The sequence below is a fragment of the Balaenoptera ricei genome, chromosome 11 (assembly GCF_028023285.1).
Source record: "Balaenoptera ricei isolate mBalRic1 chromosome 11, mBalRic1.hap2, whole genome shotgun sequence".
Classification (NCBI taxonomy): Eukaryota; Metazoa; Chordata; class Mammalia; order Artiodactyla; family Balaenopteridae; genus Balaenoptera; species Balaenoptera ricei.
The window spans coordinates 95668450-95791401 of NC_082649.1; the positions used below are offsets into that span (position 1 = coordinate 95668450).

The following is a 122952-nucleotide window of genomic DNA, read 5'->3' on the forward strand; positions in this document are numbered from 1 at the left end:
CTCAGCATCCGTGTAGGCCTGCGGTTTTTTTTTTTAAATTGAATATTTATTTATTTATTTATTTTTTGGCTGCGTTGGGTCTTCGTTGCTGTGTGCCGGCTTTCTCTAGTTGCGGCGAGCGGGGGCTACTCTTCGTTGCATTGCGCGGGCTTCTCTGGTTGCGGAGCACGGGCTCTAGGCGCACAGGCTTCAGTAGTTGCAGCACGTGGGCTCAGTAGCTGTGGCTTGAGGGCTCTAGAAAGCAGGCTCAGTAGCTGTAGCACACAGGCTTAGTTGCCCTGCGGCATGTGGGATCTTCCCGGACCAGGGCTCGAACTCGTGTCCCCTGCATTGGCAGGTGGATTCTTAAACAGTGGACCACTGGGGAAGTCCAGGCCTGCGTTTTGAGCTCCCCTTCACCTCAGATGATGCAGAAGTTGAGGCAGTGGGTAACAGAGTTTGGATACAAATGGAACAGGGTTCTTCCAACACAAATGCTGAGAGCAGGACTCATGTTCTGAGGCTGGTGAAAAAGAACACAGGACAGGGAGACAAGGGACCTGAATTTGAGGCCCAGCTCTGTCTCTGCTACTGATTAGCTGGAGCCCGAAGAGTCTTTTATTCCTTTTTCTCCCCCTTAACAATTTAGAAGTCTTTCCAATTCAAATGGTTCATTTAATTATTTATTTTGGCCACGCCGCATGGCTTGTGGGATCTTTGTTCCCCAACCAGGAATCGAACCCGTGCCCCCTGCAGTGGAAGCCCAGGGTCCTAAACAGTGGACCGCCAGAGAACTCCCCAGAAGAGTCTTTTAAAAATGTAGATCTGACCGTGTCAATCTGCTGTTCCCTATTCTCTGGAGAACACCCAAATCTCTCACTGAGATCAACAAGCTCTGGCGTGTCTGCCTTCCCCCCTGATGCTGCTCTGGGCCTCTGGCCCCTCATGACTCTGATAGTTTCTTACAGGTTTCAGGTTTTTTTGCAAATGCATCCCCTGAACTTGTAATACCTGTTCCCTGCCCCGATTTTGAACCAGCGCCTTCTTTTTCCTTCCGGTTGCAGCTTTTACCCATCACCTCTTGGATGGAGGTCTCCCTGATTGCCAATAGGTCAGAGTCCTCTGATAAACATCCTCACTTACAGCTTACACTTACTTCTTTTTTTAAAAAATTAAAAAATTTTTTTATTAAAGTATAGTTGATTTACAATGTTGTGTTTATTTACTGCTGTACAGCAAAGTGATTCAGTTATTCATATATACATCCTTTTTTTAAAATGTTCTTTTCCATCATGGTTTATCATAGGATATTGAATACGGTTCTCTGTGCCATACAGTAGGATCTTGCTGCTTATCCATTCCATATACAAAAGCCTACATCTGCTAACCCCAAGCTCACACTCCATCCCTCCCCCAAGCTCCTCCCCTTTGGCAACCACCAGTCTGTTCTCTATGTCTGTGATTCTGTTTCTGTTTCATAGATAAGTTCATTTGTGTCATATTTTAGATTCCACATGTAAGTGATATCATATGGTATTTGTCTTTTCCTTTCTGACTTACTTCACTTAGTATGAGAATCTCTAGTTGCATGTTTACCTTAACTTCTAAACACTTACACTTATTTCTCCGTCAGGGCACCTCTCTCAATGACAATGAACGATATTCCTCTGGCTGGCCCCCCGGGTTGTAAGCTCCATGAAGGGGCGGGCCACCATCGCTGCCTCGTTCATCTGTATCCACAAACCTGGCGCCATGCTTGGTACACAGTGATAGCCCACTCAGGATTTATTGAAAGGCTCAGTGAAAGTTGGAGCACCCACTCCAGGCCTCCTCTTCCCAGTTGTAAATGTCAGATTGTGGAGGTGTCAAATTCCAAGACTTCAAGAACACCTGGGTAAAGAGGGGGCTCATGTCAGTGGGTGGAAATCGGTTGAATCTCAGAGGGTGTTGCATTCTATTTGAAGCCTGTGAAAGAAAAGGCTAGCTGGGGCCATCTGGCCTGGTAACAGGTGGACTCAGAAATGAAGAGGAGAAGTTCGCTGAGAAAGCAGCCCTGCCTGTAAAAAACTCACACTCCTTCCCGGAAGAAAGGCTGTCACTTGGTTCCTCTCTCTGCCTCTGACATATGCTTCAAGCCCTCGCTCCTAAATGTGGTTGATATTCAGAGTTTGCTGCCATGTGAGGAGAGCTGCTGTGAGAACTGAAAACGGCTTCTAGGAGAGCAATTAGCAGAAGGAAGGATTCGGTGTTGCCTTCAGACCTGAAGCCTTTGCACGTGTGGCAGTGGTTCAACTCTGGACACTGGGGGCTCAGAGCAAGACAGTGGTGCCAGTTGTATGCAGAGGAATGGGGTCTCCCGAGGTTTTGACCTTAACAAAGAGCCTGGGTCTGCTGGACCGGAGTGGTTGTCTTGGCTTGCCAGGCACACAGACTCTGGAGCTGAGCTGCGTTCGAACCCCGCCTCTGCTCCTCACCAGCTATGCAATCTTGGGCAAGTTTCTCAACCTCTTTGGGCCTCAGTTTCCTCATCTGTGAAATGGGGATAGTGATGGCATCTGCTTCTTAGCATTGCAGTGAGGATTAAACGAGTTAATTTGTGCAAAGTTCTCATGGCTCCTGGCCCATAAATGTTTCCAGTATTATGTTTTGAAAAAATCTCCTCAATGCTTAGTCTGGTATCAGGCAACTGGAGTAGTGTTTGTCGCAGAGTGGTCCATGGGCCGCCTGCATCAGAATCACTTGCGCCAGAGACAATGTTCAAAATATTTAACCCCAGAAAAGGTGAGGAACTCCCCAAGTCAGAACTGACAGCAGTTACAATTGGAGAGGCCCATCCTATGCCAGGCATCAACCCAGCGACCCTGTGGTTTCTGAACCATGCAGATCTGGGAAAGATCGGGGTAACTGAGGTGGCAGGGGACACTCAGATGTGGTCAGTGACCATCCTGCTTTTCCCAGGATGTGGAATTTTCATTGTTGAAACCGAGACATTCCTAGGCAAACCTAGGACAGTTGGTCACCTACACTCAGGTCCTTTGGGGGCAATGTCTGCTTACCAAGTGGTTTAGAAATATGTCAGTGTTTTAACAACCAGTGGGGCCACACCAGTGCCTACTGGCGGAATGTCAGCCCTGCCTGGGGCCTTATGAAAATGCAGATTCTGGGCCCAACTCCAGACAAGTTGAATAGAATCTCCAGAGCCAGGAAATCTGCATTTTTCAGTGTGCCCTCCAGGTGAGTCTGGTGGTTGTGTGTGTGTTGCTTTATGTCCAGGGCTAGCACAAGTAAGTGCTCAGTAAATATTTCTTTGAAAAAGGGATACATGTCCTAGGGTCGTGAGAAGACTCCAGTGTGATAGGGCTTGGGCTTTGTACCTGGACTAAACTCAAATCCTAGTTCTTTTCTTTATCAGTTGGCCGATCTTGGGTGAGTTAATTGACCTCTCGGAGATCCAGTTTCCTTACCCAGAAAAGGACATAATAATAGTACTACCTTATACAGATGTGTGTTAACCAAAATAATATACATAAGGTAATTAGCCACAGTGCCTGGAATAGAGTAGACGCTGAGCAGAAAGTAGCTATCACTCTTGCTGTTGTTACTATTAATAATTCTCTTTTCTTTAATTCAGCAAACAATTGCTGAGCTAGGTCTCAGGCACAGTGCCGGACACTGGGGTTTCCAAGATGAATAAGAAATGGGAATTCCCTGGCAGTCCAGTGGTTAGGACTCTATGCTCTCACTGCCGAGGGCCTGGGTTCGATCCCTGGTCAGGGAACCAAAATCCCATACGCTGCATGGCGCGGCCAAAAAGGAAAAGAAAAGAGAAGAAATGCCTTGCACCTTAGAAACACATATAAGCAAATGTGCCAGACACAGCAGTGATGTGGCATCTTGCCATACATACTGTTGGTGCCCCAAGTGGCTAGTCACCGAGCCAGGAATCAGGAAAAGGGACAGGTGACATTTAAGGTTTGGGAATGCCTGGAATTTGAAAAATGTAAGCACTTTCAGTGAAGATGTAGCCATGGGAAAGGGCATGCCTTATCAGGAAAGGGCTTGCAGTTCAGGGTGCCTAGAAGCTACAACTCATGGTGGAGGGACAGGCGGGTGGCATGATGTTCATGGAAACGGCCAAGCCAATCCCGGACTGTGGGCACCATGCTTGTGGGAAAATGAGAACCAGACTAAATGTCTACATGAGCATTTGGTTGAGTGACTTGGAGTCGACCCATGTCTTAGGATGCACTGCAGTTCTTAAAAATGAAGTGATAGGTTTAAGACGGGGAAAGATCTTCAAGATATATTTCTGAGCAAACAAAGCAAGATACAAAAGAGTATGATCCTGTTTTTTTGGAATTAAAATAATAAAAATGACTACCTTCATTCAGTTCCAGCCCCATCATTTATTAGCTGCGTAATCTTGAGCAAGATTCTTAACTTTGATGTGTCTCAGTTTCCCAAACTATAAAATCAGGATAATGAAAGTCACTTCTCCATTGAGTTATTGTGAAGATAAAAGAAATAATGACCCACATAAAGCATTGAGCCTAATTCTTAGCACGGATGATGCTCTCAATAAATAATAGCTACTATTATTATATGTGCAGAGAAAAAAGTCTGGGTCCGTATACATCAGAATAGTAATAATAACTCTCTCTAGGTGATTGAATTATAAATGATTTAGTTTACTTCCTGCCTGCCTATATATTCTAAATTGCCATAGTGAACATAAATTACTTGCGTAAAAAGAAGAAAGAAAATGGGCTTTGGTGGTTGCCCTGTGCGTAAGATAAGCGCATAGTAAATATCTTTACAATAATTGAGTGGACATTCATATGCCCAGGTCATACAGTTTAGGAGACTTTATTCATATCAGAATATAGTTCTTTACTTTTCAAATACTTCAACGAGGTGGGAAAAAATGTAGGACATAAAAACAACAAGTTTGGCCAAATGCTGATACTTTCTGAAGCTGAGTATTGGGTACATGAGGGTTCATTATACCATTCTGTTTTTGTGTGTATTTGAAATTTTTTCATACTTAAAAATTAGAGAGAAACTATATAGTTCTTTAATTTACCAAGGATTACCACACTTCAAGTTTTAAAAATAAATGGTTCCCTAAATTCTTTTGGTATTGTTTCATAAATCACTTACTAAGAACTGAAACTTTCAAATTTATAAGCCATTTTCTATTAAAGATTCAAAGATAAAGATCAGGTTTTACATCAATACCAGTTGTATTGGTGAGGACTCTTAGATACAAGTTGCAGATATTCAAATGAAACTGGTTTAAGAAAAAAAAGATATATTTTAGCTCTTATAAATAAGAGTCTTTTGGCATTTTGAGGGGCCCAGATGATTTAATCATTGCTTCTCTCTTACAATAAATGAGATGGCTGCCAATGGCCGCAAGGTTGCAATCTGAAAGAAAGAGATCTTTTCCAATGGTTCTGGCAAGAATCCCAGGGAAGCTTCTGATTGATCAAGCCTGGGCCATGGCGCCACCCTTGGGAGGAGGTTGCAGGCAATGGACTGAGTATGTTTACCATGTAATAGAATGAAGAGTGGAACCCAAAGGAAAAATGGCCAATCAGACCAAAAAACAAATGGTCATTATTCATGAACAGTCAGGTCCCTTATTCATAGAGGAAGGTTCTGTGTAAGATTCTTTGACTTCACTGGGAGAAGAGTGCTACATAAATGCAAGAAATTATGATTTTGCTGACAGATCTGGACCGCCATCCAGGTTCCCATCTTCCTGGATTATGAAGAGAAAAGAAGCAGAAGCTAACTACTGAAATATTGCCTAGTGATGAGACATTAAGTTTGTGTGTCATACAGTAAATCTAGCTGTTAGTTCTTGTTCTACCACTTATAATCTTCAGGCCCCAGTTAACTTTTTGGTAAAATTAGAGAGTTGGCTTTGACGATTTATAGCATCTCTTTCTCCTCAAAGATGCAATGATCCTGGACACCTCTACACCTAAACAAATTCCGCCAGAATTTTAAAGTAACTCTCATTTGCAGAGACCCATAGTTTTGCAAATAATATTGACCTTCAATGAGGAGTTTCATAGAATGAGTTCTTAGGAAGCAAAGAACATTGTTTGTTTGTTTTTAATACTTTATTTTTCTATTTTAGGTTTTTTTTTTCTGAGTATACAGGTGTATGTTAAGTGGACCAAGATTTTTTGTTTTTGGCCACACCGTGCAGCACTCGGGATCTTAGTTCTCCGACCAGAGATCAAACCCGTGCCCCCTGCAGTGGAAGCGTGAAGTCTTAACCACTTGACCGCCAGGGAAGTCCCGAACATTGTTTATTGATTACCCACTGTGCCAAACCCTTTACATAGATTATTTCATTTGGCTTTCACAATAATTCTGAGAGGTAGGGAAAATAATGTGCTCCCAGTGATGTCCATGTCCTACTCCCTGGAACCTGTGTATATGTTAGGTTACATGAAAAAGAGGTATTAAGGTTGCAGATGGAATTAAGGTTGCTAATCAGCTGATCTTGAGATGGGAGTTTATCCTGAATTATTCCACGGTAATCACAAAGGTCTTTATATGTCAAAGAGTGAGATGGAAGAGTCAGAATCAGAGAAGATGTGATAACAGAAGCAGAGGTCAGAGTGATGCAATCGCCAGGTTGAAAGACAGAAAAGGGTCATAAACCAAGGAATGCAGGTGGCCTCTAGAAGTAAGAAATGGATTTTCCCCCAAAGCCCCTAGTAGGAGCACAGCCATGCAGACATGCTGATTTTAGCCCAGTGAGACTGATTTTGGACTTCCGGCCTCTACCACTGTAAGAAAATAACACGTGTTGTTTTAAGCCACTCACGTGTGGTAATTTGTTGCAGCAGTCCAGGGAAACAATGACAAGTAGGCACAATAAACCTAATATACTGAGGAGGACACAGTCATAGAACATCTCAGTGATTTGCCCAAGGTTACCCAGCCACTAAAGGGCAGAGCCAGAATTTGAGCTTGAGCATATTTGTCTTTAAAGCCCACACTCTTAAACGCTGCGATGTAATCTTTGAGTACCATGTTTATGATGCAAGGTTGGGCTGTGCAAGCCACGAAGAAGCGTAAGAACATAGGGCTTTAATCATTCCTCGGGGAATTTATGAACCTGCAAAGGGTAAAGCAACCCGACAGAATTAATAATTACCTTTTATTGGAATGACTGAGTGCCAGGCACTTCACCTCTGTACTCTTTGCACTGTTACCTTTATTGTGAAAAGGAAGGATGTTACCATCTCTTATGGGCTAAACTCTGTCGCCCCTTCCCCGCCCCCCAAATTCATATGATGAAGTCCCAAGCCCCGGTACCTGAGAATGTATCTGCATTTTGGACAAGGGCCTTGAAAGAGGTGATTAAGGTAAAATGAGGTCATATGGGTGGGCCCTAAAGCAAAGTGACTGATGTCTTTAGAAGAAGAGGAGATGAGGGTACAGACACACACACAGAGGGAAGACCATATCCCCACAGGGAGAAGGTGGCCACTTACAAACCAAGGAGAGAGGCCTCAGAAGAAACCAACCCTGCTGGCACGTTGATCTTGGACTTCCAGCCTCCAGGACTCTGAGAAAAGAAAAGTTTGTTGTTTAAGTCACCAGCCCCAGCAAACCAACACACCATTCATAAGTAAATGGACTTACTGTACATATCATACTAGAAGGCTTGTTTATTTGGGGTTTGAGGGGCTAGTTCTAACCCAGGACAGTGGAATCCAGGAGTGACTTCTCCACTCTAGCCAATCAATTTCCAGCTACTTGAGCAGGTGCAAAGTCTGAGTCTCAACACTCCAGGAGGGTACTGTGACCTCCCTTTCTGTCACCTGAACTTCTCTTTACCCCTCTCCATCTTCCAGACTCCCTGGTCCATTCAGTCTCTTTACTCCCTTCCTTCCACCAAAAGTCTGGCCTTTTCTTTCAGTGAATCTCTATCATGGCTTCTCTGTTTAGTTCTAATGATGGATGGGGTGTGAATCTTGAAGACAGTGTGGGGAGGGGATAAGAATTCTGTACAGTAGTCTCGCCTTAGAGTGAATTATCTAGAAAGAAATCAGACTTTTCACATCACAAGGATTAAACTTCCATTAGTATATCTCTTATACCTCCCCTTGCCTTCTCTGTCAGAGCCTCTATTCTATTATTTGAATGCATCAGTTAGATGTGTATCAGTAAGGAAAGACCAGATTGTGCTGCAGTAACAAACATCACCCCCCAATGTCATTGATTTAACACAACCAAATTTATTTCTTATACTACGTGTATAATGTTGGCTGTAGCAACCTTTCTTTATCATAATCACTGGGGAATTCAAGTTGATGGTGGCCTTGTCTATTTCCTTGATGGCTCAGACAGGTAAAGAGGATGTGGAAGATCATACTGGCACATACAAGCCTTTGCCTGGAAATGACACACAGCACTTCTGCTCACATCTCATCCAAAGCAAGCCAAATATTTACATCTTATGTCAAAGGAGGTAAAGAAGTGTGATCTTATCATGGGCACAGAAAGAGACAATACAAATAATTGCAAACAACCCTGATAAGGTTATCAGGGGGTCTGCGTGGGGGTACTTTTGACTGCAAATAACAAAACATCTGCCAGAAGGGGCTAAAACAAGGAGGAGATTTATTATCTTATATAGCAAGGGGCCCAAATACCCCGGAGTTGCTGGCTTGGTTCATTCACTGGCCCAACACCATCACCCAGCACCCAGGTTCCTTCTGGTTTCTGCCCTGCCATTCTCAGCTTATTGCCCTAACCTCATAGGCTGGCTCTCTTCATGGTCCAAAGATGGCTGCCTTCTCTCAGCTACTGCACACAGATGACAACACTCAGAGATAGAAAAGGAAATATATCTGTCTCGTATCCTTTTTCTCAAAACAGTGCAAACCTCCCCAGAGGCTCCCCAGCAGATTTTCCCCATCTCATCACCCGGAATTGTATCACGTGCTCTTGTCTAAACTACCCACTTGGCAGGAGGCCTGAGAAAGCCAGGGCTGGCTTAAATGAAACAAGATTTATTTCCTAGGACTGCCTAGCGGGGCCAGTACTCTTTTTTTTTCGGCCACACCATGTGGCACGCAGGATCTTAGCTTCCCGACCAGGGATCGAACTCGTCCCCCCTGCAATGGAAGCGCAGGGTCTTAACCACTGGACTGCCAGGGAAATCCAGGGGTTCAGTACTCCCATCCCCTAAAATAAAGGGCATGGCCACTCAAAGGAGAATGAATCCAGCTGGGATCCTGTTTTTAAGACAGAAGGGGTGTGGAATCATAGTTGGGTAGAAAACTAAGAGTGTCTGCTGCCCAAGGCTCCAGGAAGGGAGAAGTGAGTGCGATAAGGTGAGAGGGAAAACCATTCTGCCTTAAGTGTCTGATCTCACTGAATATTCGCATCAAATTTATAACCTAGATTTTCTTGTCCTATCTCACAGATAAGAAATGCGGCATTAGAGAGTCATAGGTTTCTCTGATTCCAAAGTCCTACTTACTCCACTTGGCCTGGCTGTGTATCCAACAAGTACAATTACAGAGTGGAAGGTCAGAATTAATTTTTTTTTAAAGTCCTTTGGGGAAAGCAGAGGAGGATGCACTGAATCCCCACTTTCAGTTAATCAAAGATGAGCCCTGTACAAATAAGCTATCCGTAAACAAACTGGCTAATGGCTGAACTCGCTTACTGACGTCAATCCAAGATCCCTTTTTAACTAGGGACAAACTTTTTATTAGGGCCCTTAAAGAAGTAAAAATTGACATCAGTTTAAAATTCAGCCCTGCCCTCAGCCTTTGCTGATAGACCTACTGATGAATGTCCTAAGAGCCCAAACTTAAGAATCCAGTTGGCCAGGTAGAGAAACAGGGCAGGCAGCTCTTAGGAGGCTTCGGGGAAGAACAGGGCAGGACCCACCAGTGTGCTGGCCTTGCTTCCGTATTGGACCCCCTAGTCTGCCCTGAGTTTGCTTGCTCCCTGACTTAAGCCTGGACACTTGACTTCAAACCTCCGGCCAGATCATAAAGAAACCCAGGCTCTGGTCCTGCCCATACCTAATAGATAACACTACTCTTTATGGAGGCCCTCCTAAGTGCCAGGCACTGAGTTAAGCACACTGCTTGTACCACTGCATGTAATTCTTACTCCAAACCCTCTGAGGTGGGTGGTTTTTCCAGGGATGCATAAATGGCAGCTCAGGGAAATTAAAAGTGATCTGTCCAAGGTTGCAAAGAAGTGGCCAAGCTGGGCTTTTATCTCAGGTCTGGTTGCAAACTAAATGCTCTGAACTGCTGTATCCTACTTCCTCTGCTTACCTGACGAGCTTGATTTTATTTTAAAATCCTCTTGAAAAGTTTACCAGGTGGATGTGGATATGACTATCCCATATCAGTTTGGAGAAGTTACACAAAACTTGTCCCAAGTTGCACGGCTAGCTAAATGGTGGAGCCAGGATTTGAACCCAGGGCCGAATGCGTCCCCACACCCAGGGGTCCCTCCATCTGTGAATCGCTTGCCCCCCGTACATGAGCTGGTGATCCCAGCATCACCCACTCCTGAGTGACCTTCCACCCGCTTCTTCATAAGAGAGCAATTGCCATATTTTAAAAATCATGAGAAAAAGGATTATGCTTGACATCACAAGCTGCTTTTGAGATATATACATGTATAAATTTCCCCCTCTTTGAAACAACTGCAAGTTTTCTAAAGGAGTCTTCTGCTGTTAAAAATGCCGCATCCATTTTCCCAAGGCCTCTTCAGGTCGGCATATTTAAAGAAGACTTGAACTTGTCACTCAGCCCTCACTTTGCATGAATCATAACAGGACCCTATGTGGGGAAACAGCTTTGTTCTAGGAACCGGTAATAGAAGCCGGGGTTTGTCACCTTCATGGGTGCATCTCAAATCCCACTTGGGTGCTTGTCTGGGGCCCATGTGATGGTGCACCCTTGACCCAGGGGGATCTGAGCAATTGGGCAACGGCCACCTCAGCTGACAGATGCCCGAGTCACACACACACAGCTGCCTCTGTGGCCAGACCCCGGGCAGAGGCCAAAGAGTAAGGAATCTTCAGAGGGATGGCCTCTCCTCTGCTTCAAGACAGTATTTCTAAATCAGGGATCATAACATAATGACAGTAATAAAAATACCTGAACACTTATCTGTGATTATTCTCATTGGTGTTGGTGCTGGTGTTGCTACATTAACTAGCTGATTGAACAATCAAAGTACCTTGTAAGTTGCAAGTATTCTTTTTTTTTTTTTTTTAAACATCTTTATTGGAGTATAATTGCTTTACAATGGTGTGTTAGTTCCTGCTTTATAACAAAGTGAATCAGTTATACATATACATATGTCCCCACATCTCTTCCCTCTTGCATCTCCCTCCCTCCCACACTCCCTATCCCACCCCTCTAGGTGGTCACAAAGCACCGAGCTGATCTCCCTGTGCTATGTGGCTGCTTCCCACTATCTGTTTTACGTTTGATAGTGTATATATGTCCATGCCACTCTCTCACTTCGTCCCAGCTTACCCTTCCCCCTCCCCGAGTTGCAAGTATTCTTGCAATAAAGTGCAGCGCTTAAGAGCTCAGGCTGTGAGGGCAAAGAGACCTGGATCTGACTCCACTGTCACCTCTTGCTGGTCCTGTGAGTCCGGGAGGTTACTTCAACTTTCTAGGCCTCAGTTTTCCTCATCTGGAAAATGGAGAGGGTAATATCAATAGCATGTGTCCCATAGAGGGGCTGGAAGGATTAAATAGGATCATTTATGTAAAGCAGTTAAGAGCATACCTGTTGGTTCAGAATGAGGGTTCGGCAATTGGAGGTGATAATTAACTATTAGAAGTGAGATGCTGGGAAATTGCCATTTCTCTGCCTTCAGAAAAAGCTGGCCTTCTAGGGCCAACTGTTCTCTGCCTGTACTCTGTAAGCCCCTAAAAGGATCTGAGCTTCCCATTAGTGATGATACAGAAAGAAAAACAAAGAATGAAGAATGAAGTGATCTCTGGAAATGAACTACAGTTTCTCGCCCACGGGCCAGAAAAGGTGCTCAGGTGTCTCGTTCAGCAGATTTTAGCTGGCGGAGATCTGCACGGTGGTGGCGGGATGGTAGAGGACACAAGGAAAGAATCTGTTTTCTCACCTTCTCTTTTTCAATGTATTTTTTATTGAAGTATATTTGAATTACAATGTCATGTTAATTACTGCTGTACAACAAAGTGACTCTGTTATACATACATATATATATACATTCTTTTTCATATTCTTTTCCATATGGTTTATCACAGGATATTGAATATAGTTCCAGCTTTCATTTCTGCCTGGGACTTAGTCCTGAACGTATTTTCTCACCAGCAAGATCAAAGGGATGGTACACCTGACATCACTCAGGGTGTCCTGCTGGACAGCAGGGAGAAGGGGACACAAATCCAAGTATTTTCTGCCATAGCCACTTGTGTTTGAGAGGAGAGGATGGCACTCATCTTTGCTGTGTGCTAGGCCTCGAAATAGGGTGACAAATTGCTGCCAAATGAATATTCAACCGGAAATGTCAGTGGCCTGGCTTTCTTAAGAGTTGAGTTTCTCTATGGATCTGATTATGTTTCAGGACAAACCCAGTAACCCTGCTCTGAGTTTCAGGGTCTCTTCTCTTTTCTCCTGACATCTACTGAGTACTAACTGTGCACGAGGGCTAGGCTGCGTACCCCAGGATATGGGGTAATGGACTTGACGTGGTGTCTGCTCTCAGGAGTGTCCAGTCCAGTGGGAGAGGTGAACACCGAGCAGATTCTTACACGCACAATAATTGTCCTTGCAATAGATACCAAGAAGGAAAAGGCTGGAAGGGGCAAGGATAATAAGGAAGAGGGGCACTGTACCTGGTCTGGGGGTTCAGGGAAAGCCTCTCCCAGGAAGTGATGTTTGAACCAAGACTTGAAGGGTGAGAAGAACTCAGCCAGGCAAAGAGTGACTGGTGGGGCTGTGGGTGGGGAAGTTTAGCATTTTCGAGAAACAAGGAAATGACCAGTGTGGCTGGAGCCCAGAACGCAGAGGGGAGAGTGACGTGACCTGGAGCCGGTGCGGGGGAAGGAGCCAGGGCTGGCCTACTTTCCTCTCACTTTGCACGGCTCCGTTTAGTTCTGATGTATGTGTACAGTTCCCAGGCGGGAGGACCTGTCGTGGGGTCGCAGGTCTGCAGGCCAGCGTGCTCTTCCAGGTCTGGCTCAGGCCTCCTTCCCGTGCTTCGCAGCGCCCCGTGGCTGTCTGGCCCCAATGCCCTCCCTCCCCCACGGTGGGGCTGCAGGACTTTCTCCTGGGAGCTCGGCAGCCCCTGAGTGCTGAGACCAGGGCTGTCCTTACTCAGAGATTTCGGGAGCCCTGCTTCAGTCCCCCAGGTGATCTGGTTTCCTCTTCTTGTACTGCCTGTGATCTGGTGTCCCAGTAGAGAACCAAGTCCGCACTTCCTACCCCAGCCCCAGTACCTGGTCCCTTCATAACAGTGAGAATGGCTGCCTTTCACACGGCCTTCCGAGCCGGGTCACTCGACCAGGGCTGAAGTGTGGCTCCTGCGTGTCAAGTTCTCTGGGTATAAAGGGGAGTAGAACTAGACAGAGTCCTACTCTGGAGCAGCTTGCAGGCCACCAGGCACCATGCTCAGTGTCTTCCCTCTGATCCCATCTGATCCCCACTGCCGTTTGTGCCCATTTTACAGATGAGGAGACAGAGTCAAAGAGAAGTTAAGCAGCTGGTCCAAAGTCACACTTGTCAGCGGTGGCAATGCTGGGATTTGAACTCGTCTGATCCCAAAACCCAAGTTCCTAACCAGTGCCCTCTATTCCCTCCACTTATTCCTCTTTGTCTCTGAAATTCTGGAAGTGTCCTTAGGCTGTGATTCTTCTACAACTGGGAGTTTGTCTGTGGGTGCCTTGTGGCTGCTCCGTGCCCCATGCTTTCCCGTGGCTGCAGCTCAGCCTCCTGTTCTCACATGCAGGGCCGCTCTCTGTCCCTATCACCTGCTGGCCGAGTTCCCTCCTGTGGCCAGTACTGTGTGCTCTTCGGAGCCAGAGTGTCACCTGCTGCCTGGGGTTCAGCCTGTCACTCCCGGGAGCAGGTCTGTTCTTTCCAGAGCCATCATCACTGTCATCAGTTCTTCTCAGGCCCCACCACTTGCCTGCTGCTGACCCTTTGATGCCCAGCTAGGTGACAGGGGACAGAGTAAGTGCTGTAGTAACCCAGAGAGTGACCAAAAGACCTGGAGTTCTCCTAAGAGTTGTGACTTCAAGGAAGTGTTTCTCAAAGGGGATGGCACATCCTTAGAGGATGTTTCCTGGTGACGGTGCTTTTGGTTTTCACACGGATTGCAGGGGTTGCGGGGATGGAAATGAGGAAGTCTCACATCCTCCTGGCTTTGGGGGCCAGTATGAAACAGGCCTGCGGAGCAAAGAGTTGTCTTGTGTCCCCTCAAGATTTGAAAAGCCCCACCACTGACACAGGTGAGAACTTATTTTTCATTATCTGAGAATAGGTCCTAACTCTTTTTTTCACATAAACACAAACACCAGCATGGTTTTAATAGTCACCACGCTTCCCAGGAATGCTACTACTGTGTAAATGGAAGGAAGGCTCTAGCAGTTTACCCAGAGCTGTTCGCCATCTTGGAAAATGATGTCATTAATGGCTGTATCACACTTGGGATCTGAGTCACCAGGGCCACATAGTTGCATCAGTTTTCATTTATAGCTATTTCATTCATGGAGATTCTGTGTATGCGTATCTAGCCCTTATTTGGAAATAGCAAATATAAAGCAAAACAGTTAACAACATTCAGTCGAATATGGTCTAGTTCCTCTGAAATCCAGATGTCATCATTAAAAATAGGTGCAAACATTTGACTACTCACTGATTCTTGAATCATCTGAGCACTTTCGTATTATAAAATACTTATTATACTGTAAACTGTATTTTTTACTTCTCCCTTATATGACAAAACAATATATTGATTTTTAGAAATTTTTTGTAGGTAGATTATACCCGGTGTGAATTACAATTCAGGAGAGTAAGGACAATGTTACAAAAATATTTGTGTTAAGAAAAAGAGGTTATGGTGGAACTATGAACTATAGTTTTAAGAAAATGTGAATGACTTTTTACTTTTGGTGCCAGAATTTATACAGCAAATAAATGATCGTCCCATCCAAGCTTCCTCAGCAACCAAGGACTTACTTTAGTGGCTATTTTTGCTCCAAAGACTTTCCTAGTCTTCTCCTGGAACTGTCTCAGAGACAAGGCAGGATTTTATTTGCACTCCCCCCCCCCCCCCCCCCCGCCACCAGCCCCCTTGAGAATTTTCTAGGGTTTTGCTCACTGAGGAAGCTTTTGATATTTGAAAAGAGCCAACAGTTTTTCAGATCAAACTGTCACGACCAAGCTGGGTGATGATACTCTTGGTCACGGGCTCTGAGATTTGGGGGCAGGCATTGTGTTTCATCTGTCCTTGCCTCTTCACCCCACCACTGGTACACGGCAATAGTAGATGCTCAGTATTGAGATGAACCGAATTTTGTCAAATATGTGATGTGAACTAAATCGATGCACACGTATCATACTGAATTTAAATAATACAGCAGTGTGTACTGGGGCAGAAAACAGAACCTGGGTTGCTTTCTGGGTGTCAGTGAAAACATTTAAAAGTTGGTATGTCATGGCACAGTCCAGTAAGAGGGGACGGGGGCTGTGACCAGCGGGTCAGCCCGAGTTGGTGCATTCCAGCTGAAAATCAGCCCTGGTGCTCCCTATCGGCTTCCTTGGGAAAATCCCAGTTTCAGAGGAGTAATGGCGCGTTTTGAAAGTTCTCCTCTCCTTACAGTAAACACTGTTAACAATTCAGCGAGTCTCCTTTCAGACTTAAAATACAGTCGGCGCTCCGTATCCGCGAATCTGCGGGGTCCGCATCCACGCATTCAACCAACCACAGAGCGAGTTGAACCGAGCATGCGGACGCGCGGGTACGGAGAGCCGACTGCGCTTGCGCCATTTTATAGCCAGGAAGTGAGCGTCCGCGAACTTTTGTGTCTGCCCGGGTTCCTGGATCCAATATCCCGCGGATACCGAGGGACCACTGTGTTTCCACGGAAGGAGTGCGTGTGTGAGGGAGGTATGTTCAGGGAAGGTGAGAGAGAGTGTCATGTATTTCTTCCACTTGAAAAATGAGATTGTATCACAGTACTGTTCTAAAACGCGCTCTTTGCCGCTTTCTGTATCGCAGCCCATTTAGAACCACGTTGTGATCAAATGCTTGGCTCTGGAGGAAATTCCAAAGCAAGAATGCCAGAGGTGTTTTGAAGTAAGAAAGACAAGAGGACGATTTTAATTAAAAATATGCCTTCAGGTATGAGTTCTTCTGAATGCCATTGTTCCCTCCTCTTTTGAAACGTACTAGAACTTTGGAGCTGGTAGCTTTGAGTCCAACCTCATTTATAATTGGGGTCAATGTTCTGAAGGATGAAATAGTGTGATGGTCAATACACTAGAAGAAGAGGCCTCTTTAGACAGAGTAATCAGGGAAGGCGTCTCAGAGAAGGTGACCCCTGAAAGGAGACCAGAGACCATGCAAAGGCCCTGAGGGGAGAGAGAGCTTGGTGTGCTTGAGGAACCACAGGAGGTGTAAGAGATTAGTGACCAACCATAAAAGCCCTGGGAGGCAGGAGCCTGACCTTGTAGGGTCTTGTAGGCCTGCATGAACTTCCTGATAAGAGCTTGGATTTTATTCTCAAGGGAGTGACGTACTCTGATTTGGTTTTTTGGGGTTTTTAAAAAAATAGATTTATTTGTTTATTTATGGGTGTGTTGGCTCTTCGTTGCTGTGCGTGGGCTTTCTCTAGTTGCTTTGAGCGGAGGCTACTCTTCGTTGCGGTGCGCGGGCTTCTCATGGCGGTGGCTTCTCTTTGTTGCGGAGCACGGGCTGGCTCTAGGCACACAGGCTTAAGTTGTTGTGGCATACAGGCTCAGTAGTTGTGGCTTGCGGGCTCTAGAGCGCAGGCTCAGTAGTTGGTGGCGCACGGCCTTAGTTGCTCCGCGGTATGTGGGATCTTCCCGGAGCAGGGCTCAAACCCAAGTCCCCTGCGTTGGCAGGAGGATTCTTAACTACTGCACCACCAGGGAAGTCCCTCTGATTTGGTTTTAAACGATATCTTTGGAGAATGTGTTGGAGAATAGCAAGGGTCAGAGCATGGGGACCTGTTAGGAACCACTGTAGTTGTCCAGGCAAGAGAGGATGACAGCTTGGATGAGTGAGATGTTGTGGACACAGAAGTAAATGGATTCAAGATCTCCTGAGGTGGAACCACCAGGATTTTCTGATGAAGTGATGTAATGTGTGTGTGTGTGTGTGCGTGCACGCAGGCTAGGATTTGGACCTGAGTAACTTTGTGTATGGTGGTACTATTTCTAGAAATAGGGAAGATGGGGGAAGAACAAGTTTGGGAGGCAGAGGGGTCAGGGAAGTGAGAGTTCCTTTTTGGTCAAATTCATATCGAAATGCCTTTTTGACACCCATGTGAGATACCAAGTAGGCAGTTGGATAAATACATTAAGAGTTTTACGGATGGGTCTGTCTGAGGAGGCAAATTTCAGAGTAATCCACATTTAGATATTATTTAAAGCCAAGGGAGTTGACATTGGAAGGTGGCTGTACTTTCCAGTTTTTTAAACGTCTTTATTGCAAAGTTTCTGAGTGATAAGAAAAAGAACTTAAAGAGAGGGAAGAGAGAGAACAATTCCAATTTTGTCTATAGCCTTTGTCTTGCAACAGAACAAGTGTTTGGATTTTGCAGGCTCCTTTTTTAGCAGGGCCTGGGGATGGCACACTTTTATGAGACATGGGACACACACACCACCTGCTGGTCATTTCTTGGCATTTTCCAACACGCCTTTCAGGGCAGAAAGAAGTTTTCAGTTCAAGTGTAAGGTGCCATCGGAATACTAAAGAAATCAGGGTCAAGGTTGCTGCCCTCCGTAGCTAAGAGGCTCCCACTGGGAGACCACACATGCCATGGGCGTGGTGGAATAGTGAGTTTGGAGCAGAGAGAGCTGGGTTTGAATCTCACCTTTACTTAAGCCAATGGCAAGGTTCTTGCCTCTAGACTGTAGAGCAGCATGTCCAGCAAAACTTTCTGTGTTGTTAGAAACGTTCTACATCTGTTCCGTTCAATCTGGTGGCCACTAGCCACCCCTGGCTGTTGAGCCCTTGAAATGTGGCTGGTGTCACTGAGGAGCTGACTTTTAAAATTCTAATTCCTTTACATTTAATTTTAAATAGCCACCTGTAGCTAGTGACTACCGTATTGAATAACACAGTTTTAAAGAGTCAGTTTCCTCACCTGTACGGTGGGGATGACAGCACCTATCTATGGGATCTTGTGCAAGTTAAATGAGATGATTTGAGAGTACATCTACCAAGATGCATGGCTTATAACAGCCAGTTATAATGTGTGTTCAGATATACACCCAGAGGAATCAGTAGAGCATTCCACCTGCACACCCATCACTAAATTTTTCATTAATCTCCTGCCTTGAATTCGAAAAGGAAAACAGGGAAGATTCATTAGTACCACAGGTCTGTCTCTCTTAAAAAAAAAAAACATTCTGTTTGGAATGAATCAGTCAATGTGGTGTTTTGTATTTTTTTTGCTCTCTCTCTCTGAGATGGGAGACTATATCAGCTTATGGTAAGACAGTCGTGCCAGTCAATGAATAATCAAAGGCAAAGCCAAGCAGATGATAAATCTTGGCCTCCGTCCTGTGAAGCCACCCACTAAGCAACATGGAATAAATCTGTTCAGGCTTAGCATATTTTTCAGGGTAATTGGTTGCAGTTTCTTCAGACTCGTCAATTGGTTAACCTTATCTTGGGCTTATTCCAAGCTAATGAAACAGAGAATGAAGTAAGTTCTGATTTTGGTTTTAAGTTTCAGGGAGGGGAGCGTAGCATTAGACTTAGTGCTGGGAGCAAAAAGAAATGTTTGTTCAGGCTTCTGTACCCTGAATGCAGGGCAACATCTGGGTTTCTGTTATTTTCCTGGATGGTTCCCTTCTCCGTGGAGAGGGCTACAGGTGACTTAGCGAGGACATCACAAAATACCATGTAATTAAACTAATTATGGCTCTGTGGAGGCAGGGTGTTAGCATTTTAAATCCTGGGGTGGGAAAGCTGTGAAGATAAACAAGAGGCACTCTCTAGAAATAGTTAACTGTGGGAGCTTAGAGTCAGGAGATCTGCGTTCAAGTTCTAGCTGCTCCCCTTGGCCACTGTGTGACCTTGAGTAAGTAAGATCTCAGAGCCTCTGTCTTCTTGTCAGTAAAATGGGCATATTGCTCCCTACCTCAACAGATGGTTGTGAGGAGAAATAAGTTAATGCCTGTAAAGCACCAGCACGGTGCCTGGTGTGTTGTAAAGACTAAAAAAAATGCTGGCTGGTGTTATATCATCTCTTCTTCTGTGTGAGACAGCAATGTTTCTGAGAGAAAAACCCCACGACACAGCCTTTTTATGTCCCCCCAATGTTTTCGGTTGCATTGTTTCTCCCCAAATTTGTATGTTGAAGTCCTAACCCCCAGTGCTTCAGAATGTGACTCCATTTGGAGATAGGGTCTTTAAAGAGGTAACTAAGGTAAAATGAGGCCATTAGGGTGGGCCCTAATCCAATGTGACTGGTGTCCTTCTAAGATGAAGAAATTTGGATCCACACATGTACTGAGGACAGACCATGCGAAGACAGAGGGAGAAGACAGCCATCTGCAAACCAAGGAGAGAGACCTCAAAAGAAACCAGCCCTGCCGACACTCAGACTTGTAGACTCCAGAACTGTGAGAAAATACACTTCTGTAGTTTAAGCCACCCAGTCTGTGGTAATTAGTTATGGCAGCCCTAGCAAACCAGTACACCCACTCTGCCTGGTCCTCAGTCATTCTTTTTTTTTAAAATACATTTATTTATTTATTTTTTATTTTTGGCTGCATTGGGTCTTTGTTGCTGCACGTGAGCTTTCTCTAGTTGTGGCGAGCAGTGGCTACTCTTTGTTGCGGTGTGTGGGCTTCTCATTGCGGTGGCTTCTCTTGTTGTGGAGCATGGGCTCCAAGCGTGTGGGCTCAGTAGTTGTGGCACGTGGGCTCTAGAGCTCAGGCTCAGTAGTTGTGGCACACGGGTTTGGTTGCTCCGTGGCATGTGGTATCTTCCTGGACCAGGGCTCAAACCCTTGTCCCCTGCATTGGCAGGCAGATTCTCAACCACTGCACCACCAAGGAAGTCCAGTCATTCATTTTTTTCCAGCAAATATTTTTATGCCTACTGTGTTCTAGGTTCTGAAGACACAAAGGTGAAGAACACCGGTTTCTATGCCCATGGAACATATCTTCTAGTTGAGCACGCAAATGAGATAATTCTTATCGACAGTACAAAGGCCCCAAGGAAGAAATGAGCTTGGAGGGTTGATGGAGTGGATGGATGAGGGAGAATGGTTATGGGACAAGGTGGGGAGACAGGCAGGGTGCACCCAGCTCACCAACTCTAAGTTTTTATGTGTGTTTGATTCATGAAAAGCCAGCACTGGAGCTCAATCCCGCCGAGTCCCTGGCCACCGCTGTCCTCATAAACGCCACTGTGATTCTTGTTGAGTGTTGAGCGTGATGGGCGCTGTGATGCACCACTCAGATCCTCCTTCTGGAAAGAAGGATGGTGCCCCTAGGACTTGGGAATGATGCTGGGAGAGAGCCATCTGTTGTCATTCCACTTTGGGGCTTGCGTTAACTGAAGAAAACTGCCTTGCCTGGTCATGCTGCCTTCCAAGGTCATGCTTCCTTCCAGAGCAACGCATATCCAGTGACCGGGAGATGCTAGGGTGTAAAGCTGACCCTCCTGCTGCAAATCGAGACAATTCAGGTGGGCCAGCTCAGCTTCAGAGCTGCCCGTGAGATTAGCTGAGACCTTTGTTGAGAGTGCCTTGCGGGTCAGCTTCTCCCTCTGTCCAATCCTGCTTCTGTCCCTTCCCTTTCACAAGTCTTGTCTCCAAGACCTAATAGTCATCCTGCTGCTAATCTCATCTCCGAATCTGCCTCTCGGGAGCCCCACCTGTGACAATGTCCCTATTGAAAATCAAGCATGGGTGACCAGCAAATGCAGAAGATCTTCAAGGCTTCCAAATCAGAGGATGGCTGTGCGTCGGGCAACTGTGAAGCCGGGAGAGATGGAATATGATTTTTAGAGGGGGTCATGAGTCTTCTGGGAGTGCTTGCTGTACTCCCACAATCCCTTCCAGTGGTCCCTGATGCCTGGGCCACCACATGACCCTGCATCTTGGCTCCAGCTGCCTCGACCAGGGGCAGGTGCCAGACTCAAAGGCACTCCTCTGTAGGCAGGCCAGCAGCCAATGAGATGGCGTTTTGCAAGCACCGTGTCTAACAGATGGCTCCTATCTACCTCTCCAGATTCTCCTGCAATGTGGTCCCTACCTTCGCTTTCCAGGGATGCTGGCTTCTTGCAGCTTCTCCTTCGCTAAGATGTATCACATGGAAATGGAACTGCCTTGGCCTGGAGCGAGAAGCCTTCGCTCCTCCCCATGCCTCTCCTCTACCGTCCTAGAATGACTGCTTATCCTTGTATCTTTTACAAGTCGCTTCTTTGAGGAACCAGTCCCTTACCACTCCCTGACGTTCTGTAGTTTCCTTCACATAACTTACCCCGGTTTGTAAATCTCTGTTAGGATTGATGTCTGGGAGTCACGCTCGGCTACCGGCAACTTGAGGGGAGGGTCTCATTCCGCTGTGCTCTTCTCTGTACTCCCAGCTCCCACCACGGTGCCTGGGACGTGGGGAGCACCCAGCACCATTAGCTGAAAAAATTACACAGATTTTCTTCTCGAAGGGTGACTGAATGAGCCCAATCAGTTCCCTTTTCTTCAGATTAGAAGTTTAAATTAGGGATTTCCCTGGCGGTCCAGTGGGTAGGACTCGGTACTCTCACTGCCTGGGCCCAGGTTCAATCCCTGGTTAGGGAACTAAGATCCCGCAAACCACACGGCATGGCCAGAAAAAAAAAAAAAAAAGGAAAAAAAAGAAGTTTAAGTTAGAAAAATACACACAGAGAGAGTCAGAGTTGATGAGGCTTAGGGTGGAGCCGTAGTTCTCAAAGTGTGGTCCAGGGACCCCTGGAGGTGCCTAAAAACCTTTCAGGGGATCCACAAGATCAAAACGATTTTCCTGTTAATTCTAAGATATTATTTTGCCTTTTATCACCCTCATCCTTCCATGAGTATATAGAATATGAAAAGCTCCTTTTATAGTTTCAGATTCCACATTGTAACAAACTTTTAAGAGACTACCACTTGTCAAGTTTTGGGAAAATACCAAAAAAGAATATCCACAACTCTCTGAAAAGTCTTTTAAAATCTGTCTTTTTTAACAATACATATCTCTGTGAGGCCAGGTTTTCTTCACATACTTTAACCAAAGAACATATGGCAATGTCATTCTGCAGAAACATATATGAGAATTCAGCTATGTTGTATTAAGCCAGACATTGCAAGACAATTGAAAAAATGTGAAACAAGGGCATGCTTCTCGCTGAATGTATTCTATTGGAAAATGTAGTTATTTTTCATAAAAATATGTTATTTATACTAACACATAATGAGTTCGTTGTGAGTTTTATTGACAGTTATAAAATTTCTCAATTTTAATTTCTAATATGATAAATATCAATAAAAATAATTCACACAAACAAAAGCTCTTTGGGGTCATCAATAAACTTTTAAATTGCAAAGAGATTCTGAGACCAAAACGTTTCAGAACCACTGGGGTCAAGAATTCTGAGTAGGGCTTCCCTGGTGGCGCAATGGTTAAGAATCCACCTGCTAATGCAGGGCACACGGGTTCAAGCCCTGGTCCGGGAAGATCCCACATGCCGCGGAGCAACTAAGCCCGTGCGCCACAACTACTGAGCCTGCACTCTAGAGCCCGCGAGCCACAACTGCTAAGCCCGCGTGCTACAACTACTGAAGCCCGTGCGCCTAGAGCCCGTGCTCCACAACAAGAGAAGCCACCGCAATGAGAAGCCTGCACACCGCAACAAAGAGTAGCTCCCGCTCGCCTCAACTAGAGAAAGCCCGTGCACAGCAACAAAGACCCAATGCAGCCCAAAAATAAATAAATAAATAATTAAAAAAAAAAAAAAAAAAGAATTCTGAGTAATTTTGGATGCAAGAGACAAGCTCAACTCGAACAGCCATAAGCCAGAGTCTGTCTCTCTTCACCTCTTGGTCCCTCACCACTTAGTGTTAGCTTCATGCTCTGCAGGCTTTCCTCAAGAGCAGGTGATGACGACTGTCTGCAGCTCCAGGTTTAAATCCTATTAGCTTAGCAACCTCAGCACATCCTTTCCAACAGTTCCAGCAAAATCCACAGTGTAGACTCTCATTGGGCTGCCTCCCATCCCATTTTTGTCCCCAAGCCAATCACCATGACTCTCCTCGGTCAGGTCTTGGTCTTCCATTCATCCCTGCAATGGTGAGTTGTGGGCAGTCTGTCAAATGAACCACGTGGACCAAGGAGGGTGCCTCATCAGAGGAAACTCAGAAAGCTTTTAGCAGGAGAAAGGAAAAGGGTGTCACATGGGCAAACAATATTTGTCAACTTGGGAAGATAGGAGTAGAAGGCTGAGAAAATCAGAATAGTAAGTTACCTCTGAGGAGAATTCAGAGTAGGCAGACTTTAAGGGGTTTAAATTCTTGAATAAATAGCCCATGCCCTCCCCCTTCTCTTCTCTCAAATCTTTCCTCTTATCTCCACCAGCATCTTGAAGGATCATTTTACAAAAGAAGACAGTAGACAGAGGGGAGGGGATTAGGGAAACCTGGGCTGGTGAGACATGTTGGGACCGGATTGGTAGAGGGAGGTGTTTCTGACTTCCTGTTCTTGTCTCACCCATGGGGCCTTGGTGATGATGAAAAATGAGTAGCTGTGGCCTGTGCTGACTGGATATAAGCATCTCCAGTATTTTGGGGTCTCTCTGCTCCCCAGTACAAACTGGATCACATCTCATGCTCTGACCTCCAAACGTATCTATCCTGGTCGTGTTCCCTGCAGCCTCTGTGCCATATTAGGGGACACCGAGGAAGAAGAGGTAACAGTAAAAGAGTTAGGTCAAGACTGGAATTTGGGGGACTTCCCTGGTGGCGCAGTGGTTAAGAATCCGCCTGCCAATGCAGGGGACATGGGTTCGAGCCCTGGTCCGGGAAGATCCCACATGTCGTGGAGCAACTAAGCCCATGCGCCACAACTACTGAGCAATGAGAAGCCCATGCACCGCAATGAAGAGTAACCCCTGCTCGCCGCAACTAGAGAAAGACTGTGTGCAGCAACAAAGACTCGACACAGCCATAAATAAATAAATAAATAAATCTATTAAAAAAAAAAAAAAAAGACTGGAATTTGGAAGGAAGACTTGGGGTTCAGAGTCCTTTAGCATCCCTCAAAAAAAAAACCGTGAAAGACTTTGCCTGTTATTGCTGCAAAGGAGAAGTCTCCCCATGGAGAGCTAGTCCTCAAGAAGACTACCCTCTCTTTCTGTTCTCATATGGAAAGGGCTTCACTGTGGACTTTTACATGCGAAAGAAAATTTAGACTTGTTCCCTCTGGACCCAAGACAGGAGAGAGGACCAGGGATGAGAAATAGAGGCAGAAATATTTTGTCTTAGCATAAAGGAAAGTATTCAATCCCATCATCCAAAGCTGGAATGGGCTGCTTCAGATGTGTGTTTTGGGGGGACAGGTCACTTATGCACTGTTGCATGACCTCATTTTCTTCTAGGTCATCAGTGTTGGGAGTGCTGAAAACCAGACACAAGGTAAGCACAAGATAAATTATTATTTACTCTGAAGGGCTCCTTCTCTTTCCTTCTCTCCCTCCCTCCTTTCTTGCTTGCCTTCATGAATATCAATACTTTATTTTGGTATAAAGACAGGAATCTGGAAAATGCATTGTATTTGAAATTTCCTTGGTTCTCCCTCCTGTGGTGGAAAGCCTTCCCTCATCTGTTCAAATCCAAATACTTGAAAACTGCAGCAGCAATACAAACGCATGACCGAAAGACAACCAGAGGGAGAAGGTAGCCTGAGCCAGTGGTGTCACTCGGTGCAGATGCCCGGGGTGCCGCACGGGAGCTTCTGCTTCTGCTTTTCCTTTTCTGTCCTTCTTGCTCTTCAGAGAGGGCTTTTGAAGCAGTTGGTGGGTCCAGTGTCGTGAAGCCTCTTCCGTGGCTTGGCTGGAGGGCTCTTGGAAGTGGGCACAGGGCAGGGTCTGAGTTATCACTCTCCTGACCGCTGTCCAGAGGGGCTGCAGGAAGCAGGCTGTTCTCATCTTTCTTTGCAGTGGTTTTGAGACAAACATCTGCCTTTGTTTTCCAACCCTTAGCATCTGGGCAAAGGAAGGGAAGGGTGAGTCTTGTTTCAGACTCCTGTTGCCAGAGGAGGACTGCCCTGGGGCAGCGGGTGACAGAGGGGTCAGCAGGAAGTCTACAAGGGGCTCTGCACTTCTGCTAAGAGGACAAAGGGAGAGGGTGCCCTGGCCCAAAGCGGAGCCGGCGGAGCAGGTACAGGAATCAGAGGCAGGAAACTGCTGATTCTCTTGCGGAGCACAGGCTTCTGGCCACCTGCCCTGTCCCTTGTTCTCCTCCATCTCCCTCATGCGCTCCCAGCAGCGTTCCTCCCAAGGCTTCTTCTGGTGCGGGGGCTCCCCCTTCTTCATGGCACCTGAGAGCATCTCTGGGGTTTCCTTAGCGACCATGGGGGAGGGCTCCATTTCCTGGGGCCCAGTCAGAGATAGACCTACACTGGGTCTATCCACTCGCGTCTCCCACGTGACCTCACCTGTACATCCTGAAAACAACAGCTCCCATCTCCTCTTTGCTGAAGGACACTGAGTGTTGGTAAGATGTGTCAGTGCCCAGAGAGTTTGTTGCTTATTCCTTCTGGGTTCCTGGTACCCGAGTCTCCTAGGACCTATGTTTCTATTGAACCACCTCACCCAATTTTCTAAGGTCCTGGTATCTAAGTAGGGAAGCTGCTAGTATGCCTAATTTCCTCTGGCCCTCTGGAAAGTGACAGTACAACAAAAAGCTGCCCGTTGATCTCTTTAATAGTATCACCAGTGTGTGTTGCATGATCACCTGTAGGATAATGCCAGTAAGAACAAAAGCCTTCATTTCTTAAATACTTAGTGCCTTATGTGGATGAGCTCCTTTACTTCTCTCAACAATATTATGACATAAGTACTATTATTATGTGCATTTTACAGATGAGGAAACCAAGGCTCTTGAGAAGTTAACTGGCTTGGTCAAGAACACATAGCTAGTTTAGTATAGAAAATGGAATTAAAAGCCTAGTCTGCCTGATCCCAGTGTGCATAATCTCGGCCATCGTACAAAGTGCTTCTGGGTATTCCTAGTAATATCTCTATGAGGAGTTGTAAAGAGAATTAAAACACTGGATAGAGAGAGGAAGAGGGAAGTTGGACTCTGTATTAATTAGGGACATGCTAGCTACAAGAATGATTAAGCCCCCGATTTCAGAGTCTTAACACAGTAAAAATGTATTTGTTACTCACATCACAATCTGATGAAGATCGTCCTGGTGGTGATTCAGGGACCCATATGGTGATTCAGGGACCCAAGCATGTCTCATCTCATGGCTCTGCCATCCCTTGGAGGCTTAGAGACCTCTGTGTCCAGGAGGAAGGGGAGAGAGAAGAAGTGACACACCCTCTTCTTAACTGCTTTGGCCTGAAGTGGCACACATCACTTCTGCTCACTTTCTATTGGCCAATAGCGGTCACACGCCCTTGCGCAAATGAAAGGCATTGAGAAATGTACTGCCTCCCTGGGCAACCATGTTTCAGCCACAGCTCTTCTGCATGGGAGGGGGAGCATGAAATATTTGATAAAAAGTTAGTTACTTCTGCCCTGGTCTCAATGAGTATAAGTTCATTCTACCCCATAGGTTCTATGGTTACATGATTTAATTTGTCTGGAATACATGGGAATTTGATGAGAGTTGAGGTCCTCTCAATAGGACAGTGTTCGTGTGAGAAATGATCAAGACAGAAACTGTCTGCGGTCAGTGTACTCTGTGGCCTGATGTTTTCAGCATCTGAAAAATGAGCGTCTGGATCCTTTTTCCGTACTCTTAATCAGTGTGGTCCATTGCCGGATTCTAACAGGAGGGCAGCATGGACTCCAGAGGCGGCAGCCTTGCTTAGACTGCATGACTCACTGCAGAGAGAGGCACCCAAAGACGTGGTTTGTACATACTGTTTAGAAATAAGCATCTGAGAAGTGTGGAAACATGCCGTCCTGATTTACCCAGCTCTATCGTTAAGCGCTGGCATTATCACCATCTGCCGAATGTGGAAGTTGTTTAAAAATGAGTCACCTGGCACCAAAAATCATTTCTGCACAGAACCTCCCCCATCGTCTCTTGGTATCAACAAAAAGTCTCTGCTGCTTGTAAGTTCTAAGAAGCCTGGGAGAGTGTGAATCCCACCAGGTGGCATTTGGTTATTTATCCTCCAGTGCAAAGGCATCAATTTCCTTGAACCTTGTTGGCACACTTTAACTTTTCAAGGATGCTGAATTACGTTGCATGGACAAATGCAGTATTATTTCTAAGTTCCTGTGAGTACTGGCTGAATTCCACTCCTTCGCATCTCTTTCCCATCTCATACCCAGTATTTCTTTGATAGGTGGCAGTTTAACCAATTAGAGGCATAATACAATTTGTCTCATACATCCAGAAATATGCTGGACTTCTCCAAAGTCCATTTTTGGTGATTTCTTTTCTAGATAAGTCAATGTCCCTTTGATATCCTGTAACTTAAATAATGAAATATGAGGTTAACTACTATTAACACATCTTATTCTAGAGGCTAGAGCAATGAAAGGGGGAAAACTGGTTTGTATATAAGCAAATATATTCATGTCAAATAAGGAAGAATGCTCACAACCATCACCGTCCTGGTTTCTGTGACTGATCGTGTGGTCATAGCTGATATTTATGACCACTGTCTTCCTCTACCCACCCCATATTCCCTTTGCCCTTAGCAAGCACGTTGTTCAGGGCTTCATGCCAGAGCCCACACTTTCTTTTTTTTTTCTTTTCTTTTTTTTTTTTTTTGGCTGCGCTAGGTCTTCGTTGCTGTGCATGGGCTTTCTCTAGTTGTGGCGAGCAGGGGCTGCTCTTCATTGCAGTGCATGGGCTTCTCATTGCGGAGGCTTCTCTCTTGTTGCGGAGCCTGGGCTCTAGGCACGCAGGCTTCAGTAATTGCAGCACTCGGGCTCAGTAGTTGTGGCTCGTGGGCCCTAGAGTGCATCGGCTTCAGTAGTTGCGGCACTCAGGCTGTAGAGCACAGGCTCAGGAGTTGTGGCGCATGGGCTTAGTTGCTCCGCAGCCTGTGGGATCTTCCCAGACCAGAGATCGAACCCATGTACCCTACATTGGCAGGTGGATTCTTAACCACTGTGCCACCAGGGAAGCCCCAGAGCCCACACTTTTATTCCTAACCCGCTTATTGTGTAACCCAAAAAACCATCAGTTTTCTGCAGGGCCTAGAACACAAGAAGACTGTGCCGTGGGTTCAGGCTGCTGACCGGATGGTGCTGGCAGCACCTCCGCAGAGGGAAACTGTTCCGAGCCACTGGTATGCCCCCTACAGGTGCCTCCCAGCGGAGAACCTGAGGATTTGGAGGCAAAGCTGAGTCATCCTCAGCCAATAACTATTCTCCTTTTAAGAGGCCCTGGGCCACCAAGTTACCAGGCGATGTGAGGTGACCATAGGGACTAGGAGTTGTGCTGGCTTGCTCTCCATCAGTTGTGAAATATCAGAATATGTGTCCATCTTTAAGAGCCCAGACAGTGTTATCATAGGAATTTCTGTAAAAGTTATTAGGAGACCTGAGCTAGGATCCTAATCGGTGTTGCCAGCCAGATGGGTGACTTGAAAATCTACCTTCCTTGTCTGTAAAGTAAGGGTCCCATACTCACTGAGAAAGGACCAAGCAAACCTGGTACAGGGCGGGGTTCCATCCGGTGGATCTGTAGAGCAGTGGATTTGCTCCATAGAGGTTTTTACAAAAGGATTTTATGATCAAATCCGTTTGCTAATAAGCCTAATCATGTCCGTTGCTCTCTTACATGACTTTTTAAAAAAAATAAATTTATTTATTTTTGGCTGCATTGGGTCTTTGTGGCTGTGTGCGGGCTTTCTCTAGTTGCAGTGAGTGGGGGCTAGTCTTTTTTTTTTTTAACATCTTTACTGGAGTATAATTGCTTTACAATGGTGTGTTAGTTTCTGCTGTATAACAAAGTGAATCAGTCATGCATATACATATGTTCCCATATCTCTTCCCTCTTGCATCTCCCTCCCTCCCACCCTCCCTATCCCACCCCTCTAGGTGGTCACAAAGCACCAAGCTGATCTCCCTGTGCTATGCGGCTGCTTCCCACTAGCTATCTATTTTACGTTTGATAGTGTATATATGTCCATGCCACTCTCTCTCTTTGTCACATCTTACCCTTCCCCCTCCCCATATCCTCAAGTCCATTCTCTGGTAGGTCTGTGTCTTTATTCCCGTCTTGCCCCTAGGTTCTTCATGACTTTTTTTTTTCCCTTAGATTCCATATATATGTGTTAGCATACTGTATTTGTTTTTCTCTTTCTGACTTAGTTCACTCTGTATGACAGACTCTAACTCCATCCATCTCACTACAAATAACTCAATTTCGTTTCTTTTTATGGCTGGGTAATATTCCATTTTATATATGTGCCACATCTTCTTTATCCATCCATTCATCTGATGATGGACACTTAGGTTGCTTCCATGTCCTGGCTGTTGTAAATAGAGCTGCAACTTTGTTGCGGTGCGCGGGCTTCTTATTGCGGTGGCTTCTCTTGTTGCAGAGCCTGGGCTATAGGCTCACGGGCTTCAATGGTTGTGGCTCATGGGCTCTAGAGCGCAGGCTCAGTAGTTGTGGCACATGGGCTTAGCTTCTCTGTGGCATGTGAGATCTTCCCGGACCAGGGCTTGAACCCGTGTCCCCTGCATTGGCACGTGGATTCTTAACCACTGTGCCACCAGGGAAGTCCTTACATGACTTTTTATCATCTTTAATTTTCTAATGTGCATGTGATGTGCAGGAGAGCATGTGTATCATTTCCCAAACTTGTCAAAAAATACATATTTTTTTGATATAAATATATAAACTGGTAAAAACCCCTTCTTATTGCAGACACCTATTAATATCATCAGGAACCAGGCTTCCATGGAATACGGGGCAGGAAGTTCTGTTATGGAGTATTCTATAAAAATGATAAACAGCTGTTTAAATTGGTGAGTCCAATGTCTGGATTTATACATGAGAATTTTTATAGAAAATAGATTTAGGTTAAAAGAAGCCAAAGATTAAATTACATGTGCATATTGATGACAGGGAAAATTATATCTAAGTACTTTGAAGAGGAGGGAAAATAAGAGTTAGGGTGTATTTGAGAAATATGGGACTGTTTTTCCATATATTGGGGTTGATGATAGTCAGTTTAACCGATTAAGTTATCAAGTGTTAGACTCGGATGGGTATTTTTTAAACAGTGTCCCAGGTGGTCAAGGGTAAGGTCAGGGTTAGGGGGAGAATGAGGCAAGCTCTGAAAACCTACACTCTGCTTTAACTAAATCACCTCTGCCTTTATGTGGAAGCAGAGACACGGGCTGTGGAGTCAGGAACCCTGACGTCGAATCCCACCTGCTACAGCCACTGGCAATGTGCCCTTGCTCGTCTCTGACCCTTGGCATCTTTCTCTGTCGATGTACAAAAGGAAGAACCTCCCTCTTAAGGCTGTAGACAGGATGAAATGAGATAATCCTGGCCAAGTGCAAAGCACAGTACCAGGCCCTGTGAAGTAAAATTCTTCCACTTAATGGGTTTCCATGTAAGTGCCTGAGCAAGGGGCCTCACAACTAAAAAGGCTTGAAAAACACAGAACTAGATGATTTTTAAGGTCTTTTTCAGTGTTAAGAGTCTGGGGGGGCTTCCCTGGTGGCGCAGCGATTAAGAATCCGCCTGCCAATGCAGGGGACACAGGTTCGAGCCCTGGTCCGGGAAGATCCCACATGCTGCGGAGCAGCTAAGCCCGTGAGCCACAACTACTGCACCTGCGCTCTAGAGCCCGCAAGCCACAACTACTGAGCCCGTGCTCCACAACAAGAGAAGCCACTGCAATGAGAAGCTTGCGCACCACAACGAAGAGTAGCCCCTGCTCGCTGCAACTAGAGAAAGCCCGCACACAGCCACGAAGACCCAACGCAGCCAAAAATAAATAAATAAATAAATTTATTAAAAAAAAAAGGAGTCTGTGATCCAACAATATAACAGGTATGTCCAGTGGCAGAAAATTTCCCCTGTTCCTGCTCCTCAGTTGTCACTTCTGGTCAAAAAGGAGAAAAAAAAAAAGCATTTGTCATATAGTTCCTCAATCCTTGCTTTTTGCTAACTTCATTTGGTTCTTCTTCTAAATATGAGAACTGGCAGAAATGTCCAAAGGGCTGAAGTTTGTCTTCATACAAAGGCACACTGAACTCTTGATTAACTGAGGAGATGAACAGGTTCACTGGCTTCTGTTTTCAATGTAAAAATTGTCCACTTAAAAAAAATACAATTTACTATAGAAAGTCTACATACTAGAGAGTATCCAAAAATGGACACAGTTTCTTTATAGGAATATGCTTCCTCCTTTGCCAGTGGTACTCACAAAGTGAATTAAATTTTTACTGGGGAACAGACTGTTTAAGACTTGACTGATAGTGTAGTCAAGAGAATTACCCATTGGGTGGGTAATTCTCCATTTGCCCCCAAGCCTTTTCTCCACCCTTCTAGACCCTGCTCTGCACCCTGGGAAGCAAAGCCCTATGGACTGTGTTTGTCACCTAAGTCATCTTGCCCACTGGCTTCTGATTGGCCCATGGGAGGCACCAGCTAGAGGCTTGAGGGTGGAGGACAGAGAAAGGTCTGGATATTTATTCCTCCTGACTTGGCTCGGTTTGGGCCATAGCTATATCCCTCTGTGACTTCATCCTCCCTTGGACAGCCCCTCTCGGTGGTTCTAACTCTCAACCAGGCTCTGGTAACATCTTCAGGCCCGCAGGTAGTAATGACTTCTCAAGGCACTAGTCCCTGGGCGCCTCGGTTTCCCCATTACTTCCTTGAACCCTCGCCACCTCCAAAAATAGCTAAGTCTCTTTAAAAATCCCACCCAGACTTTCCTGGTGGTGCAGTGGTTAAGAATCCGCCTGCCAATGCAGGGGACACGGGTTCGAGCCCTGGTCCGGGAAGATCCCACATGCCATGGAGCAACTAAGCCCGTGTGCCACAACTACTGAAGCCCGCGCACCTAGAGCCCATGCTCTGCAACAAGAGAAACCACTGCAATGAGAAGTCTGTGTACTGCAATGAAGAGTAGCCCCCGCTCGCCGCAACTAGAGAAAGCCCATGGGCAGCAACGAAGACCCAACACAGCCAAAAATAAATAAATAAATAAATAAATTTATATATTAAAAAAAAAAAAATCCCAGCCAATGATTCCAACTATCCGACATGCTGGAAAGGGCAAAACTATGGAGACAGTACAAAGATCAGTGATGGTCAGGGGTTGGGGGACAGGGGGATGGATGAAAAAGCAGAGCACAGAGGATGTTTAGGGCAGTGACAATACCGTGTATGATATTATAATAGTGGATACGTGTCATTATACATTTGTTCAAACCTGTAGAATGTACAACACGAACAGTGAACCCTGACGTAAACTGTGGATTTGGGTGATCATGATGTGTTAATGTAGGTTCATCAAATGTAACGCATGGACCACTCTGGGGGCGATGTTGTTCATGGGGCGGGTTGTGAGTGTGGGTGCAAAGGGGTATTTGGGAGATCTGTACCTTCCCCTCAGTTTTGCTGTCCTCTAAAGAAGAAATCTATTAATTAAATTCCCAACTGGATGTACTCTTTCCGTGACTGCTGTACAGCTGGTTCGTGTACACTGAGTAACAATGGCATCATAAGAATGATGGCTGTAGGGACTTCCCTGGTGTCCAGTGGTGAAGAATCTGCCTGCCAATGCAGGGGACATGGGTTCGATCCCTGGTCAGGGAACTAAGATCACACATGCCGCGGAGCAAATGAGCCTGCGTGCCACAACCAGAGAGAAGCCCGTGTGCCGCGACTAAGACCCAATGCAACCAAAAACAAATAAATAAAATATATATACAAAAAAAAAAAAAAGAACGATGGCTGTAGAGCAGGAGATAGGCCTGGGTAGCAAAACCAAGACAGCCAATGACCATACCAGACTGTATTAGATATGAGGGTGCAGTGCAGAGACCCAAAACAATGCTGGCTTCAACAAGAGCCGTGTATCTCTCACACGTAAAACTCCACGCGCTCATCTTGTGGGACTTCCCTGGTGGTCCAGTGGTTAAAACTTCGCCTTCCAATGCAGGGGGTGTGGGTTCGATCCCTGGTCGGGGAACTAAGATCCCACATGCCTCATGGCCAAAAAACCAAAACATAAAAAACAGCAGCAATATTGTAACAAATTCAATAAAGAATTTTTTTTAAAAAGTGCATTATTAAAAAAAAAAACAACACTATGTGCTCATCTTTCAAGTGGAGATGATTGTGGGGCTTCCTCACTGGGTTGCTGTGAGGATTCACTGAGCTAATACATGAGAACTTCATGACCAAGGGGGGAAATCCTGCTTTGAACTAAGTAGCACAAGGCTGATTGCTGGTAAGAGAAGTACAATATTTCCTTCCCCATCTGCGGTTGTTTCCCATTAAAGAAAAAAAATTATGTGAGACAATACCAAAAGTTAAAAAATTTCCCATTATTAAAAAAAAAAGCCTCAGTACCGCAGCTAGCATGTAATAAATGTAACTTTTATAAATAACTTTTATTGCTATTGTCCTTGTTTCCTTACCTCCCTGCACCTGCCGTGCTCCACTCATTCTTTTGATTCTGTTATGTGGAAAATGAAGTCCTTTAATGATATGCAAATCCAGCTTTTGATTTTATTTTGTTCCAACTCTCTTGTTAGTTGGTTTTGGAGGACGGAATCCTTGGGCAACCAGAGAGAGATTAGTGGCCAAAGGAAGGTGGTCAAATAGCAATTGACAACTGAGATCTGGGAAGTGTCCCACATTGGTGAGCACTTGGTTAGAGGCTTTGCAGGACCTAGCATTTCCCTAAAATTATTTAAAAATATCTATTGTCTATTTTAAATGATGCGAGCATTTAGTTCCTGCCATGCTAAAACATGCCTGCCTCTTTCAACGTGGTGGTAATGTATGCAGTGGAGGCTGGAGCCTGGGGTTGGGGGGTGAGTGCCAGTGTGAGGGGTGACATTGCCAGGCCCCTCAGGACAGGATTCTGATGGAACAAGGTAGATCCCCTGGATGCTGGCATGGACCGGCCACTTCCTCAGTGCACAACCTAACCCACCTCCCGATCTGGGAAGCAGAAACCACAAAAGGACTGAGCTCGACTCTGAAATAACAGAAAACCAGGAACTGAGATTTTATTTTCTGCCATGTGGCAGAACAAGGGTTCAACAGAGGTCTAGTTGAAAAGGGGATCCATAGAGAAAGGTCCACTTGCTGCATGTGGGCTGCTGTGGCTGTGAGAACTTATACTCTCCGTGTTGTGAGAGTTTTTAGGAATGATTGTATGTAACAATAATACAAGCTGAGACTCGCTGAATTCAAATGAGTGCCAGGCCCTATGGTAAGAGACTTACATAAGGGATTTCGTCTGATCCTCCCTACAATCCCGGCAGGGAAATACCATGATTCCCATTTTATAGAGCAGGGAAGCTCTAATGCAGGGGTCCCCAAGCCCCGGGACACACAGCAGGCGGTGAGCGGCAGGTAAGTGAGCGAAGCTTTGTCCGCTGCTCCCCATCGCTGGCGTTACGTCCTGAACCACCGCCCACCTGGGCCCTGTCGGTGGAAGACTTGTCTTCCACGAAACCAGGCCCCTCAGGACAGGAGGTGCCAAAAAGGTTGGGGACCGCTGCTCTAATGGGTTCCCAGGAGTGAACTCACAGCAGTGAAGTGACTGGCCCAAGTTCACGAAGCTGGTTTCAAATCCAAGACCACTTGGTGTGGAGGCCTAGGCCCCAACCCCTGAGTCACACTGTCCCCTAGATCCATCCCTTTTAACATACCTTGCCTTCTGCTGTAGTTAGTTTCAACCTACCTTATTTTTGGCGACTAGCTTGCAATGTCCTTTAAGGCAGGAGCTTGCCTGATTTGTCTTTTTAAACTTCTTATTGAGGTATAACTTCCTACCACAAACACAAATAAGTGTATGCAATCACCTAAGTCAAGATTTTTTAGAACATTTCAGCATGAAACGATTTTCCCCTGAGCTCCATCCCAGTCAAAATAGTGCCAAAGATGACTACTATTATTATTTCTATATCGTAGGTTTTTGCTGTTCTTGAATGTCATATAAATGGAATCATATAAATATATGAATATTTTATTTCCTTACATGACTTAGCACATACTTATTCAGGCTTAGTTAATGTGCTCAGGAAATGTTGAATAAATGTTCAAGGCAGGCATGAAGGGCCCTTACCCTTAGTGGCACACAAAAATCTTCATAAATATAAATCTGTATTCAAATCTGTGAATATATAATAATATATATTATATATTAGTAATGTATTATATGTTAGTACTTATTACATATTGCATTATTGTTATATATTACTAATATATGTTACATATGTATATACGTGTAGATGTGTACATAGGTGTTTGTGTATGTATACGTACGTGAGAAGCTATTATCTGTGTAATAACACTCATTACACTGTATTTGATGAATCTGTTTAGTCGCCCCCCCCACCAGCAGTGAGACCCTCAGGAGCACAGTTGTTCTATTCATGGAGCACATGTTCAATATTCAGTGAACGTTTGTAGAATCAGTGAATAAACCATTCACTGTTTCCCTGTTCCTATCGTCTAATATCTTCTTTTATGAAGTGTCACTTTTGTCTTTTTAAAATTGGGTTAGTTGTCTTCTTTTATTGCATTGTAGGAATGCTTTGCATACCCTAGATAGAAGTCCTTTGTCAGGTAGATGTTTTGCAAATATTTTCTCCCAATCTGTAGCTTGCTTATGTATTTTCTTTTTTTTTTTAATTTTTAAAAAAGTTACTTATTTTTACTTTTGGCTGTGTTGGGTCTTCGTTGCCGCGCGCGGGCTTTCTCTATCTCTAGTTGCCGCGAGCGGGGACTACTCTTCATTGTGGTGCGCGGGCTTCTCATGGCGGTGGCTTCTCTTGTTAAGGAGCACGGGCTCTTGGCACGTGGGCTTCAGTAGCTGTGGCACGTGGACTCAGTAGTTGTGGCTTGCGGGCTTAGTTGCTCCACAGCATGTGAGATCTTCCCGGACCAGGGATCGAACCCGTGTCCTCTGCATTGACAGGCAGATTCTTAGCCACTCTGCCACCAGGGAAGTCCCTGTATTTTCTTAATTGTGTCTTTGATGAGCAGAAGTTTGAAATTTTAAGGAAATCCAACTTACCTAATTTTCTTTTGTGATTTTGCTTTCTGTGACCTAAGAAACTTTTGCCTACCCTCAGGTCCTGAAAATATCGTTCTATATTTTCCTCTAAAAGCTTTATGGTTTTTTCTTTCATTTACCAAAGGTAATATTAGAGGTACATGGACAGATATTTTTTTAATTTAGTTGTAATGCTTTAAAAATTTTTTTTATGGTTTTCTTTTTTTTTTAACATCTTTATTGGAGTATAATTGCTTTACAATGGTGTGTTAGTTTCTGCTTTACAACAAAGTGAATCAGTTATACATATACATATGTCTCCATATCTCTTCCCTCTTGCGTCTCCCTCCTTCCTATCCTCCCTATTATAGTTTTCATTTTATGACAACTTATACTAGTCTTCCACTTATGGAGTCAACATACAAGTTTCTTTGACCACGCCCTGCAGCTTGTGGGATCTTAGTTCCCCCACCAGGGATTGAACCCGGCAGTGAAAGCATAATGTCCTAACCACTGGACTGCCAGGGAATTCCCACAAGTTTCTTTTTCAAATAAACTTATTAAAGTCAAAAAAGTGAGAATGAAAGTCTTAATAGAATGGATGGTAGTTGACACAAATCATGGAGATGATACCTGAATGAATGGAATTTGGAAAATGTTGAAATACTGTGTAAAGCAGTATTTCTCGGGCTCTAGAGCGCAGGCTCAGTAGTTGTGGCGCACGGACTCAGTTGCTCCGCAGCATGTGGGATCTTCCCGGAACAGGGCTCGAACCCGTGTCCCCTGCATTGGCAGGCGGATTCTTAACCACTGCACCTCAAGGGTAGCCCTGGGAAGGCTTTATTAATTCCCTCTTCCTTGCTCCCTCCCTCCCTCCTTCCCTCCCTTTTCTTTTCTTTCTTAAAAAGGAAATATAAGTAGAAGCTATAATGACTCAGTGTGTTACCTCAGTGAAAATTCTTCCATCCCATACCCTGTGAGTGAGCTCACATGTTGAAGATCAGAGGATACAGACAACCAAGAAAAAGATACTAGAGGAAGTAAATTGTTACTGTTTAAAAAAATATCCAAGCAGTATAATCCAAAGCCAAAAAGCATTTAGATTTTCTAGCTCTTTTTAATTTTAAAAAATGTCCAAGCTTTGGAATGATTTATGTCCTTGAGTAGATGATAGGGTATTGGCAGTATAGAATTTGAACATTTATCATATATACAAGATAATAGCAGCTATTCAAAAATGTTTATAAATGATGAAACAGTCTATCCCTGGTAAGTTTGGGCATCGAGCCAGACCATTGGAGGGCAGTTTTCTTGGATTGTCTTGGTCTCTGAAGGAGACCTTTTATTAAATTTTGCTTTGGCATCATGCTCATGGCTTGTGTTGAAGAAAACCATATGAAACAGCTGAAAGTAATTCACTGATATATTTGCTTTAGAGATGATGTGGAGGGATAACCACTATATCAGCCAACAAGCCCTTCATGAAAACTACTGTAGACAGTTCCCTCAGGCATCAGTGCTAGCAGTTCTGATTTTGTCTTGAACAGCTGACACACTGACTGGTGTATGTGTGTGTGTGTGTGTATGTAAAATCAATTAAAATATATTTACATCTTATATTCGGGGGCAGAATCAGTATTGAAACTGTGTTTTCCTTTCTGCTTTGGCCACCTGAAAGTTTAGTACTTAATTTGCTGCCTACCTTTTAAAACTGTACAAGACTGTAGAGCATGCTTTATCTTGTTATTGGACCTTGATTTTCCATACTGTGTATCTTTAAGCAAGAAAGAAAATCTTTCTTACAATGCAGTTGTATGCATTTTTTAAAAAAGCAGCCTCGAGTCTATTTCAGCATTAGGCTAGGTGCAGTCTTAATAATGAAAACACCATTTCAATGTCCTTTAATCCGTATGAATGACAAATTATTCTAAATGATGGGCATTTTAAAATTTAAGATCACTGAAAAATCTAAAGACTATTGGCATTTATATCCTGCACTTTTTCTCTTAAGTCTCTCAAATTTTTCAAAAAATATTGGATCAATAAATAGCATTCCTTGATTCCCTTCCCAGTTCAAAACAATTGGGAAATAATACAGAGCAGAGAGACAAATGGACATAAAAATGTCATCTCTATTACTGACAAAGGTGACTGCAGACAGTGGCTTCAGAACTGTGTCCCAAAGGGCTTGCTAACATTCCACTAGAATTAACAGGTTTTCCCACCCAGGCTCTGGTGTGGATGAATTCCAGGTCTTTCCAAGAAAATAGATCCCAGCAGGGCCTGAGCTACCCTCCTCATTCCTTCTCCCAAAGCCACCAATTAGAGAAGTCATTCCTTCCCTGGGGTGGGGGAGGAAGGGGAACAGAGAGTTAAAGAGTGTCACTCTATTGGGATGTTGCTGAATGGTTGCCATTGCTATATTAGGCAGGACAGTTTCTGGTTGAAGTGTCCTACACATTGTAAGATCTTTAGCATCCTTGACATGTGGCCCAGTTCTTTAACAACCAAAATAATGCCCACATATTTCCAGATGCACCTCTTTACCCCCCAGGGTTGAGAACTTTGCTTAAGAGGAAGTTCCTCCATGGAAACAGGAGGCCTGTGTGTGTGTGTGTGTGTGTGTGTGTGTAGGGGAAAGGGTGGAAGGGGGCAGAGATGGAAGTCCCTTGTTAATGTTAATGCCTTTGTTATTGTTAAACTTTCTATTAGCCATAAATTTTTAAGCTAATTCCTTAGAATGATAGTGAGGCAAGTTGGTGTCATTCTGGCCTTACCTGGTATCCCCAACAAGGAATGTAAGAAGTAGCAAAGTAAGGCAGTCAGCCAGCCTTCACGTTTGCTTCACTGGCTTCTAACCCCTCCAGTTGGTAGTTCTCATATGAGATCTCAGGGATTGTCATAATGGAACCTTGGGTGGCTTGAATCCTGACAAAAATTCCTGCAAAGCTAAAGCAAAAGAACAGCACAGGCACGGAAGGTACCAAGGGAAAGCTTGTGGAGGAAGTGGGGGAGGCTTTTGCCTCTCCCATCAGCCACCCTAAACAAACAAAACAATAAAGTTAGTAATCTACTCCATCATGGTCCCAATTTTAGCCATCCGAAGGAACTAACAGTTAACATTTTCAACTTCCATTTTCATCCTGAATCCATCACTCACTCTCAGAGATGGCCATTTTTTTTTTTTAAAGATTTTTTTTTGATGTGGACCATTTTAACAGTCTTTTTATTGAATTTGTTACAGTATTGCTTCTGTTTTGTTTTTTTTTTGGCCACGAGGCATGTGGGATCTTAGCTCCCTGCCCAGGGATCGAACCCTCACTCCCTGCATTGGAAGGCGAAGTCTTAACCACTGGACCACCAGGGAAGTCCCAAGATGGCCATTTTTAATGATTTTTAAGTTTTGCAAGTAGTTAACATTTATTTTCAACAGTATACATATTCATGTCCTGTTTTATCGACTGGAGATGGTATCTATTGCCTTCAGGCCATGAGTTATGAAGAACTCAGTGCAGTTTCTTTACTACCTTTATACCCACCACTCTCCCTTCCCTCTTTAGGTATTATTTTTAATTCTTATAATGGTGATCTTCATGACCTAAAATAGTATAATCAAACCTCAGTTTATTTTTGAAATTCAGACAGTTATCTTTTGACACTCCCGGGTGAAGGAAATGGAAATTAGCATATGAACATGTCTGTCCAGCTCTCATCTCCACTATGCTTTCCAGTTTTTATTATTTTTATTTTTTACTGGCAAGATTATAATTCTTTTCTTACCCATCTCAAGACTGAGTCTAAATTTCTCATTTAATACAACTATTACAATATTTTCATTATGCAGTCACTATTTACCACAGAGCTCATTAGTCTGATTGAGCCCATAGAGATGAAGATGTGATCTTGTGCTCTTAAACTGCAGCCACTTGGCAGGAGATGTCTTGAGCATCAGTGTTCAAGGGTACCTTCCTTCCTTGATTTTTAGCTTTCTTCTCTTCTTCTGGGTCGTACATAACCACACTGCTTCTTTTTGTCTTACCCTATGTTCTTTCTTGAATTTTTTTCTCAATTTGCTTGAATGTCTCCTTTTAAATTATTTTGTCGTTCTGTACTTTGGTTTATTTTACTGCACGGTAAAACCATAAAGGTGCCCTGTAAGCATCTGAATGCTTTAATCTCTCCAGGAGGTCACTGTGGCATAGGTAAACTGTAGATGATGCACATTCCTGTTTTGCTGGCTGAACTTCACCGTTTGATTTCCCATCAGAAACTGTACATTGGAATGTGAGTTTGTTAGAATGCCCTTATTAAAGCAGTAACCTCAAATCTGCACTTGCTGAGTTAAAAATATTAAAACAAACCATTTGCAACTTTGGTAGCTATTGATGGTGAGGAATGACTTACAACAAAGCCCGCCCTGCCGTCCTGTGCTATTGGCTGAGAACTCCACCTCTCACAGTCTTGCTCATGACCTGTTATTCTCGGGCTCAGCTGATAGCACTGAAGATTCCTGAGAATCATCACTGAATGTAAAACTCAGCTCTCCCTTCTCTCCCTCTTTTTACACCCAATCGTTAAAACTGATGAATTTTATCTCCTGATTTATTTTTTTTCCTTTTAACGTATCTTTATGAAGGCGTACTTTATGTAGAGGAAAATGCACAAATCATAAGTGTACAAATCTTAAGACAAACAACATTCCTATCACTCTGGAAAGTTCCCTCATCCTTCTCTCTAGTCAGTTATCCCCACTCCCCTCAAGTAACCCCTATTCTGACTTCTATCACCATAGTTTATTTTGATCTGTTCTAGAACTTATTTAAATGGAACCAGACCTATGTAGTCCTCTGTGTCTAGTTTCTTTTGCTCAACATGATGTTCCTGAGATTAACCCAGGATGTTGTTATCAGGAGTTTGTTCTTTTCTACAGATGAGTTTCATTTCAGGAATATACCAAAATTTGTTTTTCCATTCTTCTGTTGATGGGTATTTGGAGTTTTTCCTTGATTTCGCCTATTATGAAAAAAGCTACTATGAGCAGTTGTGTACAAGTCTTTATGTGCACACATGCTTTTATTTCTCTTGTGTATATTCCTAGGAGTGCCATTTGCTAGGTTACAGAGTAAATGCATGTCAAACTTTATAGAAAGCTGCCATACAGTTTTTCCATAGTGGTGGCAGCATTTTATACTCCCACCAACAATGTACAAGAGTTCCAGTTCCTCCACATCTCCCCCCACACACTTGACGGTTTTAGTCTTTTTAAATTATAGCCATTCTGGTGTGTATATAGTAGTATCTCATTGTAGTTGAGTATTTCTTTTAGAATTGTATTTCTATTTAACTATTTTTTTAGAATTTTATTTTAAAATTGAGAGTACATGCATACTAGCATGTGTGAGTATTTCTTAATGTTGCCTGATTCGTCTTGGCTGGGTATAGAAATCTAGGATTGAAAAAAATTCATTCATAATTAGAAAACATGACGTCACTGACTTCTCGAATCCATGTTTGCTGAAGAGAAGTCCAGTGACAGTGTGGTTCTTTGCTTTGTAGGTAACCAGTTTTCTCTTTCTGGCACAAAGAATATGGATATTTCTTGAAGGATTTTTTCCTTTTTATTTTATCTTAGAGATCCAAAAGTTCAACAGTATGTTTCTGTTCATGAGCTCCTTTTTATTCACCCCATTTAGCCCTTGGGGACCTTTTAGACTCCCAAAGGGTCGCACTTTTCTTTACCTTGAGGATATTTTCCTCTATTTGAGGAGATTATTTCCTCGTCTCTGTTGTGGCTGCATCTGTTTCTGATAGTCGTAGTACATAAAAGTTGTGACCCCGTAGACTTACCTTCTATGTTCTTTAACTTTTTTATTTTTTACATAACCTCCCCCATTATCAACATCACTCACCAGTACGGTACTTTTTTAAAAAATCAGGGTGACCCTACACTGACACATCATAATCACCCACAGTCCATAGTTTACATTATGGTTCAATCCTGGTGTTGTATATTCTATGGGTTTGGGCAAACGTATAAGGATAAGAATCCATCATTACCATATCATACAGAGTTATTTTCACTGCTCTAAAAATCCTCTGCGCTCTGCCTGTTCATCCCTCCTTCCTCTCAAGCCCTGGTGATCACTGATCTTTTTTACTGTCTCAGTTTTGCCTTTTGCAGAATGTCATATAGTTGGAATCACACGGTATGTAACCTTTTCAGATGGGCTTCATTCACTTAGTAATGTGCATTTAAGGTACCTCCTTGTCTTTTCGTGGCTTAATAGCTCATTTCTTTTTAGTGCTGAATAATAACCCATTGTCTGGGTGTACCACAGTCTATTTACCCATTCACTTACTGAAGGACATCTTGGTTGCTTCCAAGTTTTGGCAGTTGTGAATAAAGCTGCTATAAACATCTATATGCAAGTTACTGGGTAGACGTAAGTTTTCAATTCCTTTGGTTAAAGACCAGCTTTTAAAAAATAGATTTTTCACTCTTTGCTTTTTGCTCTACATCATAGGGGATTTTTTCAAGATTATCTTCTAGGTTGCTGTCTTGGTCCTCACCATACCTTTTCCATTTTCCAGCCACTCCATCCAATAATTAACTTTGGTCAGATTCTTTTATTTGGCTTATGTCTTTCTCATATCAGCCTATATAATTTTATGGATGTAAAATATTCTCAAGTAATTCTGATGGTCCTAATCAGTTTTTATTAAAAAATTAAATCTGTGTTCCCTGAATTTTTTTCCTTCCTTCATGGGTCAGTTGTGTTTGTTCGTCTTGATCCTTCTCTTCCCTGTTTTGCTTTTCCGTAATTATCTGGTGCAGCTGCTCTAAACGTAATTTGTGGCAGTTTGTATTTTCCAAAGATGGGCACACGAAACTATCCCATCTCATATACTCTTCTTCTTTTTTTTTTAAATTAATAGCTACTTTATTTATTTATTTATTTATTTATTTTATTTTTGGCTGTGTTGGGTCTTCGTTTCGTGCGAGGACTTTCTCTAGTTGCGGCAAGCGGGGGCCACTCTTCCTCGCGGTGCGCGGGCCTTTCACTATCGCGGCCCCTCCCGTTGCAGGGCACAGGCTCCAGACGCGCAGGCTCAGTAGTTGTGGCTCACGGGCCCAGTTGCTCCATGGCATGTGGGATCTTCCCAGACCAGGACTCGAACCCTTGTCCCCTGCATTAGCAGGCAGATTTTCAACCACTGCGCCACCAGGGAAGCCCTCGTATACTCTTCTTAAAGCTGATGCTGACACTGTTCCATCAAGAAGTGGGTCTATGTTCTTTGCCCTTGAATTGTCTGCAGTGGAAGTGATGCTATACAACTTCCAAAGCTAAGTCATAAAGACAATTCAGTATCTGCCTGGCTCCTTCTCAGGATATGTCCCTTTGGAGCCCTGAGCTGCCATGTAAGAAGCCAAACTGCCCAGAAGCCACCACACTGGAGAGACCATCTGTAGAAACCACACGGAGATACCGAGCCGCCCCTGGTGGTCCGGCCACCGTGTTTGAACTGCTCCAGTGCTGAGAGGAGCAGACGCAGCTGTCCCCAGTGAATTCTGCCTCAACTGTAGATTTGTAAGCACAATAAATATTGTCATTGTTTTAAGTTTTTGGTCGTTTGCAGCCCAGCAGTAGATGGCCAGAACACTGCTGTTAATCCCGTGATGGCCTCCCAGCTGCCCTTCCCTGTGGACTCCCGCCCTCAAGCTTCTCTCATCCTGGGAAGGATTGCTCTTTATTTGAGTGATTCCTCTCTATTCTTTTCTCTCTTCACCAAATTCCATTTTGCTTCTACCTTTTAGAATTCCCCCCCCGCCCCCCCCCAGTTTTAGCTGTGCTCCTGGCTCCTTTATTTTGTTTTCCTTTATAGTTGTGGTTTCAGTGGTATAAAAAAATCTCTTATCTTCTCAACAGACCTTGGGAGGCTAAATTCTGTGCACCATTGACCAGAAGCCTTGAAAAAGTAACACACACACACACACACACACAACACATATGTATGTTTTCAAAATGGAACAAAAACTCTGAGTAGAAGTAACAAAGAAAAATTTTTGGTCATTCACACACAATGAATTTTTAAGTTCTGGGCTGAGAATTGAAGGAGGAAGTGGACGTTCAGCATGATGGAAAGCAAGGTTCCGGTATAAAAAGACTCCCTTATTTTGGTAAGAACACTTAACATGAGATCTATCCTCTTGGCAAGTTTTCAGTGTATAGTATATTATTGTTGACTGTTGGTACAATGTTATAGTGCACATCTCTTCTTACTTAACTAATTCTTCTTAACTGAAACTTTATGCCTGTTGACGAATAACTCCCCATATCCCCCTCCTCCTGGCCCCTGGTAACTGCTATTCCAGTCACTGCTTTTACGAATTTGACTGTTTTAGAAACCTCATAGAAGTGGAGTCATGCAACACATGTCTTTCTGTGACTGGCTATTGCACTTGGTATAATATCCTCCAGGTCCACCCATGTTGTCACATATGGTGTAATCTCCTTCTTTTCAAAGACTGAATAGTATTCTGATGTATGTATATACCACATGTCCCCAGTCAATGGAAGAACACACGGAGAAGCCAAGAGTTTTCCATGAACCTTCAAGAGCCTGCTTGCCCTTATCTCCTTCTGGGGAAGATATTCCTACAAGGGGCTTTCTTCCAAGAGTTGTCGTATAATTTGAAAAATGAACTCACGTCTCAGGTCATGTGTCATTGGATCAGAAATGGCACCAAAGCTGTCTGAACATGAGAAACTCCACCCTCTGAGGCTGTGTGGGGTGTGAAACTGTTCAGAAGAGAATTCCACTCTGCTCGGTGAAGAGCTGACCAATCATAAGCCCTTTTGGGGGAAATATATATTCTAAATGAACAAACATAAAGATTGGTACTTGACTCGGGCTATCTCCTGAGCCTCAAGTCTCCGCGAACATTGATCAAAGAAGCATTGGGAAGTAGATAGATTGCATGGTTGGGGAAAGGTACCATGCTACCCCAGATTCCCTTGTATCCTTGCAATAAGCTCCAGTCTCAAAAGGAATCTCTGGGTATGTCTGCCAGGGACAACTTAAAGGAAACAGACTGATAGGGTGAGTGTAACAACCAAATTTAGAGTTTATGATTTACTTCTCTGTTCAGCATTAGGGCTTTGGAGAGGGCAACACACCTGTCATTGTTTGCAAAGCACAAAGTGATTTGTAAATGGAGCTGAAGTCCTTGTTGAGGAACAGTGGGTGTTCGTTTCCCTCTGACCATCTGCCTCAGAGCCAACTGTTGAGAGGTGTCTTGTTTAAAATACAAAAATCTGTGTCGCGCTGGATACCTGATTAACTAGACTCTTGAGGGAGGGAGTCCTGGAAATTTGCATTTTATGTTTCCTGAAGTTTGAGAACCCATAAAATACAGGTAGCTTTCTTCAAAGGGTTTGTGGGTGTGTGTCTGGCATATGCACACCTGTGTGTCAAGGGTTTGTGGTAGCCATTCTTAGAAGAGATGGGGCCAATGCCATTGCCTAGAAAAGAAGGTGAAGTCAGCATTTTATATCCAAAAGCTCAAATGACTCTTTGAGAAGTTCCCTTTGGGAATAAGAAGGAGGCAAGTGATGTCAGTTCCACTAGACTGCAGAGCCCACACAGAGGCAGCCCCTTTGAGGAGGGATGACCTCATGGGAGGATGTCTGTGAGAACTGGGTTCAAATATTTTGGAGTGCAGTGAAGGGCTCCGTGGGTCAAGGAAAGGAACAGACATGATCTACCTTTCTTCAGGGATGCACTGTCTAGGGCATGGAATTGGGCAAGCAAGAATCCACTCCCACCATCAGTAGCCCCACTTGACAGACCATAAGCTGGGCTATTTACCTGCACACACAGGTGTGGCTGTATGGGTGGTCGACATATTGGAATACGTTTGTAATGGCGGCTCATTAGCCACTGCCTCAATCCTCCGCCCACTCAAGTGTCCCCTCTACCATGATGACTCTGACCTGGCTTCCCCACCCTCCCCTCCAGTATCCATGATCTAATGAACAAACGTTAAGTTCAGGAATGATGGGGGTCCCAGCACCCTGCACTGGCACTGCAGCTTGCTTGTCTTCTGATTGGTTGATGCCCATGGTATACAGATGGTTCAATATTTTGGGTCACCCCATGTAGTGGGTGGCTCATTTCTGACAATGACATCAAGTAGTAGCTTGGAACATTAGCAGCTCTGGTCAGCTCTGGACTCAGAAGTCAGGATGCTTCCTGTTGGAAGTCGAGCAGACCCCCTTCTTGGATCGTAAGGTCCCCTCTAGAATCCTGCATGCCAAGGTAGAGGGAGCACCCCAACAGACAGATACCAGACTCCCTTCTAATCGTGATATATAGGGCTGTGAACGGGTCCTAATTCAATTTCAAAAATAAAGACATACAGTTGCTGCTAACCCAGGGATCAGGAAGCAATTCAAACTGGTTAAATAAGCATAAGGAATTATTATTCTTATTAAATTACCACGTATGTCACAGAAAGGTTACTGAAAACAGGTCATCAGGGACTGTGGTTTTCCTGGCCCATTTGAAGTTCAGACCAGTAGAACAAACACTTCAAGAGGGTTTTCTTTTTTTCTGTTTTGTTCACTGAGATCCCAATGCCTAGGACCTAGGACAGTGCCTGACACATAAGTGAGTCCTTGATACATTTTTGCTACCATGACTACCATTAGTAAAGAAAACTCACCAAACTGTCTAATAATGATTACCTCTCTGGAGAGGGAGTGAAGCTGGGGTGCCAGGGAGGGGATAGCGATTCATATTTTCTATTTTATACACATCTGGGTTGTTCAGAGTATTTACACCAATCAGAGGCTACTTCTATTATATATATATTATGTAAATTATTTTATAAAAAATGCCTCTCATGTCAAAATTTATTTCCCCAAGTGCCTTTATCTTCTCTTACAAGCAACCAGTATAATAATAATGAACGCTTTTTAAAAAAATCTGAAAGGTCGATTCAAGTGTTTCTGTTCCACAGCATATTTTTGGCCCCAGAGCAGTATGTGGAACCCCAGGTTATTAACAGAGTTTTCTTTGGATGCCCTGAATCAGTCTTCCCTCAGCACATCCTCAGGGCAGACCACCTGCCTGGGTCTGGTCAACACCGGGGGCGTTTTGGACGGACGTGTCTATCTTGAAAGCTTCCAGGCCGCCTTTGAACTTGGCTTGGCAGCCAATCAAAATCTCCCGGAGCATCCCAGACGATCCCGCTGCGCGTGGGAGCAGTGGTCCCGCCTCCCGCAGCCAGGAGGAGACCTGCAGTAAGCCCGGCAGCCGCCAGCTGGAGCTCAAAGGCAGCGGCGCCGCCCCGACCGCGGGGAGCCTCGCAGCGGGGGGCGCGTCTGCTCCGCCCGCCCCTCTGCCTGCGCGCATCCCGCCTGCCCCAACCAGAGGCATCCTTTCCGAAGCTGGACGAAGTTCACCGCCATCTCCCTTTCTACGCTTGTCTCTTTATTCCATTACCAAAGGTTGCTTCAGGGCTTTAATAAAACCAAACTGAAACGTTGTCAGAGGAGAGGGATCCGAACGTGGAGAGGACTGGAAACTGGCGTTACTTCATTCACTGGGAAACATTTACAGATCCCCCTACCAGGGGTCAGACCCGCAGCCGGAGGCTTGGGACGCCAAGTTGAGTAAGACAATCCCTGCCTTCAGAGGGCCTCAGCCTGGTAAATAATAGTAGGGTAAAAGACCGTTTCAGGGAAACCATTTGGTTCTGCTTTTGGCTGAAGCACCAAAATAATAGATGTCACATGTCAAGGAGTTGTGTCAGGTCGCTGTGCAGGACGTGCAAAAAGGGATGGCTTGGAGGTGCTGAACTCCTCCCACTGAGGGTAGGAAAGGGGCCCAGAGGGGGAAATTAAAGGAAAAAGTGTTTGGAGAGAGAACCGGTTGATGAGTTGAGTCCTTTAGTTCTCATTAACTTAAACCTAGGGAAAGGGGCTTTAAAGGGACCCCTTGGAGAGGCCGCTTGGGAAATCTAAAACGTGTGGCCCTGGGTTGACTAGCTGTTCTGACTGAAGAGAAAACGGTGTTACCACACTGGGGGCAATCTTATCCCCACAGTTTGTGAAGGCAAATTTCAGTGAGTGTTCTCAGGGGACCAGATGTGGATCCCCTGTGGAGAGAACCGCAGTGGAGTGAGGAGCTCTCAGCAGAAAAAAGGCCCCTGGGTGCTCTGATTCTAAAGGAAGGAAACCTTAAGCCACCTGCTGAAATAGAGATGCATTTGCCTGAATCCAGTGAACTGCAGGTGAGATATTTCCAGCGCTCCATGGGGGAAGCCATCAGCCTGAAATATCTGCCATGCCCAGAGAGTGCCAGCACCTACTATGGCCTTGTCGGTCAAGTCAACACTTTCCAGCCCCCCACACCTGGCTCCCTGCGTCCACTGGGTCTGTGCTTCGTGGGTAGGGTGACCATATGCCCCAGTTTGACTGGGATGGTTCCGGTTTACATCTGAAGTTCTGGCATAATTATTGACGGCACCCACTTTCAGTCTCAAAGGGGTCCTATTTGGATGATAAATTACATGTTCATGCTACTGATGGGAGAATCGAGGTAGCCACTTAGGCAGGTGTTATGAATTGTGCCCCCCAAAGTGATACGTTGAAGTTCTAACCTCCAGTGCCTCAGAATGTAAACTTATTTGGAAATGAGGTAATCAAGGTGAGGTCATCAGGGTGGGCCCTCATCCAGTATGACTGTTGTCCTTACAAAAAGAGGGAATTTGGACACAGAAACAGGCATGCACCCTGGGAAAATGCCATATGAAGATGAAGGCGGAGATGGGGTGATACCTTTACAAGCCAAGACATGCCAAAGGTTGCCAGCAATCTACAGGAAGCTGGGGGGAGAGGCCTGGAACAGACACTCCCTCACATCCCTCAGAAAGAACCAACCCTGCTGACACGTTGATCTCAGACTTCCAGCCTCCAGATTTAAAACAAAACATTTCTGTTGTTTAAGCCACCCAGTCTGTGATCCTTTTTCACAGCAGCCCTGGGAAGTGAATACACCAGGAAACAGAAGCAGGTAATCTTGTCCTATATCCCTTCCCAAAGGTCCAGTCTGTAGCTGGCTCAAACTAGGCAGCAGGAGAAATTTTACCTGAAATAATTTTTTTTTCAGTTTCTTAAAACTGAATATATTTGTTACTGAACCTGAAGTGTGCACAGCCATTTAAAGTGACAGCAGGTTGTTTTTATGGTGTAAGAATAATGGGTGCAGGGGAAGAACCACTGCCCAGAGCAATGGCCTAGCAAGGGGGCGGGATGCTGGGTGCTGCAATAAAGGGGTGCATTTCCTGGAGAGAAGATAAACCCAGTAACAAACCAACAGTAATTTATCTGCTTTTTAGTACTGCTGTGCTGCAGTATTGAGCAAGGTCAGTGATAAAATACTCCTCCTACCCGGGGGGCCACTCCTGCCACTCCCACCATTGCCCCAGATTGGATTTGAAGGACAGGACAGTGGGAGATAGGAAAAAACAAAATAACTAATGTCGAATCTGGTGGTTTTTCAGCTGGGGGCAGTCTTGTCCCAGAGGAATATCTGGCCATGTCTGGAGCCGTTTTTGACTGTCGTAACGGGGCGAGGGTGTGCTGCCAGTGCCTAGTATGGAGTCCAGGGATGCTTTTACAGATCCTACAGCACACAGAACAGCTGCCCGTGCACAGAATTATCAGGCCCCAAATGCCGGTAGTGCTGAGGTTGAGAAACCCTGGCTTCAACACTGAAACCACTGGATGTATCCTAAGTGCTCCTAAAGTGGCTGTGAGGAGGGCCGAGAGAGGGGACCCCCAGGGCGTGTGGTTGTGGAATGGGAATGCTTAGGAGGGGACTGGGTCAGTCATTTACTGGGTGGCGTGCCTGTCACAGGAACACGCAAGAGGGAATTTCCACGTAAGGCTTTGGGATCTCAGATGTGAGAAGTAACGACAGTGGGATTAAAGGAGCACTTTCTGTGGGCAGAGCCCTGTGCTGAGGCGTCGTTGTGTTGTTTCATTTGACTCTCGTGACAGCCCTGAGAAGCAGGTATTATTTCCATTTAGGCTCAGAGAGGTGAAGTAATTTGCCAAAAGTCAGAAGGGAGACAATTGGGATGCAAACCTGCTCCTGCTTGACTCCAAAGGGCATGCTTTTGTTACCCCCAAACTGGATTCACCCCTTTTTTAAAATAAATAAATAAATAAATAAATTTATTTATTTATTTTTGGCTGTGTTGGGTCTTCGTTTCTGTGCGAGGGCTTTCTCTAGTTGCGGCAAGTGGGGGCCGCTCTTCATCACGGTGCGCAGACCTTTCACTGTGGCGGCCTCTATTGTTGCAGGGCACAGGCTCCAGACGCACTGGCTCAGTAGTTGTGGCTCACGGGCCTAGTTGCTCCGCGGCATGTGGGATCTTCCCAGACCAGGGCTCGAACCCATGTCCCCTGCATTGGCAGGGGGATTCTTAACCACTGCACCACCAGGGAAGCCCTGGATTCACCTCTTGGTGAGTGTTGAGCCCAAAAGCACAACTAAGCCAAAGATGGGGAGAAGGAAGGATTTATCACGTGCAACAAGTAAGGAGAACACTGGGGATCTTTTCCCAAAGCAGTGTCTCCCTAAACAGCAAATGGGGACATTTTAAGTTGAGTACATGCATATTCATGAAGGGGCTTGAGCAGAAGAGAATGCAGGATAGAATTGGGGCAGAGGTTGCCAGAATCCAGTCTTTGGTTGATTAAAGTCAGGAGGGTTGGAAAAGGTCAACATCATCATTCCTTAGGTTCTGACAAGTCTGGGATCTCAGCATGTTGTTCCCATCCTCCACCGGGGTGGGGCCTTAGTTTCTGCAAAACTTCGAAATCTGTGTCAGGTTGTTAGGTGTATCCCTTGAGGAGGAACTAGGACTCTATTTTGTTGCTGAACTATTGTTTTCTTGACTGCTTTTCCTTTGTTCCTCTCTTCCCTTGTTTTCTTCAGCTCATTAGTTACTGAGACCTGCTCAAAGATAAACATTGTGGCCAGGCTTAGATCACAAAATGGCTTAGGCCAAAAATGGCTTCTCTTATGTCAAGAAAGCCAGGCCTAGTTCTCTTTCTCCAGGACCGCCACCCCCTTCCCTATCTGCTTACACTTTTACCCCCGAAACCGTAACACTGACCAGTAATCAAATCCACCAAAAAGCGGTGATGACCTGGATGAAGGAGAGATCTATTTGAAAAAAGTTAATGCTTCTCTCCAGTACCTGTATTCTTTTCTTTTTCTACTGTTTCTTCTACTTTGTTGCATTTTATTTCATTTCCTTACCTCCCTTGGTTCCTTTCATTGACAGTTGAAACTAAAGCCCAGAGGAGGGAAATGACTTGCCCAAGGTCACTGTTTAGGTTTTAAAGCAAGAATAAGAACTTTTTATTCAAGGTAAGGCTTTCCTTGCCAGCAGACTGCTCTTTGCATCACCCCGAGCATCTGTTGAGTATCTGTTTTCTACCCTTGGAATTCTCAAATTATTGACTTTTCTTACAATGGGGTTGACGAGTTCAGTTTTAGAATAATGAGTGTTCCTTCTAAAGAGAATTCCCTAAGTGGTTCTTGCTTCCCTTTCCCCGAGGTTGACGCTCTCTTTTTAAAAGACAAAGCTGGCATTCTGCCCCTTGTCAATTTTGAAGGGCTCTCTCTATGACCTGGGCTGACATCCATGGCTAAGGAAAGATTCTGGCTCCTTGACTGACTTGGCCAAGATGCGGCCATGTCCTGTGGAGAAGGCTCAGGTGCTGTCATTTTAAAATGCTGCGAAACTGATAATTAGGCCAGTGGGAACATATGGAATGTGTCACACCCATCTTATTCCTTGTCCAAAACTATTATCTCATTAGACAAATGTGAGGCTGACAAAACAGACAGCTAAGAGATGAGACCCTAACCACTCATTTTCTCTGAATGACTTTACTGGTTTAAGTAGAAATGGTCCCTGTTCTTAAGATTACAACTGAAAATCATGTCCCTAGCTGTGATATTTTCTCCTCCTTGCCTCAGTTTTCTTCTCTCTCTCTCTCTTTTTGTTTTGTTTTTTTTTTTTTTTGAGATCGACACAGCACAAGCTTTACTCAGTGGCCAAAGAATGGAGAATCTGGAACTAAGTTCACAGATCAACTTCTCACTCACCTGGTGAGAGTTATTTATTTTATTGTATTTATTTATTTTTAAATTTTTTTAACTTTTTATTTTATATTAGAGTATAGTTGATTAACAATGTCATGTTAGTTGCAAGTGTACAGCAAAGTGATTCAGCTGTACATATACATGTATCTATTCTTTTTCAAATTCTTTTTCTGATAGCCAAAACTAGAATGGTCTTCAAGGATGCATCCAGCTCTGATGCTATAGAGTTTTCCATTTCTTATACAACAGCCCTATAGCAAACACATGGGTTATTGTGATCACTTGCATTGTTCTCTTCATCCACATTCCCAGGACAGTGGGATTCCTCACCTTTATGCATGACTTGGGAATGTGTCTGAGCACATGATCCTGCATTCCCATTTTTATTTATTTATTTATTTTTATTTTTTTAACATCTTTATTAGAGTATAATTGCTTTACATTGTTGTTTTAGTTTCTGCTGTATAACAAAGGGAATCAGCTCTACGTATACATATATCCCCATATCTCCTCCCTCTTGTGTCTCCCTCCCACCCTCCCTATCCCACCCCTCTAGGTGGTCACAAAGCACCGAGCTGATCTCCCTGTGCCATGCACCTGCTTCCCACTAGCTATCTATTTTACATTTGGTAGTGTATGTATGTCCATGCCACTCTCTCACTTCGTCCCAGCTTACCCTTCCCCCTCCCCGTGTCCTCAAGTCCATTCTCTAGATCTGCGTCTTTATTCCTGTCCTGCCCCTAGGTTCTTCAGAACCTTTTTTTTTTTTCTTTTTAGATTCCATATATATGTGTTAGCATACGGTATTTGTTTGTCTCTTTCTGACTTACTTCACTCTGTATGACAGATTCTGGGTCCATCCACCTCACTACAAATAACTCAATTTCATTTCTTTTTATGGCTGAGTAATATTCCATTGTATATACGTGCCACATCTTCTTCATTCATCTGTCGATGGACACTTAGGTTGCTTCCATGTCCTGGGTATTGTGAATAGAGCTGCAGTGAACATTGTGGTATGTGACTCTTTTTGAATTATGGTTTTCTCAGGGTATATGCCCAGTGGTGGGGTTGCTGGGTCATATGGTAGTTCTATTTTTAGTTTTTTAAGGAACGTCCATACTGTTCTCCATAGTAGCTGTATCAATTTACATTCCCACCAACAGTGTAGAAGGGTTCTCTTTTCTCCACACCCTCTCCAGCATTTATTGTTTGTAGATTTTTTGATGATGGCCATTCTGACTGGTGTGAGGTGATACCTCATTGTAGTTTTGATTTGCATTTCTCTAGTGATTAGCGATGTTGAGCATCCTTTGATGTGTTTGTTGGCAATCTGTATATCTTCTTTGGAGAAATGTCTATTTAGGTCTTCTGCCCATTTTTGGATTTGGTTGTTTGTCTTTTGATATTGAGCTGCATGAGCTGCTTGTATATTTTGGAGATTAATCCTTTGTCAGTTGCTTCATTTGCAAATATTTTCTCCCATTCTGAGGGCTGTCTTTTCGTCTTGTTTATGGTTTCCTTTGCTGTGCAAAAGCTTTTAAGTTTCATTAGGTCCCATTTGCTTATTTTTGTTTTTATTTCCATTTCTCTAGGAGGTGGGTCAAAAAGGATCTTGCTGTGATTTATGTCATAGAGTGTTCTGCCTATGTTTTCCTCTAAGAGTTTTATAGTGTCTGGCGTTACATTTAGGTCTTTAATGCATTTGGAGTTTATTTTTGTGTATGGTGTTAGGGAGTGTTCTAATTTCATTCTTTTACATGTAGCTGTCCAGTTTTCCCAGCACCACTTATTGAAGAGGCTGTCTTTTCTCCATTGTATATTCTTGCCTCCTTTATCAAAGATAAGGTGACCATATGTGGGTGGGTTTATCTCTGGGCTTTCTATCCTGTTCCATTGATCTATATTTCTGTTTTTGTGCCAGTACCACACTGTCTTGATTACTGTAGCTTTGTAGTATAGTCTGAAGTCAGGGAGCCTGATTCCTCCACCTCCGTTTTTCTTTCTCAAGATTGCTTTTGTTATTCGGGGTCCTTTGTGTTTCCATACAAATTGTGAAATTTTTTGTTCTAGTTCTGTGAAAAATGCCATTGGTAGTTTGATAGGGATTGCATTGAATTTGTAGACTGCTTTGTGTAGTATAGTCATTTTCACAATGTTGATTCTTCCAATCCAAGAACATGGTATATCTCTCCATCTGTTTGTATCATCTTTAATTTCTTTCATCAGTGTCTTATAGTTTTCTGCATACAGGTCTTTTTTCTCCTTAGGTAGGTTTATTCCTAGATATTTTATTCTTTTTGTTGCAGTGGTAAATGGGAGTGTTTCCTTAATTTCTCTTTCAGATTTTTCATCTTTAGTGTATAGGATGAATTCCCATTTTTAAAACTTAACTATAAATAAAGTTCAAAGGGAAGAGTACACCCATAGGACGTTGTACATGATGGACTGACTCCAGAAGAAAATGCCTCTTCAGTTAAAATATCAAATAAGGGTAGTATCCTTACCCCTATTTTGCAAATGAGAAACTGAGCGCCTGAATTGCTAACCAAATGTCCTGAGTCGCTATGTTCCAGAAATAATAACTGGCATTTAGTGAATGTGAATGCTGCACCAGGCGCTATAATAAGAGTTTCATGTGAACTCATTTACTCTTCACAATAATCTTTTGAGGCTGATAACAGTATTACCTCCCTTTACAGTAATTAGAGGCACAGAGCGGTTAGACAGCTTGCACAGTTCACACAGCTGATAGGTAGAGGAGCTGTGATCAGAAGGTTCATTCTATACTATGAACACTATACACAATAAGTATATCATCTTGCCTTTCATTACCTTACTTAATCTAATTTACTATTATTTTATTTAATTCTCACTTTAGTGCTTTGAATTAGGTACTATCAGTAGTGTGCCAGTAAATGTCTAACAACTGGCTCTCCAGGGAAGGGAGAAGCCTAAATTGTAGTGTTTGCCAATTTCCATGGTGCAAATACTCCCAGAGTGGTTAATTTCAAGCTACCAATGAGACATCGATGATCCCGGAGTTGGCAAGAAATGATCTCCATTATATGGTATTTCCGTCCTATGGATACACTACTTGTAAATAGCTTCAAGAATATAGCTAATAGTAAACTGTATTAAAATGATTAGGAAATGATAAGTTTTGAATATCTATTTGAATATTTATGCCTTTCTTTTTAATGAAATGTATTTAACTGTAAGTGAACTAAGGAAGCTCTAGAATAATGCCTACAACATGTTCCCATTTTTGTGTATAAGAGAAAATTCTCTACCCCGTATATGTGTATAAATGTTTATTTGATCAAAAAAGAGTAAACTCTTAAAATGGGTTACTTCAGAGATGGGGAATTGAGGATGCCAATAGACAGATTCCCTTTTTCTTATCATACCTCTCTACTAGTTGATGGTTTTACAACCATCATATTGTGCTTTTATGATAAAAAATAATTTATAAGGTTTTCTTTTCTTTTTGGCCCTGCCTCGTGGCTAGCGGGATCTCAGTTCCCTGACCAGGGACTGAACTCGATTTGAACTTGGGCAGTGGAAGCGCTGAGTCCTCACCACTGGGAACACCTGATAAAAGGGTTTTTGTGTTTTTTTACTGTGTAACTAGAATCAGGAGTTAAGAAGTGACTTTTCTATTAAATGGTTTTAGAGGTGAAGGAAATTATGATAATTGTAAAGGTTGAGGAATGTTCAACTTCTCATTTTGAAATTAGTTTGTTGACTTGTTCATTGTCTTTCCCTCTAGAACGGAAGGTCCATGGCAGCCGACACCTAAGTGTGTCCAAAGTCTTGGGCCCAGCCACCATCATCACTGCCTTACACTAGTATAAGAGCTTCTGAACCCATCTCACTGCTTCTGCTCTTTCCCTGTGTATTAATTTGCTAGGGCTGCCATATCAAAGGACCACAAACTGGGTGGCTCAAAACCACAGAAATGTATTGCCTCACAGTTCTGGAGGCCAGAAGTCCAAGATCAAGGTATTGGCAGGGTTGGGTCCTTCTGAGGCTGTGAGAGAGAATCTGTTCCAGTTCCTGGTGCCTCTCCTTCAGTTCCTGGTGGTTTGCTGGCAATTCCTTGGTGTTCCCTGGCTTGCAGCTGCAACACTTCAGTCTCTGTTTTTGTTGTCCCATGGGTCTCTCCCCTCCTGTGTCTGTGTATCTTCTCCTCTTCTTGAGGAGAAGAAGTCATTTTGGATTAAGGGTCCACCGTACTCCACTAAGACCATCTTAACTGATTACATTGGCAATGGCCCTGTTTCCAAAGAAGGCCACTCTCTGAGGTACTGGGGGTTAGGACTCCAACGTATCTTTCGTGAGGGACACAATTCAACCCATAATGCCTTCCTACAGTCAGTTCTTCATGGAGCTGCCAGAGCAAACTTTTAAAAATATAAATTGGTTCACTCTCCGAGTTCCCCATCACATCAAGACCTGAACTAGGGCCACCATACCCTACTTCCTCTGGTCCCTGAATCTTTCTCCATCCATATGTCTTAGTATTAGTATTCTGAGCTAACCACACTGACTGTCTTTCTATTCCTAGAGCATTCCATGTGGCTTTCCCCTTCAGAGACTTTGCTGTTCCTTCTGTCTGAAACGTGCTTCCACCAGATGTGTGCCTGGCTCTCCTTCTCATGTCCTCCAGGTCTTCCCATCCAGGGCCACCTCCTTTGCGAGGTCTACTCTGACCCTAACCCCTAGAACAGGGGCCACTCCTGTATCCTCTTGTTCAGTTTTCTTTATAATGCTCAGTACTATATGGCATTATATCTTATATTTATTTGTTTATTATGTTACATGTCTCCCCGCTGGAATGTAAGCTCTTCAGGGGAAGGGATTTTTTAAAATTTGAAAACCTTGCAGATATTTTAATGTACTTTTTAGTTAAATTAAAGTTTTGAACAGGTGACTCATTTACATGGTTGAAAGTGAAAATGATATAAAAAGATATCCAGAGAAGGCTCGTTCCCATTTCTGCCTCTGACTATCCAGTTTCCCTGACCCCCGTAGAAAACCATTTTCACTAGTCTCCCAGTATCTCTTTATGCAACTACAATACATATTTGTATATATGTACATATATATTCTTGTTTTCCCATCTTATACTGAAGATGTCATTTAATACAGAGTTGGCCCCTTGCATTTATGTTCCTTCAAAATATTTCCTGGACATCATCCCATATCAGTTTATATAGAACTTTCTCATTCTTTTTTAAACAGCTGTACAGTATTCCCTTTTGGGAACATACTAGGGTTTTCACTTCCCTACTGATAAATACTTGTGGCTTCCATCTTTTGTTATGTACGACAGGGATTTCCATGCTGTATCCCCAGAGTATTGAAGTCTTTCTGCACAGAGCGGACTGTCAATAAACAATTGTAGAGAGGATGAAAGATGAATGAACCAATATGAATGAGCCAAGGAGTGTAGTAGGAAAGGAGCCCAAGGGCGGCTCGCAGGTACGCGGTGCTGCACGGAGGCCCCACCAGGTGGCGCTGTGGGCGGCGGGCGCGCCTGGCCGTGGGGTTGGGGGTGGGGGCCCGCCGCTCTTGCCGTGGGCGCAGACGGCAGCGCGGGGACGAGCGTGGGGGGTAGGGCGAGTCATATGACCCGTTCGGCTTCCTGGCTTCGGCCGCCGCCGCTGCCAGCCCGTGCCCGCCAGCGTCGCGCCGGGGTCCCGAGGAGCCGTTTGGGGGGTCCGAGCCGAGGCCCACTTGTGTGGAGGTTGTCGCCGCCGCTGCCTGCCCGCTCGCCTATCCGTCCTCCCTCCCGGCCGCCATCATGCTGGCTCTCATCTCCCGCCTGCTGGACTGGTTCCGCTCGCTCTTCTGGAAGGAGGAGATGGAGCTGACGCTCGTAGGGCTGCAGTACTCGGGCAAGACCACCTTCGTCAATGTCATCGCGGTGAGTGCCCTCCCGCTCACCCGCCCGGGGCGCCGCAGCCCGCGAGTCCGGCGCGGGGTCCGCCCGCAGGCCCGGCTTGAGAGTCCTCTCAGCGCGGCGGGGCTCTTGGGAGTGTGCGTGTATTGGGGGAGGGAGTAGCGGTGCTTGTCACCTCCCCTAGGGTCAGGACTTGGAGCTTCGCGTGTGTTGGTGGCTGAAGTGTAGCGCTGAGATCGGCAGCTGAAGGGTTAATTCCATTTAGTTGTCTTCTTCCAAGCGCCGTGTTCTTATCGCGGCCGGGGTTTGGAAAGGGTGGAATTGGGCTTGTCACATGTTTAAGGCGCTTGGGGGATTGGGGTTTCCTTCGGGTTTGGTCTGTGAGGGCAGCGGAAGGGTTAACTCCAGCTTGTCACTTTCCTGAAGGGTGGGATTTGGCGAGTCCGTGTGTCCCGTGAGAAAGCATAAAAATTGAGATCCTCTCAACTAGCCACTCGGGACGAAGAGCTCCGATGTAGGAAAGCAGGGGACCGGTGGGGACTCATTTCCTGAATTCTGTGGGCAGCTTCTCCGCTGTAATGCAGTTACTGGTTTTCACCCGTTTCCCGAGGGGCCAAGATCAAGTTGATTGTGCTGCGCTCACCGGTAAAGCTGGGGAGAGACATTTCCAGCTAGTCCAAAGTAGTGCACAGCTTTTATTTTATATTACTTTATTCTATACTTTATTTATCTAATTGAAGTATAATTGATTTATAAATGCACAGCTTTTATTAAGCCGAGCAGTGAGGGGGTCTCTGCATTTCTAGAGCTAAATGTCCTCATCTAGGGGGTAAGATCTGCAGCCAGCGTAAAGTTAAGTTAACTACGTTGAAAAAGCGGGGGTGGTCTTTTGTGTTGGTGCTTCTTAAATGAAGGGAGGGGAAGGGTCTGGGCAGGAACATAGTTTATTCCACGCCCAGGAAATGGGTGTCTGGGAGGGAAATTGCCCTGGGAACCCATACACAATGTGGTGTTTATTCAGCAGTGATTGAGGGGAAGGAGGATGATTCAATTTTGCTTGTTTGGTTGGCTGGGGAAGGAATAAGAGCGAAAGATTCTCATCAATCTTTATTTACAGACCAGGAGTTGTTGTGACTCAAGTCTTAGCTGATACGGGCTTGTGCTTGTCCAGCTACTCCAAAGAGAGATGGCAGCAGTTCCTCCACCGTTTAGATGATGGGTGAAAAAATAGGCGACTAGCTGTCCAACTGGTTGGGTTACTGGAATTATTCAAACACGCCTTCCTTGTTGGAGAACACAACTTGTGTAACTTGTGACTCTTAGTCCTTGCAGTTATAGAGCAACAGGAATGAGTAAGACTTGGAGAAATAGAGATCAGCAGAAATCCAGACTTCCTTTGAGGAATGTTGCATATAAACCTAAAGAAAATTTGCCTACTTTTTTGGCTCTTTTTGTATAATATGATTGGGGGGGTGCTTGAGATAACAATTTTTTCAACAGTCATAGAAAAGTGGAATGTGTATCTAATACCACTAAAATTAGTAAGGAAAAACGTCGGGCTAAGTATCCATATTCGAACTTTTATATGATGTGGAAAAGATCAGCCTGAGTGCAGCTGAGCTCATTTAACTGTAAATTTTCTGGTATTCCTTTGAGATAAGAATTGGTGTCTCCTCCTAAATTCTATCTTTTTGACAAAACTGAATTAATTTATTGTGTATATAGGTGTATTATTACAGTCAGTCTTGTGTGTTGCAGAGAAGTAGTTATTCTTGGGAAACCTAAAAAAAGTTTAGTAAATCTTTGAGGAACTTCTAAAAATACAAGCTTGATTTTCATGCTTATGTTTTCAGTAGGCAGTGTAGCTTAATATAATGAGCATGAACTTTGAAGTCAAGCATCCCTGGGTTTGCAGTCTGGCTCTGCCACTTAGCAGCCTTGTATCCTCTTTCAGTCCTTGATTTCTCATCTATCAAGAGGAGATAATAATAGGTTTCTTACAGAGTTGCTGTGAGTACATGAAATGACAGATGTTAAGTGACTCACATCATGCCTGCCTATAGAAGGGGTTAGATAAATGGTAACTGCTGTTATTATTTGTAGTGGGTACACTCGTTTAATGCAGAAACGATATTTTGAAAAATATTCAGAAAGGAATTAGCTGGGGTCATTTCTGTCTTTGAATTTGTGTATGTATCCAAATGTGGAGTGCGGTAGTGGATTCCTAGATTGTGGCAAGTAATCACATCATGTCCTTCCTCTTCCCCCCTTTTTTGCATTAGATTATTTTAACATCTGGAAAGCTGTTGAACTCAAAGTGAACTATTATTTTAACGTTAGACTCTTCGTTGCGTTTTGTTTTGGCCACGCGATGCGACTTGGGGAATCTTAGTTCCCCGACCAGGGATTGAACCTGGATCTTTGGCAGTGAGAGCTCTGAGTCCTAACCCCTGGACCGCCAGGGAATTCCCTATACCATTCTTTTTGAATGATATGATGTGGGTAGGTTCTGTTAAGAAAAAATCGTGACAGTAATTGCCCGTGGCCTTTAAGATGCTGGAAAAAAGAGACGTCAGTAAATTTCATGCCTTTTTTTAAACCTCAGACTCTAACCTAATCTGTGGTTCTTATAGAATATATTGAGGTTGAGGAAAAAGTTAGTAATTAAAAGTGAATTTACAGAGTTTTAGATAGAAACAGTGTGTCCAAAATAGTAAATTTCGCTTTATCTTAAAAAAAAATCAACTGCATTATTCTTTGTATAAAGTGTTTGATTTATAGACTCAGAAATTCAGCCCATTGAATACTATGTGTTACTTTAGAAAGTTGGCCGTTTATTTCTCAAATTCAACAAGTAACTTTCCAGGTGGGAAAAGCTTCAGGTGAAGCCAATTTTCTTAGGTAAAAATCAACTTTTTGTAAACATCTAATTAAAATGTGTCTGTATTTCCTGCCTTAAAAGTTAAGAAAACTTTGAGTGATGTCATTTAACTTACTCAAAAGGTTTGTGAAGCTGAGTTACTTATATGCAGGGTTTGGTCCATTCTGAAATTAGGCAGTTTGCTTACGGAGAGTTTCAGTCCTCAAATTCATATTCTTATGGTTTCAAACCCCAAATGATACTTCATGTTATCTAATGTTTTATGTAGAGACACCTAATATACATAGTGTTCTCTTTGTTTGGAACATTAAGAAACACCTCTAGTCTTTAATTTTTTTGATTAGTGTTAGGAAATGAAATACAGCCCATTGCTAAGTATTATGGCAGTTATTACATAATAAAGCACGTGTCTTGTATGTGTAATATATGTTGAGTAATCTTTATTTTTAACTGAGACCCTTAGATGGATTATAGGATACTTATGAAGAAATGTTTAATAGGATTTACCAAAATGTTATGGGATAAGTTTTATAGACATTGTGTATATTTGAAATTAGTAGTATTATAAAAATTTGTCTACATTTTTGTGAAGTGTCGATAGCTGAAAGGTTAATCCAAGGAAAAGTTTATTACTGCTGAGAATTAGGAAAAGGAGATATTTGGAAAGATTGTAGAAATCTGGGCCTAGAATAATTTTTTTAAGAGTTTGTAAAAACCTTAATTAAGTGGTCTAATTTTACCCTCATTTTATAGATGTAGCTAGGAAATCCAGAAAGGTTAAGCGAAATTCCTAAGGCTAATTAGTAGCAGAGATAAAATTAGAACCCAGGGCCAGTGCACTTTCTACTTATCTGCCTCTGTAGATCTACCTGAGGTTAGAACCATAGAGCTGTGAATTGGGAGCTCTTAATCCTTTAAACATCTTTTTTGAATGTAAATATACTCCTCTTACAAATCTGGATAGCATTTTAGATCCAACCTTCTTAAGCATATTGACTAACGTTTGAGGAATATACACACACACACAGTGTTTGTGTGTGTGTGTATTTGAGGACATGAATTAGAGGAAAGAATGATAATCTATGGAAAGTAGCAGTAGTGGAATATTATAATACTGTGTTTGGACATTTAAATAACTGGCTAACAGGCATTGTTGGGTTATTGAACTACATTTAATATCTTTTAAGAGCAGAAATAGTTCTGTGATCAGAGTGCTTCTTATTGAATTACTTTGGGGTAAGAAGAGCAAAAATAGTTTTTAAAGAAAACATGGTCACCTGTAAAGTTTAGCAAATCTGAAACTTGACTGTAGGAGCTGGCCTTCCAGTGAGGTCATCTTCAGATACAGATTCAGAGTTGTGGAACAGGAGGCACCCTGCCAAGGAGCATTTCTTCAAAGTTCTTTACCCCCTTCCTCTTTCCCATTGTGTTTTCCATGCAGGCTTAGAATCTCAAAGCAAAATGTTCTCCTTAAGAAGCTGTTAATAGTGCATTAGGCACTTTAAATTACTAACTTAGAGGATATTTCACAGCTTAAAGCACTACGTTTCTCAGAGGTAAAGTGGAATGTCAGTGAACATGGATATGAAATGCATTGCACCTATTAAAGAATAGTTATTTACATATTATTTTTAGAAGATCTTTTTTTTCCTAGTTATCAAAATAGCACAGGGTCATTAGTAGAAATTTGAAAAGAATACTATAAAATAGAAGAAACCACTTGTTATCTCCACCATCCAAGGTTAACTACTGTCAGCATACCAGAGTATTTCCTTTTCATTTTTTTAAAAAAACAGTATATATCTAAATGGCTAAAAAAGTCTTGAGATACTGTTTATAATGTTTGTATCCTGGTTTGTTTTCTTTTAATTACAGTGTACACATTTTTCTGTGTCTAAAACCATCTTTAATTTCTTCATAATTTATCCTGTTATAGCATATCTTGTGGATATATCATAATATATTTGATCATTTCCTCATTATTGGACAGTTGAGTGGTTTCCAGGGTTTTGCTGTTGTACATCAGTTTGATCTGCATTTCCTGAGGATGGGTTCCAGAGTTGGCATCACTGGGTCAAGGGTATGAACATATTTCATGTCGAATGGCCAAATTGCTTTCCAGAAAGTATGCATTCCTACTGAGAAGGTCTTCTGAACAAAACTTGGACTTCATTTAAGCACTTTGTCCTGTGGTATTTTTAGGGCATACTTAGTTTTGTCGGTAAGGTAAAGTTAACCAGCAGTATTTTTAAACTATCCTATCAGATAATTGCTCTGTTTCTTTGTTTAATGTTTTAAGAAGTACCTATTTATGCTTCAGCAACTGCTAAGACTGCGACTATAGAGAACATAATTCCTTTTTCAATTTTCTTTTTACTGAACTTTGCAGGCAAGCCTTATAAATACAGCTCATCCCCTTTAGCTATCACAGCCTAATTTGTTTTAAACTTCCTGGTGGGTTGCATTAGGGGTTTGTGTTCCAGAATTACGGCATGTTTCCGTGCAGTCCTTACCTAATCTTGCCCTGTTATAGTGGGATGCTGCTCAGTTTTTTTTTGCGGGGGGGGGGGGTGTATTAAAAGCAATTTTTCCTAAACCAGAGTCTAAGAAAGTTTGCCAGGTAGACCACTTTTTGAAGCTATAGCGTATGAAATTTTTAAGTTTATAACTTGAGTATCACTTACACTTGTAAAAGTTGATTCATGTCTTTTGAGCTCTTGTATGAAAAAAACAAAGGAAAAAAATATTAACCTGTCTGCTGCATAGGTCAAAATCAAACAATAATTTAAGGCATTTAGTTTTTCTGAGACAGGACAAACCAAAATTGAAATCTGTAATGGAGTGATTTGAGTTAATTTCTTTCTTCAAAGTAAAAACCACAAGTCTTACATTCTATTGTGCTATTTTTTTAAAGGTTACATTGGTTTTTTGTTTTTAATAAATTTATTTATTTTATTTATTTATTTTTGGTCGTGTTGGGTCTTCGTTGCTGCGCCCGGGCTTTCTCTAGTTGCAGTGAGCAGGGGCTACTCTTCATTGCAGTGCGTGGGCTTCTCATTGTGGTGCTTCTCTTGTTGTGGAGCACGGGCTCTAGGCATGTGGGCTTCAGTAGTTGTGGCTCGCAGGCTCTAGAGTGCAGGCTCAGTAGTTGTGGCGCACGGACTCAGTTGCTCCGTGGCATGTGGGATCTTGCCAGACCAGGGCTCGAACCTGTGTCCCCTGCATTGGCAGGCGGATTCTTAACCACTTTGCCACCAGGGAAGTCCCGTTATATTGTTTCCTAAATTAGATATTGGATCTTGTTTTTGGATCTGATTTCATAGTTTGCCCAATTTTATATAATAGAATAAGATTCTTATTTCATATCCTGACAGAAACTTTTTTAAAAAATTAAAATATTAGTAAAGCTTTAGGGTTCATTTAGAAATTGTCTTTAAGAATACTGTATTTTTAAAAAATTATAATACTGGCAAAATAATTTTAGGATTCAGGTATCTAAGTAGTGACACTTCTCTTGAAAATTGAGGCCTTTCCTCCTAAGCTGGGCTAGAAAAGTAATCATTTGTTAAAAAAAAATTGAATGATGATTGGCAAAATGATTCTAAAAATGTCTTTTGTATCAATTTACTTGATGACAGTTACTTAGGCATCTACCAAAATAGTGTTACTGTAAGAATGTATTTTGAGCCTGAATTAGTTGGTATGTGAATGTGGTATGGTTGAGTTTATTTGGAATACATACAAGTGGCTACATGAATTAGAATGCATGGAGGTTGGGAGTTGAAAGCCAGACTGTTTAGGTCCAGATCCTGACTCTTAACACCTGTGCTATTTTTGGCAAGTTATTTAACCACTCAGTATCTGCTTCCTTACTTGTAAAATGGGAATAATAGTAGTTTGTATGTCATGGAGTTATTATGGGTTTATACTTGTAAAACACTGAGCGGTGATCAGAATAAGGCATGTGTTAGCTGCTGGGTTACCATAATGTGATCTCCTTGAGAGCAGGGAGTTCTCTCTTTTTTGTTCACTGATGTGTTCCAAGTGTCTTAAACAGTTTCTGGCATATACTAGGTGCTAACATGTATTTTCCAATGGACAAATATTACATTTAAAATATAAAATTAAGAACAAATGTCTTTATGAATCCATATTCATATTTCAGTATGCAAAGTGTAGCATAATGTTAGGAATGAGAGTTTTGGAGTCTGACAGATTTGGATTTGAGTATTGACTTGGCTATATATCACTTGTATTAGCATCTGTGTGTTTCATTTTTTCCTCCTCTGTAAAATCTAGATGGTCAAAGAACTGCCTCCTGGAGTGGTTTTCAGAATGACATGAATGCATGTAAAGTGCTTAGCACTGTGCCTGGCACAGAGGCATAGAGAGCGCGCTAAATGGTAACTGTTATGTGTCAGGAGTAACGTTTGATGTAATCATCAGCCTTTATGCTCAATTATCGTTTAGATTTCTCTTAATTATATTTAAATATTTGTAGCTTTTGTTTAGGAAGTAAGGTTTAGTTTTGTTTAATTCTTGGAAAAGTTTTGAGCACGTTATATTTTATCATGTTGAATTTTTTTGATAGCTGAGATGGGCTGGTAGAAAAAATGTTGTAGCCTCCTGGATAGGCTAGTTGTTTTTGATGGACCTACTCATATAATTCTTCCTTTTAGAAAATGAGGTTAGTAGACTTACGTACTTCTCCTTGGACAGTGTGTGTGTGTGTGTGTGTGTGTATAATTGTATTATTTGTTATGGAAAGAATTTACAGGGAATTGGAAATATGAGTTGTTCTTTTGTTTGTCCCACCACTGACTAATGGCAGGACTGTGGGCAAGTCATTTAACTTCTCTTTTTGGTTTTGATGCTTGTGAAGAGTGAATAAGCACTGACAACCTTATTGTTTGAGAATTTAGTGGTGCTTTCCTATACCTGGAATTGGAACTCTTACTCATAGATCAGAGAATAAAATGAAAGTATAAAGGCTCCAGTAAAAAATGCCAGTTATAAGATTCCAGCCTCTTGCCAGAAGAAAAACTGAGGTGGTTTGCTGCTTTATTTAAGAGGTGGAAAGGTAGACTGATCCCAACAGGAAGAAAAGAGTGATCCTTTTGAGTAGTACCTGCCCTCTAGAATTCAGGTGTCCTGTACAAATGTATGCTCAGATGAAATTTTAAAATTTGTATTAGACCATAGTAGTGCTTTTTGTGTGTGTTTGTTGTAATCTTTAAACCAGGATTTAAGATCCAGGTGGATTTTAGTCACTGTTGACAGCTGTAAATTTGCAAGCCCCAGCAGGCACTGTGCTGTGTCTGTGTTGGCCTGTTCCCCTAGATGAGAAGTGGGCTCTGCAGACTGCATGCAGGCTGGGCCGGAAAGGGCTTTTGGCAGTTTCCTCTCTTAAGGTGGCTTAAGGTCTGGTTTAGACACTCATCACTAGGCTACTTTTTCTTTACTTTTTTCTTGAAAGCTCATTTTGTCTGGAGAATGGTTTAACACAAATATATAGATTTGATCATTTCTGAATAGTTTCTATCAGAGGAAAAACTGGGAAGTGGAGGAAATTGACTTTTTTCTCCCTCTAAAATCTACCTGTTTCACTCCAGTAGCTGTTGGTTTCCTTATTTTGATCTTATTATTTCTTCATTCAGTGGCTGAATTAAAAAACTTAAAACGTTTAAAAAAATACACAAAATCCATATTGTTTAAAAAAATAGTGTGGATATACAGATTGGAAAAAATAATCTTTAATACCATTAAGATTTAATCACTATTAATATTAAGCTGTATATCCTTCAAATTTTTTCCTCTCCCTTTATATATACAAATATCGGCTTTTTTTTTTTTTTCATTTTATTTATTTATTTTTGGCTGTGTTGGGTCTTCGTTTCTGTGCGAGGGCTTTCTCTAGTGGTGGCAAGCGGGGGCCACTCTTCATCGCGGTGTGCGGGCCTCTCACTATCGCGGCCTCTCTTGTTGCGGAGCACAGGCTCCAGACGCACAGGCTCAGCAGTTGTGGCTCACGGGCCTAGTTGCTCCGCGGCATGTGGGATCTTCCCAGACCAGGGCTCGAACCCATGTCCCCTGCATTGGCAGGCGGATTCTCAACCACCGTGCCAGCAGGGAAGCCCCAAAATATTGGCTTTTAAAAAATTGATGTATTTGACATATAATATTATATTAATTTTAGTTGTATAACATGATTCTATGTTTGTATATACTGTGAAATAATCACTACAGTAATTCCAGTTGACATCACTACCATACATAGTTAGAATTTTTTTTCTTGTGATGATTACTCTCTTAGTAACTGCAAATATACAATACAGTATTCTTAACTGTAGTCACTTTTCTGTACATTACATCTCATGACTTATGTATGTATTTTGTAACAGGAAGTTTGTACCTTTTGATCTCCTTTCACCTATTCCAGCCCCAATCTGTTCTCCAGCTATGAGTTGGGATTTTTTGTGTTTTGTTTTAGATTCCATATATGAGTCTTTCTCTGTCTCACTTATTTCACTTAGCATAATGCCCAGTATATGCTTTCTTGACAACATTGATGGGATCACGCTGTACATACTGAGTGGTCTCGTGTAGTCTACTTGATTTACCTACTTTGATGGCTAATAGGCAACTCACGTTCAGTCAGTTCAAGACGGAATTCCTGATCCCTTCCTCTCTCAATCCAAGGAACCAGCATCTACCCTTATCTTAAAAATATTTTTTTTTTTTTTTTAAAAAGAGGATGTTACAGGCTTTAATTAACCCTTATGTGTACATTTTGGTTACAGGCATGATTTTCCACTGTTGAGTGATTGAAATGTCGGCGCCTAAAACTTTCATTTTGTAGTTTTCTTTGGAGTTCCAGGAAGTGGGCCAAATGATTTGACCAGCTTTAACCTTTACATTTTCCTGTCATCCTGTCTATGGTAGGTATCTTCTCCAGTCAGGATTGATCATATCACCTCCGTTGTAATTTTCACCACACTTACCACCATCAGAGATTATCTTGCTTATTGTCTTCCATCTGTTTTCTGAATATAAGTTCCATAGGGGCAGGGCTTTTTCCTTTTTTCATTGGTGCATCCCAATGCAAAGAACAGTGCCTGGCACATAGTAAGCTCTCTAAATGTTGAGTGAATGAATGAATATAACAGCAAAGTAGTATATCCTTTTATACTCAAACTGTGTGCAAGGCATCATGGTAGGAGATGATTCATAAATGTGTCAGACAAGGTTATTTGTGGTAGGGTATTTGCCTCATAGTAGCCACGTATAGGATAGAAATAGTAAGTACCTTAAAATTGGCACGTAATGTTATGGGAAATCTCCCCACCGTCACGGAAGACGTCAGGGGAGTTTTAGAAAGGCAGTTTGCTGGCTTTGGGTGGGACTGTGTTGAGAATGGCCTTGGAGCTGAGCTTTGAGTAGAGTGGTTTTCATTCATTCAGTGGATATTTGAAGCAGTGTTCTAGGCAGCATACGTATAATGAAGAACAAAAGAGATATGGTTCTTTCTGTTGTGGAGCTTCCAGTGCCATGAAGGAACAGTAGGAGAAGCAAAGGAGAAGCAAAGACACAATTGAGGGCAAGAACTTTTGTCAGATTGAGTGTAACCTGCATGAAGGAAAAAAAACCCAAAAGGCTAGAAAAATAGGTTGAATCAGTTAACACAAAGCCTTGAGTAAATTTGAATCTGTAGGCATGGGGAGCCATTGAAGATTTTTGTTCATGGGAATGGAGACCTGTGTTTCCAAAGGATTAATTTAGTAGCAATATAGAGACCATCAAGAAGGAAATTAGTTACAGAAGTCTAGTTGAGAGATAATTAAGTGGGGTGGAGAGTAATGGAAAGTAGTGAGCTTTATTATGGAAGTGGAGTGGGTACAGTTGAGCAGTTGAATCAGATGTACAGGGCAAAGGGGAATTTGTAGTCAAAGACTTTTTTAAGGATATAAGTGAATGGTGGGGAATGTGATTGTGTGATCAACAAGTAGCACATATTGGGGTAGAGAAGGGGGAATGGGTGAAGAGAAGGGGATAAGTTGAGTATAGAATGTATTATATAATTAATGATATAAAGGGAATGCTGTTTGGGAAGGGAATTAGTACTATATTTAAGTACAGTGGCACTAAAACTGAGAATTGAAATTTCATCCAAAGTCTTGCCAGTGTTTTGTATGCAAGGACCAAGCAGAGTATTTCCACTCCTTCAGAATTGCAGTTGGACTATCTTTTTTTTTTTTTAATAAATTTATTTATTTTATTTTTGGCTGCATTGGGTCTTCGTTGCTGTGCGTGGGTTTCTCATTGCGGTGGCTTCTCTTTGTTGTGGAGCACGGGCTCTAGGCATGCGGGCTTCAGTAGTTGTGGCACGCGGGCTCAGTAGTTGTGGCTCATGGGCTCTAGATTGCAGGCTCAGTAGTTGTGATGCACGGGCTTAGTTGCTCCGCGGCATGTGGGATCTTCCTGGACCAAGGATCGAACCTGTGTCCCCTGCATTGGCAGGCGGATTCTTAACCACTATGCCACCAGGGAAGCCCCAGTTGGACTATCTTGGTTTATTTTTGGTGCTTAGGTGCATTAATCTGTGCCCAGAATGCAGACCTTCCATAACAGGTCCTTTACGCAGCTGAATGAAGGCTGTGTGTTCAGAGTGACTCATACTCTTTTATAGTCTTGGATGCCCTTGCTACTTTGAATAGGAATGTTTCTATCCCTGCAACATGTCTGGTTTAGTGTCTTTCTACTGAAGAGAAAAGTTGGTATGTGTAATTTGTTTTCTTTAAACATAAGGAGTATCCGATCTGTTGAGATTTTTCCTTAACGTGCTGGGTAAGCTTGTAGATAGTATTAGGCTCAGAATATCATTTTTTCTTTCTTGTCAGGTTGCACTACTGATTATTTTACTGTGTGGTTGCGAAAACAAAGTGTGGTCCTCAGTTCTCATATCTCAGGCAGTTCAATGTCTGCTTAGAGACTCACTTAGTGCAGTCTGTCGTGGATTTATAGTGCTCAAAGTGTTCAGAGACACCAGTTCATCTTGGAACACGTGGACATTACCATAAAACAAGACAGGAAATGGCTGTGCCACCTACACTATGTCGTTCTCAAGGGTGGTTAACACAAACAATGTTCCTAGACCTCCTTTCTTTTTTTTTTTAAATTTATTTAATTTATTTATTTTTGGTTGCATTGGGTCTTCATTGCTGCGCGCGGGCTTTCTCTAGTTGTGGTGAGCGGGGGCCACTCTTCGTTGCGGTGTGCGGGCTTCTCATTGTGGTGTCTTCTCTTGTGGCAGAGCACGGGCTCTAGGCGCGCGGGCTTCAGTAGTTGTGGCTCGCAGGCTCAGTAGTTGTGGCGCACGGGCCTAGTTGCTCCGCGGCATGTGGGATCTTCCTGGACCAGGGCTCAAATCCGTGTCCCCTGAATCGGCAGGCGGATTCTTAACCACTGTGCCACCAGAGAAGCCCCATCCTACTATTTCTTAATCATCCTTTTCCTTTATTTCCATCACCCAGGGCATTCAATAAAAATCTTTTCATTTATTTAGTTAATGAAACAGTTGACTGTTTCATGAAGTGCTTTCGCACACAGTGCATTGTATGATTTTTTTTTTTTGGCTCCTTTGTTAAGTGGATATTCGTTATATAAGTTAAAGAAAGGTTTAAGTGACACAGTTTTTAGATAGATCTGGAATTCAACTCCAGTGCTCAGCCTGAATGTTCTATTCCATAAAGAAGGCGAACTATGATGAATCCATGTTGACAGACAAATCCTTTAGGATTTTGCTTCGCCACCTGAGAAGTACAGTTCTTCCAAGTCTTGTGACAGACTAGTTTGGAAATTGGACGTGACCTTGTGGTGTTCCATATGTGATTTTAGCTTTCTTTGGCTGTTTGTTGCCAAATACTTTGTCTGCTTTACTGGTTGTTTAAATAGCCCCTATTTTATCGTTTCTAGGAGCATTTCTAAATCTTAGTGTTTTGTTGTGTTTTTGTGAGACTTAGGAGGGGGTCTTAAATTTGCCAATGAAAATTAGCAAGGTGGGTGTGGGGAGAAGGATGGAGGAAGCAGGCCTTTGGAATACATGTTAGACTGTGGTAATGAAGGAGAATGAGACACCCAAGATATCAAACACCCCCCCCCCCCCCCCCGCTTTTATTTTGGCCTACAATACAGTTTTTATCTCCCGGTGTTCCTTTTCCCTTAGATGACACTGTCTTACACATTGTTTAGGTCCCAGATCTGTGAAACCTTGCCCCAACTCTTCTCCCAGGCAAAGTTAATTGTCCCTTGCTCTGTTGTCATAATACTTTGTTCAGAATTGTATTTGAGCCAGTTATCTGTTCATCTGTCCCTACTTCCAGACTGTAAACTTACTTATTATTATTTATGCCCCCTAAGTGTAGTTCTGGGCCTGACTCAGTAGGTGCTTCATAATTATTGACTTAATAGAGTGAAGCAGTGTCGGGTCATGTTTAAATATATTGGGTCAGGCAGGCCTAAATTTGAATTCTAGATCTGTCAAAGCTCTGTGACGCCCTCACAATTTCAGTTTGCTCATTGGTGATTCGGGAGTGAGACGAGGTACCCCAGGGACTCATGGTATGAGGTAATCAGCACAGTCCCTGGCATATAGAGAATGCTCCATAGTTAGTAGTTATCATTGTGGTTGATGTGATGTTTGGGAATTAGGGCAGGGGCATGTGCTCTGGTTAGATGGTAGGTGAAATGGAAACCCCTCACTCCTCAAGTGAGCACTGAGTAGGGATTCAGTTTCAGCGGGGGATGAAAGGCTCCTGTGTGTCAGGGTAGAGGTGTAATGGGCGCTGGGGACGAGTTTCTGATTCTTGATGAAGGTTTTCCGTTATTGTGAGAGAGAAATAACAGACTGTCCTTTGCCGTAATCCACTGTAGATGTGCTAGGATGTTTGGAGCAACTGTTTGAAAAATTTGCTGGTTTATTTGGTTGGTCTTCCTGTTTGTAAATTTAATTGTAGTTACTAGTTTTGGCTTGGTGGGAGAGATTCTGATTGCTCTAAGTTGGTATTTTACTGCACATGTTAGTAAAATACTAGCGTAGTATCTATTTACAGCCTCTCAATTGACCATTGAGTGTGTATTTTGTTGTTGTTGTTTTTGAGCATCCTAACATTGCCTTCAAGCTTCTCTACAAATGAGGATCCTTGCCTATTTATCAACAAATAACCCTCAAATGCTTGAAGTATTATATTCGAGTAGTGAATAACATTAGGGCTTTGAAGTTTAGACTTGGGTTCAAATCCCAGTTTTGCCACTATTTAGCTGAGTGTGTGACCTTGAGACCTTAACCTCTAACTTCCTTTTCTGTAAAGTGAGGTCAGTAAATCAAATGGTGTTGTGCTGCTATTGTAATTTTTATTGTTATTAATAGGGTAAGCCAGCAACATGTATCTTAGCTAATAATAATGTATTCTTGATGCAGTAATCACATATAACTGGAAAATGTTCTTGTTACTTCAGCCTCTTCCTGCACTTTCAGTTCCCTGCCAAGCTCCCCACCCGGATGGTAGTAAGTGGGGTTGTAGACAGCTACTGAATAAATAATGATGTTAGCATCTTAGAAGGCTCTGCAGTTTGGAACTTGAGCAGTGTACAGTGACTCAGTGTTTCATGACTGTCCGTCATTTAAGAGCTGAGTTTCAGTATGAAGCAATTCTGATAACACTGACTGGGCTAATGGCGTTACTTTACAGTGTTTAATGTTTCTTTGGGGACACCCAGAGAGCCAGAGGGTGAAAAATAGCCATTGAGAGAGAACATATTCAGATCATGTTGTGCCGCCATGCCACTGTGCTGCCAAACTGATAAACACTGAATGAGAGATGCCTCCGCTGATACACAAAGAAATAGATAGCTAAAAGAATTGATGTACTCTAGTTTAAAATGTTTTTAGGGAATTACTAACTTTAATATTTTAAAAAGTAAACAGCGGTACTAAACACTTTACAGTGGGGGAAGACAAAGCAATCCACATGATGTTATTAGTGGAGGAGATAAGTTTGTAAATCCACAAGGCCAGAAAATGTTACAAGTAGGCAATAAAGGACTAATAAATTAAAATCCATGTTTTAATGTATCCTAATGATAGGTCCCACAGTTTGCTTTCTCTAGAGTCTGACATCAGAATTGTGTTTATAAACATTTTCTTGCCTCCCCTACTTTTGTCAAGAATGCCTAGGCTAGGGCTTCCCTGGTGGCGCAGTGGTTAAGAATCCGTCTACCAATGCAGGGGACATGGGTTCAAGCCCTGGTCCGGGAAGATCCCACATGCTGCGGAGCAGCTAAGCCCGTTCGCCACAACTACTGAGCCTGCGCTCTGGAGCCCGTGCTCCGCAACAAGAGAAGCCACTGCAATGAGAAGCCCGCGCACCGCAATGAAAAGTAACCCCTGCTCTCCGCAACTAGAGAAAGCCCAGGCACAGCAACGAAGACCCAATGCAGCCAAAAATTAATAAATAAAATAATTTAAAAAAATAGAATGCCTAGGCTAGTCTTTAAAAGATAAGGGAGGATTGCCTGTTTTATGAAATAACCGTGGAGCATGGTTTTAGTAGCTTCATTTATCTTCTAGATGGAAACGAGAACTGATAAGAGATCACCCATATGCTGTCATGAGGCAAGATATGCTGTAATCCTAGGTTACATTTAGAGGATTTTTCATTCTAACATTTCAGGGTTCCAAGTAGAAATAGGAGTCATGGATTAAATTCTAAACTAGGAGACGGTTTTTTGGTACCTTCTAAGTAATGTCTTTGACATTTGTTTGATTGCAGATCTAAAAAGCCACTAATGGATATTACAGTTTCAGTGAGCAGTGAAATTTGTTTGCCTGGAAATAGAATGAGGCAGACTCAGACAATTGTGTAAAATGTTGCCAACAGTTAGATTTCTTCATGGTCTAGAAAAACTCCTGTATAACTTCCCTTAAAGAAATGGAGCTGAACAGGAGGCAAAAGTAGTTAATGGATGTTATTGGACCTGGGAGTTCTGAATGTGTCCGTTCAATTTCTACAGGGTGTCCTGTCTAAGAGAAATTAGGGCAACACGTGATACAGAGCTTGCGGGGCTCCTAGTGACCTTCCTACCTCATATTCTTTCAGAGGTGGCAATGGTCATGGCATCATCTTCCTATACAGGATGTGATTAGCTTGTTTTCTTCACTTTGGGGACCATGTGTGGCAGTTTTAAATATAATGCTCTTTTGGTGCCTCAGGAACTAAGCTTCATGGATAAATTCCAACACAGATTAATGTTGTCTTTAATTCTCTATTTAGTGAATATTGGAGCAGGTTTTCACACTGCTTAAAACTGAAATGTGGGTACAGTCAGAAGAGAAAAGACACCCTCAGGGAGGCAGCTGTATGTGTGGAACTGATTTGTTGTATTCTGAAAATTAGAATAAATGGTTCCTGGGATACCAGGAACCATCGAGGAGTTATACCAGTAACCTCCTGGCAGGGGAGCTTGGCATGCTCCCACTCCCCTGCCCTCCCCCGCCAATCTCTATCTGGGCCTGGAGGTTTCTTTTTAAGAAGATTTAAAATTACTTATTCCATTTCTTTAATAAATAGAGGACAGTTAAAGTTTTTCTTCCTGGGTAAGTTTTGGTAGATTGTGACTTATAAGGAATTGGTCCATTGCACTGGAGTTGTTGAATTTGTGTGCATAGAGTTCATAGTATTTCCTTATTATCCCTTTAATGTCTGTAGCGTTTAGTGATATCTCTTCCTTCATTGTTAGTATTCATAATTTTTGTCTCTTTTTTCATTTGTCAGTTTATCAGTTTTATTTATCTTTAGAGAACCAGCTCTTGGTTCCATTGATTTACTTCTATGGGTTTTCTGTTCAGTGTTATTAATTACTGCTCTTACTATTTTCTTCTGCTTGTTTTGGATGTATTTTGCTCTCCCTCCCTCCCCCCTCCCCAGTTTTATTGAGATGTAATTGACATAAGCACTGGGTAAGTTTAAGGTGTACAGCATAATGACTTGACTTTCATATATTGTGATGAAATGATTGTCACAAGTTTAGTTAATACCCATCACCTCTAGATACAAAAAAAGAGGAAAAATTTTTTTTTCTTGTGATAACTCCTTGTATTTTACTCTCTTAACAACCTTCAAATATACCATACAGTAGTGTTAACTATAGTCATCATGTTGTACATATCCTTTCTTTTTCTAATTTAAGTTGTTAATTTGATACCCTTCTTCTTCTCTAATATAAACATTTGAGTCTTTGAATTTCCTTCTAAGCATTGCTTTAGCTGCATCCCACAAATTTGGATGTGTTTTTGATTTAGTTCCTTGAGACTTCCTCCTTGCCCCATAGATTATATATAATCAAATATTTGGTTATTTCCAGATACTTTTGTATTAATTATTTCTAGTTTAATGCCATTGTAATCAGAGAGCATAGTTTGTATGACTGGAACCTTTTTAAATTGCTTAGGTGTTGCTTGATGGCCAGCATATGGTTTATCTTGAATGTTCCATGTTTACTTGAAAAGAATGTATATTCTGCTCTTTTTGAGTGGAATGTTCTATAAATGTTATTTAGACCTAGTTGATTGTTGGTGATGTTAACTTCTGCATCCTTGCTTGTTTTCTTGCTATTTGTTCTATCAGTTAACAGAGGAATCCTGAAGTCTCTATAATTGTGGGTTTATTTCTCCTTTCAGTTCCATCAGTTTTAAATTTATTTTGAAGCTTTGTTGTTAGATGCATACATGTTTAGGATGTTATATGCTCTTGGTGAATTGATTCTTTTATAATTATTTAGGGTCCCTCTTTATCCTCGGTAATTTTCCTTGCTCTGAAGTCTGTTTTGATATTAATATAGCTACTCCAGCTTTCTTTTGGTTAGTCATTGCATGGTGATACTCTTCCTAGCCTTTTCCTTTTAACCTACCTCTGTCATTATATTTGAAGTGGATTTCTTTTCTTTTCTTTTTTTTAAATTTTTTTTCTTTTTTTAAATTTTTATTTATTTATGGCTGTGTTGGGTCTTTGTTTCTTTGCGAGGGCTTTCTCCAGTTGTGGCATGCGGGGGCCACTCTTCATCGCGGTGCGCAGGCCTCTCACTATCGCAGCCTCTCTTGTTGCGGAGCACAGGCTCCAGATGCGCAGGCTCAGTAATTGTGGCTCACGGGCCCAGTTGCTCCGCGGCATGTGGGGTCTTCCCAGACCAGGGCTTGAACCTGTGTCCCCTGCATTGGCAGGCAGATTCTCAACCACTGCGCCACCAGGGAAGCCCCCTGAAGTGGATTTCTTGAAGATAGCATATAGTTGGGTCTTTTTAAAAAAATATATATTCCGACAGTCTGTCTTTTAGTTTGGTGTGTTTAGACTACTTACTTTTACTGTAATTATTGGTATGTTTGGATTTAGTTCTACCATTTTGTTTGTTTTGTTTGTCTCCTTTGATTTTTGTTCCCTTTTTCCTCTTCTGTTTTCTGTTCATTCTTCAGTATTTTAACTTATTGAGGTTTTGACTGTTCTCTTTGTATGGCTCCTTTAGTGGTTATTCTTGGGATTAAAATATACATACTTTACCTAGTTTACTTAGAATTAGTACATTATCACTTCATGTGGAATGTAGAAACCTTCCCCCATATAGGTTTGTTTACCTTCTTCCCTTTATGTTTTACTTGTCATATCATATCTACATACATTGAAAACCATACCAGACAATGTTGTAATTTTTACTTTCAACCATCAAACATTTTATAGTAAAGAGAAAGTGAATACTTTATTACATTTACCCAGATATTACCATTTCTATTGCTTTCTCTTAATTACTGAAGCTCTAGGTTAGTTTCTTTTATGGCTGAAGAATTTCCTTTAGTATTTCTTTTAGAGCATATCTGCCAGTTGCAAATTCTTTTAGTTTTCCTTCCTTTGAGAATGTCTTTATTATCTTCATTCCTAAAGGATGTTTTCCCTGGATATAGAGTTCTAGGTTGACAGTCCTTTTTTTTCATCCAGTACTTTTGAATAGGCATTTATTATTTGTGATGAGAAATTCATAATCATTCAAATTGTTATTGTCATGTTATATATCATTTCTCTCTGGCTACTTTCAAGATTTTTTTCTTTGTCTTTGGTCTCAGCAGTTCAGTTATGATGTATCTGGGTGTGGATTTCTTTGAGCTTACCCCACTTTGGGTTTGTTGCATTTCTTGAATCTGTAAGTTTGTCTTTCACCAAATTTTGAACATTTTCAGCCATTTTCTCTCTCTCTCTTTTTCTTTATTGTATAATTGACATCAAACATTATGTTAGTTTCAGGTGTGAAGTAAAATGATTCAATATTTGTATATGTTGCAAAATGATTACCACAGTAAGTGTAGTTAACCTCTGTCACCTTACATAGTTGCCAAGAAACTTTTTTTTCTTGTGATGAGAACTTTTAAGATTTACTCTGAGCAACTTTCAGATATTTAATACAATATTATTAACTTTTGTCACCATGCTGTACATTATATCCCCATGACTTACTTATTTTATAACTGGAAGTTTGTAACTTTTGACCCTTTCACTCATTTCTCTTACGCCCCATCCCGCATTTCTGGCAACCAGCTGTTTGTTCTCTATCTATAAGCTTAGTTTTTTTGCTGTTTTGTTTTGTTTTTAGATTCCACATATAAGTGAGAGCTTTTAATATTTGTCTTTCTTTGTCTGACTTTTTTCACTTAGCATAATACCCTTGAGGTCCATCTGTGTTGTTCCAAATGGCAAGATCTCATTCTTTTTAAAGACTGAATAATGTTCCATTGTGCGTGTGTGTGTATGGGCGTGCACATGTGTATATGTCTTATTTATCTGTCACATTTAAAAAATCTTTTCATTCGTCACTGGACACTTAGGTTGTTTCCATATTTGGCTGTTGTAAATAATGTTGCACTGAACATGGGGATGCATATATCTTCTTGAGTTAGAGTCTTCATTTGCTTCAGATAAATACCCAGAAGTGGAATTACTCGATCATATGGTAGTTCTGTTTTTAATTTTTTGAGGAACTTCCATACCATTTTCCAAAGTGGCCAATAGTGCCAATTTACATTACCACCAAGAGTGCACAAGGGTTTCCTTTTCTCCACATCCTTGCCAACACTTGTTATTTGTTGTCTTTTTGATAATAGCCATTCTAACAAGTGTGAGGTGATATCTTCTTGTAGTTTTGATTTGCATTTCCATGATGATTAGTGATGCTGAGCACTTTTTCATGTACCCATTGTCTATCTATATGTCTTTTTTGGAAAAATGTGTTTTCAGATCTTCTGACCAGTTTTTAACCAGTTGCTTGTTTTGCTAGCTTTTGAGTCGTATGAGTTCTTACATTTTGGATATCGGTCCTTTATCAGGTACATGATTTACACATATTTTCTCCTATTTGGTAAGTCGCTTTTTCATTTTGTTGATGGTTTCCTTTGCTGTGCAGAAGCTTTTTAGTTTGATGTAGTTTCACTTGTTTATTTTTGCTTTTGTTGCTTTTGGTGTTAGGTTAAAAAAATTGTCACCAAGACCTGTGGCAAGGAGCTTATTGCCTATGTCTTCTTCTAGTAGCGTTTTGGTTTCGGGTCTTTTATGTTCAAGTCCTTAATTTACTTTGAGTTAATTTTTTTTAATATGGTGTAAGGTAGTGAGTGGTACGGTTTCATTCTTTGGTCAGTGAACCTGGACCACTATCCAGTTTTTTGGTTGTCCAGTTTTCCCAGTGCCATTGATTGGAGTGACTGTCTTTTCCTTATTGTATATTCTTAGGTCCTTTGTCATAAATTAGTTTATTTATGAGTTCTCTATTCTGTTCCATTTATCTTTGTGGTTTTTTTAGGCTCATACAATACTGTTTTGATTACTGCAGCTTTGTAATAGAGTATGAAATCAGGCAGCATGATGCCTCTGATTAGTTCTTTTTTCTCAAGATTGTTTTGATTCTTTGAAGTCTTTTGTGGTACCATTCTTTTTCTCTTATTCTTGGATTTCAGTGACATGAATGTTAGACGTTTTTATAGTCTTATGGATCCTTGAGGCTCTGTTCATTTTTTCCCCCAATCTTTTTTTCTGTTTCTTTCAGCTTGGATAATTTCTCTTGATCTATCTTCCAACTTCATTGAGTTTTTTTCTGTCACCTCCATTCTTCTGTTAGCCCATCCATTGAGGTGGTTTTTGTTTTTGTTTGTGTGTTTTGTTTTTAATTTTGGTTATTGTATTTTTCAGTTCTAAGTTTTCCACTTGGTTCTATTTTATGGCTTTTATTTACATGCTGAAACTTTCTATTCCATTCATTTCGACAGTGTTTGCCCTTCTTGGAGTATGGTTATGATAGCTAGTGTTTGATATTTCCATTATTGGGGTCATCTTGACATTGGCATCTGTTCAGTGTCTTTTTCCCTTGCTACATGAAATTTTCTTAATTCTTCACATATTCAGTTATTTTGGACAGTTTGAATATTATGAGACTCTGGGTTTTGTTTAAATTCTTTGGAGAATGTTGATTTGTTGTTTTGTTAGGTTCAGGCCACAAGCTCCAATCAACCTTCTTTGGTCTTTGGTTCTAATGTCAGTCCAGTTTGCAGTAGTACTGTTTGGATCATTCCTGCCTGTACACTACTGAGGGGATTAACCAGAAATCTGGCTAGTGGTCTACCTCATAGTTTAGTTCTCAAGGCCTTTGATAAGTTGTTTAGGGTCAGACCCATATGTCACAGTTTGAGGATGAGCCCAGGAGTTCATATACAACTTATGGGGTTCATTTCCCTAATCCCTTCCTTTATGAATCTCCCTGATACTGACTCACAGGGCTCTCCCCCTCCCCCCTTCCTGATCCTCTGGCTATAAAGTTGTGCGTGGTTGGTTGGAGTCAGTCTTCTTGCTTTGTTGTGCCCTTTCCTCGACTGAATCTCTCAGGTGCTAAGTGGTAGGAGAGAGAATAAAGACCAAAAAAAAAAAAAAAAAAAATCAACAGGGATTTTTCCCTCTATCACACCAGTGCCCTCCTCATCCACCCCACCCCCAAGTACTTTCCACAGTTCCTATGGTTAGAGAAGATTCCTTTTCTCAAGGTACTTGCTTGGCCGTAGCTGCTGTTAGGTGCTCACAGCTTCAAGACTTGATTTGTCTGGGGGCTATGGCAGGAGAAAGGATAAAACCCAGGGGATTTCTCCCACTTTCTCTGTCCTATTACCCACCTCCCTGCCCGCCCCCACCCCCCCACAAACACCCATACACAGTCCTCCTACCAAAAAGAGAAGGCTCCTCTCTAAGCTCTTTCTGTTCATGCTTGGTATACATTTCTGGCAGTTGGGCTGCCTTTGATCCAGGCTCTGGGAGATTGAGAGGGAAGAAAAAAAAGCAAAAAAGCAACTAGGAGATAGCATCAGATTGCTTGTGTTGTTTTTTTTTTTGAGGATATATTTATTAAAAAAAATTTTTTTTAATCTTTATTGGAGTATAATTGCTTCACAATACTGTGTTAGTTTCTGTTGCACAACAAAACGAATCAGCCATGTGCATACATATGTCCCCATATCTCCTCCCTCTTGCGCCTCCTTCCCACCCTCCCTATCCCACCCCTCTAGGTCATCGCAAAGCACCGAGCCAATCTCCCCGTGCTGTGCTGCTGCTTCCCACCAGCCAACTATTTTACATTCGGTAGTGTATGTATGTCGATGCTACTCTCACTTTGCCCCAGCCTCACCCTCCCAGCCCATGTCCTCAAGTCCATTCTCTATGTCTGCCTCTTTATTCCTGCCCTACAACTAGGTTCATCAGTACCTTTTTTTTTTTTTTTTTTACATTTCATATATATGCATTCACATACAGTATTTGTTTTTCTCTTTCTGACTTCACTCTGTATGACAGACTCTAGGTCCATCCACCTCATTACAAATAACTCAATTTCCTTTCCTTTTATGGCTGTGTAATATTCCATTGTATATATGTGCCACATCTTCTTTATCCATTCATCTGTCGATGGACAGTTAGGTTGCTGCCATGTCCTGGCTATTGTCAATAGAGTTGCATTGAACATTGTGGTACATGACTCTTTTTGAATTATGGTTTTCTCAGGGTATATGCCCAGTAGTGGGATTGCTGTGTCGTATGGTAGTTCTATTTTTAGTTTTTTAAGGAACCTCCATGCTGTTCTCCATAGTGGTTGTATCAATTTACATTTCCACCAACAGTGCAGGAGGGTTCCCTTTTCACCACATCCTTTCCAGCATTTATTGTTTGTAGATTTTTTGATGATGGCCATTCTGACTGGCATGAGGTGATACCTCATTGTAGTTTTGATTTGCATTTCTCTAATAATTAGTGATGAGCATCTTTTCATGTGCCCCTTGGCCATCTGTATGTCTTCCTTGGTGAAATGTCTATTTAGGCCTTCCACCCATTTTTTAACTGGATTGTTTGTTTTTTTGATATTGAGCTCCATGAGCTGTTTGTATATTTTGGAGATTAATCCTTTGTCTGTTGTTTCATTTGCAAATATTTTCTCCCATTCTGAGGGTTGTCTTTTCGTCTTGTTTATGGTTTCCTTTGCTGTGCAAAGCCTTTACGTTTAATTAAGTCCCATTTGTTTATTTGTGTTTTTATTTCCCTTAGTCTAGGAGGTGGGTCGGAAAAGATCTTGCTGTGATTTATGTCAAAGAGTGTTCTTCCTATGTTTTCCTCTAAGAGTTTTATAGAGTCCAGTCTTACATTTAGATGTTTAATCCATTTTGAGTTTATTTTTGTATGTGGTGTTAGGGAGTGTTCTGATTTCATTCTTTTACATGTAGCTATCTAGTTTTCCCAGCACCACTTATTGAAGAGGCTGTCTTTTTTCCATTGTATGTTCTTGCCTCCTTTGTCATAAATTAAGAGATTGCTTGTGTTTTGAGTTCTGATTTTGTTGTCTTATCTGTCTGCTACACTTACTTTCAGAGTTCTCAGTTAGCTGCTGCATGCATTCTGTCCCTGGTTTTTAGTTACGTTCAGTGGAAGAGACAGGGTGGAGTGTGTTTACCTAATCTTAACCAGAACGCTGTGAACTACTTTTTAACATCACATTTTATGGACTCTGTGTGATGATGATGATAGCATATATTCAAGGCTTCCTCTGTACCTGTAACCAGTGCCCGAAGCAGGCATTGTTCTAAATGGTGTATGTATTTTAAATCATTTAACTTGAGGTGGAGACTTGGTTATCTTCATTTTACATTTGGAGAAAGTGAGTTTCAATAAAGACTAGGCTTGCTTTTTTTTTTGGCTGCATTGGGTCTTCGTTGCTCACGGGCTTTCTCTAGTTGCGGCAAGCAGGGGCTACTCTTTGTTACAGTGCGGGGGCTTCTCATTCTGGTGGCTTCTCTTGTTGCGGAGCACGGGCTCTAGGCACACAGGCTTCAGTAGTTGTGGCACATGGGCTTAGTTGCTCTGTGGCATGTGGGATCTTCCTGGACCAGGGCTTGAATCCGTGTCCCCTGCGTTGGCACGGGGATTCTTTTTAATAAATTTATTTGTTTATTTATTTATATTTGGCTGTGTTGGGTCTTCGTTGCTGCGTGCCGGCCCTCTCCAGCTGTGGCGAGCGGGGACCACTCCTTGCTGCGGTGCGTGGGCTTCTCATTGGGGTGGCTTCTCCTGTTGTGGAGTATGGGCTCCAGGCTCGCGGGCCTCAGCAGTTGTGGCTCGTAGGCTCCAGAGCGCAGGCTCAGCAGTTGTGCACAGGCTTAGCTGCTCCGCAGCATGTGGGATCCTCCTGGACCAGGGCTTGAACCCGTGTCCCCTGCAATGGCAGGGCGATTCTTAACCATTGTGCCACCAGGGAAGTCCCCTCTTATTTTGTTTTAAAAGAGTTCAAGATTCATTTTACCATTTGTAAGTTACAAGCTGTGATTTCCATCACAGTGTTTTTCTGAAGACTAAAAGACTTTTGTTACATACGTAACTCATTGATTTGTAGCATTTGGTTGGTTCTAGGAATCCCCTTTTTAAATTTAATAATAGAAGCCTATTTCAGGATTTGAAGGAAAGTTTTTCTTTTTATAATCTTTTTTTTTTTTTTTGAACAAGCTATACATGCACACACAGAAGGGCATACAGTGAAAAATAAGTCTCTCATTTTAGTTCCCTAAATACCCAGTTCTTCCCAGAAAGAGGGAAGGAAACTTTTAAATATAGAAAATCACTTATTTTTTCAATATAACTGACATACAGCACTGTATAAGTTTAAGGTGTACCACATAATGATTTGACTTATACACATCATGAGATGATTACCATAATAAGTTTAGTGACATCTGTCATCTCATATAAAATTAAAAGAAAAAAAATTCCCTTAGAACGTTTAGGATTTACTCTTTTAATAGTTTTCATATGTAACATTCAGCATTATAATTAATTATATTAATCATGTTGTACATTGCATCCCTAGTACTTATTTATCTCATAACTGGAAGTTTGTACCTTTTGACCACCTTTATCCAGTTCCCCCTCCCCCCACCCCTCACCTCTGGTAGCCACAAATCTGACCTCTAAAAAGAGTGTTTTTTTTTTTAAAGTATTTATTTATTTATTTATGGCTGTGTTGGGTCTTCGTTTCTGTGCGAGGGCTTTCTCTAGTCGCGGCAAGCGGTGGCCACTCCTCTTCGTGGTGCACGGGCCTTTCACTATCGAGGCCTCTCCTGTTGTGGAGCACAGGCTCCAGACACGCAGGCTCAGCAGTTGTGGCTCACGGGCCCAGCTGCTCCGCGGCATGTGGGATCTTCCCAGACCAGGGCTCGAACCCGTGTCCTCTGCATTGGCAGGCAGACTCTCAACCACTGCGCCACCAGGAAAGCCCGAGTGTTTGTTTTTGAAGTATAATTGACCTGTAATACTATGTTAGTTCCTGATGCACAGTAGAGTGATTTGATATTTCAGTACGTTACAAAATGCTCACTCCCGTAAGTCTGGTTACCATCTGTCACCATACATAGTTATTACATTATTATTAACTGTATTCCCCACTCTTGTACATTTCATCTCTATGACTCATTTATTTTGTAACTGGAAGTTTGTACCTCTTAATTTTCCTCACCTGTTTCACTCATCCCCTCCACCCTCCTCCTCTCTGTTTTCTCTGTATCTGTGGCTCTCTTTCTGTTTTGCTACGTTTGTTCATTTGTTTTGTTTTTTACGTTCCACATACAAGTGAAATCATACTGTATTTGTCTTTCTCTGTCTGACTTAATTTGCTTACCCTCCAGGTCCATCCATGTTGTCACAAATGGCAAGATTTCATTCTTTTTTATACCTAGCATTCCACTGTATGTATATATATGTATACACACACACACACACACACGCACACACATATCACACCCATCACACCCCACATCTTTTTATCCATTCATCTATTGGTGGGCACTGAGGTTGCTTCCTTATCTTGGCTGTTGTCAATAATGCTGCAAGTGAACATGGGGTGCATATATCTTATCGAATTAGTGTTTTTGTTTTCTTTGGAAAAAACCCAGAAGTGGAATTGCTGGATCATATGGTAGTTCAATTTTTAATTTTTTGAGGAACCTCCATACTATTCCATAGTGGCTATATCAATTTATATTCTCACTGACAGTGCACAACAAGGGTTCCCTTTTCTCCACATCCTTGCCAACACTTGTTATTTGATGTTTTTTGATAATAGTCACTTTGACAGGTGTGAGGTGATATCCTATTGTGGTTTTGATTTGCATTTCCCTGATGATTAGTGATGTTGAGCATCTTTTCATGTGTGTTGTGGCCATCTGTATTTGTTCTTCAAAAAAATGTTTATTCATGTCCTCTGCCCATTTTTAATTGGATTGTTTTTTGATGTGGAGTTTTATGAGTTCTTTGTATATTTTGAATATTAAATCCTTATCAGGTTATCATTTGCAAATATCTCTTCCCATTCAGTAGGCAGCCTGTTCCTGTTTGTTTTGTTGATAGTTTTCTTTGCTGTGCAAAAGCTTTTTAATTTGATGTAGTCACATTTGTTCAGTTTTGCTTTTGTTTCCTTTTCCTGAGGAGACATACCCAAAAAAATACTGCTAAAGACTGATGTCAAGGAACTTCTCTGGTGGTCCAGTGGTTAAGACTCAACTCTCCCAATGCAGGGGGCCCAGGTTTGATCCCTGATTGGGGAACTAGATCCTGCATGCCACAACTAAAAGAGTCCTCATGCTGCAACTAAAGATCCTGCATGCCACAACTAAAAAGATCCCACATGCCTTGACAAAGATCCCGCATGCTGCAACTAAGACCCAGCACAGCCAAATTGAAAAATACTAAAAAAAAAAAAAAAAGGCTGATGTCAAAGAGCATATGGCCTATGTTTTCTTCTAGGTGTTATATGACTTTAGTTCTTACACTTAATGTAGCTGTCCAGTTTTCCCGTCACTATTTATTGAAGAGGCTATCTTTTTCCCATTGTGTATTCTTGCTTCCTGTGTCATAGATTAATTACTCTAGTGTGAAATCCAGCAAAGGGCACGTGTGCCCATGGTACCGAAAGCCAAACTCTGATAGTGGTAGTTTGCAGTAAAGTAAGGATGTGTTGCAGGGCGCCAAGCAAGGGAGTAGGAGGCAAGCCTCAGATCCATTCCAACTTGGTGTTTCAATTAGTTTTTTGTTTTTGTTTTTTTAAAGGGGGGAGAACAAAGAGGCTGGGATTAATCATTGTCGTGGGACATTTCTTAATTGAAGTTTTGGGAGTCTGGTTTATGATTATCTGCCAAGTGGTCCATGGGTTGGGGGTCTGTTAGCTCATCTTGCCCTGGAGAACAACCTGAGTTTGTACGTTAATGATGATATGATGATATCTATAATAGCAGTTTTAGTACATTATCGATGTCATCAACAACAGCAGTTTCAGTCATCCATCTGGTTGATTAGTGTTAAGTTAGCACAGGATTGAGGTCAGAGGAGACAAGAAAGGGAATAAAGTATAGGATAGAGAGATTAATGATAAACTTGGTAAGGGAACTTGGTTTTAGGGAGACTCAGTTTCAAGTGTGGGTTCATATCTGGGCTCTCTGTTCTGTCCATTGATCTATGTGTCTGTTTTTCTGCCAGCACCATACTGTTTTGGTTATTGTAGCTTTGTAGAATAGCTTGAAATCGGGTAGTGTGACATCTCCAGCTTTGTTCTTCATTTCAAGATTGTTTTGGCTACTCAGTCTTTTGTGTTCTTATACAAATTGTAGAATTATTTGTTCTACTTTTGTGAGAAGTGCCATTGGTATTTTGATAGGAATTGCATTGAATCTGTAGATTATCTTGGGTGATATGGTTATTTTAACAATATTTATTCTTCCAATCCATGACCATGGTATATCATCTTACATCTTGTGTCATCTTCCATTTCTTTAATCAGTGTCTTACAGTTTTCTGAGTACAGGTCTTTTACCTCCTTAGGTAGGTTTATTCCTAGATATTTTATTCTTTTTGATGCAGTTGTAAATGGGACTTTTTTTCTTGCTTTCTTTTTCTGGTAGTTCATTGTTAGTGTGTACAGACACAATAGATTTCTATATATTAACTTTGTATTCTGCAACTTTACTGAATTCATTGATGAGTTTTTTTGGTGGTGTCTAGAATTTTTTATATGTACTATCGTGTTATCTGCAAACAATGGCAGTTTTACTTCCTTTCCAGTTTGGATTCTTTTAATTTCTTTTTCTTGTCACTTTCTTTATGAAAAGGTATTTGTTACAAAGGAAAGTAAAAATAAAAAAAGTAGTTTAATTGTCTAGAGGCCAACCAGTAGTAATAGTATCAAGGCCTGAAAATGTGACTTGTATGCTAATTCCCCTGACCCTCATGCTTCTGACTTCAGAACCTGCTTCATCCTACGTGTGAAGATTAGTAGACTTTTTTCATATAAAGATACAAGTATTTATTACAGATTTATAGTGGACTCTTGATGTTCGTGGGAAATACATCCAGACATATTAATGACTTGACAAGTTAGCAAATACTGTATTTGCTAAAGCTCTCCAGCACTGATTTCTTTCGCGGCCCTTTTTTACATTGTTATTGCATCATCAGAATTTCTGACTGAGTGAAGATGCTGCACTGTGGTGTGGTTTCCCAGTGATTGACTAGGGATGCTTACTAGCAGATTGTTCTATAGACTAGCAAATTAATTTTCTTCAGCAGTTCTTTGGATGTAGATTTAGTAAAACCATTACTAACGTGCTGTTAATGAAAGTTGTAGTGAACATAGGAAATAGTCATTAGAAACCTTTTGAAGTGAATTTTCTTCAGGAGAAGAGGTTAGCAGGAATGAGAGTTTTCAGGCTCCTAATTGAAATTGTGGGTTTGAGAACATTTTAAGCCTCAAGAGTTGTCTTTGTAAAGGAGATTGCTGCATAGTAGCTCTATTGGTATTAGCAGGCAGTAGGGATTAATTAGTTGTTTGAAATGAGTTGAGTTAGAGTGACAGGCATTTAATTAGTTAGTTCCCTGTGTCATTATGCTTAGTAAAAAGTTCTTATCTAAAGAATTCTCATCTGTTAGATTCAGATTTCATAGCTTCTTATCAAAGAAAACATAGTGTCTTTCACCTAGTTTTAATGTTGCTACCGAAAAATAACTTTTAATTCATGTTGCTACTATTTGGGGTGTATAAATAAAACCTAACCAATAGTTAACTTGAAAAATAAACTGTTCACCTGAAGTCCCCCCCCAAGGCAAAACTGCTTGCCAAATTACCATAAATTTACCATCAAAAAAGAACAAAACAAAAAAACCCTGGCAATTTCAATCCTAAAACCTGGAGACTTGCCTAACTGGACCCTTTAAAGGAGTGGTCTTCAGTCCACAAGTATATCAAGAGTGCCTCTGACAGCAGAGAGACATTTCTTGAGTGGTTTGTGAGGACCAGTGTAGCAGTTAAGGGTTGAATATTAAATATTATGCATCCGAGTGGGTCTGGAGCCTTAAATATCACTCCTTCAGAGAGGCTTTCCTTGGGTACCCAGTCATCCTGTATTATCTCCTTTGTAGAATATATTTGTTGTGTGATGTTTTTATAGTTCTTTCCTAGTTTCTTTTCTTTTCCTTCCCTCTGTTGTTGAATAAGTGAGTGAATAAATAAACGAATGAATAAAGGCAGAGGCAGAGTAGCTTTGTGGGTTGATAAAACCATAAAGGAGGGGGTGAACAATAATAGGTGTTTGTGAATCATTACAATACAGATTCATTATCTGTGTCTGCTGTTGATGATTGGATCATCTGCGAAGCGGGCTTTTATAATTGGCCTGCCGACATTAGAACATTAGAATATCTAGAGCAGAGTTTGTAATGTAAGTGCCTAGCATGAGAGCCGCAAGCCCTTCTCCCTCATCTGTGTGGATAACACAGATGAAAGAAGAGCACAGCGCTCACTGTGCCCACGTGGAAGCCGCTGCCAGTCAGTTTGAGTTGGCAGACCAGATGGAAAACATTGGCATCTAGACCACAGTCTGCATGGGGGCCGGTCCGTGCCAGAACCTAAGGATGCCTTTATCTTTTTGGCTAGTGTTTTTTGAAGAGTTAGAAAGTGTTTTTTTGAGTCAGTATTGTTGCACATTACACCATTTTTTGAAGGGTAATCCTGGAAATTTATGATTTTGCACAAAGTTTTTATTACTTGGTTTGCTTCAGAAAAATAACTTTTCAGTTTGGTTTATTTGGAATGATGGCCCATTTTCAGAATCTGGGCCATTTGGAGATGAGAGGCCTTAATTGATTATGCCCCTAAGAAACCTAAAATTTAAAAAAATTGCATGCTACTTAATTCTTTCTGGTAAGGACTGAAGAGAATCCCTCCCTCTCAGAACAAACAAAAAACAAAAACAAACCCACTGGGATTTTGAGAGATGTTATTCCTTGGTTAGTAATATTTAAATCTCAAATGAATCTTAACATGTGCTTTTAAACTTATGTCCTGTGGGAAGGAATTATGTCTGTAGTTGGAAGTAACTCTGGCACATAAAACTGAGAACAAATTACTGTCTTTTGGGAAATTATTTAAGGAAATGTTGTCCATAATGTTCTAAAATAGAGAGAAAATGAACATTGTGTGATCCTTGAAATACTGCTGTAGTGAATGATCTTTTCTAGCCCCTTAAAAAGAGGTTTTAGGGAGATATCCTTAGATACGATGTATGTGTTCACAGTGGTAACTACTATATGAAACGTTTAGAAAGAGAAGAAGAAGAATATGTGTTAAGTGGGACAGTTTTCCCCAAAACTAAGAGGAACTTAGACTTGGAAGAGCACACTATGTTTAATTCATTTCCCAGCTTATAAATAAATATTAAAACATTGGAGTAGATTTTAAAATGCCAATTTTAAAGCCCAGAGGCTTTTTCCTTATACTGAAACTATAAAACATGGATTTTTCTATTAGAAGACATTTGTAAGTTAGTATCCTTTTAGAATATTAAAGGACAAAACAAGATTAGCAATGACTTGTTCCTGAACTAGTTGTCATAATTCCTTGTGACTGAATGTATTCATGAATGTCACTACTATTGTAGTAGGTTATTTATCTTCTAATTCTAGTTGTGTCCTAGATATGATATACAAGAAGATGATATTTGATTATTCCATTTAAGAAATCTTTTATTTGGAAACAATTACAAATTTACAGAAAATTTGCGGGAATAAAAGCATTCCAAAAAACATTTATATACCCTTTATTGAGGTCAAACATTTTACCTCATTTGCTTTATCATTCATGCACTGCGTGTGTCACCTTAGGTAAGTAAGATCTATGCACCATGGCCCTTATTCTTAAATACTTAAGTTTGTATTTTCTAAGCTTAAGAATATTCCCTTGCATAACTAATTTAGTTGCCAACTTCATTATGTTAGAAAATGATACGTCACATTTTATCTCTTCCTATTTTGTCACTTGACCCGATAATGTTGTTTATAGTGTTTTTGTTCTCCAGTGCAGGATCCAGTCTAGGGTCAGGTACTGCATTTAGTTGTCATGTCTCTTTAGTCCCCTCTATCTAGTCGGAAACATTTTTACAGCCTTGATCTTTTATGACATTGACATCTTTGGAAAATTACCCTCCCTCCCCCGCCTTTTTAAGAGAATGTTCCTCTGTTTTGGATCTTTCTTCATGATTAGATTTAGTTTATGCGTTCTCAGCTGAAATAGTATATGGGGGATATTGTGTCCTCGTAGTAATACTTGTGTAGGCACATGAAGTCCATCTGAGAAGTCCACGTGAAGGCAAGAGGTTGTCTGATTTCTCCATTGTATAATTGCTTGTTTTTCCCTCTGCAGCTGATGCGTGGTTTGTGGGGTACACTTTAAGATCATGGAAATACCCTACTCCTCATCAAAAGTTCCCCTAGATCTACCTTTCATTTTAAATAACTTCAGCAAAAAATAGGTTGCCATTCTTTTTTTTTAACTATTGTAAGTTGAAATATAAGAGTAATATTATCAGTAATTCTACTTATTAGTGAAATATAAGAACCATAATAATGCTACAAACTAGGACAATTGGTATTGATAATAACAGTTTTCCATTTGAATTAAAAGTTCTTGGAAAGAAAAACGACTAACTTGTGTATTTATTGGCCATATCTTCTCACTTGTCAAATGTGTAAATTTTGGCGATTAAACAATTGAGTCATAGTGTGAGAAGACCACTCTGCTTAACATGTGAAAGTAGTTTCTTCTGGCTGAAAGGAGAAATTTAGTATGAGTCTTTTGTTGTGCTCTTCCATTCTGTCTTTACAAAGTAGCTTGATAACTAAAGCCTTAAAAAATAAAAAGATTCTTAGAGAAAGAAACTGTGAGACATTTGTCAAAGCAGGTATTTTTCCACTTGTGTTTAAAGTTTATTGAATTGGATTGGACTGCTACTACAGAGGAACAGATTAAGCAAAGAGAAAATTCTTCTCCCATGTTGTTAATAGCTTGATATCTGCATTTGTTCATTTAAAAGAGCAATGGTGAAGTCTAATCTGTTCCATTTGGAATCTCTACTTTAAAGCCCTGAAATGTATGAGTATTTATTTCACTGTGTTCTCACTAGTGTCAGATATCATGGTATATAAGCAGCCAGTGCTGCATGGTACATATCTGTACATTAACCTGTTTACAAAGAATAGGCCCCTCCCCCATTCTTATTGTCTTAGAGTATGCTCAGTGAAGTGTCCTTTCACTACTACAGGTCCACTGCCTCATGTTTTCTGCCTTCCTGGTGTTAACTTTTACCTTGGTTGTTCTCTTTCCTTCCCCTTTTCTATTTGCCTCATTCCTACGATCTGCAGTAATAAATTTAGGTAAGCTCTGTGTGCTGAAGTTGACACTAACAAAACTTTATGGGACAAGGTCTGCTTTTAGCCTTTGGTATACTAATGAATTTTTGGAAGAAAAGAAAAAAGAGCCACGTTTTTCCTACTGCTGTAGGCATTCATCTCTTGCTTAACTATATTTTAAATGAGAGGCCTATGAATAAAACATAAAACCATAAATGTTAGAGCTGGAAGTGATTTTGGAAATACTCTTCCAAGTACCTTTTTTTCTAGTAAGAAAGCTTAATCCTGAGGGTAAGATGACTTGCATGTGGTTAGTAAGTAGTGTAATTGGTGATAAGATTCCTGGACCTTGAGATAGTCTTTTTTTTACCGTCTTATTTTGCTTCAATTTTATCTTGTCCCAAGCCATATTCCAAAGATACTACCTTGTGACTTTGGGTACACGTTGATAACTGCAGTTCTGTCCACTGTCACAAAATCACAGTGAGTGCCACTTGTGATCTTGAATTTGTGTTATTAAGTGAAGGTCAGTTTATGTTTCATACACTATTTAGGAAGACAGGTATGAAAGCATATTTTTACTTCTCTTCACAGATCTTAGAAATGACGGGACTTTGAGCAAATGACTTAACCTGTCTTTGCCTTGGTTTTCTCATCTGAAAAATGAGGATAATGCTACTTACTTCATAAGGTTGTTATAAGGATTAAGTAAGTTAATATTGATTAATATTTACTAAGTACTTAGAACAGTGCTTCATGTTATTTAAGTGTTTGTTAAAATAAATAGCATGATACACAATTAAGTAGTACTTTTTTTTTTTTTTTAAACATCTTTATTGGAGTATAATTGCTTTACAATGGTATGTTAGTTTCTGCTTTATAACAAAGTGAATCAGTTATAATTAAGTAGTACTTCTAAAGCATCTACTTGTTTCCTGAATTGCTAGTCTCAGTTTAGTGGCATTTCGACAGCATAGAAATAAATTCTGTTATTTAGAGCACAACTGCCAACTTAGTGGTTTAGTCATTCAACACAAACTTTGAAAAGTGACGATTAAGATTTGATACGAAGAAAGAAGTTGAAAATGCTTCCAAGTCTGTAAAGTTGTTATACCACAAAATCCATTCATCAAAGCTAACGAATGATTTTTGAACATTTTGCTGTACTCAAGACATCTGGGGATTAAAAACCTGAAGATTTGATTACCTAATTTTCAGCCATTGCAGATTAGCAGTGCCAGGTGAATTAGGGAAAGTTATTGTTAACATCTGCCAGCAGTGAGAAGTAATGGTGAACAGAGAGATGAACATTTATGAAAGTTCAGGGGCAGCCGTGTATACTGCAGCCTCCTACATCATTTTATCATGGACTGGTACTATAATTGATGATCGTAATCATAAAATTTTACTGCCAGAAGGGCCCTTAAGGGTTATCAAATTTAGTTTTCATGGTTTTGGGTTTTTTTTTAAAGTATTTTAAGTATTTTCACTTTTTTTTTTTGCCCGCACCGCGTGCCACGTGGGATCTTAGTTCCCCAACCAGGGATAGAACCCGAGCCCCCTGCAGTGGAAGCACAGATTATTATTATTATTTTTTAACGTCTTTATTGGAGTATAATTGCTTTACATTGTTGTTTTAGTTTCTGCTGTATAACTAAGTGAATCAGCTGTACGTATACATATATCCCCATATCCCCTCCCTCTTGCGTCTCCCTCCGACCCTCCCTGTCCCACCCCTCTAGGTGGTCACAAAGCACCGAGCTGATCTCCCTGTGCTATGCGGCTGCTTCCCACTAGCTATCTGTTTTACATTTGGTAGTGTATATATGTCCATGCCACTCTCTCACTTCATCCCAGCTTACCCTTCCCCCCTCCCCATGTCCTCAAATCCATTCTCTACATCTGCATCTTTATTCCTGTCCTGCCCCTAGGTTTTGCAGAACTTTTTTCTTTATTTTAGATTCCATATATATGTGTTAGCATATGGTATTTGTCTTTCTCTTTCTGACTTACTTCACTCTGTATGATAGACTCTAGGTCCATCCACCTCACTACAAATAACTCAATTTCCTTTCTTTTTATGGCTGAGTAATATTCCATTGTATATATGTGCCACATCTTCTTTATCCATTCATCTGTCGATGGACACTTAGGTTGCTTCCATGTTCTGGCTATTGTAAATAGTGCTGCAATGAACATTGTGGTACGTGACTCTTTTTGAATTATGGTTTTCTCAGGGTATATGCCCAGTAGTGGGGTTGCTGGGTCATATGGTAGTTCTATTTTTAGTTTTATAAGGAACCTCCATACTGTTCTCCATAGTGGCTGTATCAATTTACATTCCCACCAACAGTGTAGAAGGTTTCTCTTTTCTCCACACCCTCTCCAGCATTTACTGTTTGTGGATTTTTTGATGATGGCCATTCTGACTGGTGTGAGGTGATACCTTATTGTAGTTTGATTTGCATTTCTCTAATGATTAGTGATGTTGAGCATCCTTTCATGTGTTTGTTGGCAATCTGTATATCTTCTTTGGAGAAATGTCTGTTTAGGTCTTCTGCCCATTTTTGGATTGGGTTGTTTGTTTTTTTGATATTGAGCTCCATGGGCTGCTTGTATATTTTGGAGATTAAACGTTTGTCAGTTGCTTCGTTTGCAAATATTTTCTCCCATTCTGAGGGTTGTCTTTTCGTCTTGTTTATGGTTTCCTTTGCTGTGCAAAAGCTTTTAAGTTTCATTAGGTCCCATTTGTTTATTTTTGGTTTTATTTCCATTCCTCTAGGAGGTGGGTCAAAAAGGATCTTGCTGTGATTTATGTCATAGAGTGTTCTGCCTGTGTTTTCCTCTAAGAGTTTTACAGTGTCTGGCCTTACATTTAGGTCTTTAATCCATTTGGAGTTTATTTTTGTGTATGGTGTTAGGGAGTGTTCTAATTTCATTCTTTTTCATGTAGCTGTCCCGTTTTCCCAGCACCATTTATTGAAGAGGCTGTCTTTTCTCCATTGTATACTCTTGTCTCTTTTATCAAAGATAAGGTGACCATATGTGCATGGGTTTATCTCTGGGCTTTCTATCCTGTTCCATTGATCTATATTTCTGTTTTTGTGCCAGTACCGTACCTTCTTGATTACTGTAGCTTTGTAGTATAGTCTGAAGTCAGGGAGCCTGATTCCTCCACCTCCATTTTTCTTTCTCAAGATTGCTTTGGCTATTCGGGGTCTTCTCTGTTTCCATACAAATTGTAAAATTGTTTGTTGTAGTTCTGTGAAAAATGCCAGTGGTAGTTTGATAGGGATTGCATTGACTCTATATTGTTTTGGGTAGTATAGTCATTTTCCAATGTTGATTCTTCCAATCCAAGAACATGGTATATCTCTCCATCTGTTTGTACCATCTTTAATTTCTTTCATCAGTGTCGTATAGTTTTCTTCATACAGGTCTTTTGTCTCCTTAGGTAGGTTTATTCCTAGGTATTTTATTCTTTTTGTTGCAATGGTAAATGGGAGTGTTTCCTTAATTTCTCTTTCAGATTTTTCATCATTAGTGTATAGGAATGAAAGAGATTTCTGGGAAGCACAGATTCTTAACCACGGGACTGCCAGGGAAGTCCCTAGTTTTCTTGTTTTACAATTTATAAAATAACCCTGAAACACCAAGAACACATTAAATCATGTTCTATAGACTGTGAGAAGTTAACCAAGTATGTATTTCATTTTGGAAAGCTTTCTGTGCAAGCTGTTTTAAGTTTTGGTACCTAAAATCTTTAGCTACAATTTTTGGCTGGTTTATTATGTATAGCACCTTTTCCTAATATACCAAATAAATGAGCCATTATCTCATACATACCTCTCCTTAGGTATTAATTAAAGCCTATTACAGTTCACAATGGCGATCTTTAAGACATATAATCAACCACTATTGAGCTATGTGACCTTGGGAATTTATTTCTTGTTCTGTAAAATGGTAGTGATAATTGCCTCCCTTTACATCATACATTTCTAAAAAATGTAAAACACACAAAACGTTAAAATTACCATCTTAACTATCTTTGTGTGTACAGTACTGTTAAATACATTCACATTTTCGTGTAACCATCACTGCTATCCATCTATAGGACCTTTGATCTTCCCAATCTGAAATTCTGTACCCACTAAGCATTAATTCCTTGTTTCCCCCTCTCTAGCCTTTGGCAACTACCATTCTATTTTCTGTCTTTATGGATTTAACTACTCTAGGCTCCTTATTTAAATAGAATCATGAAGTATTTGTCTTTTTTGTGACTGGCCTTACACTTAGCATAATGTCTTCAAGGTTCATCCACGGTGTAGCATGAATAAGGTTTTCTTTTCTTAACGTCTTTATTGGAGTATAATTGCTTTACATTGTTGTGTTAGTTTCTGCTGTATAACAAAGTGAATCAGCTGTATGTATACATATATCCCCATATCCTCTCCCTCTTATGCCTCCCTCCCACCCTCCCTATCCCACCCCTCTAGGTGGTCACAGAGCACCGAGCTGATCTCCCTGTGCTCTGCAGCTACTTTCCACTAGCTATCTGTTTTACATTTGGTAGTGTATATATGTCAGTGCTACTCTTCCACTTTGTCCCAGCTTCCCCTTCCCCTTCCCCGTGTCCTCAAGTCCATGAATAAGGTTTTTAAGGCTGAAAAATACTGCATCGTAGGACTAGACTACACTTTACCTGCTCATCTGCAGGTGGGCGCTCAGGTTGCTTCCACTTTGTGGCTATTATGAATAAATCAGCTGTGAACATGGTTATACAAATACCTCTTCAAGTTCCTGCTTTCATTTGGGTAAATACCCAGAAGTGGAATTGCTGGATCATATGGTAATTCTATTTTTAATTTTTTGAGGAACTGCCATATTGTTTTTCATTCTCCAACCCCTGACAACCACTGGTCTTTTTACTGTTTTCATAGTTTTGACTTTTTCATAATGTGATACTGTTGGAATCATACAGTATGTAGTCTTTCCACATTGGGTCTTTCATTAAATATGCATTTGAGGCTCCTCCATGTCTTTTGTGGCTTGATAGCTAATTTCTTTTAATACTGAATAATACTACATTGTCTGGATGTACCAGTCTATCCATTCACTTATTGAAGGACATCTTGGTTGCTTTCAGGTTTTAACAATTATAAATAACGATGCTGTAAGCATTTAAGGTGTGAGTTTTTGTGTGGACTTAAGTTTGCAAGTCCTTTGGGTAAATACCAAGGAGTGTCATTGTTGGATTGTGTGGTAAGAGTATGTTTGGTTTTGTAAGAAACTGTCAAAGTGTCTTCCAAAGTGGCTGTACCATTTTGCAAACCTATCAGCAATGACTGAGAGTTCCTCTTGCTCCACATCCTCATCAGCATTTGGTGTTATCAAAGAGTACCAGATTTGGGCCACTCTAATTGCTTTGTGGTGTTATCTCATTGTTTTAATTTGCATTTCCCTGGTGACACATGATGTGGTGCATCTTTTCATATGCTTATTTGCCATCTGTTTATCTTCTTTGATGAGATGTCTGTTAAGATCTTTGGCTCATATTTTAATTGGATTGTTTGTTTTCGTATTGCTGAGTTTTTAAAGTTCTTTGTATATTTCCCATAACAGTCCTTTATGGAATATCTTTTGCACATATTTTTCTCTTACTCTGTGGCTTGTTTTCCGAGTCTCTTGGCATTGTCTTTTGCAGAGCAGAAGTTCTTAATGAAGTTATCTTATTATTTCTTTCATAGATTATGCCTTTGGTTTTACCTTTGCCCATTTTTTAACCAGGTTATATTTTTTGTTCTTGTGTTATGGCTAGTTTTGATATATGTAGTTTTGATATCATGACTAGATCTTCACATATAAATTGTATATGTGAAAGTTCTGAAAATTATAATGTCTGCATGTATAAATAAAGTAGTGATTATGGTTGTGTTAACTTTCTTCCTTTCTTTCTCTCTCTTTCTTTCTACCTCTCTCTTTTTCTTTTTCTCTCTCTCTCTCCTCTCTCTCTTTCACATTTTTTCTGAGATTAGCCCAAACTCCACTGAACAGGAGGGGAAAAATAAAAAAAGTAGAACACTTTTGGGGTTATGTAGAAGAAATTAATTTGTAAAATCGGAATTCATTGTGCTTGGTACAATTGGTACTTGTAGACAGTTTTGGAATGAATGTGTGGTGAACAATTGGCCGATGTTAGGGCCTTGAAAATAGTTCCATTTGTTTAATTAGTCCCATGTTGATATATTTCATAATCCTGAGCTGTGCCTAACAAATAAGAGGTCACTTGAGAAATAAACATTTGGCAAATAAAATACATGAATATGTAAATATATAAAATCAGTATCAATTGTGACTCATTAGGTGTACTTCATAATTGCAGTCAAAATAAAGAATATGACAAGAAAGATGGAAGACCTGTTAGGAAAGAATTATGATACTTCACTGAACGATATAAGGGATTTGAATGTTTGAGTGGACACACCATGTGCCTAGGTGGAGAGACTTGGTTAAATATCAAGAGTTGATAAAGGGCAGTTAGTATTTTAACAGAATTATTAATTTCTAAAGTTTATTTCAAATGCGAGAGATGAAACACATTCCTGAACATTCCAACTTCTTGATTTGCTATATAGAATAATATATAGGATAAGCTACAGTAATTCATGTAGTCCTAATTTATTTCCAATTAGAAATAAACAGACTAATGGAAAAGAATTGAAGACTCAGATATAGAACTGTCTCTGAATGGAATTTGGTGTATCACATCAATCTAGTTAGGAAAGTGTGGATTTTTAAATGAGGAGTGAGGGCTTCCCTGGTGGTGTAGTGGTTAGGAATCCACCTGCTAATACAGGGGACACGGGTTGGAGCCCTGGTCTGGGAAGACCCAACATGCTGCGGAGCAACTAGGTCTGTGTGCCACAACTACTGAGCCTGCGCTCTAGAGCCCCCAAGCCACAACTACTGAGCCTGCGTGCCACAACTACTGAAGCCCGCGCACCTAGAGCCCGTTCTCCGCAACAAGAGAAGCCACTACAATGAGAAGCCCGTGCACCACAGTGAAGAGTAGCCCCAACTCGCCGCAACTAGAGAAAGCCTGCGCGCAGCAACGAGGACCCAACACAGCCAAAAATAAATAATAATAAATAAATACATAAATTTTAAATGAGGAGTGAGGTGATTATAGGTTATACATTTGTAAAAAGCACCTTTCTTGCATTGTGTAATCAAATCCTAGATGGATGAACATTTTAAATTTAAAAATATAAATACTGTTAGAAGATATTTAATTTTAGTCTTCTGACAGGAAGGTCGGAAACCAAAAAGAGAATATAATTGATTACATAAGGGAGGATCATGTTTATGAAGAAAACATTTTATAAGCCTTGTTAAAAGACTGACTCAGAAAAGCAACAGTGAATTTTAAGAGTATTGTCAAAATAATTTCAGTCCTAAAAATAGAAAACTTTGAACTTTTACTTCTGATTTACTTGTACCTTGTATGCAAAAATTCACGTATAGGTGGACGAATTAATAAATGTTCATATGTAGTTGTACAGTATTTCTTTTCTTAAACTTAAAAATATGTAAAAAATTATAGTAGTTTCAGAAGTATCTTTAATGGAAGACTGTGTCTTTGAATGAAAAAAATAATGCACCTCTTCAAGATTTATGGCTGTTAGGAGTGTTTTCTTAAGGTATATTGTTATCGTCACTAAAAAATTAGTTATTTGCCAAGTTGGGTACAGAGTAATGTTGATGTGAAAGGTTTGCAGTGTTACATGTTTTAATAAACAACGATTAGTCTAAAAATGTTTTCTTTCATTCAGTCAGGTCAATTCAGTGAAGATATGATACCTACAGTGGGCTTCAACATGAGGAAAGTAACTAAAGGTAACGTCACAATAAAGGTACGTCAGCTTCTTGCCATACTTGATTTACATTGTTAGCAGATACAAACTAGGAATTTTTCTGTTTGTTTCTTTGCGTTTTACATGAGTATTGGCAGTTCTTAATTAATGAGTGGGCATGTTCCAAAAGAGTGTAAATCAAGTTTTTTTTCTTTCTTGCTCTAATAGATCAAAATGTGTGTGTTGAAATGTTGTTAAGTGCCCATAAAAAACTTAGCATATGGGTTGTCAGAAGTATTATTTGGGATTTAGGTATTTCTAGGAAATAAAAATCCCATCTTCAGAGTATTTGGAATGTGATATTATTACATTATTTCATGAGTAATATTTTATATTGAAAGATAATAATTGTTTATAATGTTGGTAATTTAGTATTATATTTGTGGTAGCCAATATGGTAAACTAGTTTTCCCTTTCTTTGCTAATAAGCCCTAAAATTAAAACTATAAAACAGTAAAAAGTTAACTAGTTTAACACAATTTTGTTTCTAGAGTAAGTTTGATAGGTTTGAATTCTGGACTGTTGGACTGTTTTTTAATTTATTAGTAGTATTATTTTTGTATTCCTTGTTCATGGGGGGAATTTACTTCTATAGCCTGAACTTTATGGCCATTTTACCCAGTTCTTGTGGTTCACAGAAGCTGTTTACTGAATTCTTTCCGTAGCTTATCTAATGAAGCTGCTAATTTTTCATGTGTGTGTCTTCATGCGTGTTTCCAATGTCTATGGCTAAATTGGAAGCCTCCTAAAGATAAATATCATGACTTCAGACCTTTACATAGCCCTACAGAGTAGCCATAATAGTGAAATTACTGTGGGTAGTAGCTTTCATATGGATAAAATAATTTTATATAAGAAAAGCACCTAGGTAGGAATGTTTTCTGTTATGTACAGAATAACTAAAAACGATTAGATGTTAATATATATCCAATCAGACAACTAAACTTAAATAGATTCTGAATGAACTGTTTTTTTCTGTCTTGGACTTCAAATTTGGATGATGGCTGATTATGCAGATTCTAAGAGTGCTATTTCAAAAAATATGTATTTTCAATATTGGAAATTTATTGGTTAACAGGCAAAGAAAGTATTGCACAAAAACTAAATCTTTGCTCAAGCACCACCTATTAGATCTAATGTAAACATATTCAGTATGAGCTTCAAGTTAGAAGTGGCCCCAAGAACTTCCAGATTAAGAGCTTGTTTGACCTCAAGTTTTTGAAAAGCAGTTTGGCTCTAACATTGTGGAAATGAACATATCTGCTTGATCTTTCTCCCCTCCTTCTGCTGCTTTTTTCTTCAATGTGTTATTTGAAATATCTTTATTAAGAACTGTCTATCTTGATTTGAAGATTTGGGACATAGGAGGACAGCCCCGCTTCCGGAGCATGTGGGAACGGTACTGCAGAGGGGTCAACGCTATTGTGTAAGCCGCTTGCACGCCCCCCCCCCCCCCCCGTCTCCCCCCTTGCAGTCAGTAGTTTAGGTTTCAAGGGAAAACGCTGTTTTTCATACTTTTAAAGGCTTAATTTTTATTTTGGGCAATAACAGTCTTTCTTAGATATTCTCTTAGTGTAATCCCATTAACATCAGACTTTAAAAATAGAATGATAGAATGAGAGTTTTATTTGTTTTTTATGTAGCTAAGAGCTATTGGATATAAATGTTTTACTATCATGTATTAGTCCTCTAAGAAGTCTACCTATCTACTTATTTTATTGAAGTATAGTTGATTTGCAATATTGTGTTGGTTTCAGGTATACAGCATAGTGATTCAGTAGTTTTAATTATATTCCATTATTGGTTATTACAAGAGAATGGGTATAATTCGCTGTGCTATTCAGTATATCCTTGTTGCTTATCTAATTTTATATATAGCAGTTTGTATCTGTAGAACAGTCTATTAAAAAGTATTTTTGAGTGCAAGCCTTTTAAAATCGAGGACTTTATTTTAATGAACAGTTACAGTAGTATAAATTAAGAAAATTTAAAAATCTATTAATTGCGATCATCAAAGAACATGGTGGAGACATTGAGATCACTTTATTCTTTTTTAAAGTTACATGATAGATGCTGCAGATCGTGAAAAGATAGAAGCCTCGCGAAATGAACTACATAATCTTCTAGATAAGCCACAGCTACAAGGAATTCCAGTGAGTATGGAATACTGGTTAATTTTACATTATATAATTATAATATTTATATTATTACGAGTATAATTATACATTTTTATTTATTGTGTTTGAAATCAGTAAAATGTCTTTTGTTTTAAAGCCTGGAAGGCTTACATTTACTGAGTATCTGCCCCATACTGCTCATTGTGCTGTTTATTCATTTCTTAACCAGCTGTTTATTGAACTATATGTAGTAGGAGCAGTGCTTAGTCCTGGGGAAACAGTAGTGAGCAGAAGTGAAAAGAAACATGCTTCCTACAATCATGGAGCTTATGGTTTAGTAGGAAACTAGGTAGATGGTATGAAATCATTTGAATAATACAGCTGTGATCAGTGCTACAAGGGAGAGGTACAAGGGGCTATCGAGTTGTAAGTTAGAGGGGAGACTTAATGTAGTTTGAGGGAAGAAGGAAGGATTCTCCGAGGAAGTGCTGCTTGAGCTGAGATGTGAGGAATGTGTAGGCATGTGAGGGATGTGACAGCTGGAGGAAAAGAGAGTTGCAGGCAGAGGCTCTTTGGTAGGAGGAGGTGGGGCACTGGGAGGAGGCCAGTGTTTCTAGAGCACAGAGCAGAGTGGGGAGGGTGGGGTAGAGTGTGGCGAGCCTGTGGCAGCCCGGACACTAAAAGAGGCTGTGTGGGACTGGGTGTTTTTATTTATTTATTTAAACATCTTCATTGGCGTATAATTGCTTTACAATGGTGTGTTACTTTCTGCTTTATAACAAAGTGAATCAGTTATACATATACGTATGTCCCCATATCTCTTCCCTCTTGCGTCTCCCTCCGTATCCCGCCCCCCTGTCCCACCCCTCTAGGTGGGCACAAAGCACCGAGCTGACCTCCCTGTGCTATGCGGCTGCTTCCCACTAGCTATCTGTTTTACATTTGGTAGTGTATATATGTCCATGCCACTCACTCACTTTGTCCCAGCTTACCCTTCCCCCTCTCCGTATCCTCAACTCCATTCTATAGTAGGTCTGCATCTTTATTCCCGTCTTGCCCCTAGGTTCTTCTGATCATTTTTCTTTTCTTTTCTTTTTTTTTTTTTTTTTTAGATTCCATATATATGTCTTAGCATACGGTATTTGTTTTTCTCTTTCTGACTTATTTCACTCTGTATGACAGACTCTAGGTCCATCCACCTCACTACAAATAACTCAATTTCGTTTCTTTTTATGGCTGAGTAATATTCCATTGTATATACGTGCCACATCTTCTTTATCCACTCATCTGTCGATGGACACTTAGGTTGCATCCATCTCCTGGCTATTGTAAAAAGAGCTGCAATGAACATTTTGGTACATGACTCTTTTTGAATTATGGTTTTCTCAGGGTATATGCCCAGTAGTGGGATTGCTGGGTCGTATGGTAGTTCTATTTGTAGTTTTTTAAGGAACCTCCATACTGTTCTCCATAGTGGCTGTACCAGTTTACATTCCCACCAACAGTGCAAGAGGGTTCCCTTTTCTCCACACCCTCTCCAGCATTTACCATTTGTAGATTTTTTGATGATGGCCATTCTGACTGGTGTGAGGTGACACCTCATTGTAGTTTTGATTTGCATTTCTCTAATGATTAGTGATGTTGAGCATCCTTTGATGTGTTTGTTGGCAATCTGTATATCTTCTTTGGAGAAATGTCTATTTAGGTCTTCTGCCCATTTTTGGATTGGGTTGTTTGTTTTTTTGATATTGAGCTGCATGAGTTGCTTGTATGTTTTGGAGATTAATCCTTTGTCAGTTGCTTCCTTTGCAAATATTTTCTCCCATTCTGAGGGTTGTCTTTTCGTCTTGTTTATGGTTTCCTTCGCTGTGCAAAAGCTTTTAAGTTTCATTGGTTCGCATTTGTTTATTTTTGTTTTTATTTCCATTTCTCTAGGAGGTGGGTCAAAAAGGATCTTGCTGTGATTTATGTCATAGAGTGTTCTGCCTATGTTTTCTTCTAAGAGTTTTACAGTGTCTGGCCTTACATTTAGGTCTTTAATCCATTTGGAGTTTATTTTTGTATGTGGTGTTAGGGAGTGTTCTAATTTCATTCTTTTTCATGTAGCTGTCCCGTTTTCCCAGCACCATTTATTGAAGAGGCTGTCTTTTCTCCATTGTATACTCTTGTCTCTTTTATCAAAGATAAGGTGACCATATGTGCATGGGTTTATCTCTGGGCTTTCTATCCTGTTCCATTGATCTATATTTCTGTTTTTGTGCCAGTACCATACCTTCTTGATTACTGTAGCTTTGTAGTATAGTCTGAAGTCAGGGAGCCTGATTCCTCCACCTCTGTTTTTCTTTCTCAAGATTGCTTTCGCTATTTGGAGTCTTTTGTGTTTCCATACAAATTGTGAAATTTTTTGTTCTAGTTCTGTGAAACATGCCAGTGGTAGTTTGATAGGGATTGCATTGAATCTGTAGATTGCTTTGGGTAGTAGAGTCATTTTCACAATGTTGATTCTTCCAATCCAAGAACATGATATATCTCTCCATCTATTTGTATCATTTTTAATTTCTTTCATCAGTGTCTTATAATTTTCTGCATACAGGTCTTTTGTCTCCTTAGGTAGGTTTATTCCTAGATATTTTATTCTTTTTGTTGCAGTGGTAAATGGGAGTGTTTTCTTAATTTCTCTTTCAGATTTTTCATCATTAGTGTATAGGAATGCAAGAGATTTCTGTGCATTAATTTTGTATCCTGCTACTTTAACAAATTCATTGATTAGCTCTAGTAGTTTTCTGGTAGCATCTTTAGGATTCTCTATGTATAGTATCATGTCATCTGCAAACAGTGACAGCTTTACTTCTTCTTTTCCGATTTGGATTCCTTTTATTTCTTTTTCTTCTCTGATTGCTGTGGCTAAAACTTCCAAACCTATGTTGGATAATAGTGGTGAGAGTGGGCAACCTTATCTTGTTGCTGATCTTAGTGGAAATGGTTTCAGTTTTCACCACTGAGGACAATGTTGGCTGTGAGTTTGTCATATATGGCCTTTATTATGTTGAGGAAAGTTCCCTCTATGCCTCCTTTCTGGAGGGTTTTTATCATAAGTGGTTGTTGAATTTTGTCGAAAGCTTTCTCTGCATCTATTGAGATGATCATATGGTTTTTCTCCTTCAGTTTGTTAATATGGTGTATCACGTTGATTGATTTGCGTATATTGAAGAATCCTTGCATTCCTGGGATAAACCCCACTTGATCATAATGTATGATCGTTTTAATGTGCTGTTGGATTCTGTTTGCTAGTATTTTGTTGAGGATTTTTGCATCTATGTTCATCAGTGATATTGGCCTGTAGTTTTCTTTCTTTGTGACATCTTTGTCTGGTTTTGGTATCAGAGTGATGGTGGCCTCGTAGAATGAGTTTGGGAGTGTTTCTCCCTCTGCTATATTTTGGAAGAGTTTGAGAAGGATAGGTGTTAGCTCTTCTCTAAATGTTTGATAGAATTCGCCTGTCAAGCCATCTGGTCCTGGACTTTTGTTTGTTGGAAGATTTTTTTTTTTTTTTTTAAACATCTTTATTGAAGTATAATTGCCTTACAATGGTGTGTTAGCTTCTGCTTTATAACAAAGTTAATCAGTTATACATATACAATATGTTCCCATATCTCTTCCCTCTTGCATCTCCCTCCCTCTGTTGGAAGATTTTTAATCACAGTTTCAATTTCAGTGCTTGTGATTGGTCTGTTCATATTTTCTATTTCTTCCTGGTTCAGTCTCGGGAGGTTGTGCATTTCTAAGAATTTGTCCATTTCTTCCAGGTTGTCCATTTTATTGGCATAGAGTTGCTTGTAATGTCTCATGATCCTTTGTATTTCTGCAGTGTCAGTTGTTACTTCTTCTTTTTCATTTCTAATCCTGTTGATTTGAGTCTTCTCCCTTTTTTTCTTGATGAGTCTGGCTTATGGTTTATCAATTTTGTTTATCTTCTCAAAGAACCAGCTTTTAGTTTTACTGATCTTTGCTATCGTTTCCTTCATTTCCTTTTCATTTATTTCTGATCTGATCTTTATGATTTCTTTCCTTCTGCTAACCTTGGGGTTTTTTTGTTCTTCTTTCTCTAATTGCTTTAGGTGTAATGTCAGGTTGTTAATTTGAGATGTTTCTTGTTTCTTAAGGTAGGCTTGTATAGCTATAAACTTCCCTCTTAGAACTGCTTTTGCTGCATCTCATAGGTTTTGGGTCGTTGTGTTTTCATTGTCATTTGTCTCTAGGTATTTTTTGATTTCCTCTTTGATTTCTTCAGTGATCTCTTGGTTATTAAGCAGTGTGTTGTTTAGCCTCCATGTGTTTGTATTTCTTACAGATTTTTTCCTGTAATTGATACTTAGTCTCATAGTGTTGTGGTCGGAAAAGATACTTGATACGATTTCAGTTTTCTTAAATTTACCAAGGCTTGATTTGTGACCCAAGATATGATCTATCCTGGAGAATGTTCCATGAGCACTTGAGAAGAATGTGTATTCTGTTGTTTTTGGATGGAATGTCCTATAAATATCAATTAAGTCCAACTTGTTTAATGTATCATTTAAAGCTTGTGTTTCCTTACTTATTTTCATTTTGGATGATCTGTCCATTGGTGAAAGTGGGGTGTTAAAGTCCCCTACTATGATTGTGTTACTGTCGATTTCCCCTTTTATGGCTGTTAGTATTTGCCTTATGTATTGAGGTGCTCCTATGTTGGGTGCATAAATATTTACAAGTGTTATATCTTCTTCTTGGATTGATCCCTTGATCATTATGTAGTGTCCTTCTTTGTCTCTTGTAATAGTCTTTGTTTTAAAGTCTATTTTGTCTGATATGAGAATTGCTACTCCAGCTTTCTTTTGATCTCCATTTGCATGGAATATCTTTTTCCATCCCCTCACTTTCAGTCTGTATGTGTCCCTAAGTCTGAAGTGGATCTCTTGTAGACAGCATATATACGGGTCTTGTTTTTGTATCCATTCAGCCAGTCTATGACTTTTGGTTGGAGCATTTAATCCATTTACATTTAAGGTAATTATCGATATATATGTTCCTAGTACCATTTTCTTAATTGTTTTGGGTTTATTATTGCAGGTCTTTTCCTTCTCTTGTGTTTCCTGCCTAGAGAAGTTCCTTTAGCATTTGTTGTAAAGCTCTTTTGGTGGTGCTGAATTCTCTTAGCTTTTGCTTGTCTGTAAAGCTTTTAATTTCTCCGTCGAATCTGAATGAGATCTTTGCTGGGTAGAGTAATCTCGGTTGTAGGTTTTTCTCTTTCATCACTTTAAATGTGTCCTGCCACTCCCTTCTGGCTTGCAGAGTTTCTGCTGAAAGATCAGCTGTTAACCTTATGGAGATTCCCTTATGTGTTACTTGTTTTTCCCTTGCTGCTTTTAATATTTGTTCTCTGTATTTAATTTTTGATAGTTTGATTAATATGTGTCTTGGCGTGTTTCTCCTTGGATTTATCCTGTATGGGACTCTCTGTGCTTCCTGGACTTGATTAACTATTTCCTATTCCATATTAGGGAAGTTTTCAACTCTGATCTCTTCAAATATTTTCTCAGTCCCTTTCTTTTTCTCTTCTTCTTCTGAGACCCCTATAATTCGAATGTAGGTGCGTTTAATGTTGTCCCAGAGGTCTCTGACACTGTCCTCAATTCTTTTCATTCTTTTTTCTTTATTCTGCTCTGCAGTAGTTATTTCCACTATTTTATTTTCCAGGTCATTTATCCATTCTTCTGCCTCAGTTATTCTGCTGTTGATCCCTTCTAGAGAATTTTTAATTTCATTTATTGTGTTGTTCATCTCTGTTTGTTTGCTCTTTAGTTCTTCTAGGTCCTTGTTAAACGTTTCTTGTATTTTCTCCATTCTATTTCCAAGATTTTGGATCATCTTTACTATCATTATTCTGAATTCTTTCTCAGGTAGACTGCCTATTTCCTCTTCATTTGTCAGGTCTGGTGGGTTTTTGCCTTGCCTCTTCATCTGCTGTGTGTTTCTCTGTCTTCTCATTTTGCTTAACTTACTGTGTTTGGGGTCTCCTTTTCACAGGCTGCATGTTCATAGTTTCCGTTGTTTTTGGTGTCTGTCCCCAGTGGCTAAGGTTGGTTCAGTGGGTTGTGTAGGCTTCCTGGTGGAGTGGTCTAGTGCCTGTGTTCTGGTGGATGAGGCTGGATTTTGTCTTTCTGGTGGGCAGGTCCACATCTGGTGGTGTGTTTTGGGGTGTCTGTGGCCTTATTATGATTTTAGGCAGCCTCTGTGCTAATGGATGGGGTTGTGTTCCTGTCTTGCTAGTTGTTTGGCATAGGGTGTCCTGCACTGTAGCTTGCTGGTCGTTGAGTGGAGCTGGGTCTTGGCGTTGAGATGGAGATGTCTGGGAGATGTTCAACGTTTGATATTACGTGGAGCTGGGAGGTCTCTTGTGGACCAGTGTCCTGAACTTGGCTCTCCCACCTCTGAGGCACAGCCCTGACGCCTGGCTGGAGCACCAAGAGCCTGTCCTCCACACAGCTCAGAATAAAAGGGAGGAAAAAAAGGAAGAAAGAAAGAAGAAGATAAAATAATATAAAATAAAATAATTTAAAAAAAATAATTATTAAGAAAAAAAAAATTTTTTAAGCAATAAAAAAAAAAAAAAATGGACAGACAGAACCCTAGGACAAATGGTAAAAGCAGAGCTATACAGCCAAAATCACACAGAATCATACACATACACACTCACAAAAAAAGAAGGGAAAAATATATATATATCATTGCTCCCAAAGTCCACCTCCTCAATTTGGGATGATTCGTTGTCTATTCAGGTATTCCACAGATGCAGGGTACATGAAGTTGATTGTGGAGCTTTAATCCGCTGCTTCTGAGGCTGCTGGGAGAAATTTCCCTTTCTCTTCTTTGTTCGCACAGCTGCCGGGGGTTCAGCTCTGGATTTGGACCCGCCCCTGCGTGTAGGTCACCTGAGGGCGTCTGTTCTTCGCTCAGACAGGACGGGTTTAAAGGAGCAGCTGATTTGGGGGTTCTGGCTCACTCAGGCCTGGGGGAGGGAGGGGTACGGAGAGCCTGCGATGGCAGAGGCCGGCTTGACGTTGCACCAGCCTGAGGCGCGCCGTGCGTTCTTCCTGGGAAGTTGTCCCTGGATCACGGGACCCTGGCAGTGGCGGGCTGCACAGGCTCCTGGGAGGGGAGGTGTGGAGAGTGACCTGTGCTTGCACACAGGCTTCTTGGTGGCGGCAGCAGCAGCCTTAGTGTCTCATGCCTGTCTCTGGGGTCCGCGCTTATAGCAGCGGCTCACGCCCGTCTCTGGAGCTCCTTTCAACAGCGCTGTTAATCCCCTCTCCTCGCGCATCAGGAAACAAAAGAGGCAAGAAAAAGTCTCTTGCCTCTTCAGGAGCTCCAGACATTTTCCCGGACTCCCTCCTGGCTAGCTGTGGCGCACTAGCCCCCTTCAGGCTGTGTTCATGCAGCCAGCCCCAGTCCTCTCCCTGGGATCTGACCGAAGCCCGAGCCTCAACTCCCAGCCCCCACCCATCCCGGTGGGTGAGCAGACAAGCCTCTGGGGCTGGTGAGTGCTGGTTGGCACCACTCCTCTGTGCAGGAATCTCTGTGCTTTGCCCTCCGCACCCCTGTGGCTGCGCTCTCCTCCATGGCTCCGAAGCTCCCCCCTCCGCCACCCGCGAAGGGGCTTCCTAGTATGTGGAAACCTTTCCTTCTTCACAGCTCCCTCCCACTGGTGCAGGTCCCGTCCGTATTCTTTTGTCTCTGTTTTTTCTTTTTTCTTGTGCCCTACCCAGGTACGTGGGGAGTTTCTTGCCTTTTGGGAGGTCTGAGGTCTTCTGTCAGCGTTCAGTAGGTGTTCTGTAGGAGTTGTTCCACATGTAGATGTATTTCTGATGTATTTGTGGGGAGGAAGGTGATTTCCACGTCTTACTTTTCCGCCATCTTGAAGCTCCCTGGGTGTTTTTGAATGATGAGATTTATCATCTAAATCATTCTGATGTCACTTTAAGAATGGATTGAAGGGGGACTATAAGGAGGACAGTTTTAGGAAGCTGTTGAAGTTGTCTTGGCAAAATAGAGTACCATGGATTGGGGTGGTCGTAGACAAGGTTGTGAGAAGGAAATAGATTGGAAGGATATTTAGGAAGACAGGTCTCCAGACTTGGTAATGTATTAGATGGGAAGATATAAAGAATAATTCCTAGTTCCTGGCTCATTTACTTAGATGGAAGGTGGTGCCATTTGTTGAGCTAAGGGATGCTGAAAAGGACTAGGCTTTACCCTCATGACCAGTTCACGAGTGTCAGCTCCTTGAGGTATGTTGTCTCAGTTAATCCGCACAATGTATTGAGGTCGATGGTGTGATCCCTCCTTTGTAACAGTTGTTATTCACTCAAGATCGCATGGTCATTAGTGTATTGGCACAGCTAGGTTTGACTCCATGTCTTTCTGACTTCAAAGCCTATTCTTTTTCTTCTATGTTAACAACTAGTTCTACATACCATAAGTAAAAAAATCAGTTTCATCTTGGTCACCGTAAGAGTTTTTAGTTGCAAGCAATAGAAAGCCGATTTAAGTAGAAGGGGATTTATTGAAAGGATATTGGGTAGCTCACAGAGTCTCTGAGAAGGCTACCCATAACCATGTTCAGAAAATAGGCTGGAACAAGGGAGGCTCAGCAGCTGCTAGGACCACATCCAGACTTACACCATCGAGTAAGTCTGGTGACCTCATGCAGTTTCTGCACACCAGACACAGTTGCTCCGATTGGAAGGTCATTTAGTTGATGCCCCTTCCCTAGCAGAATGGATTCTCTACCCCCACTTTCTTGCAGTACTGGCTCTGCATTCATAGTTTTGGTTGGTCCTAGATTATGTGTCCATTCTCTAGCAGAAAGGAAGGCTGGAAAAGAAATTATCTACAGAAGCAAGAAGCTTTATTGGGAAGCAGGTTCATAAGGTGGAAAATTTCTTAAATGTAGGAAGAGGGCTAAGATGTCAGGTAACCCCAAAACTGACAACTGATCACAAATGACCATGATGCAATTTTTAAAACTCACACAGGTCCAGGTTGAGAACCTGGGGTGACTTAAATAAGAGTGTGGAGAGGGGTAAGAGTTGGGGAGGGAAGGACGGGCTGACCAAAGGTGCTGAGATTTGGCTTTTGGCTCTCTGACCCCTGTGACTTAGCATTCCCCGGAGAGCTCCTGGTGACCCTTGCTCTCAGCCTCTGTCCTTGGCTCTTTCTCCTTTGTGAGAGCTAAGAGTCTAGGGCCTAGAAATAGAATCAGTCGCCGTGTTTGGAGTCAGGGGTGGGGGTAGGGGCATGTATTAAGTGAAAGAAATAGGTTTGACAAGTGTTTAACAAGATGACAAGGTAGACATGGCGTGTACTTTCTTAGGATTGGTCAAAGATACAGTTTCTTAGAGAACGTTGATTCAGAGTAAGGATGTTATCAAATACGTTATATGTACTCATAGTTTTTGCTTTTCGTAAGGCAGAAAGGATGTACCTGGGAAAGATAGAGTGATAATTGGGACACCCCTCTCCGCTTTCCTTGTTTTTCAAAGCACGTCTACCAATCAGATGGCGATGTTTAGTCTCAGAGTTTATGGCTACTGTATTTATCCTGATCCCCAGGCTTATCCATTATCTTAGAATATTTATACATTATATTTTATAGGATGAGTGTAGAATTTTAAAGGCTTATTTACATGTTTACTGTTAGATTAATGACTAACAGACAAAAATGGTTGAAACTCATTCCTCCACCCTTGGTTGTTAAGATCATATTCACTTTTTGGTAAAGACTTATTAAGAAATAACAGAATGCATACGGTAGACTTAGAATATTTTAAATAGAAGTTGGCAGCCACATGTTGAAGTAAGGACATCTGCATGGTAGGAGTTAGAGTAAATGCTAATTTGAATGATTAAATGAATGAGATAGGCCACCAGTCACATAAATATACTTTAATTATGGCATGACATCACATCCTGATTTTAACGTCTACAGATATGCATATGATATGCTTCTGTGACATTTTCTTACATAAAATTTACTCAGTATCTTTTCTTTTTAAAGGTGCTAGTACTCGGAAACAAGAGAGATCTTCCTAATGCCTTGGATGAGAAACAGCTAATTGAAAAAATGTATGTCTTAAGAATGAGTGATGGTTTTTTAAAAAAAATTTGGTTCTAAATTATACTGTTTTGCCCACTGCTTTGTTTAGCATTGCTGTATTATTCAGTAATGATCATAGTCACGTTTTGGAGTAGATAAACTTGACATACTAGAAAAGTGAACCCATAAATTTTTTTTTCCCTCTTAAACATTGTTTTTAAAATTAATTAATTAATTAATTTTTGGCTGCATTGCGTCTTCATTGTGGTGCACGGGCTTCTCATTGCAGTGGCTTCTCTTGTTGCGGAGCACGGGCTCTAGGCGTGCAGGCTTCAGTAGTTGTGGCACATGGGTTCAGTAGTTCTGGCTCATGGGCTCTAGAGCTCAGGCTCAGTAGTTGTGGTGCACGGGCTTAGTTGCTCCGCGGCATGTGGGATCTTCCCAGAACAGGGCTTGAACCCTTGTTGCCTGCATTGGCAGGTGGCTTCTTAACCACTGCGCCACCTGGGAAGTCCCCGTAAAATTTTAGTATTAATAAAATAATTTCTTCTGTATAGTAATTAAAAAAACAAGCAAAATTGAGCAGCGAGTGAAAAGATGACTGTTGTTTTAAGCACAGACTTATTTTCTTAATTCTGCTTTTTATAGGAATCTGTCTGCTATTCAGGATAGAGAAATTTGCTGCTATTCAATTTCTTGCAAAGAAAAGGATAATATAGGTAAGAAATGACTGGTGTTTGTGGAAGAAGTGGGTATGATTAGAAGGGATGTCTCATGCTTTTTACTGTTTATTATCTCCATTTCTGTTTAAGTGATTTCTCTTATAAAATACTATTGCTTTTGCCTCAGGAAAAAGAGTACACATTATACCTTTTGACAACAAATATAATATCCTGAATCTGCTCCATGCTATTTAAAGAAGTAAATGCAAAAGAGACATGATGTTAAGCATTATGTGATATCAATTTATTGTATTAATTTTTGCAGAGCTAGTGTCCAGCTGTGCATTGTAACAAGATGATGTTTTTGAAATAAGACTTTACAAAAATCGGTGTATAGGCATTATTATGGTTTTGCATGTATCAAAATCACAATATATTACTGCAATATGTTAGCACTCTAAAGGATAAGGCTAGAATACCCTTTATCTACTTAATGTCTGTATTAATTTCCTAGGACTGCCATAGCAAAGTACCACAAACTGGGTGGCTTAGAAACAGCACAAATTTATCCTCTCAGGTTCAGGAGGATAGAGGTTTGAAATCGAGGTATCAGCAGGACCATGCTCTCGCTGAAGGCTCTAGGGGAGGATCCTTTCCTGCCTTTTCCTGGCTTTGTGGTTCCCGGCAGTCTTTGACGTTCCTTGGTTGTAGATGCATCACTCCATTCTCTGCCTCTGGCTTCGCATGGCCTTCTCCTCTGTGTGCGTGTCTGTGCGTCTATTTTCTCTTCTTATAAAGACACATTACTGGATTAAGGTAGGCCCTAATCCAGTATTACCTCATCTTATATCTGCAGAGACCCTATTTCCAAGTAAATTCTGAGTTTCCAGGTGGAGGTGAATTTTTAGGGGACACGATTCAAGCCAGTACAGTATCCTAAAGAATAAGTATATCTGACTCAACTTTAGTCTCTTAACTAATTTGGTGAGGGATTATTTAATAAAAGTGTATTGGCGTGGAGAGGATCAAAAGGTTGAAAAAAGAAAGATAAGTAGAAAGGTTAAAAGAAAAGATAAACAGAAGTGTTTGATGAGATGAAAAGGCTATTCAGTGTTAAGACAGCTGCTTGAGTGAAAAGACCTGTAACAGTGCAGTAAAATAAACTCACCAGTAAAAGATACCTTCATGGCAAAAGCTTCTCAAGCTCAGTCTCGTCTGGCATGATAGACTCAACCAGAGTTTGAAAGGAGAGTTTAATGCATGTGCCTTAAAGCAGATGGGTAGGAACCTAGGGATTTTCATGGCTCCTTCACTTCTCCCAGTTTGGTGGTCACTGGTGAAAAAATTTCTCTCTGTGGGTCACTATATAAAAAGAGGCTATCCATCAGTGCTGCGTAGTGGCTAGAAACAGCATGGGCTTTGGAGTAAGGCAGCCTCAGGCTGGAACACCCAGTCCTTAATTACTTTCTGACTGGCCATCGACAGAGCGCTTAAACTCCCTGATCCCCATCTATAAAATGGGGATGATGGCAACAACTTCAAAACTCTCTTACGAGAGGGAGTGAGAAAATGAATTGCATAGTGTTTGACGTATGGTGGACATCACAGGGATGTGTTCATCTTCTCTTGCTGCTGTCAGTTAAAAACAAGGACTAAAATTACAGGCGTGCTCCTTCTGGAGACTCTAGAGGAGAAGCCATTACTTTGCCCTTTTCAGCTTCTAGAGACTGCCTGCATTCTTGGCTCATGGCTCCTTCCCCATCTTCAAATTATCTCTCTCTGACCATTCTTCCATGGTCATATTTCCAATTGAAAAAGTATACTGGAATAAAATGTAATAAATCAATAGTGCCAAAACAGTGTGTTTAAAAGGCATTCTGACACTTTTTCTTTAACCTTCATTCACTATGTATTGGTTCTCACCAGACTTAACTTGTTTTCCAAGTCAGTTCCAGTCCATATCTCGGCTCCTTCCCTCCTCCCCTCAAACATGCTCTAATTAGCTTATAGTATTGATGGTTTTCTGGCTGATTCTGGGCTTCCTTTAAAGAGCACCCAAAACAATCAGAGCCCAGTACTTGGCTGATGGACACAAACTCACCTCTATTAAATGGATAGAGTAAGTGACTTGTTATTTTGGGAGCATCCAGTTAATTTGAGAAGAGACTATTCAAGCACTTAGGGTTACTAGAGTGTATTTAAAATGTTTTTCCGATGTTGAGGGGAACTCTCTTAAATTTTAAGTTGTGCCCCCAAGAGAGCATTTACTTACACAGCAGTGGTTCTCATTGAGGGATTTTTTTTCCCCCTGGAAATATTTGGCAATGTCTGGAGACATTTTTGGTTGTCGTAATGAGGAGAGTGATGCTGGCATCTAGTGGGTAGAGGCCAGGGTGGTTCTAAACATCATACAGCCTCCACAGCATAGAATTGTTCAGCCTAAAATGTCAGTAGTGGCAAGATTGAGAAACCCTGTACTACACTAACCGTAATTTTTAGTATGTTGTGCTATTCTGTAAATCCATTACTCCCTTATATTTTCTCTGGTATTTTCCAACATAGGGGGAAAAGAGTGTTTGAAGGGAGAAAAAAAAGTCATTTATTTTACCGCTGTGACAAACTAACCAGATACTTTGCTGAAAAAACCTTGTGAGCTCACTTATGAAGCAAATGCAGGAGAGCTGATGAGAACTTCTTTTGCTCTTTGAGGCTGGTCTTCACAGTTTATTGTAGAGCTCTATAGTCACCAGGTTTGTGTTTGTAGAACTCCTGGTTCACTTCATATTATCAAGCCCAAGGAAACTAATGCCCTCTTAACTAGGTTCAAAATTAGTTTGTAAAGCCTGTTTATTTGGAGCAAGAAGTACAACTAACAGCCAAGTCAGGTAGACTTCTTGAATAATGAAGTCTCAGAACACCCTCCTTAATTTCAGCTTTTTTATAACATTTTAGTGCCAAATTTATGAATTTACTAAATTGCTCCAAAAAGTATTTCAGTGCACATGGGTTGTATGTTATACTTCCAGCTTCCTAATGTGGCACACGAGGTACCTTAGTTTCAATAGTAATTTGTCCTCAAACTACACATACAAGAGATTACTTCAGGGAAGCTGATCTTTGCAAAGATGGCTTATACTTGTGGCTCTTTTTATCATGGAAGATAACTCCTTCTGCATCTGAATATCTTATTTCTTTGCCTTTTATTCTGATCTTAAGGATTCATCTGTCTTTAGGATATGACGTATGTCCAATGTGCACAAGTTTTTTTAAGTGAATTTCTTAAATATTTAAACCTAGTCATTTCACTTTCAGATTTACCTTTTCCTCCATTCAGTTCAAATGAGTGTGGCTTTGCTCTTATTACACACTGCTGTCTTTCTTTTGAAGTGCAAATGACCTGCTCTGGCAGTCGGGTTAAATGATGGTTTCCACAACGCTGGTTGTGTTTGTTCAGATCTCAGCTCTAGGCTGTTCTTTATATACAGTGTTTGGTTTACAGTTTCTCTAATGCATGTTAGCTGGGAAACTGGGAGACTGAATGTGCGCTCGTCTTTCAGGCTTGGAGAATAGAGTGCTGCTTCTAATAGATGCGCACATGCCCTTTATGTGGATAACACATTTTAGAGAACTCAAGGACAGTAATTCAGTGTTTTGACTTAGCTGCCTTCTCCTGTCAGTCTAAGGGCTTTTCCTGGCTGTTCTCGGCCACTGTAGCTTCAGTTGCCACCTCTACGATGCTATCTTGCCGGTCTCCATCTCTTCCTCAGATCTGTACAGCTGAAACTACCTGCTAGACATCTCCATGTGCTACCTCCTCCACCTCAAACTTGGTGTGCTTACTGCCGAATTCTTAGTCTTTTTTCCTCAAGCCTGTTCTTCCTTCAGCTGCTGTTAGTGAGCAGCTCCATGACACACACACTTGTTCAGGCCGGAAGATCCTTTCTCACCCGCTGCATTTGGTCAGTCCTGGTAGGTTCTGTATTTTGAACGTGCCCCTCATTTTATTCCTCTCCATCCCTACAGCACTTGATTTGCTTCAGGCCTTCGTCCCTTTCCTCTTCCTGTTGTGATAGTCTGTATACTGGCAGCCTTCCAGGTTGCCCTTCTCGGTTGCCATTGTTGAACTTACTACAATAAACTTACAGTTTACAATAAACAGTATGGTTTCCCTGCTTAAAATTCTCCAATGACTTCCTGTTGACTTGAGAATAAAATCCAAACTTCTGAGCATCTTAGAATGGCATACAAGGTTATCTGGCTCCCTCTAGGCCTGTGGTTCTCAACTGAAAACAACTGAGCTCTGCAGGGGACATTTGGAGATAATCTGGAGCCATTACTTGTTGTCACAGCTGAGGATGGGGGGTGGTGATAATGGCATCTTGTGGTCATGGTTATAGATGTTGCAGAATATTCTACTGTGCACAGCAAAGAATTATCCAGCCCCAAATGTGAAAAGGGGGAGCTTGAGAACCCCTGCTCTAGCCTTAGCAATGAGCTAAGGCTACCCCCCTTACCCATCCCTGTGCGTCAGCCACATCTCATCACTTGTAATCCAGCCACAGCTCCACGTAGTTTCACGCCTCTGCTTATTCTATGAGTTTTGCTCTTTCTTTTGCCTGGAATTCTGTGGAGGCTGTCCCCCACAACCAGGCGACTGACTACCTGCGTGTTTTCCAGCACGATGAAAGCTCCTCGAGGGCAGGGAGTGGTTCTCCTGTCTCTTTGCATCCTGGAGCTTCACACACAATACCTGATCTTACAGGCAATCAGTAAGCTTTTGAATGAATAAAGGAAGGCACAAGCTGTTCTGTATACAATTTAACTTTTAAATTGGAGACTCTTCAGTCTCTCGTGTTTCCAGATTAATAACCTCTTGAAGGTCAGGGAATGAAGAACAGTAGGATAGATACAGATATCTATATAAGTATAGTAGTATAGAGGCAGAAAGGAAGAGGGCAGGTCCAGCATATGCTTTGAAATAGCTGCGTTTTAAATATTCTCTGATATTTGGTTTCTTAACTTTGATATCTCAACATCTTCACTTTTTTTCCCTCCATCTTTAGATATCACACTTCAGTGGCTTATTCAACATTCAAAATCTAGAAGAAGCTGAAGCATCCCCTGAAGTCTTCCAGTCCTTCCTGGCTATAATCTTAGAATTATTGTCCGTTCCTCTGAAGTACTTCCCAGAATATGGTCCTTCCTAAACCCAAGAAATTGCCTTTTTCAGAGTTTATTTCTCATGTGCACTGCTGAAGATGTGTATCCTTAATCCTTCATAAAGAATCAGCTAGAGTTGTCATGATAAAGTCAGCACACAAAAAGGCTTCTTATACATACTTATCTTAAACAGTGTGTAGAGCTTTTTTTAAAAAAACACACTTTTGACCATCTTAAATCAAGAAAAATTGCATATTTCTGTTCTGGTCTTTGTGGGCCAGGTTTTTATATTGGTTTTCAGTAAATGTCTGTCTCTGATATTTCATTATAGAGTCCAGTAGCTTAATACTGATACTGACTTGATACAGCATGAAGTTTCTAGTGCCACACACAGTATTTAGAAAACCTTTAGCTTGACTCATGTGTGATAGAAACAGAATGTTTATGTATCTCACAAATGCATGTGAAACGTATAATTACACCTTAGGAATTTAAAAAATGGTCTGCAGAGTGAACAGAGGCACCAGATCAATGTTGTTATTGGCTCTTTACACTGGCAAGATCTTGGGCGATGAATTTTAAACACATTCTGCTTTCTGAGAGTTCTTCTCCAGATAGCAGTTGGGGGTACGGGAGGAACTGAGGCATGCTGTTTTGTATCTGTCCAGATCATTACTTCTATATTTTTTCTTTTCTTTTCCCTGGTTCAACACACTTTTTTAAGGGGTTGGGAATTGAAGATTTTCTCAAAAGCTTTCATGAATTTAGAGCATTCCAGCCAATATAATAAAATGTGTTAAGAATGTCAGACTGTTCAAACACCTGTTTGTTCTTTCTCTCTCCAGTCATTAAACCAGTGCTGCTGCATGACACTCTAACTCTTGACTTTTTATATTCAGTCATAAAGTTGACTTTCAGCACAATAGATACTTATAAACAAATAAAAATTCTTATTTTTCTCTCTTATCGATGTAAGGTTTGGCACTCTTTTGTCTGGTGCCATTGGACATCTTGTTTATTGTGACAACTCTAGACCTGCCTGCTTTATCTGATGTAATCATGCACAACGGCTGCAGGTTGTTGAATAATCACACAGAGGTGAGGAACTGATGCTGTCTATTGTTTGCTTCTATGATACAGAGATGTATAAAAACTTACCTGAAAATGTTTTGTAGTTTAGTGATCTCCATGCACATAAAGGGACATATTAAAGCTGGAGCACTTGTAAATTGTTACGTAGCCCGCTGTAGTAGATAAAACTATGGTACACTTGCTTATGTGTTGCCTCACACTGTGTGTGATTTTGTTTCTTTTGTTAAGCAGCACTCATGTAGACAGTGCACTTCCAAACGTGTTGAGCACTCAAAGTGCAGTCAACAGTAAGTTCTTTTAATGATATCAGTTTTAATTTATAGACTGCCATGGCCTTAACGATATTCTGTACAAAATACTGCACCGTGTTGCACAGACACTACTTGCTTTTCTCCATTCACATTTTTATGAGTAGAATCTTGGCTTTTAAAATTGTTCTTATTCTTTGAAGCATGTTGCATACTTCCCTGATGGGATGGATGGTTCTGTAAATGAGGGGATATTTAAACTTGCTACTGTACTTCAACACCATTAATGGTCACTGTGAACCATTACAAAGAATGTGGCAATTTGCTTGTGTCTAAAAGGAGGAATCAGAACTAGAATGTGTGACTCTGTGGGGACCGCATAGGTTCGTTAATTGACCTACAGCTAAACCGTAATGTGTTTGTGTGTCTGTTCATTGCTTCCAGCGTTTCGAGACATCCAGACACTACTACCAACATTTTCCTGTGCATTAACCTCTGCATGTGAAACCTGACAGTTACTGAACTTTGTAAATATGTGAATTTTTTTATTTAGGTGGATGCGTTTTTTGTCTGTTACTGCCCTTCTCAGCTTTATTCAATAAACTTGCATTTTGAGGGTTGTATTGACAGTTTTAACTTAAAATGTGCATCATGATGGAAGGTGCTGACTTTTTTGGAAGGGGGTGGAAAGAAGGTTACCATGAGCAGGGTCTGTAGACCATGTGCTAGAAAGAAATCAGCTAGCTCTTAAAGAATTGGGTCTGTGGGCTAGTTAAAATAGAAACAAACTTTTAAATATCCACAGAATTGACATTGCAATGGGGCGGGGGGTGGGTGGAGGAAATGCTACTACTTGTAAACTGTCATAATACACCAAATTTAGGACTTTTTTAAAATAAGTATTGAGTTAGTTAAGCATTTTGTAATCTGGTTTTAAAAATCATAACAAAACTATTAATAAACTGAAATTACAAGACATGTCTACTTGCTGACTTCAGTTCCAGAATGAAAAGATTTAAAGTATCAAACCTGGTAGTTTTCTTCAAAGAGGCACACTTTTAAAGTAAAACGTTTGACCTGTTTTGTGTAGTATGTTATCTTTTGCACTATATAAGTGAACGTTTATCCCATCAAAGCTCTTGGGGAAATGATTTTATGTATTTTTACTCAGAGAAGTTCAACTTGGCTCTTCCTCCGTATACACACTGTCCTTCTGTACAGCCAAATTGTGTTGGTCAATTGGATGTGCGATCTTGCATTTCTAGGATAGAAGTACTTGGGTATCAGGTTTAAATTCTTTCATTGAATCAGTGGAGCCTTTTAGTCAAGCTGTCAGTTTGTTTTCTCAACAGCTTCCTCCGAAAGCGATTTTTGAAGGAGGAGTGGGTTGAGGGCGCGGCTGGGGAGAGGATATACGTTTAGCTTACTTCACCCTGATTCGGAGTCTATGTTTGCTTTCAGAAATTGAGACTTCTAAAATTAGTCCCTTTGGGGACTTCCCTGGTGGTCCAGTGATTAAGACTTCGACTTCCAATGCAAGGGGTGCGGGTTCGATCCCTGGTCGGGGAGCTAAGGTCCCACATGCCTCACTGCCAAAAAACCAAAACATAAAACAAGCAATATTGTAACAAATTCCATAAAGATTTTAAAAATGGTCCACATCAGGGCTTCCCTGGTGGCGCAGTGGTTAAGAATCCGCCTGCCAATGCAGGGGACATGGGTTCGAGCCCTGGTCCGGGAAGATCCCACGTGTCGCGGAGCAACTAAGCCCGTGCGCCACAACTACTGAGCCTGCGCTCTGGAGCCCGCGAGCCACAACTACTAAAGCCCGCGTGCCACAACTGCCGAGGCCCGTGCACCTAGAGCCCGTTCTCCGCAATGGAGAGGCCACCATAATGAGCAGCCCGCGCACCACAATGAAGAGTAGACCCCGCTCGCCGCAACTAGAGAAAGCCCGCGCGCAGCAACGAAGACCCAACGCAGCCATAAATTAAAAAAAAAAAAAAAAGTTCCATGTCAAAAAAAAAATCTTAATAAAATAAAATTAGTCCCTTTGATTCTGTCAAGTAAATTGGATGTATTGTACTGTCTGCTTTTGTGTTTATTGTTTTTGACTGAGGAACTATTTGCCTTGTGTATTCTATTCATGCAGGATCGTTACCCTGAAATCTTGTTGCTTTGGTAATTCCAACCTCTTCAGGGGCTGGCAGATTGAGAACTGGAGCGGCTAATTTACTGTAGCCAGAACCATATCTGTAATATCCAATTGGCTGAATGCTTTTCTCTAAAAATGTGCCATTGGGGGAACCACCATGTTCAGTATGTGAAATATTTTCATTTTGTTGCAAAGTTTAAAGGTGGTACCCTCAGCAGTATGTATATCAGTGAAGATACTTGAAAAGGAAGACAGTTAAAGCAAACACTAAGCTTGCCCGACTTCCCTTCAGTTTGCAGTTCTACAAATGTACAACCCACAGCAGGTGCTTCCTGTTGATTAGTAAATATCCTCCACACAATTTCTGTTTAAAATTCAGCCATTAATAAAAGTGGGTACTTTTGTAACTGCTGCCTCTTGAATGTTCTTAGGGAAACAGAAGCAAGTCGTTGACGTGCTGGACAGACTCGATGGAAAGTTCCTTAATCTGAGCAGCAGCAGTAGTCATTCATTATTCCGTCTTATTAACAAGCTCTCTCTGTGTAAGGTAATTCTATTTTAAAATCCCAGGGTAGCTGGTGATTTAGGTAATGCAGATTTCCTGGCAGGAATCAGGAAGGGGAGGGGACCTTAGCCTCATTTTACTGGGGCTTACAGGTCTTGCATTCATAAAAGGGTTGTGGTGGGGAAAGAACTGTCAGCTTAAAATGCTCACTTGGTTCCGTCAAGAGTGCTGCATTGGCGTTTAGGAGAATGAATTCTTTGCTGTTAACTGATTGTGTGACTGTGGTGAGTTGCTACACCCCCTCTGGCTCCGTACTTTTCCATTCTGCAAAATGAAGAGTAGAGGATTTCTAATATTTCTCCTACTCACAGGCGATGGTTCTAGCAGCCTAGAGGTTTGGATGGTGGTGAAACAGAAAGCAGGGAAGAGAGATGAAAAGGCCCACTGGTCCTAGTGTCCTAGTGATTATGTGAGTGTTGCGTGTGTTCCTTCTGCTTGAAAATAATCCTGAAACCACAGAAATGTTTACATTTTGTAACTTTTATTTTAACATAGTTAAGGGCTGGAGAGCACAGACATTTTATAGAATGATGTAATAACTTATATTTCGTTTGAAGGAAATGCTGTAACCACACGGGCTTATACTTTGAAAGCCATTTAAAAATTGTAAAGCACTTCTCCCAGACTGCAGAAAAACGTGTATTCTGGTATACAATGTGGAAAAATATAAACCACAGATATACTACCAATTTGGGGGCAAATGTTTAGAGTGAATGTTTTAACACTTTATAACTGCTGTGTTGCTAAGTTCTGCTAAAATTTATTGAGAGCTTGGAGAAACTGGGGGCAGTTAGAAAATAGTCCTTTAAAATAGCAAGTGGGGGGGAATCCCCCAACAAAATCAATGTGTTCCCTTTTGAACATGGGAAGTAGAACATCAACAGATTGCTAATTATAGTATGTCTCCAACCAGCTCTTATATAATCCACAGCTTT

At 41.3% G+C, this 122952-nt stretch overlaps 1 protein-coding gene across 1 annotated transcript; it reads left to right on the top strand.

The window, feature by feature from the left end:
- Window positions 1–58448: 58448 nt before the first annotated feature.
- Window positions 58449–119926, top strand: ARL8B (ADP ribosylation factor like GTPase 8B). Its single transcript, XM_059940231.1, is given in 9 exon segments — window positions 58449–58569; window positions 58571–58603; window positions 58605–58784; window positions 99806–99886; window positions 101239–101312; window positions 101946–102039; window positions 112097–112164; window positions 112784–112854; window positions 117861–119926. Coding segments are annotated over 9 exon segments (735 nt in total). The 5' UTR covers window positions 58449–58485; the 3' UTR covers window positions 117911–119926.
- The last annotated feature ends 3026 nt before the right edge of the window (window positions 119927–122952 follow it).